General features: G+C 39.7%; 1 protein-coding gene and 1 long non-coding RNA gene across 11 annotated transcripts; both read right to left on the minus strand.

Moving 5' to 3' along the window:
• Window positions 1–3794: 3794 nt before the first annotated feature.
• On the minus strand, window positions 3795–78497 carry FUT8 (fucosyltransferase 8). 10 transcript variants are annotated; one of them, XM_070759321.1, is made up of 14 exons: window positions 78028–78497; window positions 75857–75956; window positions 66946–67104; window positions 66553–66601; window positions 62276–62346; window positions 48981–49392; window positions 40165–40280; window positions 39888–40053; window positions 35313–35427; window positions 32183–32420; window positions 14076–14322; window positions 9376–9552; window positions 7724–7874; window positions 3795–4726 (listed from the first exon to the last, which is right to left on the minus strand). In XM_070759321.1, exons 6-14 carry the CDS (start codon window positions 49181–49183, stop codon window positions 4409–4411), a joined length of 1731 nt encoding a protein of 576 aa, XP_070615422.1. In that variant the 5' UTR covers window positions 49184–49392; window positions 62276–62346; window positions 66553–66601; window positions 66946–67104; window positions 75857–75956; window positions 78028–78497; the 3' UTR covers window positions 3795–4408. The 10 variants fall into 10 exon arrangements, with proteins under 10 accessions (XP_070615422.1, XP_070615450.1, XP_070615412.1 ...); XM_070759349.1 differs by lacking the exon at window positions 78028–78497 and adding an exon at window positions 77458–77636; XM_070759311.1 differs by lacking the exon at window positions 66946–67104.
• A 17104-nt stretch (window positions 78498–95601) lies between these two features.
• Window positions 95602–115102, minus strand: LOC139157665 (uncharacterized). The gene is made up of 3 exons (XR_011557529.1): window positions 115033–115102; window positions 109273–109409; window positions 95602–95695 (listed from the first exon to the last, which is right to left on the minus strand). It is a non-coding gene; the product is annotated as an uncharacterized lncRNA (long non-coding RNA).
• Between the last annotated feature and the right edge of the window lie 29077 nt (window positions 115103–144179).

Below are 144179 nucleotides of genomic sequence, written 5' to 3' on the forward strand. Positions count from 1 at the left end.
TGCTTTGTCCACCACCACTACCACCTGCCTTGCTTCATTCTTCTTTGCAATGTGCAGGCTGGCACTCAGTAGTCCAAAGGAGACACCTTCCTGCCAGTTCTGTGTTTTGTGTCCAGCTGGGGAGCAGTTCACAGGGCTGCCCGATTTTCAACCAGCTGGCTGCATGGTAGGAGGGTGCTTCCTGCCCACCTGAGAGAGGGGCTTGGTTGCAGTAAAAGGCTTTCACCTTTCCCAAGAACCTCTCAAGCACTGGGCTCCACCCCAGGGAGTCTCAATCGGGCTTGGCAACCAGCTGAAGTAAGGCTATTCTTGAAGGGGGCATGAGACACGTGGGGTCTCCTGCTGCTTTTGCAGTCTCAATTGGATGTAAAAGCAGCCACAATTCTTGCCACCACCACCCCTTGCTGCCCATGGCAGAGATTCCTGCCCCTTGCTTCTTCCCCCCCCCTCACCACCTGTCACCCCAAAATAATAAGACAGCCCCCCAAATAAGGCCAAGCCCTTATTGCAGGTTTAAAAAAAAAAAAATAAGACACGGTCTTTTTTTCAGGGAAACATGGTACAGAACTGTTGTTATGTCCAGAACCTCTTTGGTCTATGGTGCTTATGATTTAAAACCTCTGGTCTGCTTTTGGATATGCCTTGCCCTGTTTTTCTTTCTCTTCTTAGCAAAATGTTGCCTGATGAATTTGAAAACTTTCTGGGATTTTTTTTTTTTTTTGGGGGGGGGGGGGGTTGTCATTTTGGGTGGTACCTTATCCAGTGATAAGTATTAAGGCTAATACTGCTATGATACAATGGGGTAGTTGATTTTTTTGGGAGGGGGTGCATTTCAAGTGGAAAACTATATATTTTATAAGCTTTATATGAAAAGTCTTGATGAAATAGATCATAAGGTTACTCAGCTATTCAAACACAATCCATTTCCTGCCATCTTCTCAGGGAAAAGCTATTTTTCAATGGAGTGGAGCTAAATAATTTATACATGTAAAAAGTTGGCTCCCTGACTTGGAGAGGAACGGTTAAGCTTCAATGCATATATGAGAGTCAGCCAAGAAATTCTTCCTATTACAAAGAAAATTATGATAAAATGGCCTTATTTTCAAGTGAATAAAAAAGGAAGAAATGCACAAATGGGTGACTCAGTTGAAAGGACATTCACTTCTGAAAAATTTGGGAGATTTGAAAGAAATTCAGTCTCAAAGGACCATAACTGGCATTGCATTGTTAAACGTTATTGCATCTTGGACAAGGCTGGTGAGCGGGGCATGTTGAATGATATGAGGGGCACTCTGATATTGCTATGAACAAAGCTAGTCACTTCTGCAAAGTATAAAAGAATGACTGAGGGGAAATTGGAAATGTGTGGCTTAAGACTTTAGAATTGGACTATGTAGTTTTTTTTATAATGATTTCCTAAAGTGGTTGTAATATGCTGATAGGAATGATGTAGCCACCAGACTTCACATTTTGAGGTCTTCACTACTTGCTATTATAAATATTACAGGAGAGCACATTTATTTATCCCATTCATGAAAGGGAGATAGAATTAATGTTTTTAAAAATTATTATTTTGTGCCTGTGCACAAATATCTACCCTCCTGAACCTGCTGTCCTGTTAGCTGGGAGTGTGTGGATTTATAGTCACAACATATCTGGAGAAATTGCTGATATATGCACTGGGATAGACCCCATGGATATCTTTAACCTAAACAGATGTTATTTCTGAATTAACATGCTGCTTTTGCATTTTTTTCACAATTAAAAGTTTAACTCAGAGTTGGTGTCTCAGGGTAAGACTCATTGAAATGGGAGCAATTACAACACAATCATAACTTTTAACAAAGTACCAAATTATGTTTCCCAATAATATTTTAAAATATTTACAGAAGATGATCCAAACCAGAATGCTTTTCTGCTAATGGTAATTAGAATTTGTAATTTCATAAACAGAGGAAATGATATATTTGCTCAAATTAAAAATACATTGGAGCAGCCGATGCTACAAAGTGCTCATGTGTTCAAACAAAGTTCTAATATAATACCAGAAGTGCTTTTCCATTAACCGTTATCGTCAGGAGGGGAAATTACACTCAGCTTTTAATCTCTGTAAACTGCATCAAGCAAATGACACTTTATCCAAGAATCAGACCATTAAAGCAAAGACAGCATAGATGTTTGGGGCATTTGAATCCAAGGGAGAGAAAGCATTCCGACACTGAACTGGTACCAGCATGATCTAAACTCGAAGGTTAAGCTTCAATATTAACAGGCACTTAGAAATAGATATATTTTAATGATCAGTCCCAAGCAGTAATTTTTTACTGTTCCATAATAATGAACTGTTTTGCTTTCCAACTCATTAGCTAAAACAAATGTCACCTTAGGTCACTGAAGGATACATGACATCTGGGGTATGTGTGGGCATAATTGGCATTTAAAAAGCATTATTGATAAGATTGAAAGGGGTGGAAGGATGACTATGTGAAACTGGTAATTGTGGAGGTACACAATTAAGTTCCCACTGCTCTTTTCTCTCAGACATGAGGAAGATAAAAGGTATGGAGGAGGAAACACATTCCGAGAGGTGGGGAAGCAAACAGATGAGAAGGTGGCTAAAGAGAGAGGGACTGATACTGTGAAAGCAGTATAGAGAAGAAGAAATCAGAGGTAGGTAAATGTAACTTTTTCCTTACATACAAATGATAAGAGAAAACAGTTCCACTGATATAAAAAGGAGAGGGAAAACTTCCAAACACACCTAGAAGGTTATGGAAACCTACCCACTCCATTACATCCAAGCATTCTATGTTGGGACCAAGTTGCTCTTTACTTTCTTTAGAGAAAAATATCTGTGATATAATTTTATCTATTAACTTTTTAAAAATCAGTGGGAAGGGCATGGCAGGTTATATTTAATGAAAAATCCTACTACCTCAATGATGCAGATGGGCGCTTCACTTGATTTTGGGCAAGGTAGGGCAATTACAAAAATCTTAATGAAAATGTATTGATTTATCTCACAGAATAGAATATGGGAAGGGAAAAGAAACGTTCCTGCTGAAAATCAGCCAGGGAAAAAAACAATTTCTCAGAACACCTGACACATTCAAGGGTGAATTTCAATTTTGTCCCACCCATTTGTTTTTTTATGCTGATGGATAGAAATGTTTCTGTGCAGTGATGGGGAAAGCCAACCCAGGCCAATTACATAAGAAGTTATTAAAACCATTGTTACTATATTAATACCAAAATCATAACAGCAGCATTCCTGGGGTTGGGGTTGGACCTCCATTTTTATGATTTTCAATCTTTGGCAATGCTGACTAAGTAGTATAGAAGCTGGAATCCAATAGAGCGCGATGATACTAGTTTGGAGAATATTGGTTCTTCCATAATGATCCAAGGGTATTTATCTTTTCAATAATTTGAACAATGCCAATCTATATTACTTCAATGTACAGCAAAAACAAAGCAAAGCAAAACAAAAACACATCAGAAATAAAAAAGATTTTCTCAACACCATACTTGTAAGAGATGATCCCAGGCCTTGGCTCTCTGCCAAACAAGGAATCAATAGACACATGAAATGAAATTTCAGAGCTTTCTCAATAAAAGAATAGAAATATATTCCATTCAACAAGGTTGTCCTAATTTTAAAATCATATTACTGGTAGCACTCCAACCATTCATTTTTTAATTTATTTTTTGTTATCAAAGACAATGTCCAGAAACAGTACTAAAGAATCAGTTCATGGCATAGTTTTACAAAAATTTCTACCAGACAATTATTGTATAGTTGGATGTATTTTTTAATTAATGATGAGGTGAATTAATCAATGAAATTGCTAGCAAAAAACCCTGTAAAGAAATACGTATTCTGATTGTTTAAATCTGTTGGTTGGAGCATGTTGAGTGGTCATAACAACATCAGTGAAAGGCAAGTACAATTCTTGCCCATTAGGAGAACGAAACATGGCTCTTCTAAAATGTCACTGATCTTCCAGAAAGAGGCACCATATTTTATATTCTGCACATACAAAATATCCTCATGTCACTTAAATTACATAATGCAACAGTGTTAAAAGTCTTATAGTTTATTAATGGCGAAGAACTGAGCCCAAAATTCATATATGATTCATGGGAGGAACATATTCTCAGAAAGACAAATTGTATAAAACAATAGTTCCTGTTGAATGTGTATCAGTGTGCATGTGTGCAGTGTGCATATAACAAAGTTCAAACAGTGCCCTATCAAATTGTCCCAAGCTGTGCATCCAGTCTGAACAGTAAAAGGCTTTCATTTTAACCATATGTTAAATTGCAAATTCACATCCTACAAAAGTCAACAATATGGTCGGTTGTAAGAGTTCAAAGTAAAAGTTGCTATGAATTATTTTGCTTGCCTTTATTTGTCAGCCTCTTCATATATGGGATACTTGACTGTCTCAATTTTCTCTTTTACTTTATAGGAAGGGTATAAACCCGTTCTCCCTAATTTTCTATTGATGCCTTTGGAATAGCCATCCCAGTGGTTTCCAGCAACACCAATTATATCTCCAGCTTCCATAGGAATTTCATCAGCAGTTCGAGGGTGATGAGCATAAATTGCAATCTGGTTGTGGGCATTTTGTCCCCCAAAATAATAAATATCATCCAAAGAATGAAAATAGGCAGATGCATCAGGGTGTAATGTCTGCATGATTTCGTAAGCAACTCTACAAACCTAGAAAAATAAAGAAAAACATATTATCAGGTTGATATTATTTAGCATCTGCCCATTGATTAAACATATTTAAAAGAAATGCATATTATTAAACTTTTCTTGTCTTTATTCTTAACACATATCCAATAATATAATGGAATGCAACTCTCCTTAGTCTTTTATAGATGGCCCTCAACTTATTTAGTGACCATTTGAAGTTACAATGGGACTGAAAAAAAGCGATTTATGACTGTTTTTTATGCCTATGACTGTTGCAGCATCCCCCATGGGCACATGGTCAAAATTTGGGTGCTTCGCAATTGACATGTATTTATGACATTTGCCATTTCCTGGGGTCCTGTAATTACCTTTTACAACATTATGACAAGCAAAGTCAATGGGGAAGCCAGATTCACTAACAACCATGTTGCTAACCAAACAATTGCAGCGATTCATTTAACAATTGTGGCAAAAAAGGTGGGGCAAAACTCACTTAACAACTGTCTTATTTAACAATAGAAATTTGGGGCTCCATTGTGGTTGAGGACTACCTTAAATATAGGTAGTCCTTAAGTATAGGTAGTCCTGTGACCAACATTTCTGTTGCTAAGTAAGATATTTGTTAAGTGAATTCTGCCCCATTTTACTACACTTCCCAGCACTGCTGCTGCTTCTGAAAGGGAAACCGCTGCCGCCGCCACTCTCCTCTTGTCCTGGCAAGAGGGATGGAACCCGCCGGGACATGGCAGCCCCACCCTTTGGGAGGGCGGGGCTGGAGCAGAGGGGTGGTTGCAAAGGGGCTGGCTCAGCGAAAGCGCTCCCAGCGAAGGAGCTGGTTTCCTCCGAGCGCTTTGGGAACGCCTGCACCGCCCCTCTCGTAGCCCCTTCGCTGGGAGCGCTTTCGTCCAGGGCTGTCAGTGAAGGGGCTGCAGGAGAGGCGGGGCAGGTGTTCCCAAAGCGCTCAGAGAAAGCGTTCTCGCAGCCGCTTCGCTGGGAGCGCTTTCTCTGAGCGCTTCCAGAATGCCCGCCCTGCCCCTCTCGCAGCCCCTTTGCTGGGAGCGCTTTTGTCCTGGGCTTTTAGCGAAGGGGCTGCAGAAGACGGGGGCTGTAATCAAATGGGAAATCCAGGCGGTGACAGTCACAAGGCAGGGAAATCCCTGCGGCAGTCAGAGAGCGCACACGTAGCACGATAGCGCACACACAGTAAGAGAGCCCACACATCTGGGCTTGGGTTCGTAAAACGAAAATGGTTCTTAAGACAAGGCAAACAAATTGTAAACCCCGGGTTCGTATCACGAAAAGTTCATGTGAAGGGGCATTCATAAGACGAGGTATCACTGTATTAAGATTTTAAAAGTAAAAAAAAAGAACCAAGAAATACATCATTTATGCAGGAAGTTAATTGATATTGTGCCAGAGACCATGATAGATGGGGAACATCTTCTTGCTGTTAAGGAAGTTTTAAATCTATTGTATTACAATTAACCATTTGTCATTGGGTATACAGAAAATTGTTCAACAAAGCTAGAATACATATTTGATTTAGGGAATCAAATAAATACATATTTGATTTAGGGAATCAAATATGTATTCTAGCTTTGTTGAAAGAAAAACTGGAAGTCTGGCTAAGATTAAAATCTCATACAGAGGAAGTTGGGAAGATAGGAAGAAAACCCAGAACATAGGGAGCAAAAGAGCTGGGAACTAAGAGACAAGGAGGCTGAAAAAAGATACAGCAAACAAGATACAAAATTTCTATCAACTATTTTAGCAATGATACTTCTATAATGTTCACAGTGAATCATTATTTTTCAAAAGATAAAATGTTTAAATAATGTATTTATAGTCAATGTTAATTTAATTGAAACTTGATAAAAAATAAAATAAAAGCTGTCATTTCAAAACAGATATGTAATTGTCCTGTAGATAAAAAAACATTAGTTGGTGTGATGACTATGCTTCAGAATGTATTCCTTTTAGGAACAAAATTAGTAAACTGTTTGGTAGTATAGTACAGTTTTATTTAGTGTACTTAGAGATATCTAGGACTAGCAAACATAATGTTTCTAGCAAATCATCCATAGTATTCAACAAAAGAAACACTTCTATGTTGTTATCATCTGGAGTTGGGCAATACGCTTTTAAAAGACACATAATCCATTAATAAAAATAATGCCTTTAGTACTTCAGATTCAAAAGTAAAAAGTACTTCACAATTCAAATATAATATTTGACTGCAGTCCCCTTTACCAGGTTCATGGAGTATGAAATCTCAGGAAAATATATATTTGATTTTAAGAAAGTGTAGCCACATTCATGGCCTGAAGCATATTTTTGGCCTTGATTCCAAAATATCAATCAAATAATATCTAAAGCAAGGATGAAATTCAAAATGTTTCCCTACTGGTTCTGTGGGCGTGGCATGGTGGGCATGGCAGGAGAAAGATACTGCAAAATCTCCATTCCCTCCCAAATCCAGGCGGAAGGATATTGCAAAATCTCTATTCCCACCCAACTCTGAGATCAGCCAGAGGTGGTATTTGCTGGTTCTCCAGACTACTCAAAATTTCTGCTACGGATTCTGCGGAACCTGTCAGAACCTGCTAAATTTCACCCCTGATCTAAAGGTTTCTAAACTAGTCATTACTAATAGTTAAACTATTAGCCATTTTGCAGCAATACCGCAGATATAAAATGCATTAAGAAATATTTCATTTTATTTGTCTGTCCCAAACTACAGCAAAAAAACAGAGGTTTACTGATGTTAAAATATTAAAATTCTACTTATTCTTTCCAATTTGCATGATTAGTTGGGAAAAGAACCTTTCAATTGATTTACATTTATTTGCAAAGGATATGCTTTCTTGTTAATTTCTACACAGAATGTTTAAAATACTGATTTTTGGTAATTCTATTATGTATTACTATTATTAATTTAAAATGATCTCATAAGCCTTAAATGTGTGTGCACTATGAATTTCTAATTTGCCTCAAGTTTTGGAATAGTAATCAGCTTACCTGTGAAGAAAAAGTGCACACAAGGAAGTCTGCCTGAGACAAGAAGTATATATCCAAAATAACACCCCGCAGAGAGTTTTCAGTGTATCGATTATGAAGACCCGCTGACCATGATATGGAATTGTCACTTATGAATTCATAGTTTGGATATCTGAAAAAAAAATGTATGACAATATCACACTTTTGATTTCTTTTGGGAATAGTGTAGTATCTCTGCACAATTTATGAATTAAGTCTGAATTCTTGCTCTGAACTAACACTTAGGCATAATAAGGAAGACCACATACGTTATTATAATTTTTATTAATAAATGGAAAACTGACTGTATTTTGTAAGAAGTAAAACTACTTGTATCTGAAGCTTTTTATACCATCAAGCTTCAATCTGAAGCTTTTTATACCATCAAGCTTGGCAGCCTTTTACACAAACAATCATGATACCTTTCTGCTGAAAGAGATAACTGCAACTGTATACCATTAATATGCATATTAGATGCTGCTTGCCATTTACCAGCAAGGAAACTCTCAGTACAATAACATAGAAAGAGGGAGGGGATGGAACCCTGGAATTAAATCCTGAAAAGGAAAAGCCTTTGGTCAACAGGAAACTAGACCCAGGCACTGCAACTGTGTTCTTTATAGGTTTGTCTTTCCTCAATAAGGGCACTGGAAAGAAAGGAGATTTTTAAAATTGAAAACTATGCTTTCAACTTTTATAAAGAGAGAATGCCAAGATGAATCCACAAGAAATTGAGTAGAAATATAAATATAAAACCCAGTAATTAACTGTTAACAGTTAAACTGGACAAAAGTATCTGAAGATAACTCTCCTCAAACTAAAAGAAAATAGTTTTTATTTTTTATTTTATTTTATAGTAATTTATCCCAATGGCTTCCTTCCAAACAAGAAGTAAAACTATAACAATGTCCAAATATGGATTAATTGGAAATCACAGTCAACAGTATAGCAAATTGTTTGGCCAAGTAGTGTAAGAGCAGAAAAGGGACTAGTTAATTCAGCTCTTGGTTCAATTTTCTCTCTTGCATTATATCCTAGTTCCTACCAATTTCCCAGCAGTTTTCATCTTGAGTAGCCACTAGCTTATCTTACATCTGCATCTAGGGATAAATAGTTGGGTTTTTTTCTTAATCTTCCTTGAGTAGGAACCATTAAGTAGAAAATCAGAGCTATACGTCTGATTTTTCCTTACAAGTTTAATGTGTAACTGAAAATCACTAAGTGATTTATATTGTGATACATCAATTGAAGTTAGAGAATGATGGGGGGACAATAGTTTTTATAAGTTGATTGAGACAGAGATAGGATTCCAGAAAAAAATTAAACATAATGAACTGGATTGAGAAGACAAAGAAACTTTTCATGCCAGGGAATGTTTTACAGAATTTTACACCATGGGAGCAAGAACACTATGTAGTGGAAATTTTTAATGTAAATAATGATATTTTCTCTACTTTCAATTCTAACCCCCCCAAAAAGTTTGGATATTATTTCAAATAATGTTGAGTTAAATTTATTGAAATTTGGAAAAGTTCTGAAACAAAATAATAACATTGAAAAAAACATATTATTTAAATATGGATCTGCAGCATGTAAAACCACTTTTGCAGCAACTGTGAACCAGGATGCCTTACTTGGATTTTGCCTCTTGCAATAGCGAAGGATCATCTGTAGCCAAATAGACTCGTTTTTTGTCAATATGCTTTCTACGGGAAAGAAGTTGGAAACGTTCTTCAACATGTGTCATGTATTCTTCAATTGGATGAAATGCTGCTTCTGTTCCCACTTTGTCTGTTCTACGGACGTGAATACTGGAAAATAACATAAAACATGGAATTTCTCTTAGACAACTCTTATTACTTGAGAACAAAGAGTCTGTGGCAATTCAAGGACTATCTCCTGTAAGAGTCAGGAGGCCCTAGGTTTAGAGAACTGCCAAAAATATTTCCTTTCCTCAATCAGCAAGATGTGAGTAACAATTCAATCTAGACTACTACTTCTGACAGAATAAAATTCCATAGACTGTTCTGTGTATGGGTCTGCATGTATCTGCATTTAAAAAAAATAAAACCAGATATCTCAAATGTTCATATTAAGAAAATGCATGTTTTAAAATCTCTTAGGATGGTAAAAGTTCATTACAGTATAAGATAAAAGGCAGATGTACACAATTGTACTTCAATATGTCAGAGTTTATACCAAACACATAGAAACATTCATTCATTCATTTTATTTCTATGGCACCCTTCTCCTGAGACTCAGGGCAGTTTACAACAAAACAAATACAATATGTGAGAAATCTAACATTTAAAATACTAAAAAACATCAAATCTAAAACATGTAAAAAAACTAAGAAATATCACATTCTAAACCTCAGTTTATTTAAAACCAATCATTCATGTTTCATACTAACATACTTTTATCAATTCAATCATAGGCTGGAGTAGATATTAAAATTCAATGAGCCCAAATGCAAAGGTGCGTTTTTAAGGCTTTACAAAAGGCTGGGAGATGGGGGCAGTAAGAATCTCCAGGGGGAGTTGATTCCAGAAGGTCGGAGCTGCCACAGAGAAAGCTCTTCCCCTAGGTCCTGCCAGGTGGCATTGCCTGCTGACAGGCCCTGGAGAAGGCTGACTGTGGGAACTGCCCAACTGCTGGGATACGTGAGGCAAGAAGATAGCCCCGCAAGTAATCTGGTCCAATGCCATGTAGGGCTTTATAACCAACACTTTGAATTGTGCTCAGAGACCAATCAGCAAACAATGCAGCTCACGGACTGCTGGAGAGACATGGGCATATCTTGGGAGGCCCATCACTATTAGCACAGCTGCATTTTGCACCATCTGCATTCTCCAAACGTTCTTCAAAGGTAGCCTCATGTAGAGAGCATTGCAGTAGTCGAACCTCAAGGTAATAAGGGCATGTGAGAAGAGACTCCTGGTTCAAATGGGACTGCAACTGGTGCACCAGCTGAACTTGGGCGAATGTCTCCCTCACCACAGCCAAGAGAAGGTGGTCTAGTTTCAGCTGTGGATCAAGAAGGATGCCCAAGTTGTAGAGCCTTTTTGAGGGGGGGGTAGAAGCTCCCTCCCCCAGGGTAATGGACAGACAGGTGGGATTATCCTTGGGAGGCAGAACCCACAGCCACTCCGTCTTGTCAGGGTTGAGCTTGAGCTTGTTAACACCCATCCAAACCTAACAGCCTCCAGATACCGGCACATCACTTCCACAATATTACAAACAGATGGTAATATGATATTCTGATATTACAATCAGAAAACTTTTAGCTAAGCAAACTTAAATGAAAAATGTAATTGAAATATGTAAGTTTCAAAAACATTTTTTCTCACTGCAATATCAGAATTGAAAACATGAGAACCCCAAATAAAATTTATTAGGTTAGGTTTTAAAGAAAGTGTTTATTCATATATAAAAGTCATAAATTTATGAAATTCATTGCTGCAAGATACATTAATTGCTATAGCTTATAAGACTATTTTGACTTATTTAAAAAAAACAAATATTTTTAATTTATTTATTAGATTTATGCACAGCTCCATCTCATTCTTAGGTGATTCTATTTGAATTATGTTGAAAATGACAGCTCTTTTTATAAGTGGAAGACAAAATGTACCCGTTTAGGGATATATTTCCCAGAAAATTTAGTGGAATCAAGAAAATTAAAGAAATATTCAATCTAGGGAATGGGTGGGCAACCCGCAGCTCTGGAGCCACATGCAGCTCTTTGGGCCCTCTCCTGTGACTCCCTTCTCATCACTGACTAGCCCCACCCCTCGCCCTCTCCTCCCTCACCTGGCCTGAGCAGGTAATGGTGACAGCAGGAATAGAGAAATGGTCAACAATGATTCTCCAATGCTGGTTGAGGAATAATCACCACCCCTGGCAGAGGCTTCCCTTCAGGCGACCCTCCTCTCCTCTGGCTGACTGTGGTGAGGCTAGGAGGGTGTGCACATGCAGAGAAACCCTCCTCAAGTGAGTGCCAAAGGGCAGCAAAGGTATGTGCAGAGGCAGACACTTGCTTAAGGAGGGTCTTTAGATGCGGCTTCTCTCCTGTCCTAAGTATCTGACCATTGCCTTGCTGTGTCCACACATGCAATTGGTAGCTCTTTGGTCAAGAGGAGGAGGAAGTAAGCTCCAGCATGAAGCGGTAGGAAGCGAATGCTGCCTTCACTCCTCCACTTAGACTTCAGCGACTCTCCTCTTCCTCCTCTCATGTGGGGATGGGTGGGCATGGCAAGGCGATGGCCGTATTCTTAGGGCAGGAGAGAAGCCACATCCAAAGACCCTCCTTAAGTGAGCGGCTGGCCGCCCTCCACGCATGGCTTTCCTGCACTTTGGCGCTCACTTGAGGAGGGTCTCCCCATGCACGCACACTCTCCTGGCTCTGCCACAGCCAGCCAGGGAGTTGTGAGAGGGGGAGAAGGGTCACCCGAAGGGAAGCTTCTGCAGAGGGTAGCGATTGTTCCTCAGCAGAGAGAGATGGGAGAAAGAGAGAGATGAGGGAAGGAGACAGAGAGCAATGAGAGGGAGAGAGAAAGAGAGATTGGAAGGAGAGAGAAAGAGAAATGAGAGGGGAATGAAGGGAGAGAAAGATAAGAGATGGGGAAAGGGAGAGAGAGAGAAAGATGGGAGGGAGGGAGAGAGAGGGGGGAGGAAGATATATACATACCAGTTTCCCATAGAAAAGAAAACATAAAGAGCCACAAAACTTGGATAGGTGTGGCTGGAGAGTCATGTGATTCAGTGGGAGTGAGTGATATAGAGTTGGCCATGCCCACCCAGGATTTGTGGTTCCCAGTGTTTTGTTTTCTCTTGGAAACGGATCCAAATGGGTCTTTGCGTTTTTAAGGTTGCCAACCCATGATCTAGGGATTATAGATATTTACTTATGAGCTGAAACATAAACCATTCAACGTGTGCAATTAGATCCCTATGTGATTTATAAAAAATGCAATATCTGTTATTTGATAATGATTCTTTCTGCGCCAGCTCAGGAAGCTCAAACTGCCCAAGGAGCTGCTGATTCAGTTCTATAGAGGAATCATTGAGTCTGTCATCTGCACCTCTATAACTGTCTGGTTTGGTGCTGCAACCCAACAGGACCGACACAGACTTCAGAGGATAATCAGAATTGCGGAAAAAACAGTTGCTGCCAATCTGCCTTCCATTGAGGACCTGTATACTGCACGAGTCAAAAAGAGGGCGGGTAAAATATTTACTGACCCCTCACATCCTGGACACAAATTGTTTCAACTCCTACCCTCAAAACGTCGCTACAGAGCACTGCACACCAAGACAACTAGACACAAGAACAGTTTTTTCCCGAACGCCATCACTCTACTAAACAAATAATTCCCTCAACACTGTCAGACTTTCTACTAAATCTGCACTTCTATTCTACTAGTTTTCCTCATCATTCCTATCACCCATTTCCTCCCATGTTGACTGTATGACTGTAACTTGTTGCGTATATCCTAAGATTTTTATTAATATTGCTTCTTCATTGCTTATTTGACCCCTATGACAATCATTAAGTGTTGTACCACATGATTCTTGACAAATGTATATTTTATTTTATGTACGTTGAGAGCATATGCACCAAGACAAATTCCTTGTGTGTCCAATCACACTTGGCCAATAAAAAATTCTATTCTATTCTATTATATTCTATTATATCGTAAGCAACAGCCTATAGTTCTAAAAAATAGAAATTAAATAGAAATTTAAAAAATGCAATTCATAGTTCTTAAATGATTAAACTGGCTACATCCTAGATCTGTCAACCAGCATAAATACTGATAGGTAGGTGCTTCTGATAACTAAGATCATTCAGTTCTGCTAGTTGGTGTGCCATTTCTAAGAAAAGCATTTTAAAGCAAAGATTAGAACTTGGATGTGCTGAGAATTATTTCCTAAATAATCTGAAAGGTCAATAATTTATTGCCTATACTATCAGAAAGTCATAAATGTAACTTTCTTAATTTTAAAATGTTTTTTTTCCTGAACTTATTAAAAGGGTCAGTGACCATTAACTATAAAAGCTAAATGAGGCCTCCATTGTCAGTGGTACTACTGAATTAAACATATTGGGGTGAACAGGGTCACCCTCATTCTGTGTAGTGACTTGAAATTTAAAAACTGCTTTTCTTTTAAATAAAGTTTCTTTATTCCCAAATAGCATTGATATGAAAAAGAAAATACTGAAATAAGGTAAATTTGAAGAAATTCGTGTTTTCTCAAAAATAAATCCTACCGATTTCAACAGAAATAAACATGAGTGTGTTTAGTTAATAATCTAAAAAAGAACACTTACCCAACAATGGGATGTTTAAAACCAAGTTTTTTTGTGGCTTCTTCGATTTCTTTTTCTAATAAAGGCTGGGGACGAATCAAATATTTGACAAACTGTGAGACCCACCATACTGGAGGATCCCCATGGATGCGAATTAGTCTATCAGCCAGATCTTCTGGAATTGCCAATGGCAAATATGGAGGCCGTGGATGTAGACTGTCAACTATAGGCAATTCTATAACTTGAACATTTTTGTCATTCATTTCCCCTGGAAAAGATATGGTTATAATAAAATATTTCAGAAACAGGTAGTTTTTCCAATTTGATTTTAAATATAGAAAATACATTGTTTTTAAATATAATCTATAGCTTTCTGCCTGAGATTAAGTATTCATTTCAATTACTGTTTGCTGAATGCAGCAACTGCACAAATTCAAGTGTTACCAATAGAGTGAACAGAAAGTTTACATTAGGTGTATATCTAACCCACAGTCCTGGACAGCTAGTAATGAGCCTCCCCAAGATAATAAAATTATTTAAACATAAAGGAAGTCTGACTGACTGTTATATACATTAACATATTATATGCATCCAAGACAATTTCTCTTCACTCAATATGGCCCAGGCAAGTCAAAAGGTTGGACCACCATACTTTAGATTTATTTGAAAGAAATACCGTGGATTAATAAAAATGAATTGTCACTAATTCATTTTTAGGAGAGATAACAGAGGATAGAGGTATAGCAAGGAAGAAAGAGACCACTTGAAGAAAATTTTGAAAATGGGAATCACTATGGCTGATAGATAACATAGACAAGAAATGTCGTCTGATGAGGTAATTCTATTTTAACATTACATTAAACAGTATCTTACAATTTTTAAAAGTAATTTCCTCTCCATCCCTTTTACAGCCCAAGAAATTAGGCAGGGTCTAAGAACTGCTTGTCCCACCCACATTCTTGCTGTGAGCTAAATTGCCTTTTATCTGACCTTTGCTTGGCTGCATCTCTTTACTCTGTTTCCCAAGGTCATTTCCATATACCATTACAGTATCTCAGCGACATCAATTCCTTATCATACAGAAAGCAGCTCACTTGAATGCCAATGTTACCTATTCCAAATATGCCTATGCCCAGTTGTTTCAATAGATAATTATTTCAAGTTATGGTTTAAGTCCTTCTTACATTTGGGTTCCATTACATTATAATTAATATCCAAAGAAGTTTTTCTTATATGGTAAGAACATTTTAAAATCAATATAAATCCTTAAGATTTAACTGGGATAAACCAGTCTAGGTTTATCCCAGTTAATCTTCTCTAGTTTTCAAATTCCTTGTTCATATAATAAATCTTTGTATTGTATGATTCTGTCAAATGTCTTTGAACTTGGGTGTTTGATGGCTTCAATTGGGAATTTTTGGTATCCAAATCCAATATGGAATCTTTTTATGTTTTTTTATGTTCTGCCAAATTTGCAATAATGTGTTCCTAACCAAATGTCTCTAAAAATATGCATGTAATTTATATTTCTCATCCCATATGACCGCATGCCATCCTAATTGGAAAGTATGTCCCTCAGTTGTCAATATTCTCTTATTTAGCTGCATCCACTTCTTAATCCATACTAAAGCCGCTGCTTGATAATATAATTGCCAACGTGGAAACCCAAATCCACCTCTTTCTTTGATATTGTGTAATAAATTCCATCTTATCCTAGGTTTTTTTCCTTGCCAAATGTATTTTGAAGTCATTTTTTTTAAAGCTTCAAAGAAAGCTTTCCCTGGTTTATCAGAACTACTTGAAATAAAAACAACAACCTTGGTAAGATATTCATTTTAACAGAGGATATTCTTCCAATCAGTGATAATTGAATGTTTTTCCAATTTTCTAAGTCTTTTTAAATTTGCACTAATATTATATTATAATTATATGAGATTTTTAGTTATCATTTTTTTTGTTAATTTTAAGTCCTGCCACATCTCTGAATTCTTCAATTTTTAAAATTAATTTAGGTCCTGATTCAAGTGCTAAATCATTGGCAAATGCTTGAACTTTATATTCTTCTTTTCTGATACATAATCCTTTAATTTCCTGTTCTTCTCTAAATTTTATTAATAAAGTTTCCAGTGTTAATATAAGCAAAAGAGGAGATAATAGACATCCCTGTCTTATACCCTTTTCAATATATAGATTAGGGAAGAATATTACTAATTTGGGATTTCTAATGGAAGAGACTTTTCTTGAAAAATAATACAATAATATGATATATAATGATTTTGACTTGTTAAAGTAGAAATGATATACCGGTATAATGAAAGAAATTAAAGGAATGAAGCAAGTAGAAAATACATTTTAAATCTTTAATAACAACCCTCCCTCTTTTCTTGTTATAATTAGATTAAGATATGATATGAATGGTATTTTTTTTCTTTCCTTCCTGGGATCTAAAGAGAAGTAAATCTGGAAATATCTTCTGTTAAGGGCAGCTACGATAAAACGAGGGTTTAAAAAAAGGAATGAGATAAGTAAGAATAGTGTACAAGAAATGGACAGAAGCCCGACGGCATAGTTTTGAAAAACAGCAAATAGCCAAGAGAAATTTAGATAGCTAATAGCATTTTGAATTCAAATGAAGGCGAAAAATAATATCTGAAATCTGGATGATAGTAGTTGAAAAAGAGGTAGCACAGGATGAATGATATGTACCAGAATAAATTGGATAAATAATTAGGAAAATTGGATTAAGAATTTGTCATTTGATACTATATTATATTGTATTGTATTTAATTTGAGGTATGTGAATTTAAATCTCTGTAAAGTGTGGAAAAACAATAAAAATCTATCCCCCCCCCCCCCAAAAAAAGATCTTTCTGCCATTGTTGATATGAATAGTTTGTAGTCTGAATTTAAAAGGGAGATAGTTCTATAATTTTGAATTATTTGGCAATCCAAATCTTCCTTAGGTATCAGTGTTATTAAAGCATCTGACCATGTGGACAGTAATCTTGCTTTTTCATGTACTTTGTTGAATAATTCTAACAGTATCCCTTCCAATAGGTTTTGTATATTTTTGCATAATTTAACCATCCCATCCAGCCATGTGTTTTGTTTTTGTTTTTTGTTTGTTCGTTTGTTTTTCAATACAAGGGCTTTGAGAATGTAGAGGAGGCAGGAAAAGTTCAGATGGAGGCCACTCATGAGGAAAGTGCCATGCCCAGCTTCACCAGGTACACCTGGGGAATGAGATTTAAGAAGATGCTGTGAGAAGGGGCATTTGTTGGGAACAAACACTACGTTCCTGGAGTGTTGTGTGCCAATGTTTGAACTTGCTAAGAATCCGTGCATTTCTGTGTGGTGTTCTAGACCAATTATCTGGATCTTTTGCTCCCTGAACTCTTTGCTTTGTTCTTGTTTAGGGGAATATTCAAAGCTACAAAGCCAACTTTACAAATCATTTCCTTTCTTCCCAGATCATACTAGGAACAAATAAAACAATATAAATTGTAGCAATTTATACAAGCAACAAGATTATGGTCATAAATTGGACGAAATAGGTAATAAGAAGGATGAGAAGAAGAATAGTAATACAGTCTTAGTAAATAATTTGACAGTGTTGTGGGAATTAGTTGTTTAGCAAAGTGATGGCATTCGGGGAAAAACTCCTTGTGTCTAGTTGTTCTGGCGTGCGCAGTATCAGAAGAATTCTTCTAGATTGTCTCCAGAATGCCTTGGAAAAGTATAGCAGAAATGAAACTTCAAGAAAGTGACAAATTTTATTTTTAATTGTGCATACAATTTGGCATAGCTCTTAAAATGCTTTTGAAAATGACTATAGCATACAATTTAAATATATGAACAAATTGGATAGATAAGATTTGCTCAAGATGTTTTGCAGTGCCCTCAAAAGTCCCTGCAGACCAGTCCTAATAGTACTACAGATTTTCCAACAATATTCATTTCATGTATATTGAAATGTATTTGGTACTTGAACAGGTACTTGATTACTTGAACAGATTCATTTCAAGTAACCTGTAGATTGCTGAAACGGCTTGGGAAGATGATATTCTGCAGCTAGATGCAGTAAGCCATATGTAGAAATAATTGTCAATTTTCTTTCCCACATGTTACTTTTGCTCTACAAATTAATATTCTACCCCTGTTTTATATATTACTAGGCACTATTTAAAGTTATTTATTAAGATATACTGCTATAACTTCATTTGGTAAAATTAAAAAGCAAATGCCATGTTCTCAGTTTTAAAAGGACTATACATTCTGATATGAATATAAAATGGTGAAAATGTAGCTTTCAATAACAGATAAATATTGAATTTTAACAACTTTAACTGTCACAAGTTATCTATTTTCACTACAGAAATTTTAACATGTGTATAAAAACACAGTTATTAAACTGACTGTTTTATCATTAGAGATAATCAACAAAATCATTTTAACATGATTGATAGTAATTTTCTTTCAAGAAATAATCTGAAGTCATGGTAGTTTACTAAAATACACAGGAAAAAAATCATAAAGTTTAGTTATTTTGCTAAAAACAGAAAAAAAGTGATTAAAGAGCAAGTATTATTTTAACAAAATTTAATTCATTTTTCTCAAAAATGTAAGGTGATTGAGTGGTTTTCTTCAATATTCATGAATGATTAGTTGCACATAAATAGAAAAAAAACCAGCATCAAGGACAATTCAAAATCCACCTATTTCGAAAATAAAGCTCTTAAAAATTTTCACAATGGTTAACTATATAAATTGTTTTGGCCACTGTACATTTTGAACATATTAAAATAATTACTAATCATAACTAAAGTCTTCCAACGGGGAATGTTCAATTGATTAATTCAATTACCATATTTTTCACAGTATAAGACACACTTTCCTCCCACCAAAAGAGGGTGAAAACTGGGTGTGTTTTATACACAGAATGTAGCCCCACCCATTCACCCCAACCCTTTGGCCTCTGCCTCCCAGCAATTTGCCTACTTGTAGCAAACAATGCACAGCTGGATTAGCACAAGCAAGTAATTGTCCGCCTCCCGACCATCAGCTGTTTCAGACTGAAGTCAGGAATAGGCTATGGCAATCTCTGCAGCCAGAAACTATAGCTGTATTATAATAATAATAATAATAATAATAATAATAATAATAATTATTATTATTATTATTATTATTATTTATTTATTTATCATAATCATAATTATAATCATAATAATAGTTGGAAGGGACCTTGGAGGTCTTCCAGTTCAACCCCCTGCTTAGGCAGAAAACCCTACACTACTTCAGACAAATGGTTATCCAATATCTGCTTAAAAACTTCCAGTGTTGGAGCATTCACAACTTCTGGAGGCAAGCTGTTCCACTGATTAATGGTTCTGTCAGGAACATCTTAAAAACTTCTAATGTTGGAGTATTCACAAATACTCCACAAATGTTTGTGCTAATCAGTTTGACTAAAATTGAAAGTGAAATTGAAAAGGAGCTGTTTGCTGTAAGGAGGCAAATTGCATGAGGCAGATTTTTCTTGTGCTAATCAAGCTGTGCTGAAACTGAAATGAGCTGCTCATTGTTTGCTGTAAGGAGGTAAGTGAATAATTATAAATACCTATAGAATGTTCAAATTATTAGACTTCTTTTTTAATGTCTGCTTTATTATTGTTCTAGACAGCTTAACAAAATGAAGAAGTTTTTTTTTAAATAAATGCTTGATCTGAAGAGGCCTAGTGCTATTATATCTTCTTTTGAATAGCAGAAAATATTTCCAGAAAACCACATCAATTTTAACTGCATCTGTACAAGTATAACATACTTGTTCTAGTATTAAGATAAGGCAGATGAGTTAGACCCTGACTTAGTCATGTTTTGAGTAGATCTATTTAAATAATTGGAAGGAGTTAGTGTGATTTCATTTAAGAAAACTTTCTGGCATTAATATTAATATGTCATAATGTACATTTCTCTAATTCTTTGCTATTTCTATGGTTCAGGCACACATGCACAGAAAATACACCGCAAACAGTGTATATCATGTGTACTGTTTGCTTTTTGCTGCGAAGAGGCAAATTGCTGGGATGAATTGTTTTCATCCTCAAAAGCCAGATGCGTCTTATACTTTGGAGTGTATACTCCCGAAAATATGGTATGTTTTGGTTAACAGAAACAGTTTAGTAACTCTTTATTTAATGATCTCACTGCAGTTATTATAGTTACAAGGTACATCATAAAGAATATAAATACCAAACTTATTTTATTTGTCTTGGAAGGTGGATTTTCTTTTTTTGCTTTTTATGTAACTATCACAATGACTCATTTCTTTGCATAGTAATTTTGCACAGAGGAAATCAACATCTGATAATACATAAAGATCATGGGGTTATTCGGGCAGAAAATATCCAATCATTAGGTGTCAAAAAGTGCAGAAATCTCCAGCTCTTTGTTTCCATCTACTGATCATCTCTATTTTTATATGGAATATGAGAAACCCTCCTATTCTACCACTTCTTACAGTAGAGACCTTCAAATTTTTAGGTTCTATTAGAAAATGGACACCTAATATCAAAAACATCATCAAAAAGTCACAACAAAGAATGTTCTTTCTGCACCAACTCAGGAAGCTCACATTGCCCAAGGAGCTGCTGATACAGTTCTACAGAGGAATTATTGAGTCTGTCACCTGCACCTCTAGAACTGCCTGGTTTGGGTCTTAAACAGTGGTGGGTTGTAAAATATTTTGCCACCGGTTCACATGCATGCTTGTGTGACACTTTTGCACCTACACAGAAGCATCCCGGGTGGGTGGAACCTCTCGAACCGTGACTAACCCACCGCTGGTATGCAACCTAACAAGACAAAAACAGACTTCAGAGGATAACTTCAGAGAACTGCAGAAAAAATAATTACTGCCAACCTGCCTTCCATTGAGGACCTATATACTGCACGAGTCAAGAGGACCATGAAAATATTTACTGACCCCTCGCATCCTGAACATAAATTGTTTTAACCCCACCCTAAAAATGATGCTATGAAACACTATACATCAGGATAACTAGACACAAGAACAGTTTTTCCCCTGAATGTGATCACTCTGCTTAAGAAATATTCCCTCACCACTGTCAAACTATTCACTAAGGCTGCAGTACTATTACTATTAGTCTCATCGTTCCTATTATCCATCTCCTCCCACTTATGATTGCAGGACTGGAACTTGTTACTTGTATCCTTATGATTTATATTGATTTGTTTATTAATGAATTAATTAATTAATTAATTATTGGATTTGTATGCCACCCCTCTACGTGGATTCGGGGCGGTTCTCTTTCCTGATTGTTTATTTGTACCCTATGACAATCATTAAGTGTTGTACCTTATTTTATTTATTTATTTATTTACTTACTTACTTACTTACTTACTTACTTACTTACTTACTTACTTACTTACTTACTTACTTACTTACTTACTTACTTACTTACTTACTTAGATTTTTATGCCGCCCTTCTCCTTAGGACGGCTTACAACATGTTAGCAACAGCACTTTTTTAACAGAGCTAGGCTATTGCCCCCACAATCCGGGTCCTCATTTTACCCACCTCGGAAGGATGGAAGGCTGAGTCAACCTTGAGCCGGTGATGAGATTTGAACCGCTGACCTTCAGATTTACAAGTCAGCTTCAGTGGCCTGCAGTATAGCACTCTACCTGCTGCGCCACCCAGGCTCATATTTGACAAACATATCTTGCCTTTTTATGTACACTGAGAACATATGCACCAAGGTGTGTCCAATCACACTTGGTCAATAAAGAATTCTATTCTATTCTATTCCCTTCCCTTCCCTTACTTTTCCCAGCTCATATATGAAAGCTCCAATATTAGCCACACTGATCATTAGGCACAATAAGACCTACCCCTACTTTTTGGTTACCAGTTTTGAGCCACACTTCTCCATATTATGAAGGGAGAGTGTAAGAAAATATTTAGTAATATTCACCTTCAGATATCACTGATGCTATAAACAATAGGCTTTGCACCCGACATCACCTATTAGGATAGCCAGAAACTTGCTGGATAACAACTTCAATCTGCTTCAGGCCTGAAAGCAAAAATGATCCTCTATTGCTCCCCCACAGTGTCATAACATTCCTTGCTTTACAAGTGAACCAAAATAATGCAATCTACCTTATAAAATCTGATCAATCCTCAATAGGATGACTCAAAATAGCAGTTGTGGTAGTCTCCTCCATAAATGAAAAACGCTCTCTCTTCGGAATATATAGTTGTAATTCTCCAGAGCAGATAGTGGTGTATATTGTGGAACGGTGCCTTTTGAGTGCATATCAGGGAAACCCCCAAGACTTTCTGGATGTAATTCCATTGTGTATTGACTATATAAATGCCTATCTTTAAATTTGTAAATACAGCAAATAGTTTTATATTTGCTCATTGAGAATGTAATTGTGATGTGCTTTTTAATATTTTTGCCATATGCTAGATAAGTAAATCCAAATGCACCTGGGTGCCATAAGACAAAACAGGAGTGGTTATTTTTTACACATATACAAAGCCTAGCCTCAAAATACATACAGGAATGTGAACATCATGTGATACTCATAGGAATGAGAGCCCCTCATGATGCCGTGAATGCATTTCAGGCAGATGGCAACCGGCTCATATTTATGACTGATTGCAGTATCCCGCCATCATCTGTCCATGATTTGCAATTATTATTTATTTTAAATATATATATGACCACCCAATTCACACACAGGTGACTTATAACATTAAAAATCCACTATATAAAACCATAAACTTCCACCAAAAAAACACCCATTCAAGGGAATGGATTTGCTTAATGATCGTGATTCATACTTATGACTGTGTAATTTGCTTCTTGATCACCATAAAAATGAGTTAAACATTGGGTTTGGGGATGTGATTTCCTCAATTTACTAGTTCAATGACTCATGATCACAATTTGGGTTCCAATTGTGGTTGTTAAGTCAAGGACTACCTGTAGTAATTAAGGCATCAGACCAGATTGTGAGTTCTAGTCCCACCTCAAGCATGAAAGCCAGCTAGGTGATTGGGTGATTTTGAGCCACTCTCTCTCAACACAATTTGTCTCAACACCACGTCTTTTGTGGGGCAAATAGAAGTAAGAAGGAATATTAGGTACATTCACTCTTTGGAGTTATTTATAAAAATAATAAAGGCAGGGTAAAAATAAACAAACTAACAAACAAACAACGCTCAGAAAACAACTTTAGTCTAGACATCCTCTGTGAGTTATTATGGAGAAAAAATAGTGGAGGTTCTATGAACATTGCCTTCAACTCCCGGACGATACAGAGATATAAATATAACAAATAAAGATATAAATAAAATTTATATGGATGTTGATAGACATTGTAGTCTAAAGTATCTGAGGTCTACCAGATTACCTAACTAAAAAAAGGTTAGAGGTTCAAAGCAGGATTGGTGGTTCACAAATTATCATTGCAAAGGTTCTCCAACAATATCAAGAAAATTCAGGGAATTTTCTTCAGACTCTGTAACCCACTCTTATTATGGAAAAAAATTCTAAGGCATCAGAACTGATTAACACTACCTACTCTTCTTTTAAAATTATTTTGGTACAAAAGGAAATTGGTAACATGAGCGTTGAGATAAACCAGAATAATTAAGATCATATAAAACATTTGGAAAACTACTTGACAGATAGTTACAAATAGTGTCTGCTACATGTTTGTGCAAACAGGAAAACTAACCTGGGAAGAGCACAACCTCTGTGACCTTTTGAGGAGTGCATTTGGAGGAACAGTTGATTTGCAAAAAAGCAGTCCTCCAAAGAGAAAGGAGACAGACAGCTAATATTCTAGAACAGACATATTAGGTCACATAAAACTATTTTTAAGCAAGCTCACATATCCCTCAAAAAAGCATCTTCCCACTTTTTCTAGCAAAAGGAAATATTCTGGATTTGATTTGTACTTCCCTATTATATTCAATACCCACACAAAATACAAATTAAAATCCAATGCTAACACTGTTAAGTATGAAACTTCCTGCATGTGAAACCATTCCTACAGAGTAGAACTGCAACCTGTAGGACTTTGATTTATGAATCAGGATCTCTGTTTCCTATATGATGCTCTAAATGAATGGGTAGGGAATAGCTCTATTTATTTTCCGTGTTTGAATTCTGGCAGCTCCCTCTTCTTTGCCCTGTGACTGATATTAACCAGGCACAGAAAAACTAAAAAACCCAATTTCTCATAATGGGACTTGAATTCATTTCTCTTTTGCTAATCTCACACCCTTCTGAAGGCTGGTGTTATCACAATATGGTTGCAGCTTTTTTTGTTCTATGATTGGTATCTTCCTTTCCTTGCTTGATGAAAACTATTTTTGTCTCTCAATAGCTATGACCTTTTCCTCAAGGACTTTCAATAGACTTTTTGTGAGGTATTTGGGTATCATGATAAATAGGCTTATTTCTTCCATGCATTATATCGCAAGACACAAGAGAGTGGAATGAAGGACTGCTCTAGTTCATCTCAATGTTCATCTCTCTTAGGAACAGGATGATTGAAAATAAAGTTGGGAGTCTACGCGAACTGGAAGGCTGCTGCAATACATATATGTTTACAAAATATTGGGTTTTTTTAAGAACTACAGTATGTTGGCCATTATTTCATATTTCTTCATTTACCATGTTAATGCTTTAGATCATTATTCCATTTAGTGCTTACTGAACAGAACAGAGCAAACCTTTAAATTCATTTTCATCAAATTTAACTTCCTAAGTCCTGAGATTCTTCTGAAGTGTTATAACTTTATTCTCCCACAGCCACTCAAATCTGGGTGCTTCTATTCTTTATTATTTCCTAGACTCTCTCATTAAATCATCTAGTTTTGTTTTCTTATAGGAGTTCAATTACCCAATTGGTAGGAAAATTAAGTTTCGACTAAATTTTGTTTTCTAACGGGATGCTTATATTAACAATATAGTTCACTCAACTAAAACAATTGAATTTTATGGCAAACGTATGCCATAAAATGGTTTTTATGACAACTTTAAGTTTTGTAAAACAAAATTCATTACCTGAACTGCTGTCAACTTAGAGGACTCAATGAGATCAACTGTTTATATTTTGTTTTTCTATAAAAATACTGCAAAATATTCCAGTTAAAAGTATGATCTTCATTTCTTCCAGCACTAAATTTAAGAAGTGTGTGTGGTGTGTGCATACATATAAATGTATACATACGCATGTGCGCGCGTACACACACACACAGAAACATGCACCACACTTCCAAATTTAGTGCTGGCGATGGCCACCCAAAGGCAAAGTATGAACCCACAAAAAGTCATGATAATAATATAGGGAATGTTTTCTCTAATTTTTGATTTCGCTGTTTGGCGAAAAAATGTTTTGTGCTGCTTTGTCTAAACCACTGTAGCCACTTTGTGAGCCACTATATAAGCATACAAGTTACAAGTAAATATAGTAACAACATGTTAAAATGTTTACATATTTCTTAGTATAGAATTGGCTATGTGCCATGAGATGTTTTTGGACTTCTACTGGCGACATAGATGGATTTTTGCCATGTTTCCTAACCTGGTCTTCCAAGTCTTCCAATGCTTCACTTATTGCTCCTTCCTTCCTTCCTTGCTTCCTTCCTTCCCTCCCCCCTCCCTCCCTCCCGCCCTCCTTCCTTCCTTCCTTCCTTCCTTCCTCCTCTCCCAGTATTAAAGCCTTTTCCTGAGAGCTGGGTCTCCATAATGTTCTGGAGTAAGATAATTATTATTTATGCCTTGAGTGAAATCTCTGGATTAATTTGTTCAATGACTAATTTGTTTTCTTGGCTTCAACACTAAAGTCCAACTTTCACTTCCAAAGACACCAGAGAACAAGTCAGCAAGATTGATAGATCCAGCAGAGTGCAGGTTGGTAAAGCCAGCGACATTACACATCGATATCCATTGTGTGTGTGTGTGTGTATGTATGTATGTATTTATGAATGTATGTATGTATAGTGTGTGTGTATGTGTCTCCCTTCCTTTTCATTATCAGCAGAAATGTTATACATATATACCTATGCATATGCATATGCACATGTACATATACATACATACATTGTTGTTTTGCTGTTGTTATTGTTGTTGTTGTTATTGTTGTTGTAATAATAATAATAATAATAATAATAATAATAATAATAATTATTATTATTATTATTATTAATAATAATAATATCCCGCCCCTCTCAGAGGACTCAGGGCAGCTTACACCTTATGAAAAACAATACAATTCTGAAATCCAATAATAACTAAAAACAAACTATCTAAAACCCGAATTTAATTTTAAAACAGCCATTTCTAATCTGCCATCGTACATTCCATTCAGCATGCATTCAGGCAGAGGCTGATGACTAGTGTCCCCAGGCCTGTCGGCACAAGTGCATCTTCAAACTCTTAGGGAAGGCAAGGAGGGTGGGGACAGTATGAATCTCGGGGGCGGGGAGCTGATTCCAGAGGGCCAGGCCCCCACAGAGAAGGCTCTTCCCCAGGGCCCCACCAAGCAACATTGTCTAGCTGACGGGACCTGGAGAAGGTCGACTCTGTGGTACCTGACTGGTCGCCGGGGCTCATATGGCAGAAGGCGGTTCTGTAAGTAATCTGGTCCTATGCCATGTGTGTATATCTATATATGTATATATATCACTATGTAATGCAGTGTTTCCCAACCGGTGTGCCGCGGCACACTAGTGTGCCGCGAGACATGGTCAGGTGTGCCGCGAAGAAATAAGCTCAGCTTCTGGCCTCGCAACTTTTTTCGAAGAGAAAAAAGTTGTGAGACCGGAAGCTGAGCTTGCTTCTTTGCGCCTTCCAAGTTTTCAAGCAGTTGCGGCGCCCCGCCCGGCTGGAGCTTCCCTGTCAGCAGGTGAGCTTTGGGGCTTGGTGGGAGGGCAGCGGCAGCGGGAGGGCGGTGTGCAGGGGGAGGGTGATGGCGGCGGCAGCGGGCAGGAGCCATGCCGTGGGGCGGGTGGCAGGGTGGTCCCTCTCTCTCTCCCCCTCTCTTGCTTTCTCTTTCTCTCCCCCTCTCTCCCTCTCTCTTTCTCCCAGTAGCCGTGGGGCGACGTCAGGGTGATCGTCGGTGCCTCTGTTCCTCTGTTCCGGAGGCGGAGCTCCGGAACAGAGGAACAGAGGCACCGACGGCGGCGGCTGGAAATGCTGGAATTGCGTGGCTGGCACTTGCCTGCTGGCTGGACCAGGACGGAGGCTCAAGCCCCATGTCCATGCCCAGCGCAACGCCAGAAATGTACGGCTTCTAGCCACCGCCGTCTGTGCCTCCGTTCTGGAGCTCCGCCTCAAGCTGATCACCCTGCCGTCGCCCCACGGATACTGGGAGAAAGAGAGAGGGGGAGAGGGGGGAGAGAAAGAGAAAGCAAGAGAGGGAGAGACAGAAATAGAGAGGAAGAGAGGGGGGGAGAGAAAGAGAGAGAAAGATATAGCAAGAGAGGGAGAGAGAGAAAGAGAGGGGGGAGAGAAAGAGAGAGAAAGAGATAGCAAGAGAGGTAGAGAGAGAAAGAGAGAGGAAGAGAGGGGGGATAGAAAGAGAGAGAAAGAGATAGCAAGAGAGGGAGAGAGAGAGGGAGAGAGGGGGAGAGAAAGAGATAGCAAGAGAGGGAGAGAGAGAAGGAGAGAGGGAGAGAGGGGGGAGAGAAAGAGATAGCAAGAGAGGGAGAGAGAGAGGGGGGGGAGAGAAAGAGAGAGAAAGAGATAGCAAGAGAGGGAGAGAGAAAGAGAGGAAGAGAGGGGGGATAGAAAGAGATAGCAAAAGAGGGGGAGAGAGAGGAAGAGAGGGGGGAGAGAAAGAGAGAAAGATATAGCAAGAGAGGGAGAGAGAGAAAGAGAGGGAGAGAGGGGGGAGAGAAAGAGAGAGAAAGAGATAGCAAGAGAGGTAGAGAGAGAAAGAGAGAGGAAGAGAGGGGGGATAGAAAGAGAGAGAAAGAGATAGCAAGAGAGGGAGAGAGAGAGGGGGGGAGAGAAAGAAAGAGAAAGAGATAGCAAGAGAGGGAGAGAGAAAGAGAGAGGAAGAGAGGGGGGATAGAAAGAGAGAGAAAGAGATAGCAAGAGAGGGAAGAGAGAGAAGGAGAGAGGGAGAGAGGGGGGAGAGAAAGAGATAGCAAGAGAGGGAGAGAGAGGGGGGAGAGAGAAAGAGATAGCAAGAGAGGGAGAGAAAGAGAGAGGGAGAGAGGGGGGAGAGAAAGAAGGAGAGAGAGGGGGTAGAGAAAGAGAGAAAGCAAAAGAGAGAGAGAAAGAGAGATAGCAAGAGAGAGGGAGAGAGAGGGGGGAGAGAAAGAGAGAAAGCAAAAGAGAGAGAGAGAAAGAGAGATAGCAAGAGAGAGAAAGAGAGAGGGAGAAAGAGGGGGAAGAGTGAAAGAGAGAAAGACAGCAAGAGAGAGAAAGCAAGAGAGAGAGAGAAAGAGGGGGGAAGGAGGGTGAGGGAAAGACAGAGAGAGGGAAGGAAGGAGGGAGAGAGAAGGAGGGCAAAAAAGAGAGGGAGGAAGGGAGAAACAAAGAGAGATGGAGAGAGAGGGGAAAGAGGAGGGAAGGGAGAGAGAGAGAGAGAGAGGGAGAGAGAAAAATAGAGCGAAAGGGAGGAAGAGAGATATTTTTTGTCCAAACTTTTTTTTACACCCCCCCCTCCCCCCCGCTCAATGTTCCCCAGGATTTTTTAAATGTGAATAATGTGCCGCGGCTCAAAAAAGGTTGGGAAACACTGATGTAATGTATACATATCACTATATATTTGTTTTTGTAGATTTTCACAGGTACAGGTATGACAGTCTTGGCATATTCGGGTTTCTTCCCATGTAGGATTCAGAAATTTCTGGCGACGTTTCAACGAGGTCCCACTCGTCATCTTCAGGCTGGTACTTCTGTCCTTATTTGTATTTGTATTTATTAGATTTGTATGCTGCCCCTCTTTCCGAAGACGAGTCCTTGTTCTAGGGCGAACACATGTTCGCCAATATGCCACGATCATCCTCTATATATATATATAATCATAGATATAAGGATAACCATGGGTACCAGCTACCTTTACATGTGCTGATGCTTTTCATTTGGTGGATCCTGCAGTCTAATTCAAGGAATGGAACCCAACCTGAAAACAAACCTGAAAACCAGTTCAAGAAAGTACTGTTTCAGAGAAGCAGAGCTAAACCCAATTCAAAAATATCTTAAATGTATTGAATTCAAACTGATTTCTTAACAGATAGTTATAAATTACAAATAATCTGTTTTCCATTGATTTCAGAAATAAAGAGTTTTCTGGGACTGCTAGTTCTCTCCCTTTCTTAACAATAACAATAAATAATCTAACTAAAATATATGTACATTTAGATCGCTATTAAAATGTATGTTTTGAATTTCATCAATGCAATTGTTTTTTAGTTAGCTATCTAGTAATAGATGATTACACTCTACTATTTTATAATGAAATTCCAAGAAACGAAATTTGATTGTGGTTAGATCTATTTTTTTTTAACAATAGAACATTAAAGATGAGAACTTCTTGTTTATAGTAATTGCTAATTATATTTAGCAATTCTGTATTCCTCTTGAATATAGGATTTGGCATACAGCACTGAAGAAAGAACATGGAATAGTAATTTCCATCGTTCCTTTTTCTATGTTCCAGGAAATCTACTAAGCCTCCAGAGCAGCAAGTAGGGTCTAGACTGATGTAGTGAAGTGGGGAGGAGAAACTGTTGAAAATGATTACTGATTTTCCTTAGCAAAAGATCAACTCTAATCCTTACTGAAGTGGCTGTTACTATTATTTAAACAGTCCCTGCCAATGCTACTGCAAAGGGCAATGAAGACCTGGCTCTTCTGCCAAACCTTTCATTTTTATTTTCTTTGCAGTGGCAAAGTGTTCTTTTGTTTTATGAGGATTTTGTGAGTTTTTTGTATTCTTTATTTTGAAATAAATAAAGGAACTAGGACTTTGGAATCTTAGTTGATGAGCACTTAAACATCAACCAGCATCTTGTGGTAGCAGCCGAAACAGCTAATACAATCCTTGGTTGTATGAACAGAGGCATAGAATCGAAATCATGCGGTACCACTGTATAAATCCTTAGTAAGACCACACCTGGAATACTGCATCCAGTTTTGGTCACCACATTACAAAAAAGATGTTGAGACTTTGGAAAAAGTTTAAAGAGCAAATAAGATGATTAAGGGCCTGGAAACAAAAATATATGAAGAATGGTACAGCCAGTCTAGAGAAAAGAAGGACGAAAGGTGACATGCTAGCAATATTTGAGTATTTGAGGGACTGCCACAAAGAAGAGGGGGCCAACTTATTATTTAAACAACTAAATTTTGTTTTCAATAAAGATATCTTAGAAAGACTCTGCATTTGAATGCATTTTAAATTGTAGCAAACATACCAAATGCTTCTGTTCAATAATACTAAAAAGAATGTTGAAGATTCTCCTAAATACTATTGATAATACAGAGTTATCACTCAAAATATTCAGAAGCATAATACATCTTAACCTCAGATAGTATGAACAAATAATGTAAGTTTCCTCAGGTTATCCAAAATACCAAAATTAGAACAGCAGACGGCACACTTTTTACTTTTATGAGATATCTTCATAAGACAGTCAATTATACTTAATCACTCCAAACCAAACCATATATAGACTACTGGAACATAAACTATAAATTTTGCAAGACATTTAAACCTTCTGAGTTAGACAGGACATTTACAATGTTATGAAATCCTTTTGATTCTTTTGCAATGGCTCCTGAAAGCCAATGGAAAAGTACTTGTATATTACTAATTATAAATTTGAGGAAGATTAAAAAAAGCATAACAGATTCACATATACAAACATTTGAAAAAGGTATGTCAAATAAAGAGTTCAAGGAAGTATAACTCTTTAACTTGGGCCAAAAATGAAAAAAGAATATTCCACTCTTTTACAATGACCATTATTGTACATGTGATGAGCTTCTAGTCAATCACAAAATGGGATGAGTTGTACATCACTTTAAATTCAAGGGCAAAAAGAGGCTTCAGATTGCACAGGAGCATTGGCTTACCTGAACAGTCTTCTCTGTGCGCTGTGGGGAGAGTCCAAGAATGGGATAAACTTTGGATGGCTGCCAAGTGACTGAGTTATTTTTAGATTGAAGCGTGCCCTCTCTGCTCTACCAGCTCTTGACTTGTCAGTTTTCAAACTTAGTCAACAAGAGGGACATTCTTCTTTATCTCAGCTAACTTGAGCAATGACTGAATTTATGCATGGAGCAGAGAGGGTGCGCTTCAATCTAAAAATAATTCAGTCCCTTGGCAACCAACCAAAGTTTATCCTATGCTTGGCCTCTTCTTAACAGAGCACAGAAGAAATATGTATTTGCTACTCCTAAACTGATCAGTATGTCATCTGCCCATATTAAAATATAATTTTGTTTTTATATTCTACTATATCTTATACATTTGTTCTGAAGAATTTTATTGCATAAGTGACAAGATTAAAAAATAATTCATTATGCCTAGCCAATCATGGCAAACAACTTCAGTCCTTTTGGAAAATTCAACTTCTTAGACCAGCCTCGCACTTTTAAGTGTTCCAAACAAGACTTTGATACATGTTTTTATTAAGTCTTGCTTGGGGATTACTTTTAATTTTGAAAAGCTATTTCCCCATCTCCCAAAAATACAAATATGTAAATTTTAGGAAGTACATACAAATCAAAGCTTAAATGGAGTCTTCCTAGTAAACTGGGAAGATTGTATATAATAGAAAAATAATAAAATGCTCTGTATTACTTACCTGAACCTCTGATAGGCTTATCTATTCAACCAATAAAAGCATGAAAAAATCAGAGAAATGCCTATACATAATAATAACCACCATCATTTTCTCAAATTCTAATTCTTTATTTCAAAATAAAAATATCTGATACTTTACAACTACCATAAAGAGCCATAATATATTTTCTGAATGATCTTTCTTACTGTAATGGTTGACAAAAAAAATTATATCTTAACCTATTATATAAAAATATAACTATAAGTGAATGATACATACCTGACCAATGCCCTGTAGTACTTCCTGATCTATCAGTACATGTTTCACTCACAGGCTGAAAAACAGTCTCCCAACCTCCAGTTGCATAGCGCCAATTCTGAGATTCCAATATCAATGTCCTTTCAGTGCCATATGCTATCATGAAGCAATACACCACGTGGTGAAGTTGACAACCATAACCACATCCTTTGTTAATATTGCATATTAGTTTCTTGGCTTTGCTGCAATCCTTGGGATTCTATGAACAATAAAGGAAATGTGAAAAAATGTTATGTACAAGGACTTTTTTCAAAATAAATATGAACAAAAATCAAGAGATGCCATATATTTGCCAGAAAAATACTACACTCTAATCTGTTAAATTGTTTTAAATGCTATTTATTTCCCCTCTGTATTTATTGCTGTGTTACATGATTAGGTAGCAAAGAAAAAAGGGGCTTTTGAACTTATTCTGTCTCTACACTGAGGTTATCTAAAAGACTCACAATTATATTTAATTTATACAAGACAGATAGCAATGCCATTTTGCCCTTGGAATAAGTACAGATATTAATAATGTTATTTTAGAACTTCTTATTTATTCCAATTTCTTTTTTAAATATCATTTCAAAGGAAGCCTTGACATCTTGCTGTAGGATATTTTATTCATTCATTATATTTATTACATTTATATTTTTCTTAAATATGAAGGTATTTAAGATAATCTTTATCTGTGTTCAGATTCTATTCTTATGATGTATTCATGAACTATTACAAAACAAAAACTGGAGATACGATGCTTGGAGTAAAATGCTTAATTGCCAATTAAATTATCTGAATTTATCTAAAATGTAAGTGCTTCCTGAATTGTTTTTGAGATTTACAGAAAAATGTGAAAAAGGTTATGTGAAAGTCACTGTGAAAATCTAAGACAAATACCAGCACTATTTCATAAACATTCAGATGAATGCTAAATAGTCAGAAATAATTAGATGAAGCTTTCCTTGGTGCTAGGAATTCCAGAACCTTCCCAAGAAATGAATAATTTTCATGGTGCAATCAAACATGGACTATCTGACAATAGTGCTCTGCAGGTTTTGGATACAATTTAAAAAAGTATTTCTGAGCATGTAGAAACATGAAACAAATCCCTTTTTGCAAACTTTTAAAGCAAATTCACTTTTCCTAAAATAAAACAGTCTTCTACTGCGGCCATGCAATTCATAAAAACATTTGGATGCTTTAGGGTAACACAGACAGAAGCTACCTTGAAGAAAACATCTTCCTAAACTGAATCCAAAGCACGCACAACCCTACATGATGAAATAATATATTCTTTGTCAATGAAGAATAAATAAGATCTTGTTATCTTCTATAGAATCTGATATTTGGTTAAAAGATACTCATTTTGTGGTTTCCAGTCATGTTTATTCATTCATAAACAACATGTACACACAAATTTCCAGACTCGCTTCAGAACTTTGTAAAATGACATATTTTTAGATTAAGTAATAATTGAACAAAGGCTTGAGAAAACAGATTACTGAATTTTATTACTGTATTTTTTTGGAGTATAACATGCACCTTAGTTTTGGGGGAGGAAAACAGGGGGGGGGGATCTGCCTCTGCCTTCTAGCAATTTGCTTCCTAGCAAACAGCAAACAGTACAGATGATATACACTGTTTGCTGTGTGTTTCTATGCATGTGTGCCTGACCCGTAGAAATAGCAAAGAATTGAAGAAATATACATTATGGCAATATATTAATTCCAGAAAGTTTTCTTAAATGTAGTCACATAACTCCTCCCAATTATTTAAATAGATCTACTCCAAACATGACTTTAATTCAGCTTCCTTATTTTAATACTAAACAGGACACTGTTACATTCAGATTATACTTGTACAGATTCTGTTAAAATTGATGTGGCTTTCTTGAGGTATACGTTATTCTCTGCTATTTAAAAGAAGATACAATAGCACTGGGCCTCTTCAGATCAAGCATTTATTTTTAAAAGCTTCTTCATTTTGTTAAGTTGTCTAGAATAATAATAAAGCAGTCTTTTAAAAATAAATCTAATAATTTGAACATTCTATAGACATTTATAGTTATTGACTTATCTCCTTGCATCTAGTTTCAGCAACTGATTAGGACAAAAAAATAAAATTCTGCCTTTCTCTCCCTCCAAGTAATTTGACTCCTTGCAGTTTTAGTTTCACTTTGATTTTAGCATGTGGACCTGCCTGCAGCCTCAATCAGCTGCTGGTCCGAAGGCTGATAATCAGTTGCTTGTGCTAATCAGGCTCTGTGCTGTTTGCTGCAAGGAGGCAAATTGCTGAGATGCAGAGGCCAAAGAGTGGGGGTGGCTGGGCTGTATAAGACACATCCTCTTTTTTGGGATGTGTGTGTAAAATGTGGGTCTTATACTCTGAAAAATACAGTACTTAAAGGAATGGAAATCCAAAAAAATGAATATCCTTTAACCAAATATCAGATTCTATCCAATACGGAATTGGGCTTCTGGTCACACAATGGGCTATCTCTTTTCTCTTCCCTAGTTCCATTTATACCAACACCTCTCTGAAGAGTCCCTGAAACCTTTGAGTGGATTGGATGCAGGAAGAGGTAGGAACAGGAACATACATTCCACTAACAAAGTATATTATTTTACTTACTGAATGGGTTTCTTCTTTCTAAATACTTAAGTTTTGAATACTGTTTGCAGTATATTATTATATTATCCTATACAGATAGTCCTTAACTTGTAACAGTTCATTTAGTGACCATTTGAAGCTGCAATGGCGCTGAAAAAAGTGACTTATGACTGTTTTTCAGTTATAACATTTGTAGCATTCCCATGATCATGTGATCAAAATTCAGATGCTTGGCAACTGTTTCATACTTACAGTATGACCACTGCAATGTCTGAGGATCATGTGATCACATCTCAATGGGGAAGCCAGATTCACTTAACAACCATGTTACTAATTTAAAACTGCAGTGATTAAATTAGTAAACTGCAATTGTGATAAGAACAGTTGTAAAATGTTGTAAAACTCACTTAACAATTTATCACTTAGCAAGATAAATTTTGGGCTCAATTGTGGTCATTAGTCGAGGACTACCTGTATAGTCTTTCTCCAGAATTGTTACCTGCAGATAAGTTATTCTCCTCTGCACTAGCTCTGTCAAATCTTTGGCTTCTTTTTCTCGCCAAGCACCTGCTCCATCAGTTTGACTGAGGTAAAACAGATCTGTCATTATTGACCTGTTAAAAAAAGAGACTCAATATCAACCTTTGAAATCATAAAAAAAAAATGGTAACAAAAGAAGTATTTCTTGCCAAACTATCCAAAAGCTGTATCTTAACATAAGAATAAAATATTTACCATTGTATTGCTATAATGTCACAGTTACATTTAAGAGGCAATATTACAATGGATGGGAATTCCTTTTTCTATTATATAATCACATTCCCACATTTAATTTTCTTCCTAACCATTCCAAAGGATATTTCTAATGAATGGAATTCTTGATGGGCAAACTGGTGAAATGAGTCACTAGCAACAATGTAAAATATGCACATCTCAAAGTAATCAGAAACATGTAAAGTAAGCAAAATAATAGAAAGATGGTCAAATAATATCTATATCGTATATGTATATGTTCTTACATAAGGTTACCTTTAGTTTTAATTTATTCATGTTCTAGACAGGACTCCCCAACTCCCGGGCTGCAGCCTGGTACTGATCCCTGACCTGCTAGAAACTAGGCCGCAAAAGCAGTGGACAAGCGAGCGAAGCTTAATTTGTGCATGCATGGGATCTAGAATCCACATGAAACTATCCCTCCCTGGTCCATGGGAGACGTTTTTCCTTCTGAAACTGGTATCTGGATACCGCTCTTCTAGGATATCAATATTCTATGGCCATAACTACTATGGTATTATTTTCTCAAACCCCCTGCTGAGTAGCTAATGTATAAAATTTGTTTTCAAAACCACTGCATTCTATATATTACATTCTGTTCTGTTAAAATACAAGTATTTTTCATATAGTAGCTATAATAGTTTCCCAGTCCATTTTATATTTTCTAATTAATTGATACAAGAAATTTATGTCATAATTTCAATTCCATGGAAGTCAGGAGTCTAGTATTTTGGAGAGATTCTGTAAATTAGATAATTGGAGATACCTTGGTTTAAAAAAATTGCCTTATGGAACACTATAGTATTTTACCCATTTAAAGATTACAGACATGAAAATTTTAGTAGCATATAGATGGACAGGTGGTAACTCTAAAAAGAATGTTTGTTTGTATGGGCACTACTTATCGACCATGGTATCCTTCTGCGCTGGCTGGAGGGGTTGGGAGTGGGAGGCACTGTTCTTCAGTGGTTCTTCTCCTATCTCTCTGGTCGGTCGCAGTCGGTGTTAGTGGGGGGTCAGAGGTCGACCTCTAGGTTTCTCCCTTGTGGGGTGCCTCAGGGGTCAGTCCTCTCCCCCCTGCTATTTAATATCTACATGAAACCGCTGGGTGAGATCATCCAAGGGCATGGGGTGAGGTATCATCAATATGCCGATGATACCCAGTTACACATCTCCACCCCATGTCCAGTCAATGAAGCAGTGGAAGTGATGTGCCGGTGCCTGGAGGCTGTTGGGGCCTGGATGGGTGTCAACAAACTCAAACTCAACCCAGATAAGACGGAGTGGCTGTGGGTCTTGCCTCCCAAGGACAATCCCATCTGTCCGTCCATTACCCTGGGGGAAGAATCATTGACCCCCTTAGAGAGGATCCGCAACTTGGGCATCCTCCTCGACCCACAGCTCTCATTAGAGAAACATCTTTCAGCTGTGGCGAGGGAGGCATTTGCCCAGGTTCGCCTGGTGCACCAGTTGCGGCCCTATTTGGACCGGGAGTCACTGCTCACAGTCACTCATGCCCTCATCACCTTGAGGCTCGACTAATGTAACGCTCTCTACACGGGGCTACCTTTGAAAAGTGTTCGGAAACTTCAGATCGTGCAGAATGCAGCTGCGAGAGCAATCATGGGCTTTCCCAAAAATGCCCACGTTACACCAACACTCCGCAGTCTGCATTGGTTGCCGATCAGTTTCCGGTCACAATTCAAAGTGTTGGTTATGACCTATAAAGCCCTTCATGGCACCGGACCAGATTATCTCCAGGACCGCCTTCTGCTGCACGAATCCCAGTGACCAGTTAGGTCCCACAGAGTGGGTCTTCTCTGGGTCCCGTCTACTAACAATGTCGCTTGGCGGGACCCAGGGGAAGAGCCTTCTCTGTGGCGGCCCCGGCCCTCTGGAACCAACTCCTCCCAGAGATTAGAATTGCCCCCACCCTCCTTGCCTTTCGTAAGCTGCTTAAAACCCACCTCTGCCGCCAGGCATGGGGGAATTGAGATACTCTTTCCCCTAGGCCTCTACAATTTTATGCATGGTATATCTGTATGTATGTTTGTTTTTTACAATACAGTGGTCCCTCGACTTGCGCGTTCTCGATTAGCGCGAAACGCTGCAACGCGGTTTTTCAAAAAATATTATTTAAAAAAATAAAATATTAAAAAATAATTTTTTTTTTATTCTGTTCCCTGAATGGAGACCGCCGGCCGCTCAATCGGGCCGGCAGGGAACAGAATGGAGCCTTCCGCGGCAGGGCTGGGGGAGCCGAGCCCAGCCCCGTGACATTCGCTTTCCTGCCACCCGCAGCCGAATGATCGTGGGCTCCTTCGCAACCTCAGAGAGCTTCCTGGTTTTCGTGAGCTTTCATGCCCAGGAAGCTCTCCGAGGTTGCGAAGGAGCCCAGGATCACTCGGCTGCAGGAAAGCGAATGTCACGGGGCTGGGCTCGGCTCCCCCAGCCCCGCCGCGGAAGGCTCCATTCTGTTCCCTGAATGGAGACCGCCGGCCGCTCAATCGGGCCGGCAGGGAACAGAATGGAGCGTTCCGCGGCGGGGCTGCTATGGGGGGGGAGACGAGCCCAGCCCCGTGACATTCGTTTTCCTGCCGCCGGCAGCCGAGTGATCCTGGGCTCCTTCGCAACCTCGGAGAGCTTCCTGGGCATGAAAGCTCACGAAAACCAGGAAGCTCTCTGAGGTTGCGAAGGAGCCCACGATCACTCGGCTGCAAGCGGGAGGAAGGCGAATCCCACGGGGCTGGGCTCGGTTATCCCCCCGGCTCCCCTCCTACCAGCCCCGCCGCGGAAGGCTCCATTCTGTTCCCTGAATGGAGACCGCGGGCCGCTCAATCGGGCCGGCAGGGAACAGAATGGAGCGTTCCGCGGCGGGGCTGGGGGAGCCGAGCCCAGCCCCGTGACATTCGCTTTCCTGCCACCCGATTGAGCGGCCGGCGGTCTCCATTCAGGGAACAGAATGGAGCCTTCCGCGGCGGGGCTGGTAGGAGGGGAGCCGAGGGGATAACCGAGCCCAGCCCCGTGGGATTCGCCTTCCTCCCGCTTGCAGCCGAGTGATCGTGGGCTCCTTCGCAACCTCAGAGAGCTTCCTGGTTTTCGTGAGCTTTCATGCCCAGGAAGCTCTCCGAGGTTGCGAAGGTTACATCTTCCGCTGCCAGCCAGGCCATGCTGGCGGCAGCGGAACAATCGCTGGCTGTCAACTTTTCTTTTTAAAACTGGGCAGGAGCTGACTTGCCTCCCCAGTGCTAAAAAGAAAAGTTGACAGCCAGCGCTGCGAAACCGCCGAAACCGGAAGGGGCGAGGTGGGGGAGAACGGGAGGCTCAGCATTCCGTCAGCCGCAGCGCTGGCTGTCAACTTTTCTTTTTAAAACTGGGCAGGAGCTGACTTGCCTCCCCAGTGCTAAAAAGAAAAGTTGACAGCCAGCGCTGCGACTGACGGAATGCTGAGCCTCCCGTTCTCCCCCACCTCGCCCCTTCCGGTTTCGGCATTCGGCAACGGAGTCCGGCGCTGGGGCCATGCGGGGCCGCTCATCCAGGGGGGCGTGGACTGGCAAGCGGCAAGCGGCAAGTGATCTGGCGGGAAGACCAAGGGAAGGTTCCTTCAGCCGCCCAACACCTGATCCGCTCCGCAGCGCGGCAGCAGCGAGGAGCCGAAGATGGGGTTTCCCCTTTGCCTTTACCCCATCTTCGGCTCCTCGCTGCTTCCGCGCTGCGGAGCAGATCAGCTGTTGGGCGGCTGAAGGAATCTTCCCTTGGTCTTCCCCGCCGCCCACACGCAAACTCCACCATCTGCGCATGTGCGGCCATGAAAAAAAATGGCGCACATGCGCAGATGGTGGTTTTACTTCCGCATCCAGTATAACGCGGAAATCGGTTAGCGCGGGAGGTCTTGGAACGTAACCCCCGCGCTAATCGAGAGATCACTGTAATGGGTTTTTAACTGTTTTTAGTATTGGATTATTATTATATGCTGTTTTATTACAGTTGTTAGCTGCCCCGAGTCTGCGGAGAGGGGCAGCATATAAATCAAATAAATAAATAAATCAAATAAATAAATAAATAAATTGATGTTTACCATATTAAAAATTAAAATTAATGCATTTACTTCTATATGACTTCTCACAATTTGTTTATGGGATTTTAATATTGCATTACTTTTCAACAGAGACTGGCAAATAATTTTGTAGATGATTCATAGGGTGATAGGACTTTAAGAAACACTGGTTTATAATGTTACTCTATTTAAGCAAGTTTGAAACTGTTATTGCAACTAACAGTTAATAATAGCAATGAATACCTTTCCTGATCACCCAAGTCAGATAGAAGTTCATCAATATGTTTATGCAATTCATTTCTTTCCAAGTTTTTTAATTTCTTCAGTTCACTCTGGAGAAAAAACCAAAACTCCTTGACTCCATTTTCAATCCTTCTTCTTAGTATTTCATGGTCTTTTCCAAAGCCCACTAATAAAATAAAGAAAAGTGAACAGTAATTAACATTATTAATTCTCTAAACAGGACACACTTTGTGAAATTGAGTACTCATCTAAATATTTTAAAAAATCCTATACAAACCATCTCCTGTTTGTTGTTTGTAATTTTCCATCTGTTCTTTGGCTTTTATTAGCTGTTCTTCTAAAGCATGTACTCTTCCTGCAGCAGGGCCCTGATCAATAGAACCATCTGGTATCCTATAGTAAAAGTAAAAGTATGTGAAATAATTAAATGGCCACATGTGTCTACATTATTGATAGTTCTGTATGTTAAAAGCTGCAAGAATTAGTACTGCAATTAGGAAATTACCCAATCAATTTTTAAAATGTGTAGCCCTATATCAAATTACAATATGGTAATCACATTGTCATAGGAGTGAGCAATTTGTAAATATTATATCGCAGCCTAAATAAAGGTTTGGGGTATTTTGTCCAACACCACATCTAGGGACTTTGATCTCACTATAAATGGACAAGAAAAGAGAATTATTCATGTTGTTTTAAGTACAATAAAATATGAGGGAAGCATACAACTGCCACTTCTGTTTATAATTGTATGCAGGATGAATATCACATACTGAACAATTTAATCCAATACAAAAGCCTCCACATTTTGATATAACTTTCCAAATTTACACTATCCAGATATTATTCTTATTTTGAATTTAGTAAGGAAAACCTCCCAGATACTATGAATTAAGAGTTAGAAACTATGTTCAGTAGCTCAAACACTCAGCCAAGTACAAATAGAATCCCAAAGTAATAAAACTTCATCTGGATTAAGAAAAACATTGATCTCTTCAGATCCTTAAATGATGTAATTTTCAGATGTTTTCCTTCCAAAAGAATACAGGCTTTTACAACTAATTTCGCAATGAGTTGGAGATGATCATTCTCTTGGTGATTGACAGTTGAAAAGGAAGTCATAATAGGATTGAGCAGATAAGGAAAACAACAGGATGGCATCTCATCTATTTTAATGGTCATGATCCTTCTCATTCATTTAAAATGAAGGAATCAAATTTAATAACGTCCAATCCCTTGCATATTTGGATCAGCCAGATTGGAATGAAGAGGTCCATTTTATCAAATGAAAAGGCTATGAAAACAACCATAATGGAATGCAAACAGGTGAGATCTATGATATATTCTTTTAGTTTATTCAAAGCATATTTAATCTGGTGTAACAAGGTTAGCAATACTTTCATATTCAGCTGAGGCAAGCTGGCAGAATAGGGCAAGTATAGCTACTGGTTGTTCAAAAATACCATGATAAACTTTTTTTGAGATTTAGTACAGCCCAACATAAAAACAAGCAGGTCTAGGTGTCAACCGGGGGTGAAATGCTATGGTTCAGGGCAGTTCACTGGAATTGGTAGTAACAAATGTTTCCAGTTTGGAGAATTACCAGTAGTAGTAAAAATGTTTTTAAAATCTTTTTTTTTTTAAGTTCTAAGGATGGCACAGCTAATTGTCACAGCTAATGAACCTTTTTTTACTTTTTTGCATTTTTTACCACCTAGTCAACCAGAATGTGACTCTGTGAGGTTCCTGCTTGTTCCAGGAGCCATTTTGTGGAAAGTCCAGCTGCTTCTGCATTCAGTTGTGTAAGAGTCAGTTGTGTAGCTTTTGTGTTATTTTTGTGTAAAGTGTGATAGTTGTTTTCTGAGCTCTGTGATCCTGTTAGGTTCCTTCTTGTTGCAGGGGCCATTTTGTGGGATTTCCAGCTGCTCCTGCATTGTGTGTAAAGTGTTATTTTTGTGTAAAGTGTGATAGCTGGTTTTTGATGCTATGCCCACCCGGTCACATGACCATCAAGCCACACCCACAGAACCTATAGGAAAAATTTTACCAGTTATCTCAATCTCCCCCCTCCTCCCGCCCAATTTAATAACAAGTTCAGGAAGGAATTTGCAGTTAATGTTAAATTAGCCTATGCTACAAGTTGAGATCTGACTCTTATTCTTTTGTAAGAGCTTGAAAATCTGTCAACCTGGAGACCCAATGGAGGTGGCTACAATACTGATTTTAAAAAAAACACTCCTCCCTTTGCTAACTGCTTCTCTACCCATCCATCTTTATTCTCTTATCATTGTATTCTCATTGTTATCTTTCTTCCATGACTTTGCTATTGTTGTATTTCTTTTCATTTTTTTGTTTTTATTATTGGAAGCCAACTAGAGTAGCCCCACAGCAAGATAGGTGGCAAATATAATAAATAAATAGATATACATTTTCTGCAATCTTGATGCAACTTTCTCAACAAAAATATGTGCATTATTATTTTTATAACTGGAAAATTTGCACAAAACAATATTCAATAGAAAACTATTTAAAAGTATATCTATTAGGTCAAGGGCCCCCAATCTTTTGGGTACCATGAACCAATTTCAGTGGAGATAAGTTATTCTATAGACCAGAAAGGGTGTAGATTCTTTGCAGATTTGTACGGTCCACTTGTCACAGAGCAGAGGTTAGGGATCCTTACTTTAGGTAAGCATGCACACAAATACTTGCATTCTAAAAGAATTACATATGACTGTGCCCATATATTTTAATCAACTACCAAACAATTTATGCAACTAAACCTTCATGACACATATAATGGCAGATTACAATATACTAAATGTCAACTCCAACTTATCAGGCATGCCAGACAGACTACCATGTTATTCTGACAGACTATGCTGGCTGGATGATGTCAGAGGCAGCCAGCAGTGCAGGGTGGGGTGAGGCAAATATTTTAAAGGGTGGAGTGAACACTGGGGAAATGCTGCAGACAATAGTTCTTTTGAAAATTGTTAGTTCATGCCAGAAGACACTAAAATAAAGATTTCATGTACAAACTAAAGTGTACAAAGCTTTTATTCTCCGAATGCTCTTCTGGAAACTGACACTAAAATTACAATAAAAGCAAACGAATAATAATAATAATAATTAATAATAATAATTTATTAGACATGTATGCTGCCTCTCTCCAAAGAGCTTAAAACAGAATAATAACATAATAATGGTAAATTATACATATTTTCTTCCATTTAATTATGGTCCAATTCTCAAAGATGGCATGGTTTTCTTGGCAAGATTTCATAAGTAATTCACCATTGCCTTCTTCCTAGTACTCAATGAATGTAACTAGGTCAAGGTCACTGAAGGTCAAACAATTGACTTCATACCAATATCATGATTTAAATTACTAGTAAAAAGGCTTGATTTAAATCAATTCAATTTAAATCATAATTTTTAAAGAACTGTCATCTCTGTCTCCCAGAAGCTCCTCCTGTGACCCACTGCTGACTCACTGACAGTCCCATTCACTTTAATGGGACAGCTGGTGATGCAGCAGGTGAGTGGATCCCCGCTAACAGGTGCTGCAACGATGGATCCGAAATGATAGGTGCTCTTTAATATTATATTTATAAGCTGCTTAGAAGGTTTCCCTTTCATTTTTACTGCTTGTGCTTGCTCCTCACACTTAGAGCCTAGTGGTACAGATGGGTTTCTGTTCAAACAATTATACAGTTTGTAGCGTACATAGACTCGCAAAACAATGGGATAAAGGAGACAAAAAATATGACCATCAAACAAATCAAGAAACTGGAAGAAACCACAAAACTACAAACCGCAAAAAGAATTAAATATTTAGGATTAACAATATCAAATAAAATTATATCTCTCAAAAAAGATAATTATAATAAACTTTTACAAGAAATAAACAAAAACCTAGAAAAATGGAAAGATTTGCAATTATCTACGTTAGGCAGAATTGCCGTGATAAAAATGGATATTTTGCCAAAATTCCTCTACCTTTTTCAAATTGCTCCAATCAATATTGAACAATTTTTTTTTAAAGAGATTAATAAAATTTTCTCAAAATTCATATGGCAAAATAAAAAACCGAGAATCAAATTTAGATACCTCCAAGACACCAAAAGTAGAGGAGGATTAGGACTTCCCGACCTAAAACAATACCATAGCGCAGCGTGCTTAACATGGATAAAAGAATGGATTAACCTGAAAAATAAAAGAATACTGGTACTTGAAGGCCACGATTTACAGATGGGCTGGCATGCTTACTTATGGAAGGATGAAAAACAAAAACAGACTACATTCAATAAACACCCAATAAGAAAATCGCTCATAAAAACATGGTACGAGATTTTTAAAAAATTTACAATAAAATTCCCAGATGGCTATCCACTATGGAAGCTATAGCCTATCCAAATCTGATAGATCCAACTAAAACTATTAGTTACAAAGATATCTTACACCCAAACGGAGACTTAAAAACTAAACAAGAATTGGAGTCACAAAACTATAAAATTGACTGGTGGACATATACACAAATAAAATCTAGATACAATAAGGACAAACAAACACCAGGCATAGCAATTTCTACTCAAACCCTGGACAAGATTTTAATAGGATGTGAGGATAAACAGATAACCAAAATATATCAGATTCTATTAGAACAAGACAAAGAAAAAGAGGTATGGTAGCCTGGGAGAAAAATATACGAAGAGAAATTCATATAGCAGAATGGGAAAAAACATGGAATGTAATAACTAAAATTACTTTATCCTCAGCATATAAAGAAAATTATTATAAGCTCCTATACAGATGGTATTTACCGCCGGCAAAATTAGCCAAGATTTACCCAGCATTACAAAACATATGCTGGAAATGTAAAAAAGAAAAAGGCACTTTTTTCCATATGTGGTGGTCCTGTTCTAAAATTCAAAAAATCTGGGAAACCATTCACAATTGGCTCAAGGAAATTACAAAGGAAGAAATAGAATATTCACCCGAGGGCATGCTTCTTGGAATTTGGAAAAGATCATACTCTAAGCAAACACTTTTCTTATTGACACATATAAACACAGCTACTAGAATTGCGATAGCGCAAACATGGAGAAATGAACAGACTCCTAATACAAACTTAATAATAGACAAGATATACTCATGTGCAGAAATGGACGAGATGACAAACTTACTTAAGGGAAATAGAATTAATGAATTTAAAAGTATGTGGTGTAATTGGCACGAATGGATTCAGAAGAAATTTCTTGTATAATATGATACAAAATTGCAGTACAAATAGTAAATAACAAATGCCTTTTGTATGGTTTTATTCTGTACTTTATTGCATACTATTACTCATAAGACCTAACATAATTAAGAACGATTATAACAGGTAAAAAAGTTGGACAAGATCTGTAAACTGAACAAACAAAATGTGATATATGTACTTATGAAAACAATAAAAAGAAAAAAAAAACAACCAATGGGATAAAGGAATATTCCTGAACTTTGTTTTTTGATTTATCTCATGGTTACTGTGAAATTGTGTGAATGCATCAATGCAGTGCATGTTATCTCAGCTTACAGAGCTTGGATTCATTGACCCAAAATGTAAACATTGCAGAATATACAGCCTCATGCTACATAGCAAAGCTCCATTTCATGCTGAATAAACTAAATTATTAATGTATTTTAAATAGAAAACTATATTGAGATAGATTTTTACTCCAAAAGCATTTTATTAAAATAAATTTGATAAAAATAAAAAAATCCCTTTTAAAATTTAAAAATTATGGTGACATTTTGATGAGGTTAAGACTCTATTAATCTTACACAGGAAAAAATCCGAATACACCAAGACCTACATACCTATACCCGTGAAAAACTATGAAAATACATATATAGTAGCATCAATTTTTATCCACCCTGCTTCATACCCAAGGTATGAAATTCACAATCTTCCAGCTTCTAGCCTAATGCCTTAACCACTTCACCAAACTGGTGCTCATATATATAGAGAAAGGAGAAGGGAAAATGTCATGGCAAGACCAATCCATGCATCGGATGTACCACTAACACAGTGATTTTCAACCTTTTTTGAGCCGCGGCACATTTTTTACATTTACGAAACCCTGGGGCACATCGAGCGGGGGGGGGGGGGCTAAAAAAAGTTTGGACAAAAAAAATTATCTCTCTCTCTCTTCCTCCCCTTCACTCTATTTCTTTCTCCCTCCCTCTTTCTCTTCCTTCCTTCCTCTCTTTTTTACTCTTTTTCTCTCTCCCTCCCTACCTACCTCCCTCTATGTCTTTCTCTCTCTCTCCTTCCCTCCCTCTTTCTATCTCTCTCTTGCTTTCTTTCTCTCTCTTTCTCTCTCTCTCTTGCTTTCTCTTGTTTTCTCTCTCTTTCTTTCTTTTTCTCTCTCTTGTTCTCTTTCTCTCTCTTTCTCTCGTTCTTTCTCTCTCTCTCTCTCTTTCTCTCTCTCTTTCTTTCTTTCTCTCTCTCTTTCTTTCTTTCTCTCTGAGCTTCGCGGCACACCTGACCATGTCTCGCGGCACACTAGTGTGCCACGGCACACTGGTTGAAAAACACTGCACTAACAGATAACTGAAGTGGCTGATGATCTTACTAGTGGCTGGAAAGGGCTGAACAAAAAGACTGTACTGAGACATTGATTATAGCAGCACAAGAACAGGCACTGAGCACCAAATCCATAGAAGCAGTGGTCTAGGTATACCACGTATAACCCAAGGTGTCAGCATTCCAAGTAATACACCCATAGCAAACAGAACTCTGAGGCAGGTAGGCCAGCTTCAGGGTTGACACAAGGTACCAATGCGCCTCAGAGACACCCAATACACAGTGGCAGAATTTAAAATGCAGGCAGGAATACCATACATGTTTATTTATTAATGCATTTATTTTATTAATCAAATTTATGTATTTCCCATCTCTTTATCTAAATAACTGAGTACTTTACAATAAAAACCTGAATAAAAAATTAAAATAAATAAAGTTTTAAAAATGGGGAGACCATCCACAAGCCACCAGCCACCCCAGGGTTGCATCGCATTCTTGGGTTCCCATGCTAATTGAAAGAACCAAGCCTCAAATCAGCAGAGTAGGGGCCACCCTCACTGATGTTCCATAGGGCGGGGAGCAGCGGCTATATAATACATCCAAGTAGCACGAATCACAAACATTCCTCAAGTCTACTCCTGAAAATGTTCTGAAAGGCCATCAGCCTGGGTAAATTGTAGTGACAACCACTGGAACCTGAAGGGCATTGGCATGGTCTGGACCCATATTATAAAAGTGTCTGTCCAAACTCATATGATTAGGCCCACTGCACGATGTCCAGGAAAACCCTGGGGGTGGGGACTAGCTCTTCTTCTATAATAGGTTCAGTAAAGAACGGGTGTGCGGGATCTGCTGACCCTAATGCAGCCTCTTGAATTGTCGGATTGGTACCCAGACAAGCAGTATTCTTCTCTTTGAAAAGCAAAGATCTAAGCAGTGGAGACAGAAAAAGATTTACAAATGCAGGCTGGTCAGGTATTAAGCCTTCATCGTCCAATAGGTCTAAGTCCTATTGTGCCTCTCTCCTGACAACGATGCCTGGCTGAAGGAGGCTGGGGAGTATTCCTGGTCCATAGAGGGTAAGATTTCCCCAGAAAGGTGGTGCCTGATAGCGACCTTGAGAAACCACCAATACCGCCCTCTGTTGTAATCCTGCTGCAATCCCTTGTCTGATGGTTTCAGAGATCAAATCTCCCATATTGGTTGGGATTTGAGGCTCTAACCACTCCTTCGCCTGCAGTGGTGGGCATGGATGTTGCCTCAGCAGGGGAAAACTCTGATGTGCAGGCTGCCCCCATTAAGGGACTGGTAGCCTAGGGTCTGATAGTGAGCTGAAGAACAACGCACTGTTGCCTAGCAGATCTAAAGGTTGCTCCATAGCGTCATCTGGGGACCATGCTGCTGCTTGTAATTCGTCTTGAACGTCAGGCAGGTCCAATTGCTATGAGGTACATAAGATGGAGGCCAGATCTACACCCTGAAGACCACTTGCCTTCTTAGCAGTCACCTTCTATCCTTTAGCTATCACTCTCTCAATGGCTTTATATCTCTGGCCTCTCTCTAAGCGGTTTTAGAAGCCTTCTGAGTTTTACTTGAGCAAGGCTCAGTTGCTGCCCTCTTCTTTGCAGCCCTCGATCTCAAGAGCCCTGCATCGTTGTTTTCATCTGTGGCGGATGGCACTGGGTTTCCTGCCTTGAGGATGGAGCCATCGGCAGAGGCAGCTGCCATTTTAAATGTCTTAGGTGAGCAGTGTCGCCCGACTGGGGTTTCAATATTTCTGGCACTATATAGCGTGCCCGGAGTGCAGGCAGGGGCTAGAATGCCCCTGGATGTCGGCGGAGGCTGTGGCACTGATTGGGGGACTCAGCTACGAGCGGGGCTCTATGTGACTCACTCACTGAAAGATGCTCCTGCAGATTGAAAATGGCGCTGTCAGCTGTTCTTTATCTTGCCCCTGGGATAGCACTGTGGAGCTATGCTTGTGCATGCTGCCTCATCTCTGCTGCCAGCCGACAGCTCCGATGCAATCAGAGCGAAAAGGGCCTGTTGTTACTGAGCCCTGAGTCAGCCAATGGTTCAGAGCTAGGCTTGCGAGTGCTGACGTCAGATCTGCTGTCCTGCAGTCTGATCATCACCAATCCTGCCCTGTTTGGAGGGACCGGGGGGAAGTCCTGTCTAATTTGGCTGGGTTTTTTTCCTCCCCAGACCAGCTCTCAGCAAGTGGCGCAGGCAGCAGCACAAGAGCTGCTGACATTTGTGCACAGCTCGTTTGAAGCTGGTCAGGAATGGAAAATTAACAGCCGAATTAGGCAGCACTTCACCCTATCCTGGTTCCTCCGAACAGGTCTCCCTGCTGAACTACCCCAGTGTTTGCCTACCCAAATGGAGACCGCCATCCAATCTCAGGATTTATATCAGGAAAAAAATATTACATCATATGTACATAGTTCTAAATACATAATTGCAGAATCTGTCAGAAAAGTATTTAATAATGAATAAGGAAGATTTTAAAAGCCTACCTGAGAGACTCTGCCATTCGTCTTAAATCTTCATTTTGTTGTTTCAATCGTTCAAGTTTTGCTAGTATTTTTGACAGTTCACGGCTAGAGTGGTCAGGATGCTCACTATCTCGTACTAAGTGTCCACCTATGTAAAAGAGCAATGTTCCCCAAGCAAAAAGGATGAGCATAATCCATCGCCAGGAGCCAGTCCATGGCCGCATTTTCAAATGTTTTGTCCACTACAAAATAGTTTTTGTTCACAAAGTAAACATTGTAATTCCTTAGTCAATACAAAGATTCCAAGGCTTCAGTGCTGTTCATCATCATCTTGTGCTTCTCAAGGCATTTATCCTATAGCAGAATTTCAGAATAATTATCCAGGATGATGAATATTCCAAGTACTAAGGTCACAAATGTTTTGGCTTTATGCCTGCAAAAAAGAAACAAAATGTGAATGTTATTTTAATGACAATTATATATTTAGATAGATAACAAATTACTAGATATGGAATTGCAAATCAGTTATTGGCTTTATACCAGTTCAGCATGTCAATGAAGTATACTGTGGTAATAACACAACTAAAAAAGAAAATTCATCCTTCATTTGTACAACAATATTGTACACTGTACAAATGTACAGTGTTGGTTATGACCTATAAAGCCCTACATGGCATCGGACCAGATTGCTTGAGGGACCGCTTCTTGCCGCATGAGTTAGGTCCCACAGAGTCAGCCTTCTCCAAGCCTTCTCCAAGTCCTTTCAACTAGACAATGTTGCTTGGACGGGGCCTAGGAAAAGAGCCTTCTGTGGAGGATCTGGCCTTCTGGAATCAGAGATTTGCACTGCCCCCACCTTCCTCGCGTTCTGCAAGAGTCTCAAGACTCATCTACGCTGCCAGGCTTGGAGCCAGTAGAATATTTGTAGCTCAGGATTGAAATGAGGGGTCCTTGGTGTTCTGTGGGCTTGGTTGTTGTTGGTAGTTTTTGGATTTTTTGGGCAGGATTGATAATATTAGCTAGGTTGGGTAATGAAATGTCTGCAAGAAAACAACCAAGTTCAGAGAACACTAGAATTCTTTATTGACCAAGTGTGATAGGACACACAAGGAATTTGTTTCAGTATACATAAGGAGAATAAAATATATTCATCAAGAATAAAAAGATACAACACTTTGTGATAGTCAAGATTACTAATAAGCTATCAAATCATACTAGGAAACAAATAAAAACAATAATCATAATTACTAGTTTTCACAGAGCTAGATATAAAGAAACTCTCTTGAACAAAGACAAGCAGTTCTTACGAGGCATGGTAGAAAAATACTAGAAGAAAATGTTATCAAATCAAATCTACTGCCCTAACACTACAAACAGAAAGGTATTCAAAAAGACTCCTTTGCCTATCACTATGCTGTAATATATGATGAAAGAGATCTTACACTTCATCATAAATATGGGAATTCTGTTGAAAGTCTCAATAAATATAAATAGATTTAGTTGTAACGTGCCTAATTCAGCAATTATCTTCATAGCAAAGTCTGGGAGAATAGAAAACATTAATTTTGAGACATTAATATTCCAGCAAATGCAAAAACATGTATTAAGTTATTAAAACTGTGCTTATTAAATCATTATAAGTAAGAAATAGTTACAGAATATAATAAGCATTATACCGATTTAACCTATCTAAAATACTGCTGAAAGCAGGTTAGGATACATCTGGAAACTTACATTGACAACAATGTCATTAACCTATTGAGGATAATCTCAGTGTAGAATGATTAAGGAGATAGTCTGATAGTTGGGAGATCCAGGTTCAAGTCCCTATTTGACCATATAAGACTTGTACAGAAACTTCAGGCCAGCCTTCATTTCCCTTCATTTCCCTAGTCCAGCTCTTTCTCACAAGGTTATTGGCAGAAACAAAATGAACACTGCTCAATGAACCAGAGAAGTCATAAAGGAAATGTGAGAAAACTTCATAACCATTATTGCACGGTATATGCAGTACAATGCAATGAGCCATATGCAAATCTGCACATTGGAGAAACAAAACAACCACTTCATAAACCCATGGCACAACATAGAAGAACAACCCATCAGGATTCAGCAATCCATCTGCATTTAAAAAACAAAGGCCACTCTTTTGAAGACAGCAATGTCCACATTTTTGACAGAGAGGACCACTGGTTTGAAAGAGAAGTCAAAGAGGCCATCCATGTCAAAATTGAACAGCCCCCCCTAAACAGAAAGGGTGGGATGTGACATCATCTATATCCAGTCTACAATACAGTCCTTTCAGCACTTCCAACAAGGCTTCACACCCATTTGCACTACCCAGGTGACACCAAGGACACAGATAAACCTCTAAGTGGTCTCAATGATTCTCCAAAAGAATGCAAATGACCAGCTGTCTGCCAGGAATATAAATCCTTCCATTCCCTACCATCCAGTCAGAGCTGAAGAAGCTTCTTAAGCCATAATTGCCAAATCCATCAATCAGTAGAACGCGTACCTCTTCAAGGAGTGATGGCAATGGCAGCTGTTAAAAGGTGCCAAATCTCTCAATCCACTATCAAAATAATGAGGGGCACTTGGCGGCAGCAATGTAGAGTGCTAGACTCCTTAGGCGCCAATTCCTAATGGTCATTAAGAAAGATGTGTTGTTCGTAAACTGAACAAACGAGGTCAACCCATTCCTGGATGCTATCTCAACCTTGAGATATTGCTATCTATGTTCCTGATTAAGATTTCCTTTCTTAATCTGATTTTTTACAGCAATCATGCACAGAATTATACAAATGGCATAAAAATAGTATATAATATTCTAGAAGAAATTATGTATTCTTTAAAAATGTCATATACAATATTAGGTCTTGCTATGAAATATATTACTTTAACTCTGAAACAAAGTAAATGCAAATACCTTGCTACATTTGAAATAAGTATACACACATTAGAACTGTTTATAGATAATTAAACAATATAGTACATAAATTATAAATTAAACTAATGTACATTATCCTTAGGACAATAATTACAAAATCTTTTAGAGCACAGCTGAAACACTGGAAAATTAACAAAGTAAATCTTATATTAATATCAGCTTATATATTAATTGGGATTCATTTAAAAGTTTTCCTGCTTGTCCACTTGGGGGTGCTGATATCATATGTTCAACATGCCTCTTGTTTATTCTAAGATATGCTTCATCAATTTAAACTAATGTCACGTAGTCACTTATACAAAGCAACAATTCAAGGGATTCATTCTATTAACCAATATTACTTTCTAACCAAGTCTTCCAAGGTACAGACTTATATTTTCTAATGGCAGTAACTTTCCCAAGTTTTTGTAAAAGACACTAAAATAACAACGGTAATCTATTACTTTTTCTTCTTGTTGAACACCATTTTTAAGCAAACAGATGCCAGGTATGAAAGAAAAAAATATCACAGCATGATTTTACCTTCATAAAACAGATTCAATAATAGCATACCCAGATCTGAAACCCAGCAAGCAAAAGAAATAATCTCCAGAATATATCTAATTTTAATTTAAGACGCATACCTTTTTCCAAGAATGAAAGGAAATGCTTATTAGAAATGTAAATACCTACCCTTAAAATATTTACAAGAATTCTTGCAAGCTTGTGTGGCATTTTATTCATGCATCCAAATGGCTCACATGGTTTAGAGCCTAAAATGTCTTTATCTCCTTTTTGTGTAGATTTTCTTTGATTATAGCAGATTACTGTATGCTAAGGGCACACTGAAAGTGAATGTAACGCTGATCCTTTCTTGCATAAATCTCAATGCATTGCAACCTTCCAATGTAACTTTTACTGTTTGCTGTAAGTCATTCTTTGAAAACTGTATCTTTCTCAAGGATGTTTATAATCACTATGTTTATTACCTCCTCCCTACAAGTAAGGCAGTGGGTCAAACTGTTAAAGCACATTCATAAACAAGCACATACTTGCATTTCAAAGCAAATAGCTAGATATTTCCCCAGGATGTGGTGAAACTCTGAAATTATATTATCTGTTTTCAGAGGATAATCAGAATTGCAGAAAAAACAATTACTGCCAACATGCCTTCGACTGAGGACTGAACACCATCAAATATTCCCCAAAACTGCAATACTATTACTATTATGTACTCATCGTTCCTATCACCCATCTCCTCAAATTTATGACTGTATAATTGTAATTTGTTGCTTGTATTCTTAGGATTTATATTAATACATTGCTTACTGACTTCTTATTTGTATCCTATGACAATCATTAAGTATTGTACCTCATGATTCTTGACAACAGTATCTTTTTTTTATGTACACTGAGAGCATATGCACCAATGACAAATTGCTTGTGTGTCCAATCACATTTGGCCAATAAAGAATTCTTTTCTATTCTATTCTTTATCAGTGGGGTAAAACAGTTCCTTTGTCTTGAGCAAATGTCTATCTACTTTGCTGTATATAAGAAGTGACAACTTTAGCCGGCAGTCTTTACTCTAGGTGCAGAGTTCAGTGACTTACTGTAGTTCATCAAATTTAATTTTTAAAAATTGTTGGATCTACTCAAATTTTTAGTTTTACTTGCAAGAGATTTCATTCATGCCTTTGAACAAACTTTTTTAGAAAAAAAAATCGAGAATGAAAATGTTTTGAATTTATTCCTTCCTATCAAGGTCCCTAATCACATTTTTATACCCAAATGTTTTACTATGAGAAAATATTTATTTATTTATTTATTTATTTATTTATTATTTAGATTTGTATGCCGCCCCTCTCCGCGGACTCGGGGCGGCTCACAACAAGGCATAAACAAATCGTAACAAATCCAAATAAATTTAAATATTTAAAAAAGTTTAAAAAGAACCCCAATATACTAACAAGCACACACACAAACATACCATACATAAATTGTACATGCCCGGGGGAGATGTTTCAGTTCCCCCATGCCTGACGACAGAGGTGGGTTTTAAGAACTTTATGAAAAAATTAAAAAGATGTTCAACTTTGTTGGTGAAAAAACGTCTTAATCACAATTCCACGTGCAAAATCAACTTCCCTATTTAGGAGTTCAACACTTCTAAAATGGCAGATTTAAGCCTGGGAACCAGAAACATTGTAAGCTGAGTGATGAAACATTCAGTGCAGTACATGGTACAATGGACATCCCTTCTTGAATGACTTTTGCTCAAAATCTTGTTAATAAGAAGCTACTGAAGCCCGCTTTTTAAAATGAAAATTGCTTTGCATGTTTTATAGTATCAACATTTTTATCAATATCTATAATTATTTATATTAAAGAATTTTGATATATCAAATCAAATTGGAGCAAAGACTATCACAGGGATTAATTCCTGTTATTATACATATTAACCCATCCAATAATTCAAGACAAAAGGCTGGTCTTCTGTTGACCTTGATTTACAAACTTGCTTCTTTTGTAAAGTACAGTATAATGTGAAGTGCCAGTGCTAGGGTCTGGATGGGTGCCAACGGGCTCAAACCGAACCCTGACAAGATGGAGTGGCTGTTTTTTTGCCTCCCGAGGACAATCCCATCTGTCCGTCCATTACCCTGGGGTGGGGAATCACTGACCCCCTCAGAGAGGGTCCACAACTTGGGTGTCCTCCTCGATCCACAGCTGTGACGATGGGGGCATTTGCCCAGGTCCGCCTGGTGCACCAGTTGCGGCCTATTTGGACAGGGAGTCCTTGCTCACAGTCACTTATGCACTTATTTATTATTATTTATTAATCAGATTTGTATGCCGCCCCTCTCCGCAGACTTATCACCTCGAAGTTCGACTATTGCAATGCTCTCTACATGGGGCTACCTTTGAAGAGTGTTCGGAAACTTCAAATCATGCAGAATGCAGCTGTGCGAGTGGTCATGGGTCTACCCAGATATTCTCATGTCTCTCCATCACTCTGCGGACTGCACTGGTTGCCGATTGGTTTCCGAACACAATTCAAAGTGTTGGTAATGACCTATAAAGCCCTACATGGCATCGGACCAGATTACTTACGGGACCGCCTTTTGCCACATAAATCCCTGCGGCCGGTTAGGTCCCACAGAGTTGGTCTTCTCCAGGTCCCATCAACCAATGTCATTTGGCGGGGCCTAAGGGAAGAACCTTCTCTGTGGAGGCGCTGACCCTCTGGCATCAGCTCCCCCCAGAGATTTGTACTGCTCCCACCCTCCTTGCCTTCCGCAAGAGCCTCACGACCCATCTATGTCGCCAGGCCTGGGGAAATTGGACCTTACCCCCCTGGTCAATAAATGTAATGTATGGTGTGATTGTACTGTATGATTGTGTATTACAATAGGATTTTTAGTTTTTTTAAATTATTAGATTTGTGCTATATGTTTATGTCTGTATCTACTCTGCGAGCCACCCCGAGTTTTCAGAGGAGCAGCATATAAATCTAAATAATAATAATAATAATAATAATAATAATAATATGCTGATCTGCTGAATTCAGCAATGTAACTGATATAAATTTTAGATACCATAATCACAAACTAATTAAAAATAAACTTTGCTATTACCACCACATATTTATAAGTAACTAATAAGGGGAAGGGAAGGGATAAGAAGGAGAGCGAGCAAGAAAGATCAATAAGAGAGCAAGTGATTCTAGCTACAAACAGATTTGGTTACCACTTTCAACAGGATGAAGTCTGGGAACCAGAGACATTGATATCTAACTTATGAAATATCACAGATACTGAATATTTTAAAATGTTCTGGGAAATAATGTGAGAAACCTTATATAAAGCCAAATATCATTCAGACTACTACTTGCTAGACTCTGTAATGCACATTTTCACAAAGAATATACTGTATGACTATATTTATTGAATTTTTATTAATTAATTAAATTGAGTGAATGAAGAACATGTATATTAAAATAATTACAAACATCAGGCAAATACAGTCAATGCATACAAATTAAGTATATAGAAGTATAACTACTATTCAGTAGTATAATTACTACTGAAACTCGAAACACAACTATGTCTTCAAGACCTTCCTAAATGGAAGAAATGTAGATGCCAATCTACATTTGGCAACTACAAAGGGAATCTACAGGGGAATGATATTTCAAAGTCCAGGTACTATAGCCAAAAAGGCTCTCCTCCTAGTCCTACTAAGAATTCCTTATTAAATGGGACTCGCAGAATACTCTCCTGCCAGATCTGATGGGATATAGATAGATGTGACAAGGGAGAGATGATCCCTTAATGGTGACCCCATTCCAAGTCTTGTAAATTATTCAACACAGCAAATCTCCAATATAGTTTTCCTATTCTTGCTTTGATCAACATACAGTAAGTGCTCCCAACCCAAATAAATTTTATAGATTTCTTTTTGCAGTGCTGGTGACATCATGTCTATCAGCTGGCCCATGTCTTGAATGAATCAGTTACTTATATAAAAATGCTACCTTGATTAATTGCCATTGTAAGGGATATTCTTTCCCCCTAGGCCTTTACAATTTATGCATGGTATGTTTGTTTGTATGTATGTTTGTTTTTACAAATAAGGGTTTTTTAATTGTTTTAGTATTAGTTTTTAGTTTTGGATTTACATGTTTTCTACTATTGTTGTTAGCTGCCCCGAGTCTACGGAGAGGGGCAGCATACAAATCCAATAAATAAATGAATGAATGAATGAATGAATGAATAAATAAATAATTATTTTATGTTATTCTACATATAATTGGTTTTCCTATGCCAATTGATATAACTGGGTTATATGACTTTAGGAGGGTCTAAAAATTTGGAATATATTTGCCAAGATATTTGAATTGCATACTACATTATCCTAGAGAATCATAACCTATCTAGAGCAAATCAGTTACTGGGAGAATACCATCAGAACTCTAAATTAAATCAATTCTATCTTCACCAGCTTCTTTATCTATGTTATATATCTTAGAAAATGGTTGGAAGGTTATGCAAGCAATAATAACGTTTCTGCAATTATTTTGTTACATAGTCAATGTGTTTACACTACATGACTACACCAGAGTTCATGCTGTGACGTTCCAAACTATCTGTCAGTTCAGAAAACATTTTTATAAATCTAGAATACAACTACAGTATCTACACTGAGATATATTTTCAAATCTTCCTTAACTGGATGTCAAATGGGACAAGGCAATGAAAAAATTACTTTCACTTCAGTTTATTTATTTATTATTTATTAATTGGATTTATATGCCGCCCCTCTCCGAGGACTCGGTATAAATGGCAGTAGGATCTTGATTTTGATTTTATATGACCAGGGGATGGGTGGCATATAAATTCAATTAATTTATTTTATTTTATTTTTTATTAAACTAAGATTTCACAAATAATTTAATTATCATAATAGTGTCTTACATGTTGATTAGATTTACAGAAGGATACATTTCAGAGAGTTTTACAAATATTAGTTCAGTTTGCTACATTTATTACTTCATGAGACATCATTTTCATGTTTAGCTATCTATCATATATGACCCATGTTCCAATTGATACTTATGCTTGATCAACTGTGGTATTCCTAAGATAGCAAAACATTTGGTGGACAGTATAGTAATTTGCACTGTAAAAGCAAAATATGTCATAAATATATGATATGGGAATTTTGCATAAAGACAAGCAGTGAAGTGAACATTCATAACTTTCCACCCCCTTCCTGGGAGGTCTTGTTCCTTTATCCAATTTGCCTCTAAGAGTTACAATAACAAAAGCTTCCACTGGTACCACTGCAATTTTTCAAAATAGTTTTCAAGATAGTGATTGAACATGAAAACAATCTAATATGATCAAGCTGAGCAATACTTTTTAATACAGATAATCCCCAGTACTCTGAAACCAATTTTATACAATAAATATACTTCTAATCTGGTTAGCTTTTAGGAACAAATAAGCTATTTATTATGTAATATTTTTCTACTGGTAATGATAAATTGCTATGTTACCCCATATAGGCAAGAGTGCTCCTGTGGTGCTCCTGTGAGAGATGAACAAAAAATTTGGGGAGTACAGTATATGTTAGGAGTATATATTTCCAATGTGGTCACTCATGGCCTAGCTAAAGCACACAGGTACTATACTGGGCAGCAATAATATAAAAAGCTGCCAAAGGCAGTTTAACGGCAATGGTAATGGCATAAATCCATACAATGCAAGAGAAGGCAATGGTAACTACTCCTGTATTTTATCAAGACAACCATATGGAGAGAAAATATAAAATGACTGGCAATAAAGTGCTGGCCAATAGGCCCCTCAGGTAGAATGGAACTCAATATGCTACTGAAGAAGACCTGAGGCTCTTTTGGAATATTAATACTGTTTGTGGCATGGCTAAATTAAAGCCTTTGAGACATCTAACTGCTGATGCTGTCATACAGAAAATGAAACCAAAACTGCAAAAATAGAATCATAGTAAGAACACAGAATATAAGAAGCCTGAACACAGGATAGATTAAATATTATAAATTTACATATTGGATATTAGCAAATTGAGATGGCCAGGAATCAAACATTTCCGTTAAAACATCACACCATTTATTACTCACGACTTGCAAAGAGGAAATTGTGTTGCTTTTATAGTTTCAAAATGTAAAGAAGGGACGGTACTTGGTTACAGTGCAATCAAGGCTGAATAATAATGATTAGACTTTGTGGGCAACCCTTTATTATGACAATCATTCAGGTTTATGTTACAAACACTGAGGCAGAAGAAGTGGTGGCTGATGACTTCTAAAATCAAGCTCAATCTGAAATTGACAAAACATGTAAGCAAAATAATGCTTGTGATTGGAGACTGGAATGCCAAAGTTGGAAATATGACAGAGGAAAAAGTAGTTATATGGCTTAGGAAACCGAAATGAAGCAGGAGAGTGAATACTTAATTTATGCCACTCCAATGATTTCTTCATAGTTAACACTGTCTTCAAACAACAAAATGATACCTCTATGCATAGACATCACCAAATGGAGTACAGTATATAGCAATCAAATTAACTATATTATTGTGGAAGGAAAGGAGGAACTCAATTAAAGCATCAACCACATGGCCAAGGTGGTGACCTGGAACAAATTAAAAACTGCTATTGTGCAAATTCCAAGTTAAGCCAAAAAAAAGGAGAAAGCTAGTTAGTTTCCATGATATGACCTTAAACATAATACCTATCTTTTTCAAAGAGATGATTAGGCATTATTTTAACATTCTGAATTTCATTAACAGAGAACCAGAGGGATTATGGAATGAACTTAAAGACATTGCTAAGGATAAATGTGAAAAAAGATCAAAGATGAAGAAACAGATGAAAGCAAACTGGATGTCAGAAGAAAATCGTAGAAATTGCCAAGAAGAAAACAGAAGCCAAAGCCAAGAAAGACAAAACTGTCAGAAAGGAACTTAAAAGAATTTCAGAAAGCTGTTAGAAGAGACAGGAAACAATATGTAAAAACTCAGAAGGAAACAAATGAGGCCAAACAAGGAACAACTTTCAACCTTGTGTTGGTATGATAAAAGAGGCTAACAGACATGTGGCTTCCCTCTTGCAGTGCCTAGAGCAGTGATGGCGAACCTTGTTTTCCTCAGGTGCCAAAACCGCATGTGCGCTATCATGTGCCTACATCCATGATTCAGTGCCCCCCATCCTCCTCGCCACCCTGCATGCACCCCCCACACTGTCCCACCCTGCACGCATGCATGCACGACCCTCCCCCACCCCACTGCCCCATTTCCCGACATCTGATGGAACTAGGCCTGTTTCTCACCCTCCCCAGGCTCCAGAGCTTTCTCGGAGACTGAGGAGGTAGAAAATGCTCTCCCACGGAGGCCCTCCTTAGGCCAAAAGCATCTTTCAAGAACCTCCACATGAGCTGAAAACCAACTGGCCAACACACACATGCACGGCTCGCATGTAGGCAGATATGGTTCTGTGTGCCACCTGTGACACGCATGGCACAGATTTGCCATCATGGGCCTAGAGGTTGTGGGATTCTGGATAGAGGACAGCAAGCTTCAACTGAACCCTGGAAAGACCGAATAGCTTTGAATGGATGGAGCTTTGAGATTCAGGACTTAAGTATCTTTAATTCTGGATGAGGTTGCACTAGCCCAGACAGAACTTGGATTCATGATTCCTGCTCAAAGAGCAAATGTAAGTTGCAGCTAGGAGACCCTTTGCACAACTCCATGTTGTGCACAAGTTGTGATCTTTCTTGTATTTGGAGTCCCGTGGATTGGTCACTCAAGTCCTGTCATCTCAAACCTGAGCTACTGCAATGCATTCTCCATGGGGCTATCCTTGAAGATTATGTGGAAACTACAACTGGTGCAGAATGTGGTGGCATTGGCATTCTTGTGGTCCCTAGGGTGACCATGTTACATTATTGTTGTGTGAACTACAGCTGCCAGCTTGTTTCCAGGTACAGTTTAAGGTGTGGGCTTGTTACTCACATACCTGCCTCCCAGCTGCATGTCAACAGCCCTGCCTGTCCTACTCGAGGACGTAGTTGGGCTGGCGGTGGAGTTCCCCAGATTTATTGTCTTGGGGGACTTAATTCTACCATCACTCAGTGAATCCTCTGGGTTGGCACAGATGTTCATGGCCACCATGGCAACCATGGATCTGACCCAAGTAACTCAGGATCTGACTCATGAGGGGGGGCAGACTCCCAACATGGTATTCTTCACAGAGCAGTTGAGTAATGATCTGAAATTAAGGGGCTTCGATACCTTGCCTTTGTCATGGTCAGATTATTTTCTGCTACGGCTTGATTTTAAGGCTCCAATCCTCCCCCACAGGGAGGCAGAACCAATTAAGTGGTTCCACCCCAGGTGCCTGATGGAAGGCTTTCAGAGGGTGCTTGGGGTTTTACTGGATTTGCTTGTACACAGTTCGGTAGAGTCCCTTGCTGCTGCCTGGAATACGGCTGCGGCAAGGGCTCTAGACTGGATTGCGCCTTTGTGACCTCTCTTTGACAGTAGACCCTGGAGATCTCCTTGGTTCACTGAGAAACTCCGGGGGATGAAATACCAGAAGAGATGTCTAGAGAAGCATTGGAGGAAAAGTAAATCGGAATCTGACTGAACACTTATAAGTGCTCATATTAAGACTTACAAAGTGGCGCTCAGGGTGACAAGATGTGCATAACATGTCACCTTGATTGCATCTGCAGAATCCCACCCAGCTGCCCTGTTTAGGGTGACTCCCTCCCTCCTTAATGGGGGGGGGGGCTTGATGAACCCTTATAGGGTAGTGCTCAGGATTTTGATAAGTTTTCACAGAAAAAATCATCCAGTTCCGGATGGACCTTGACTCCAATTGGAACGTAATGTCGGCTAACAAGTCAGTCGAGGTGGCAGGAGCTTGTCTTAGCCCTATTGTGTGGGAAGTTTGACCTAGTAACACCTGATGAAGTGGACAAAGGCCGGGGCACAAGGTAAGTGACCATCAGTATGCTGATGATACTCAGCTATACATCTCCATACCGTGTCCACTCAGTGAAGCAGTGTAAGTAATGTGCCGGTGTCTGGAGGCTGTTAGGGTTTGGATGGGTGTTAACAGGCTCAGACTTCACCCCAACAAGATCGAGTGTCTGTGAATTCTGCCTCCCAAGGACACTTCCATCTGTCTGTCCATTACTCTGGGGTGAGGAAAACCTTTGACCCCCTCAGAGAGGATCTGCAACTTGGGCATCCTCCTCAATTCACAGCTGACTTTGGAACATCATATTTCAGCTGTAGTGAGAGGGGCATTTGCCCAGGCTCCCTTGGTGTGCCAGTTGCGGCCTTCTTTGACAGTTGAATCCGTTGGAAGGGCAAGTGCAATCAGATTGACAAAAGTGGCTTGTACCATAAACTCAACACTTCTTTTACATCCCTCTAAACACTGTCAGTACTAGACAAATTAAAACAAATCAAGCAAATCCGCTATGATACCTAAATGTGTATGCATTAAGGGTCCTATTTCTTAGCTGTATTAACCTCTATGGCAATAATTCTACCTTATATGTTTATTTTGTATTATTTTATTTTTAATTTATTTTATATTTTAAAACATTTGTAATCAGTGTCCTCTTAAAAACTGTTACCATGAACTCTCAAAACCTATGAACTAAGTCAAGAGTTTGTCCTACATGACTTAACGACAAGTATTTCAAAAATGGTTTTATTCTATATTACTTCATATTTTCTTTATGAAGTAAAGAAGACACAAAAAGAATGAAAGTATGATACTAAAAAAATATCTGTAGGAATAGACCACACTAAACAATTGGAAACTTACTAGGTAATGGAAGAAATGGGGGATGATATAGCTGCCCAAGGTAACTCTGGGATAGTCTGGATGTTTTCTCCCTGGGGAAGTAAGTGCAGATGGCTGTAACTACTTATTAAGTTAAGGTTTGCCACAAATACCCTATTCCCAATCCCCCATAGAGATAGGGAAAGAAAAAAACAAATTAAGTGTTTGTAATAGTTGTTCAAGTACTTTTCCATAACACAGCAATGTATTTTGCATAGCTGTCACAAATCAAATACCAGCTCCCATACCAAGTAGTATCATCTACACTTGAATTATCACATGTAATTGTGCTCAACAGTTACTATCAGGATGGGCTGATTTAAAACAAGGGAACCATCACTGCTTAAATAAGAGAAAAGCAATATTTTGGGTTATTTTTATTTCTAACCAATATTATCGCTCGTTGATCTTGTATTTTTCTTAAACAAATCTGAATGCTAAAATGTAGTGAATGCTTTGTAATAATTTTGAATTATAATCCTTTCTAATTTAAATAGTATCCATTAGCTTTGTTAGACTGCAACTGCAGTTCCGTATGAATCTCTACTCTGTTTCTTCTAAGTCCTGTTCCAATCCTTTGTTTCCAAGGGGTTTTTAAAATTTATTTTGTCAAGCGTATATATAATTACAGAAAAAGTGTAAACATGATTGTGAATACAGTACATAAAATGTATTAAAATGGTTGTGAGCACATGCGATGTTTACGAATACATGGGGACATTAGGACAGAGGGAAATATGCACATTGGCGTGCTTATGCATGCCCCTTACAGACCACTTAGGAATGGCATGAGGTCGACAGTAGATAGTCTAAGGTTAAAGTTTTGGGGGTTTCAGGAAGAAACTACAGTCTGGTAATGCATTTCAGACATTGACTACTCTGCTGCTGAAGTCATTTTTTTCCCAATTAAGTTTGGAGCAATTTATATTCAGTTTGTATCTATTGTGTGCTCGTGTATTGTTGCAGTTGAAGCTAAAGTAGTCCTTGACAACTAGGACATTGTAACAGATAAATTTATGTCAGATTGAAGGCGACATAGTTCTAAATTGTCTAAGCCCAAAATTTCAAGTCTGGTGGCATAAGGTCTTCTGTTGCGAAGAGAGGAGTGGAGGACTCTTCTTGTGAAATATCTCTGGACATTCTCAATTGTATTAATATCTGATATATAATGCAGGTTACAGACAGATGAGCTATATTCAAAAGTCTAGCAAATGTTTTACATGCTCTGGTTAAAAGTACAATATTACCAGAAAAAGAAGCTTTGCAAGATTGGGTTAACTATTCTTAATGCCTTTTTGGCAATGCTGTTGCAGTAGGCTCTGGCACTTAAATCATTAGAATGAGTACTCCAAGATCTTTAACTAAGTGAGTATCATGAACAAGGTTGTGATCATCTAGCTTGTATTTTATATTCTGTTTATTTTTGCCCCTTGTCTGACAATTCTGATACATAGCCCAGGTCTTTTTGAAGGGTAGCAACATTGTTGGTGCTGTTGAATAGTTTTACATCATCAGCGAAGAGGATGCAGTAGCTTTTAATATGATTGCACAGGTCATTTATGTAAAGTATAAAGAATGTTGGTCTTTGGCAGTATTACTACCATAGTTACGGTTTTTAAAGTTGTAACTGGGGATTCCATCATTATGATGATTTTGGTAAGGGCTTATATTGAGACAAAAGTCAGTCGTGCTGTGGTCACTGTTGGAAAAGTCTTCTTTTATTTGTTTGAACTATTTGCAGAAGATAATATCAGGGTATGAATTGTTGAGTTAAACTGAGTTTGAACTGTTGCAGAAGATAAGATCTAGGTAGTTGTTGAGTCTAGTATTGCTGAATGCTAGTTGATCCAGTCCCAGATTAGTTACACATTATACAGGGTTGAATGTATAGATTCAGTTGTACTTTCGTTTAGTGACCATTTAATAAGAGGTATTTTGAGGTCACCAAGAAAGATGTGAGGATATTGGCTGGAGGCTGCCCACCTTAGGAGTGAAGTTAACTTATCTGCATATTCGATACCGGAGTCAGGGGTTCTGTAAAATAGTAAGAAGTGGAATGTGGTATTTAAAGATAGCTCACAGACGGTAGTCTCTGGAAGTGTGTTTTTAGATTTAGGGACTTTTTATAGAAGATAGCAACACCGCCTTCTCTTCAGAATTCACAATCAACATGATAGCCTTGTTCTATGGTAATGGAGTCAGAGAGGGAAGTGTTCAGTCACGTTTCACACCGACCGAGATGCTTTATAATCATATATTTTATAATTACAATTGTTATAGTTTATAATACAGTATGAGGTTCTAAATAATTTAATAAATACAGTAAAGTAAAATTAATAATGGTTTTCCACTTCTTGCATTTAACTTAGTTATCATAGACCTACCAAGCAGGAGAAGTGGAGAGAATTAAAAAAATGTTTTAAAAAGCCAAATATAGCCCAATCCCCACTGATGAACTCAAAAAAAGAACTCAAAAAAAATTATGAATTAAATTTGTATATTACAAATTAAAAATTCAGGTCACAGATGTATCAAAGGAAGTTTGTTTAATGCAGCCAATGAAAACTCAGATAATTTGGACATAATCAAATGTTTCTTCTGTAATGTATTTTTGAAAATCTGTCCTAAATTACTTATTAATGCTTTACGTCTCAAAAGATTTAATTTAGAAGATACATGAGGTATTCTAAATTAATGACACATTTTAAAGACTAAATTTATTTATTTATTTATTACTTAGATTTGTATGCCGCCCCTCTCCGAAGACTCGGGGCGGCTCACAACATGTAAAAAACAAATCATAAGCAATCAGATAATTTAAAATATTTAAATATTTAAAAAACCCCATAAATAAAGTAACTACAAAGATAAAAGCATGATTTCTAATAACAGATTAATGTATCAAATACATACATATCATTAATGTATTCACTTTCAGAAAAAGCAATATGTGAAACGTAAATATGGAAAAGAGATTTTAAGGCAAATAAAATAAAATACATGTGATAAGGCATAAGAAATTTACTTAAAATTACTTTACACCAAGACTATTCACTACATCTCTCCATACTTTCCCAACATTTAAAATGACCCTTGCTTTTTTGCCTTTTCCATATACCACTCCATGCACTGTATTTGGTTCTTCGAACTTTTTAACCCCGCTCTTTTCAGAATTTTATCAACTCTATCCAACCATGGTTTTTTAGCCTTCCCCTTCCTTTAAACAAATTTATCCTCCCTTCATATAATCCCTTTCCAATTTGATCTTCATTCTTTCCATATGACCAAACTATATTGTTATAGTTCTTTCTGTTCACTCACTTTTGAATTCAACCTATCTTCATTCAGCACTCATGTTTCTTGACCTTTTATAACATACAGTTTTAAATACTATATACCTGCTGGAATGAAACATAACTAAAATATACTTTTATGAATTCTCCAACTCCTATTTCCACATTAAAAAAGAGGATATTGTAATAGCATTTTCATACATAGCCATTTTACAGCAATATTCATTTTTCTCCATAAATATTTGCCTATTTTACATCTATTCATCCATTGTCCCATCTTCCACCAATCCACTTGTCTATAGAACTTGTAACTATCCAGTCAATTTTTAAATGCAACCATCTTGATTTTTAATATATTAATTTTCAGTTTCATGTTCCTCACTGTATCACTGAATTTCTAATATTCACTTCAAATCAACTGGATTCTCAGTCAACAACTTGGTATAATCTATATTTTAAAATACTTGCTCATTCACACTCCAAACACTAATGCTGTCAGTGTTCTAATTAGCATCCGAGAAATAAATTGGAGTCCAACACTTGGCCTTCTTTCAAGTTCCAATTTATTAACAGAGCCATGTTACGAACTATAGTTAACCTGATACTAACTTTTCCTACAGTTCTCCACCCAAGTTACAGTTCATCCCTCATCCCCACACCCACAAGTTCACCACATGGACTATTCTGGTTCTCTCAAAGTCCACAGATCTTCCCCTGCACTTCCAGTTGGTGCTGAATAATGACCTTGAATCTCTGGAAAGAATTTGCTTTGGCTAGTATTTTTCCCTCTCATGCACCACCCCTCCTCAATTCCCACAGTACTATTCTACTTGTGGCAGGCCAAAGTCTCTAATTCAAAATGATGGCTGCAGCCTGACAAATGTCATTAACATTACCACAAGCATTCTTTATATCCATAAATACATTAAATAATCATGGGGACATCATGCAGCCTTGTCTTATTACCTGTTACATGTTGAACCATTCACTAAGCATTCCATTTCTGGAAAAGATTCTGGAAAAGATAATCAAGCAATCAGAGAACACCTAGAAGCAAACAAAGTAATAACCAAAACCAATATGGATTTGTCATATACAGATCATGCCAGACTAATCTTATTGCATTCTTTGACAAAGTGACAAAATTAGTGGACCAAAGGAATGCCGTTGATATAATTTACTTGTACTTCAGTAAGGCATTTGATAAAGTAGACCATAATCTACTACTAGATAAAGTAGAAAACTGTAGATTAGACAGCAACATCACCAAATGGACTCAAAATTTGCTGACCAACTGCACTCAATTCGTAATGCTCAGTGGAACTGCATCTACATGGAGAGAAGTATGCAGTGGAATACCTCAAGGCTCTGTTTTAGGTCCAGTACTCTTTAGCATCTTCATCAATGACTTGGCCGAGGGGATAGATGGGGAACTCATCAAATTTGCAGATGACACCAAACTGGCAGGAATAGTCAACACTCTAGAAGATAGGCTCAAGCGCGGAATCCCGGCGGGGGCTGTAATCAAATGGGAAATTCCAGCGGTGACAATCACAAGGCAGGGAAATCCCTGCGGTAGTCAGAGAGCGCAAACGCAGTATGAGAGCGCACGCGCAATAAGAGAGCCCACGCTCCCGGGCTCGGGTTCGTAAAACGAAAATGGTTCTTAAGACAAGGCAAACAAATCATAAACCCCAGGTTCCTATCATGAAAAGTTCATATGAAGGGGCGTTCGTAAGACGAAGTATCACTGTACCTCTTTTAATTTTATCAATTCTTTGCTATCTTGCGTGTATGAGGACCACCATTTGTCCAGTATTGTCATAACCTGGAACTGTACATAGTAAGAAAAAAACAAAACTATTCATAGAACATTAATTGTTCACAAAACAATATAGGAGAAAGTAACTGATTCCCGATAAAAGAAAATAAAACTTGAAATTACAGTAATACAGTAATTCAAAATGGGGCAGGGCAGCATCTGAATCCGGAGAAAATGTGTGTCTAGGCAGAGAGCTATTTTATCTGTGTAGCAGCATCTTAACCCAGGTTTATGTTTTTAGACCACACACAGCTGCACACATGATCCTAGGAACAGGCATGTTTGATTAAGGTGTTTTTGACAGGTAGATTAAGGTGCCTATCTATGGCTATATATTTTCAGAACCATATTTGTCCTTTTGAATTCAAAGCACTGGATAGCCGTAGTGCAAAATTTATTAAATTTATTATAAGATGATTCTGAGCAGTTTGCAGGTTATAAAACAATTAGAAAAATAATTAAAACATTAAAACTACGTATTTAGATTACGATTTTAGAATAGAATAGAAAATGATTCTGTTCTCCCTAAAAATGAGCAGCTGTTGAAATACCTGCTTTTTTCCCCTCAACAATATTTCATAGATGGTAAGAATTATGGGAGACAAAAAGGTTTGTAGCATCTACAAAGCAACAGTAGTGATAACTACAACAAATTGTTTTTTATTATTTACAGTACATTTCAATTGACTACATTCCAAGGGCTTAAGGAGAGCAATACTTAAATATAAGAGCTGAGCAAATTATTTTAAGCATATACTGTACTTTATGTTACATGAGAATGTAAGCCACACTTTTCTTTAATCATTAAAACATTCATGTCTTTTCCAACTCTCACACAATTGTTTCAACTACTTCCAGCTATCCTGAATGTGAATATATACATATCATTCTGGGAAGCAAAATACCTGTTCATCTATACATATGCAAACATGAAGACATAGTAATTTCCAAAACAGCCTCATGATTGTTACAAAATACATAGATAATTTAATAATCTGGTTAAAATATGATTTAGTTTAAAAAGAAAAAGCTTGGTTCATATTCCCACACAATGTAAAGCACCTCTTCAGGATGCCTGTTCTGTTCTGTTCAATACATAAAAATTAAAACCAATATACCAGGAAAAATATGCACCTCTCATTGTTATTTGCATCTAATAATTAATACTATTCATTCTTCTGTTATTTCCTTCTAATAATGTCAGTCAATCACACTAAGTATAATACCTTTCCTTTTAAAGATTACTATGGTTACTATGGTAGCTGCCTTATTTTATTATTGATAAGATCAACACAAACTTGAAAAAGAAATCCTATTTCCAGATTAATACTATATCATAGGTTACATACTGGTTAATCCATGTTGCAATAATTCTTGCCAGATGGACTTACGGTACTTTATGTTTCCTAAGGAACTGCAAAAGATGAAAAAGGGGTTTATCCTGTGCTCACTAAATAACTCATACCAAATATTTTCTGCGCTCAGAGTGGATGGAAACAGAATGGAAGGATTGGGAAGGGTTGGAAACCCTCCATGCAAACTACTGGACACCTAGAGAGCAAAAGGGATGAATCTCCAACTTTCCTCTCTCTCTGGAATGAGGGAGACGGTGGTGGGATTGTTCAGAATAGAGGGAAAGAGAGGAAGGGTTGGAAACTCTCTTTGTAAATTAGTGGACACATAGAGAGCAAGAGGAAAGTTCTATGCAAACTAGAAGGAGAGTTCTTGGTCCTCTGATTGGTTGGTGGCAGTGTCCCATGCACCCAAAAGCCTACATCCAAGATTCTTTAGCATATGGTAATAGTTCCCCAGTTTTTAATGTGGCAGATGGTTATATGGATTACCAATGTGTGCTAGTATTGTGGAGTGAGAAAAATATATACATTATACATTTTTATGCTTATTTTTTTTCTTGGTAAATAATGACTAAAACCTGTCTATTGTTTTTAAGGTTGAATTTTTTAAGTTTTTTATTATTTGTAATAAATACTGTGTTTGGCACATATTTTTATATTTGGCATAAAAGAGAAAATTAGAGCCTACAAAAGTACTGTATCTAAAGTAACGTTCATTTAAGAACATCTGTTACATAATGAAAAACTGGGGATTAAATGGTAAACCAGAATTGTAAAGAATTTGGGTTTATCAAAAAGATTAAGTCCTCTTATCGCCACAAGTTAAACAAAGCCAGTTTGAACTACCTATGCTTCCTTTAGATTCCTCTTCAACTGAAGGTAAATTGGAACCATAAATAATTTTATTGGAACCTTTAAGTTATTTTACTAGCTGGTTCACAATAAGTAGGCAAAACTCTATGCACATCTGATGACCTCTACATATTTCTGACTTTAATTCCAAACAGCTTCAATCATTATGGTTAAGAGGAAAGAACTGTAAAAACGATAATCCTGTAATTTAACTTATGCTTGCATAAATCAAACTAGGCAGAAGTATGACAGTTGATTTAACTGCTTTGAAGAAAGCATAAGAACAAATAACTTCAAATATTAAGAAATATTTTAAACTTATTTAATAAATGAACTTTTTAGTAGAAAAGATTGTAAGAATATGTTGACAGTGGCACTTAGTAAAATTAAATGGTAAAACTACTTTGTTGTAAATGTTAGTAGTAAATTTGTGGTAAATGGCAGGTAAATGAGTGGAACACACTGAAAATATGGTTGTTTAACCATAAGGACTGTGCAGCACTTTGGATTTAAAGCCAAAGTAGTACTCCAGACTGGGTAGATATACTCTCATAGTAACTACAATTATCTTTTTAAAAGATTTGTCATCCCACCTTTATTACTTTATAAATTACTTTATAAATAATTCAAAGCAGATAAAATATATAATATGCCTTCCTCTCCTATTTTCCCTTCAACACTCTAAGGTGAGGTGAACCAAGAAAAGAATAACTGGCCAAAGTCACCAAGCTGGTTTTCATGCCTAAGAAAGGATTAAAATTCAGCCTCCTTAATCTCAAAGAGCACAAAGGACCCTTCAGTTCAACCCTGAGCTACAAATATTCTCCTTTACTGGAACTTAACCTTTACAATAAATTAAACTAAACCTAAGATCCACAGCTGTAATACAATCCCAGGAACAATCTCGTTTAAGGAAATACAAATAAATGTGTTTACTTAGTTGAAAAACTAGTTAACAGACATTTCTTAAAAGAGAACAAATTGAAAGTTTCTTTAACTAAATATAAGTTTTAATTGACTCAGAATTATAGTTGATTCCAAATATTATGGTTTGTTTATCGTATCAGATTATATAAACCAGGCTTCTATGTTATTGTATTTTTAAAACACGATTAAGACAAACCAGTGGCTTATTGAGATGGTTTGAGAATTTAATTTAAAAGAAAAAAACTTGTCAATTTTGTAGTGGCAGATGAACTGAGAAGGGGAAGTCCAAGTCGCTGCTCGATAGAACTCCGCCAAGGGCTTCTGAGACTCCCAGCCACCAATGTTGCTGCTTTTTGCATTGAGTGGGCCGTGATCCCTAGTGGTCACAGCTTATGAGAGTTAAGATGCTTTAACAATAGTTCCGTGAATCCAATGGCCAATGGTCGTGGCCAACACCTTCTGACCCAAGGAATGAGGCAAGAAGACCACCAGAAGCACCTCAGTCTTGCAGAACTGGTGCATTGCAACAATGCGCAAGGCCCTAGAGACGTTCAGCGTGTGTCTAAGTCTCTCCAACAGATGAGATGGGTTTGAGCAAAAATTGGGAAGGACTAGCTCCTGAGCCCTGTGAAAGGTGTAATTAATCTTGGGAATGAACAAAGGATCTAAGCGGAGAATAACATGGTCCAAATGAAAAATACGCAAGTCCTTCAAATGGTATACACAGAGAGTTCTGAGATCCTGAGAGCCAACGTAATCGCCACCAGGAAAGCAATCTTGTAGGAAAGATACCTCGCAGGGTAGCTGACCGTAACAATTCATAAGGACTGGAATACCCTGGGGAAGTCCGTTAGAGACTGCAATACCCTGGGAAAATCCCAGGTTTTCAAGTGGTAGATAAGTAGAGGGCAAAGGTTGGAAGCCCCTGCGAAAAAAACGCTGAATCATGGGAAATTGCACCAGAGTGTCTACCTGGTCACAAGAAAGGACAGGGCTGCCACCTGGTGGTGAAGAGTATTAGAGGAGAGACCCATGGCTAACAACCATTGGAGGAATTTCAATACCTTCGGAAGAGTATATGTGTAGGCAAAAAAACCTCCGATGCACACCAGGAGCAGAAGGATTTCCACATCACAGCGTAGATCCTTTTCATGGAGGACCAACAAGACACCTAGATGGTGAGAATGACATTGGGAACATATAGTTTTCATCTCATAGGGCACCACTCAACCGTCAGGCAATCGGCTGGAGCCACTTGAAGACTGAAGACATGCGGCCAGGCCTTGTTGTACGGCCACTGCTATCAGGACTTGTAGGTTGGCCAGATCTAAGGAGATGGGTACTACTAGGCCTGGAGCCCCCAACAAGGAGATAGCGGTCTAGACCCCAGAGTCAAGGGGAGCCTCACAGGCCTGACTGACCACCAAGAGTCTATAGCACCCCTATACAAAATTGGATTATTCAGGGACAAGAGGTCTGTTGAAGTGCAAGAAGCCTCAGAGAGGGGCAAGAGGCCCTTATTCAAGGGGATTTGGGGAGTGGCCTTGTTATAAATTTTCTTTAGGACCTTGTCCCTGTGGCGCTCCACCCTCTCTGTGGCCTTGGAGTTACATTGAGAGGAGCCTTATCCTAGACGATTGGAGGAACTGGGTGGATCTCCTCTGGGGTAAGGCGGTTGGTCTTGTGCTGCCACTTGCCTCCAGGTTTATCATACATGTTTCTCATTGCCATCTTTAATAAGGCTCAACAAGAGGCACAACTGTCCTTGTACAGTGGTTTTCAATCTTTCTAATGCCGGGACCCCTTAATACAGTGACACCCAACCATAGTCTAGCCCCAATTTTCCTGATTGGCAGGAAGGTCAGAGGGACACCCCCACTGTAAACGCCTGATTGGTCAGATTGTAAAACATGTTCCAGGGCGCCAGAATAGAAGCTTTAGTTTCTAACACCATAGGAAATTTCTCTTTTCCCAGGGTCTTAGGCAAGGATCCCAACCCCCAGGTTGAGAACCGTTGTTGTAGAACAAAGGCTCAAAATGGCTGTCGCAAGTATCTATTTGGAGATAAGAAAATATAAAATGACCCTCTGCTACTGGTTATTGATAAATGGTGGGCTGAAGGGGTGCCAAGACCACTGGCGCCGACCTGAGCAAGCCCTGTGAGGTCCAGGCATTAGACACTGGTTGGAGACTTGAGGCCGAAAGCTGCTCCTGGGCCAAGAATTGAGGAGTCTGCGCAAGCTAAGTGCTAGTGCCCAGTTCAAGCCTCGAGGTAAACTGCCAAGCCAAGTAACAATGGGTCCACCTCAGCAGTTGTTAGTGCTTGACACATCCACCTGGATTTAAGCAAGCTAAAGTAAAATGATGGTAAAAGTCAGGCTGTACTTCCCTTTGGTCTGAAAAAAAATGCACCTGTGCTTAAAAAACCTGTCCGGGTAGGCCTGCTTGGCCGGTCTCAAGGGCCTGGATGTCTTGCTGTGGCAGGAGCCAAAGCTCAGCTGCCAAAATGCCCAAGCACCTCAGATGGCAAAGGACTTGGGAAAAGCATTCACAGAGTTGTAAAATTCAACTCCAAATTCAAGCCTAGGACTCAGCATTCAGGAAGGGAGAGCAGACAGCCATGTCCATCCAGTCTAAGAACTGAGTCAAAAGCTGGGTCCTGGGAGGGTAGATCCAGCAAAAAGTAACAGAGTGGATGAGGACAGCCCATCCTGAATGCTGCTTTCAAAAATCAAGATGCCAGTACAGTAAATATTATATCACTTTAAAACAAAAGTAAACCGAATTAAGCCAATAATTAATACAGTGCAACTAGACACAAGAACATTTTTCCCCAATGCTATCACTCTGCTAAATAGGTCCTTCAACACTGTCAAACTATTTTACTTACTATTTACTAAGTCTTTATTCTCATTGTTCCCATCACCCATCTCCAGCCATTTAGGACTGTATGACAGTAACTTTGTTGTTTACAATTTATATTGACTGTTTCCTAATGTGATTTGGTTGCTTATTTATACCTTATGACTATCATTACATGTTGTACTTTATGATTCTTGATGAATGCATCTTTTCTTTTCTGTACACTGAGAGCATATGCACTAAGACACAAATTCCTAGTGTGTCCAATCACACATGGCCAATAAAGAATTATATTCTATTCTGGTTCTAGTTCTGTTCTATATATCAGTATGCAAACTCAATAATCTGTCTTTTAATAAACAGCTATAAGGAATATTGAAGCCAAAGCCCAACTAAATTCAAGAAATTAGCTGAATGAAAATGCACAGGTATAGTATATGTGCTATCTTGCTCAATAGTAGTAACTGTGAGAGGGATCTTGAAGTGGACAATCACTTAAATATGAGCCAACAGTGAGCTGCAGTTGCCAAAAAAGCCAAGACAGTTCTAGACTGCATAATCAGAGGGATAAAATCAAGATCATATGAAGTGTTAATACCACTTTATAATGCCTTGGTAAGACCACACTTGAGATAGTGCATCCAGTTTTGGTCACCATAATGTAAAAAGATGTTGAGATTCTAGAAAGAGTGCAGAGAAGAGCAACAAAGATGATTCGCAGACTAGAGGCTAAAACATATTAAAAATGGTTGATGAAATTGGGTATGTTTAGTTTAATGAAGAGAAGAAATGGGGTGACATGATAGCAGTGTTCCAATATCTAAGCAGTTGCCAAAAAGAAGAGGTGGATCAACCTATTCTCCAAAGTATCTGAAGGCAGGCCAAGAAGCAATGATGGAATATAATCAAGGAGTGAACCAACCTAAAATTAAGGATAAATTTCCTGACAGTTAGAACAATTAATCAGTGGAACGACTTATCTCCAGAAGTTATGAATGTTTCAACACTGTTGGACAACCATTTGTCTGAAGTGGTATAAAGTATCCTGCCTAAACATGGTATTGGACTAAAAGACCTCTAAGGTCTTTCCCAACTCTGTTATTCTATTTGATTCTAAAATTGAAATAAACAAGTAATGAGCAATATTAGCCCAGACCTAAATTTTGGCCTCCCTTTAAGAACCTACTTCTGCATCTTCCAACATGCCAACTGATAACCTTGTTCTAGAACCAACTTAACCATGTGAGGGAGTCAGAAAACTTTAACCTAGTCAAGTGATTCCAGCAGCTAACCATTAGGGAAAAATATTAATTTATAATAGTTCAGGTTGGGACAAAATTGATTCTCACAGTCAAGTGTGCTCTTCAAACAAGTATCCCTCAGAATTTGAGATGAAGTCATAGAAATTGTCCATTCAAATTTGAAATAAAACCACAGAGGGGGAAAATAACAAAAAAATAACTTCACTGTAGTCAAGAACCTGAGTTGATTTTGGTCACGTATTCCAAGTTCATGTTATAAACTGAGAACTTTTGAAAATAAATTAATAATCATGATGTAGTATATAATGTAGTTGCCCCTTGTAATCAGTATATAATGTAGTTCCCCATTGGAATGGGATGAGATAATGAGTTGAATGAAATTACTAAATAAAAAAGTCTGAGTTCTGAAATATCCAGACTGATCAAACTTGCTATGAATCATGCAATACTTTGTATACAAACTTAACGCACTTATTGTAATAGGCACTAAATGCAATAATATCAATAGTACTATTGTAAGTTGCATAACAATATTAAACAATCATAAAGCTATAAAGAAACTTATGTTTTAAAAATAAAAGCATAAATTTGAATTTTCTTTTGCTTTGGCACTAGCTCCCCCTCCAGACCAACTTAACACTGTAATTACTTTTTTCATTATAAACATCACAGTAGCCACAATCCACATTTTCTTCAAATCTCAGGATGATTTCAGTCTCAAAAAGTAATACAGTATATTTCTTTAAAAAGAAAATTGTTTATGTTATCCTTATCCCTAAAACACTGGAATATACTCTGACACTCATAGGTTTGTTCTAAAAATAAACAACTTGCTTGCCAACTGGAGAAATACCTGCTACATTCAATTTTATGTACATTAATAAGCTACCCTGTAACCTTATCGCATTCCTACACTATCAAGGGGTACACTGATCAGTTTATGAGACCTTTTTTTGACAGCCTAAGTGACTATTGACCAATGTTAATAAAAACACATCACTATATTTTACTATGTAGCTCAAGCAACAATCTCCTAAAATAAACACTGTAAGAATTTATTATTCTGTATTTTACATTGAACTTGAAACAAAACTTCATCTTACTCTAGTTTAGAAGACTCAATGGAATGGATGCCATAAATGTTCTGAATAAATACGTTAAATCTGAGGTCCTATACTGTACACACTTACCTGGACTTAAATTCCAGAGAAATCAATGAAAACTACGTCTGAAAGAGGGAAATGAGGTTTTCCTTTGGCATTACAGTATTCAAGTACTGTATATATATATCTGCAGAATTCAAATATGAAGTTAAAATAAATTTAAGCATGCATAAACAAAACTGTTATTCAAAATTAAACTATATCATATACTAAATTAATGAATAAATTAAGTTCTAAGATCTCTTTTATCAGCAAATATAGACATCATCTATAACTATCTACTTTTAATAAATTTAAAATATTGTGTTATTTTTATAATCAATATAATTTTGGAAAGACATGGTAATAGCCTTGAAGGCATATTATTTCAAGATTAATTGTAATCCTTTTAGTTTATTCATACAAGCTGCTGAAGTCTGTATATATTTTTAAAACATGGATATATAAGACATAAAACTATTAATTTCTAAAAGAAATACCAGTAATTGTTATTAACATTAATAGGCAACCTTAAACAATTTATATTTTTTTAAAAATATTCCCAAACCAAATCTTACAGATCTTAGAATCAGAATTCTAAACATCTACAACCTGTTCCTCAGACATATACTATCAGTTTGTTTTAAATAATTCTACTGAAAAGAACCACTCACGAACTATCAATTCTCAAGTTTTGCATGTAAATATTTGCAGACTTAAGGCCCAAAGTGAATTACAGAAAGATACAGTTTCATATTTACTTAAGTGCTGCGTTCAGATGAGTAGACAATAGTGGTTTTGAAAACTTTTCTAGTCAGTGACCCTAAAAACATATTTGGCCTAGTAATGTGATACTTACTATTCTTTCGATATTTTCATGCCATGATTCCCTCCACTGCAAAAAGCCCAACAATCCAACAACCAACAACCAAAGTCTTATGTTTAAAATACATAGCAGCAGGTTTTATTGAAAATCAATTCAGTGCGTTAGAGATTCAATTTGCAGATGACACAGTTTAAACTCCAAGCATTGGACAGTAAATAGATATCCAAAGAAAACAGATCTAAATTAACAGAAAGCACAAAAACATCTTGTAAAGAATTAGATCCCCGAATAAAATGGATACATGGACAATTAATCTCCAAGGATATTGACAACGTCAAGGTAGCTTCTGCTGACTGCTGGCTGTAGTTCAGCACTTCAAATCTCATCACTGGCTCAAGGTTGACTCAGCCTTCCATCCTTCCCAGATGGGTAATATGAGGAGCCGGATTGTTGGGGGCAATATGTGCTGACTCTGTAAACCGCTTAAGGAGGGCAGTAAAGCACTGTGAAGCGGTATATAAGTCTAAGTGCTATCGCTATTGCTTTAGTTTCCTAATAGGAATCACGAAAAAAAATAGAAAGAAAGAAAATACCGGCATCCAATTATCCCCGTCCTTCTGAACTGTACATATTTCACTTTCGCTAGCCCCCAGGTGGTATTTACCGACTTAGGGTTTCACTCTTTTTCCTCCAGGGACGCGGGTAACAGAAGAAATCAGAAAGGGGGGGGGAGCAAGAAAGCAGCAGCCCCGCAGCTTTTCTTTTTAAAGACACTTTCTCAGGCATCCCCGGCCTCCCTTCCCATCCCTCTCCAGACACGCACCCGCAGCTGGCACACCGGCAGCCGGCGGTTTCCGCTTCCCCCCCTTTGCGGAGCTCGACGCGCCTCCTTGTAACGGATTGACGCTTGAAGACTTCGTCTACTGCCCGGTCTTTTTTTCCTCTCTAGGGCGCCGGGTTCCTCCTTGAAGCCCGGTGCGGTCGCTTTCCGGGATTCAGCGCGCCCACATAGCAACGGCAGCGAGTCATCTCCTCTACCTACCTACCTTCCTTTTATCTCGCTGGCCTCAAGCGCCCTCCTTTGCCTTCCTTCTCAAGGGAGGAGAGTCCAGGCCCTGGCTGGGCTTGACAACCCTCCTTTCTCCTCCCTCAGAATACTGTCCCGGGAGAGCTCGGCAGCCTTGCCAGGGCTGACAACAGACAACATCCCCACACACACACATACAGAAGCCGGCGCCTTGAATAACCGCCGTTTTCTACGCCAGGCAGGCCCACCGGGAAGAACCGGGTCGAAAAAGCGAGCGAAAGCCGCCTCAGCGCCACAAGCGGAGCATCCTCTCCCAAGTTTCGGAAATCTTCCCCCCGCCCCCCTCACGCGACGGCCTCGCCTTACCTCAAAATCCGCGTCGGCGACCTGGCTCCTTTTTTGGGGGGGTGGGGGGTTCTCCAAAGCTCCCCGCAGCGCCGGGGGGAGGCGGTCTCCGACGGAGGAGAAGCGGTGAGGCGGCGCGCGAGGGGGGTGAAAAAGGCGATGGGAAGCCGGTGAGGTGGGCGGACGAGAAGACGGAAGCAGGAATCCACCGCCGCTTTAAAAAACGGAGCCGCCTGAAGAACTGGAGCCGGGGCGAGACGTTGACAGGAACGCCGGTGGGGCGGAGGGGAGGGGGAGGGAGGGAGAGAAAGGACGCGCGCAGACGCGCTCTCTCTCCCTCTTCTTCCCCGCGCGCCCGAAAGCCTTTGGCCGATAGGGCGAAGGAAGTAACCCGAGCTGTGAAGGAACTGGGTGAAAGAAACAGGGTGCGCGCGCGAGAGAGAGATAGGCCTTGGCGCCCGTTGCCTCCGAAAGAGAATAAGACCCGAGGGGGGCGTGGACTTAGATGCGCGTGATGGTAGGAAAGCGGCCAATGAGGAGAAGGGTAGTCTAAAATCTCTATGCGGGAGGAACGTTAGCTTCGCGGCGGCCAAGGAGGCGGCGGCGCGGGGGGGGGGAGGAAGAGAAAAGTGTTGGCAGCACGCATGCGTGTTATAACACCCCCCCCCACGGTGCCTGCGTTGGTTTCCCCTCGGATACCTGCAACAGCTGGAGGCAACACGTGCGTTCTTTGCAAGTGAGCATCAAACTGGAAGGGACGACTAAGGAAGCGAGTTGACCGGTACCCACACACACACTCCGCTCTCCAGACGGGCATGAGTTGTGTCTGACATCCCTCTGACGGAGTTATGTAACCCCCTTCTAAAACTGGCCACAGGTTGGCAGAGTCTTGAGGGTGGTGACTTCTTGAGTTTGAATGCAGAGGTTCTCAGTTTTAGGCAACTTTTAAGATGGGTGGACTTTAGCTTCCAGAATTAATGAGATCCATATAGGCCAGTGATGGCGAACCTTATTTTCCTTGGGTGCCAAAAGCGAGTGTGCGTGTGTTATTGCGCAGGTGCGAGTGCCCACACCCATAGTTCAATGCCCGGGGACAACAAAAATGGCCTCTCCTGCCCCCCCTCCCTCTCAGGCCTGAAACAGCCCATTTTCCAACTTCTGAACGGTAGACCTGTTTTTCTCCGTCCCTAGGCGACAGAGGCTTCTCTGGAGCCCAAGGAAGCCAAAAATGCCCTCCCACATCTCCCCAGAGACTCAGGAAGCTGAAAATGCTCTCCCAGAACCTCCAGGCGAGCCCAAAATCAGCTGGCTAGCACACACATGCAAATTGGAGCTGAGCTAGGTAACGGCTTGTGTGCCAGCTGATATGGCTCCGCGTGACACCCGTGCCATAGGTTTGCCTTCACTGATAATAGGCTTTGTTTTCTAAGTGGAACCCAATACAGTGGCAGATAGCAATAGCATTTAGATTTATATACCGCTTCACAGTGCTCTACAACCTTCTCTAAGGTTTACAGAGAGTCAACTTGTTGCCCCCAACAATTTGGGTCCTCATTTTATCGAACTTGAGAAGGCTGAGTCAACCTTGAGCCTACTGAGATTTGAACTGCCAAACTGCAGCACTCTAACCACTGCACCACCTAAGCTCCAGATTAATCTGGAGAAGTCAGTTTTCCCCGGGATCTGGTCCTAACCATTCAAGAAAATTAACCATCACATCAGCACATCGGATTGTACTTGGGTTAGATGAAAGTCATTTGTGGGTGTCTCGGTTGCAGTGGTGCTTTATTCTCCTGTAGATCAGTGTTTCCCAACCTTGGTAACTTGAAGATATCTGGACTTCAACTCCCAGAATTTCCCAGCCAGAATTCTGGGAGTTGAAGTCCAAATATCTTCAAGTAGCCAAGGTTGGGAAACACTGCTGCAGATAACTATAAGCCACAATGCAGAACAGGTAACTTGTTGGTAATGATTGTATCATTTCCCCTCCAACAGTCAAACTATTAAATTCAAGTCACATGCTTATTTTTTTGCAATACATTTTGTCTGTATTGTATTTAATTTTTTGTTATATCCGTCCTGACTCTGAAAGCAACATTGTTCCTTCCTTGTTTTTCCTGCTCTGACTTTTACATTCTTCTGACCTGAAGTGTCCAATCCCAGCACGTCTTAATTTCTTGATTCCTAAAATATTAATATTTGCTTACTGCCAAGATGTCAGTCACTGTATTGAGTTTTTTCCAGTTTAATGTTCTATATTCCCACTATTATTCTGTCCCTGCAGGACAAGATCAACAATTAATCTGCATCGTAGACACCATTAATGCTTTAAAAGATCCTCCACTCTCAGTAGTTTGTTGATTGGCATCAAGGCACCAAGTTGAAAAGCTGGGGACCATGAATTCTAGCTATGAAAGCCAGCTAGGTAACTTTGAGCCAGCCACTCTGTTTCAGTCCAACTCACCTGACTGATTTGTTGGGTGGAAAATAGGTAGAGAAAGGCATACTGGATATGCTCATCGTTTTGAATTATTTGTAAAAATAAGGTGGGATATAAATAAATAAATGCTATTCACTTTATCTCACCTATCCATCTGGTCCCAACTGCTCAATTGTCTGCAGAGTTGACAAAGTTCTAAAGATAGATAAACATGCAATGTTGGTTTCTGTCATTTTTTTTCCAATCTACAATTTGTGCTATTTCCGTATCTGAGAATATTTGAACATCTTTCTCCTATTAACACACATTATAGATCAGTGTTTGCTTAATAAGTTGCATTTCTTGTTCTGTTTTTTCCATTGTTTCTTGTTCTATATCTTCTGTTCCTGCACTTTTCTTCCTTTTTATTGATGTGAGCCACCCAGAGTAGCCCCAAAGTGAGATAGGAGGCAAATAAATTTAGCAAATAAATAAATAAAATAAATAAATACCCATGCTAATTCTGTTTTTTTCCTTTTTCCATTAACATGCTAGATACATTTTTAAAACCTTTAAAGCATAAACAATGACTGCATTATGGCTCACATTTATTAAGGAAGTGCAAATTTGGGAAGCTAGTATGAGGGGGGGGGAAACAAATAAATATTCTCCCATCCTACTCCATTTGTAATAAAGTGCACACATGACCTTGGGGAAAGGGAAGCAAAGATGCTGCTCAGGAAACAGTCAGACAAGAGAGGCAGGAGCCCCCATGGCTTAAGCTTAAGGGTCAGAGAAAGAAATGTAGGGGAAACCCTGCCTAATGGGTCAAGCAGTTAAATGTGGCAGCAGGAAGTTGTATTTTCTCACTTGCAAGTTTCTAAAAGTAGCAGCAGGAAGTTGCACTTTTTCAGTATTAGATATTTAGTATTATCACTGCAGCCAGGATAATATTTGCACAGTTTTGGAAAAACCCAGATATCCCTTCAGAAAGTATAATAATTAATAAAATTTACGAATGTGCTGAAATGGACAGACTTACAGTAGAATTACGGGGCCAAAAGGATTGGATTATTATGAGACATGGGAACAATGGTATCAATGGATTGAACATAGGAAAAAGAAAAATAACAGCTAAAAAAGGACCATAATATGTAAGTATGTAAATACAAATGTGTTTGTAATACTGACAAAAGAAACAAGATTAAGTACAGTGTTCCCTCGATTTTCGCGGGTTCGAACTTCGCAAACAGCCTATACCACGGTTTTTAAAAAAATATTAATTAAAAAATACTTCGCGGGTTTTTTCCTATACCACGGTTTTTCCCATCCGATGACATCATATGTCATCGCCAAACTAATAATTTTTGCAAATAAATAACAAGAAAAATAATTATTGTTAATAAATAATTATGTTTATAAATATCAGGATCACTAAGTGTCTTATTCAATGGTGAGTACCAGTAATAATGGTCAGTAAATGGTTGTTAAGGGAATGGGAAATGGTAATTTAGGGGTTTAAAGTGTTAAGGGATGGCTTGTGATACTGTCCATAGCCAAAAATGGTGTATTTACTTCCGCATCTCTACTTCGCGGAAATTCGACTTTCGCGGGCGGTCTCGGAACGCATCCCCCGCGGAAATCGAGGGAACACTGTATCATGTGTTTATGCTTAAGCAAAAATAAAACTATGCAACAATGTAGAATTGCTCAAAGAATTATTGTATCAATTTATTAACAATGTATTATTTATTAATAATTATTTTAAAGAAAAGATTTAAGATCTATCTTCTTCAATATTTTGTAGGATTTTATCCATGTTAGAATTTTGGAAGCAGAAAATTAGGGACCACCATCACCAGAACTCCTCCCACTCTGAGATTAGATTGCTAGAAATGGGGTTGTCTTGGTGATGCTTTGGTTTTGAAGTGTCTTCTCAGGGTGGTTTGTGTCATCTCTACATTCTATTTGGCAACAACCAACCTGTTCTTGGTTTAGTTTTTATTTCCCTGGGCATATTCCCTTCATAACTAGATTTTATCCTGCTGCTATTTTGCTATTTCAGTTTGTTATAAATTGATTTAAAACTTTTTCCAGTTCTGGGTTTTATTAACAGAAAGACAGAAATAATAATGAAAGTTAATAGAATAGAAATTGATTAGTTCTAATGAAATACTTTACAGATTGATTTTGTATGACTTTAATTGTGCATCAATATATATATTTGACATCTTCTAAACAAATTGTTCCGACAATTTGAACAAAAGAAAACAAATTGAACCAGGTAACAGCCATATTACAGGACAATTTCCTGAGTCTTCCAATTCTATTCTGATTTCTCACTGTGAGCTGCTGCCACTTTTAATTTCTTGCCTGCTCATGGCTCAGTCCACAAGATACAAAAGTAACCTGTCATTCAGCCATCAGATATATCCTGTATATTTGAATGGCACCAAGTCATTTTGTTATACATCAGAAAAAGATATAAAAGTGTGCCTTCTGTGCTGATTTTAAAGCTACTTCTGTGTTTTTCAGGGGAAAAATGCTCGTTATTTTTTAGACACTGTATTAATTTAAAAACCAAACAGACAAATATATAAGACAGGGAAATGAACAAGGGTAATCTTAGCTGCAGGAATCACCTCCTGCATTTACAGTAAAGGCTCTGTGGTGAAATTGTCTCACCCAAGGGAAGTGCGTTTGCCATTAGTTACTATTTATTTTCCCAATGTAAAACCAAGTGATTAAATCAATGTCAAGGAACTAAAGACTGCTTTAAGCTGATAATCAAGTTGTTTGAAAAATAAATTGTTGTTCTTTCATACTACTGTATATGTATGGATATCTTCAAGGGAGAGAATTCTATGAAAGACTAAAATTCACTGTGTAAAATATTTGTTATCATTATAGAGCACATGAATTATGTGTAACCCCCAAAAGTAATTTATTATAGAGATATTGTATATTACCAATATATCAATTAATCTGTAAACTAATGATGAGTATCAGTGGCTGGAACCAATATTAAAATTCAACACTTTCTATTTTACTTGTCATTTTGTTCCAACTAACGCAGTTTGCTAACATATAATTAAATCTTTACTGTATAAACAGATTTCTCCTACCATTTCCACAAGTGAAAAATTGTGTACTGAATAAATCATCCATTTTATTGTATGAATATGTTTGCTATGGGAATTGTTAGGCCTGGATCATTACCTGCAATCTGGTATGAGCCAAATCAAGAACATGAACAATAGATTGAACTTGATAAGCATTCTAACCTGTATTACTCCAAATTTACACCAAGGTATGGAATGATTATGCCTGATGTCCTGAAACTCTTTGTATGATGGACTAGATGTAGCCATTGATTAAAAATAAACTTTAAAATATGTGATTCCCCCCCCCCTTCTGGTACCAATGGGATGAGCCATTGTACCACAACTGTAGCTAAGAATGTACCACAACTGTAGCTACGAATTCTTAGCTACAGTTGTTTATTTAATGTTTATTTAAACATTATAGGACAGTGATGGCAAACCTTTTTTCCTCAGGTGTCAAAAGAGCGTGTGCAAGTACCCACACTCATAATTCAATGCCTGGGGAGGTCAAAAACAGCTTCCCCCATCCTCTGTAGGCCCTCTGTAGGCCAGAAATGGCCTGTTTCCCAACTTCTTGTGGACCTAGTAAGCTAGTGTTTCACCCTCCCCAGACTCCAAAGGCTTTCCTGGAACCAGGAGAGGGTAAAAACACCCTCCCTCATCCCCCCGGAGGCTCTTTGGAAGCCAAAAAAGCCCTCCCAGAGCCTCTGTGTGAGCCAAAAATCAGATGGCCGGCACACACATGCACATTGGAGCTGAGCTAGGGCAACGGTTTGCATGCCAGCAGATATGGCTCTGCATGCCACCTGTGGCACCTGTGCCATAGGTTCGCCATCACTGTTATAGCATATATCACATTCCTGTGTTCTTGTTGATTTTGGCTCATGACTCTGGTTTCATTATTGATAAAGTATATAGGCTATAAAATTATTTCTCAGTCCGCTTCTGGTATCAATTTTATTTAGCTTCAGATATCTGTCAATAAATTTACTTATTAAACATTGAAACAAAGATTTTAGTTAAACCAACAGCTTTATTCGATTTACTTTTCTATTTTATTTCTTTTGGCTTAACTGTGCTTTTGTTGTTCTGTATCTTGCATATTTTAAGATAAACCAATTTATGATATCTGTATTGGCACAAAGGCCATTAGACTACATATAAAATTCCAAGAGACTAATAAAATGAGCATTAAGGTCCATTTCAAGAAGAATGAAAGAAGGAATATTTATCATAAAAGCAACTTGGCATCCAACATTAAGAATACTAGAGAACACATCTAAAATCTTTTAAAGCAACCTCATATTTCCTTGGGATTGTACAGGAAAACATGGAGATGCTTTTAAGAGTTGTAAACAGATACTGGATTAGTGTCTCCACTCTGAAACATCTTTTGGCATAAAACCATGATTGTGCACCTATGGCATATCTGCCAGAGTGGTACACAGCGCCCTCTATGGACACGCGAGCCATCGTCCCAGTTCAGCTCTGCCATGGATGAGCGCATGCCTCCCAGTGGCCAGCTGGTCTTTGGATCTCTGCCTGGCATGTCCATGTGCACATGCAGGGGTAGGGCGAATGCAGGGGGCTGCGTGCGCATTGCATTTTGCAGATTCAGGCACACACTTTGGGCACTCGCTCCGCAAAAGATTAGCCATCCCTGGCATAGAATGTGAAATGCTACATTTTCTTTTTTTTAAAAAAAAATACACAATAGGGGCTAAAGAAACAGTGATTCAAGTTACTTTTATTTATTTTTTTGCTGAAATTGTTCACAAAGATAACTCTAATTATAAAAAGTGAAACTGAGAAGAGGAATCTGTTCATCTCCAATTATTATTATTATTAGACTGCACATCCCTTCATTAAAATAAAGCATTCCTGACAATTGATAATGCTGTAGGGGGTTGATACAGTAGGTGTTATAACTCGGCAGTATAATATTTATTTATTTGTTTGTTTGTTTGTTTGTTTGTTTGTTTGTTTGTTTGTTCGTTCGTTCGTTCATTCATTCATTCATTTATTCATCTATCTTCTATGTCGCCCAATCCCGAAGGACTAATACCCATAAGCCCATAGATACAAACTAAAAGATCTAGTCTAGTGATGGTGAACTTTTTTCCCCCCAAGTGCCAAAAGCACATGTGCACACACTATTGCGCATGCACAAGTGCCCATACCTATAATTCAATGCCTAGGGAGAGTGAAAATTGCCTCCCCTGCCACTCCCGGAGGCCCTCTGAAGGCCAGAAACAGCCTGTTTCCCAACTTCTGGTGGGCCCAGTTTTTCACCCTCCCTGGAGCCTAGGGAGAGCGAAAACGCCTTCCCCTGTCCCCCTGGAGACCCTCTGGAAGCCAAAAATGCCCTCCCAGAGCCTCCATTTGAGCCGAAAATCAGCTGACCAGTGCACACATGCATTTGGAGCTGAGCTAGGACAATGGCTCACATGCCGGCAGACATGGCATCGGACCAGAATATCTCCAGGATCGTCTTCTGCCACACGAATCCCAGTGCCCGATAAGGTCCCACAGAGTTGGCCGCCTACGGGTCCCGTCGACTAAACAATGTCATCTGGTGGGCCCAAGGGGAAGAGCCTTCTCTGTGGCGGCCCCGGCCCTCTGGAACCAACTCCCCCCAGAGATCAGAACTGCCCCCACCCTCCTTGCCTTTTGTAAATTGCTCAAGACCCACCTATATCACCAGGCATGGGGGAATTGAGATATCTCCCCCGGGCTTATATAGTTTATGTATGGTATGTTTGTGTTGTATGATTTGTTACATTTTATACTGTTATTATTGTCGTGAGCCGCCCCGAGTCTTTGGAGAGGGGAGGCATACAAATCTAATTTTTATTATTATTATTATTATTATTATTATTATTATTATTATTATTATTATGGCTCTGCATCACCTGTGGCATCTGTGCCATAGGTTCGCCATCACTGATCTAGTCTTTACCTGAAACGGTTCTATATGTGTAAAAATTAGGTGTAGGCAACATTCAGAAGCAGCAGTTACGTAGTTATTGTATGTTTGTTTTTGTTTTTTAAAAGAAATATTAATTTTATGACTCCAGTTAGGAAAGTTTACATAATAACAGCAGAATGCTTAAAACTTTTATTGCCATGTGTTTTTGTATGCAACTCTGTTCTCCTATTTCAGATGGCACTGTGGTGCCTACTTGGAATGCATGTGTCTACATGAGTAGGAAGCATACAGTGTTGATAGCTAGGATGGATGCCAAGAAAAATCACTGGAATCTATGCTATATAAAACTGTTTTGTAAATGCTTGCACATTCAAGAGGAAACTACCCTTCATAACTATATTTCCGTATAAAGATAACTATATCTCTGCCAAAATTGCCCTTATAGCACCTCCTTAATCTTCCTTTGCTTGTGTTAATTCCTCTGTGTTTACATTTACATCAGGAGCTGGCAACCATTTTGGCAAATGTGTTAGAAGTGAAGCTCAAAATATATGAAGGAGTTATCCTAGTGCAGACTTTTTAAATAGCATAAACTCTTCTTTGGCATGCTTTGGAGAATTATTGAGACAAAAAGAGACAAAAATGTGCACAATATTACAACGGCAAGGCCCCAGACTGATTATATGTAATAGCCAGGTGAGAGAATGATAAATATTGGACCCACATTCTGCATTAAGTAGAGCCACAAGAAGGGTAGAAAGAATGCTTGTTATTATATAATAGTAAACATGTGTATTGTTTAATGTCAGTATCACCATATCATAAGGTAGACAGAATATATAGCAGCACTACAACAGTGCAATTAAAAATAAATAGGTATTTACTGTACATGGTAGAGAATATGCAACCATCAGATATATTGGGTAATTCATAAAAGAATAGACTGGCAAATTTCCTTACTACAAAACAGTCACTGTCAATTGGTAAAAAGCTCGAACAGCAGGCAGCCTGTATTGATCCTTCTGACAAAAAAGATTAATCCTGCATGTTCAGAACTGCAACTGTCCAATTTGTAATGTACTAGGCAGGATGGCGGGCCTAACGATGATTTCTAATACTGGTAGGCTTCAGCTTATGACCAAAATTGGGACCAGCATTTCTACGGTGCACTGCTGAAGCATAGTATCACTTAAGTAATTATGAAGAGAAGGATAAATAAAAGATACTGAGAAGGCCAAGTTCACATGAGCTCTGCATCAGATTATTGCAGCAATCACTTGTAGCCGGGGTGTGTTTTGAAGAGCTGAAAGTACATAATTGTACATTGGCATTCCTCTGAGTTACAACCCAAGGGTGCGGCTGTGGTTGGAAACTCAATCGGTTTTTTATCATTCAGTCGTCATTCTTATTTCATTGCCTAAACAAAGAAACAGAATGACTACAGAAAATGGGGAGCTGAAGTGAATTCCAACTTCCGACCAGCTTTCCCATTGAATTTCCTTGTGGGACACACACATTTGAAACCCTTCCTTCCTTCCTTCCTTCCTTCCTTCCTTCCTCCCTCCCTTCCTTCCTTCCTCCCTTCCTCTCTTCCTCCCTTCCTCCCTCCCTTCCTTCCTTCCTTCCTCTCTTCCTCCCTTCCCCCTTCCTCCCTCCCTTCCTTCCTCCCTCCCTTCCTTCCTCCCTCCCTTCCTCTCTTCCTTCCTCTCTTCCTCCCTCCCTCCCTTCCTTCCGCCCTTCCTTCCTCCCTCCCTCCCTTCCTTCCTCCCTTTCTTCATTCCTCCCTTCCTTCCTTCCTCCCTCCCTTCCTCCCTCCCAGGGATGGGGGTGAGGGATGGTAAGATTGCCCCAGGGAAACTATCACACAACATTAAAAATGAAGGTCACATAATCACAGCAACAGCACAGCTGCAGCCAGTAGCCCTAAAGTATGCACAACTTACTTTAGAAATTTCTTAGGACAAAATTTCATTCCCTAGGGAGTCAAGGGTCCCAGATTTTGAATACATTCTGAAAATTACCCTATTTGAGACGCCAGGATTCAAAAACCATTGCTCTATGATACACCGTTTCATCCAGTTAAAGATGATGAAAACAAACATTTAAGAATATGTAAATTAACCGATTCTCCTAAACTGGTATCAACCAGATGTATTACTATTCTTAGCAGTTAATTTTTGTCATGGAGTTTTAAAGAGTTCAATCCCACGATTCTGAGAGGACTAGTTTGGGAAAGTTCAGATAATCCCATCTAATTGAGCCTGAAAAAAATAGACTTACAGAAGTTTTGCATTGTTATTAACAAACCAGGGCACTACTATTGCAGTCCGTGGTGCCTACAACACCAGGAACACACAGGCAAACAGACTTGACTCCAGTCCTGGGCTGAAGATTTGAGTTGATCCATTATCTAAACTCTTTCCATCAAAACCGTGCTTAATAACTACCGTCCAGTCTCCAACCTTCCCTTCATGGGGAAGGTTGTCGAGAAGGTGGTGGCACTTCAACTCCAGCGGTCCTTGGATGAAGCCGATTATCTAGGTCCTCAGCAGTCTGGATTCAGGCCCGGCTACAGCACGGAAACTGCTTTGGTCGCGTTGATGGATGATCTCTGGCGGGCCCGGGACAGGGGCTTGTCCTCTGTCCTGGTGCTCCTTGACCTCTCAGCGGCTTTCGATACCATCGACCATGGTATCCTTCTGCGCCGGCTGGAGGGGTTGGGAGTGGGAGGTACTGTTCTTCAGTGGTTCTCCTCCTACCTCTCCGGTCGGTCGCAGTCAGTGTTAGTGGGGGGTCAGAGGTCGACCCCGAGGTTTCTCCCTTGTGGGGTGCCTCAGGGGTCGGTCCTCTCCCCCCTGCTATTTAATATCTACATGAAACCGCTGGGTGAGATCATCCAAGGGCATGGGGTGAGGTATCATCAATATGCCGATGATACCCAGTTGTACATCTCCACCCCATGTCCAGTCAACGAAGCAGTGGAAGTGATGTGCCGGTGCCTGGAGGCTGTTGGGGCCTGGATGGGTGTCAACAAACTCAGACTCAACCCAGACAAGACGGAGTGGCTGTGGGTTTTGCCTCCCAAGGACAATTCTATCTGTCCGTCCATTATCCTGGGGGGGGAATTATTGACCCCCTCAGAGAGGGTCCGCAACTTGGGCGTCCTCCTCGATCCACAGCTCACATTAGAAAAACACCTTTCAGCTGTGGCGAGGGGGGGGTTGCCCAGGTTCGCCTGGTGCGCCAGTTGCGGCCCTATTTGGACCGGGAGTCATTGCTCACAGTCACTCATGCCCTCATCACCTCGAGGCTCGACTACTGTAACGCTCTCTACATGGGGCTACCTTTGAAAAGTGTTCGGAAACTTCAGATCGTGCAGAATGCAGCTGCCAGAGCAATTATGGGCTTCTCCAAGTATGCCCATATCACTCCAACACTCCGCAGTCTGCATTGGCTGCCGATCAGTTTCCGGTCACAATTCAAAGTGTTGGTTATGACCTATAAAGCCCTTCATGGCACCGGACCAGAATATCTTCGGGACCGCCTCCTGCCGCACGAATCCCAGCGACCGGTTAGGTCCCACAGAGTTGGCCTTCTCCGGGTCCCGTCGACTAAACAATGTCGTCTGGCGGGACCCAGGGGAAGAGCCTTCTCTGTGGGGGCCCCGACCCTCTGGAACCAGCTCCCCCCTGAGATTAGGATTGCCCCCACCCTCCCTGCCTTTCGTAAACTCCTTAAGACCCACCTTTGCCATCAGGCATGGGGGAACTAAAACACCTCCCACTTGCCCATGTTGTTTTGTTCATTGATTGACTGTGTGCCTGTTTTTTATATATACTGTTTTTATGAGATTATTAATTTAAATTGTAACTAGATGGGTGGGCATTGGATTTGGTATTATGTACTGTACTGTTTTTTATTATTGTTGTGAGCCGCCCCGAGTTTGCGGAGAGGGGCGACATATAAATCCAATAAACCTAAACCTAAACCTAAAACTCGCAAAGTTTTGAAGACCCATCTTTGCTGGCAAGCATGGGAGCCATGAGTATCGAGATTAATTCTGGCCATAGCCATGAGTGATTGATTAGGCGAATGTGGATGCTTGTGCTGGGAAGAATGTTCTTTTTTAATTTTTTAGGTATTTTATATTATTATTATTATTATTATTATTATTATTATTATTATTATTATTATTATTATTTATTAGATTTGTATGCCGCCCCTCTCCGTAGACTCGGGGCAGCTTACAGCAATGATAAAAAGAATATATAATGACAAATCTAATAGTTAGAATCTAAAATAACAATAATACATTTAAAAAGTCTAAAAAACAAGAAACCTCAATATATAAAAAACGTACATACAGTCATATCATACACAAAAAAATTTATAGTAATTTTTATATTAGATTTCTATACAGGTATATTGTACTGAATTTGTTATGTTGCACACTGCCCTGAGTCATCTGAGAATGGCACCATAAAAATATAATTAATAATAATAATAATAATTTCTTAAAATTGTGCAGATCTGGTTCACATCTATCTACCCATAGAGAGATTGTAGAGATTCTTTGTGGTAGAGAGTATTTCTTTCTTCCTTGAAAATGTGAATACTGAATTGCACAAAGCATTGTAGCCCTAAAGCATTCAAATTCTGATGGTACTTCAGCCATTCAGGGTCAGCCCAAAAGATGGCACTTTAGGCAAAGAATACCTTTGGTACTCCTCAAAGCTTTTATGAATAGATAAATAGTAGTTTACGAATAGTCCACTTATGATTGCATCAATAGCTCATTTCATTACTATTGCATGCATGTTGTAACTCTTTCACACAAGGCAATAAAAGGACATAGCATTTTGACACTATATAACATTCAGGCCATACAGCCTTTGCTTCAGTAGGTACTGAAATATATATCTTTGTATTATTCCTTGAATCACCTGCCCCTTGATACAGCCTCTAGCAGTGAGGTCATAAAAAGACTTTCCTGTTATCTTAACAAGGAAGAGAATAGGGAGACCAACTTCTTTTACTGCATAGAAGAGCCCTTCATTCCTCCACTCATAACAGAATGCCCTACGAAAACAGACTATCAATCCTAGGCCTAGAAAGCTTAGAACTACGATGCCTGCAACACGATCTAAGTATTGCCCACAAAATCATATGCTGCAACGTCCTGCTTGTCAATGACTATTTCAGCTTCAACAGCAACAACACAAGAGCACGCAACAAATTCAAACTCAATATTAATCGCTCCAAGCTCGACTGTAAAAAATATGACTTTAGCAATCGAGTTGTCGAAGCGTGGAACTCATTACCGGACTCAGTAGTGTCAACCCCTAACCCCCAACATTTCTCCCTTAGACTATCCACGATTGACCTCGCCAGGTTCCTAAGAGGTCAATAAGGGGCGTACATAAGTGCACCAGTGTGCCTTTTGTCCCCTGTCCAATTTGTCTCCCCTTATCCCATATGTCATATATCTTTCCTCCCTTTCATATATCTTCTCCATTTTCATACCTTTTCCTTATATGTAATACTTCATTTCCCTCAATATGTTTTGTGTATTGGACAAACAAACAAACAAACAAATAAATAAATAAATAGAAATAGTTATCACTATTCCTTGACCAGAGGGAAGATTCCAAGATTGGCAGCCAGAATCCAGTAGCCATTTACCCAGCTGTGGTGGCGCAGTGGTCAGAATGCAGTACTGCAGGCTAATTCTGCTGACTGCCGACTGCCAGCATTTCGTGAATTTAGTTCTGACTGGCTCAAGATCAACTGAGTCTTCCATCCTCCCCAGGTTCATAAAATGAGGAGCCAAATTGTTGTGAGCAATATGCTCGCTCTATAAACTGCTTGTAAAGCACTGTGAAGAGGTATATAAATCTACTTGCTATTGCTATTTTGGAATTTGTTCTGATTGTTGTTCATAGAAACATAGAAGTCTGACGGCAGAAAAAGACCTTATGATCCATCTAGTCTGCCCTTATACTATTTTCTGTATTTTATCTTAGGATGGATATATGTTTATCCCAGGCATGTTTAAATTCAGTTACTGTGGATTTATCTATCATGCCTGCTGGAAGTTTGTTCCAAGGATCTACTACTCTTTCAGTAAAATAATATTTTCTCATGTTGCTTTTGATCTTTCCCCCAACTAACTTCAGATTATGTCCCCTTGTTCTTGTGTTCACTTTCCTATTAAAAGCACTTCCCTCCTGAACCTTATTTAACCCTTTGACATATTTAAATGTTTCGATCATGTCCCCCCTTTCCCTTCTGTCCTCCAGACTATACAGATTGAGTTCATGAAGTCTTTCCTGATACGTTTTTGCTTAAGACCTTCCACCATTCTTGTAGCCCGTCTTTGGACCCGTTCAATTTTGTCAATATCTTTTTGTAGGCGAGGTCTCCAGAACTGAACACAGTATTCCAAATGTGGTCTCACCAGCGCTCTATACAGCGGGATCACAATCTCCCTCTTCCTGCTTGTTATACCTCTAGCTATGCAGCCAAGCATCCTACTTGCTTTCCCTACCGCCCAACCATACTGCTCACCCATTTTGAGACTACAGTATTCCCTGATTACCGTTTCAGCTGAACAATAAGAGTGCATTTTGAAGCAGCAAAGTGATGACAGATGAAATTAAACACACTGTCCATGAATGGAAAAGAAAAGTTAGACTTAATTTGCAAAGTTGTCGGAATTCTGCTCTCTGTCTGTGCAGATGATACAAAAGCAAAGATGTCTGATTGCAGAGCAGGAGATCATAATCTTGAAGTGCCTCTTTCTTTTAGAACCACTTCTAAGCCATTTCCTCTACTAAAACACACTTGTTACATAACCATAGTTGGAATAGTGAAATGTAATCATTTCAGACAAAAAGCTTTCATGTATTCCTAGACTACTACAATTAGTGTTCCTCTAATGGAGCCTGTACCAGCCAGGCATCTTCTTGTTAAATTGGAAACATAATTCTTAGAATCTCACATCTAAAGGGCGCCAAGTTGACGAGAGCTTCTATGATGAAACCATTTTATACGAACTTTGAAAATATCTGTGGTTTAAATTTTGTTCAGTTTTGCTTATGCATGACCAAAATGGATTTTTTAAAAATAATAATAATAAGCATGAAGGTCTTTTGCGCATGAGCAAAAAGGTGTATACTGCGTGGTTGCCTTTTTTATTATTTATAACAACCTGGTATAATAGATTACAAGACGGTGATGGGTTCAAAATCATCTAGAGGTTTCATGGGTGGAACAAGAGGAAACCTTAATTTTTCTATTCTTGTGAGAAGTCAACTGCATTATAGCAGTGTTTTTCAACCAGTGTGCCGTGAGACATGGTCAGGTGTGCCGTGGGAAAATTAAACCTGGGTCCCCAAACTATGGTCAGTGTGCCAGATATGGCCCGCAGAGGCCATTTGTCCAGTCACCTCCATCCAAACATAAACATTCCCCTCACAATCCCTCCAGCTATCAGTGACAGGAAGAGTGGAGACACAGGGAACGCTCACTGACCAATCACCTTCTAGGATTCATCCCGACCACTAGCGATGAACCAATAGCAGGCTGCCTCTCATCCACACACAGGAAGGTCCCTGCTCAGGCTGCCGCACACTTGTCATTGTGTGGCCATGGCGAGTAGTTGAAGCTGCTACTCCTCCCCATGGTCCCGATTTCTAATCCTGGTCAGGGCTGGAGGTAAATGTTGCCACCACTAGATGAAGCCTCAGCCTAAGCTGGTTATGTCTATCCTGATGGTGTATATAGATATTTGACCTTTTTCTTTTTATAAGCGGCCCCCGCAGAAGGTGATATACTATATTATTAACTATATATATAATACGTACTGAGTGTCATTTTGTGTCATTTTGGTTGGTGGTGTGCCCCAGGATTTTGTAAATGTAAAAAATGTGCCGTGGCTCAAAAAAGGTTGGAAATCACTGCATTATAGTATACCACTCTATCACAATAGATGTGCAAATATCACATGCATATTTTGAGAATGACATTACTTTTTTCCCCTTCAAGACAAAGGAATTTAAACTATTTCCCTATATTAAACCACTGCAAACTATGTCTATTCTATTTATATCTCATATTTCCTTGACAATTGGAGAACAAGGTTGTGTACATATTTATTACACTAGGTGACTCATAATCCTTGATGAGAACTGATGAATATGAAGCTAATCAGTTACTTCACTTGAGCAGTGACATTTGCAAGCTATAAGGGTGTGGTACAAATCAAGCAAACCCATTTAACACAAACCTGTTGGGTAGATCTAAAATTACTGCAAACTATTATGGCACTTTTTTTCCTTTCCCTTTTGTATTGTTCTGCACTAATAAAAGATAATGTAGCTGACAAAAGAAGTACTACTTTTGTTATTTGATTGATTAGGATTGTTCAGTTACAGCAGTTAAGGTAATGTTGGGTCTTCTTGATAGCTTTGGCCATTTTCCCCTGCTGCTCCAGTTAAGTGACAGGCAACAACAAATCAGTATCATCATTATTCTTTGTTAGAATAATGGGGGAGGGTGGAGAAACATTCACATTGTTCTGAAACCACCATGCAAATATCTTTCCTGCTTATTTCCAGATACCAAGAGAATACAGAATTCTCTCTGAGTCAGTCGGTGTTCCTTCATTAGCTGATCAATAGGTAAACCCAAACACTGAATTCAGTCCATAACTCATTTATTTATTTATTTGTTTGTTTGTTTGTTTGTTTATTTATTCATTCATTCATTTATTTATTTGTTCATTTATTTATTTATTCATTTGTCCAATACACAAATACATAGGAAGAAAATAAACATGAAGTAATATATATAAGGATAAAAGTGAAAATAGAAGAGAAGATATATGAAAGGAAGAAAATATATATGATATATGATAGAAAGGAAAGACAATCGGACAGGGGATGAAAGGCACACCAGTGCACTTATGTACGCCCCTTACTGGCCTCTTAGGAACCTGGAGAGGTCAATCGTGGAGAGTCTAAGGGAGAAATGTTGGGGGTTGGGGGTTGACACTATTGAGTCCGGTAATGAGTTCCACACTTCGACAACTCGATTGTTAAAGTCATATTTTTTACAGTCAAGTTTGGAGCAGTTCGTGTTAAGATTGAATCTGTTGCGTGCTCTTGTGTTGTTGCGGTTGAAGCTGAAGTAGTCATTGACCGGTAGGACGTTGCAGCATATGAAATAAGAAGAAACCTAGGGAAGCAAGAAAAAAGATAGAGAGGACTCTTTTCCCCAAAATGGAGCATGGTACTTTGGGAAGGGAGAGAGGGGAAGGTACAAGGGTTGCCCAGAAAGTAATGTACCACATTTTTTTTTCTCAGCCTACAGTAATAATACAGATGTGAAACTTTAGATATACATTAATTGAATTGTCAGGAGTGTGTGTGTAAATGTTGTGTGTCTTCAGACACATAGCGTAGCTGCAGCAGTGTTTTAAAATGGCATCTCTAAGTGATGTACGTTACAAGCAGCGTGTCATCATTGAATTTCTTACTGCGGAGAAAGAAACTGTTGGGAACATTCACAAACTTTTGTGTATAGTTCATGGAGAATATGCAGTTGACAGAAGTATGGTTAGTCGCTGGGCACAGAGGGTGAGGCCATTAGAAGATGGTTAGGCAGAGCTCCAAGATTTGCAGCCTTCGGGGCGGCCAGCCACTGCTGTCACACCTGACAAGACGCAGCTTGCTGATGTGCTCATTCACAAGGAACGACGCATAACGACTCGGTAGTTGGCACTAAAGCTGTCAATCAGCAAAGGAAGTGTGGAAGAGGTGATTCACACAGTGCAGAAATGGCTTAGTGACCAGAACAAGAAGTGGTACCGACAAATCGTACACACCCTTGTGTCTCGCTGGAGGAAGGCCATAGAACGGGACGGAGATTATGTGCATAAATAGGGAGTGTAGAAGAAACATCCTTCTTTCTTGTGCGTAAGTTTCATTGTGTTCAATAAATAGTTGTTGAAGAAAAAAATGTGGTGCATTACTTTCTGGGCGAGCCTCATAATGTACATCACTTATAGCAATGTTTCCCAACCTTGGCAACTTGAAGATATCTGGACTTCAACTCCCAGAATTCCCCAGCCAGCATTTGCTGGCTGGGGAATTCTGGGAGTTGAAGTCCAAATATCTTCAAGTTGCCAAAGTTGGGAAACACTGACTTGCAGACACCATTTTGTAACACTGCTGCAGCTACGCTATCTGTCTGAAGAAACACAAAACTTACACATTCATTCCTCACAATTCAAATAATGTATATCTAAAGTTTCACATTCATGCCATTACTGTACCATTACTTAGGCCAGTGATGGTGAACCTATGGCACGGATGCCACAGGTGGGACATGGAGCTATATCTGCTGGCACGCGAGCTGTTGCCCTAGCTCAGCTCCAATATGCATGTGTGTGCTGGCCATCTAATTTTTGGCTCACACAGAGGCTCTGGGAGGGTGTTTTTGGCTTCCGGGGGAATGAGGGAAGGCATTTTTAACCCACTGCCGGCTCCAGGGAAGCTTTTGGAGCCTGGGGAGGGTGAAACACGAGCCTACTGGGCCCACCAGAAGTTGGGCCTCCTGGGGACAGGGGAGGCCTTCAGAGGGCCTCCTGGGGACAGGGGAAGCTGTTTTCACCCTTCCCGGGCATTGACTTAAGGGTGTGGACACTTGCACGTGTGCGATAGCATGCGCACATGCTCTTTCACCACCCGATGAAAAAAAAGGTTCACCATCACAGGTGTAGGCTGGAAAAAAAATGTGGTGCATTACTTTCTGGGCGACCCTCGTAGGTAGGTTGGTTGGTTGGTTGTGTTAAGTATTAAGACATAATTTCTCTTTGTATATAAGGTTATACCATGGACAGAAACACTAGGAGTGTCATTATATATGAAGATCAATGTTTTCATGTTAAATTAATAAGATCCAGTAACTTGACACCCACTCACAATATTACTAGATAGCACACATTAGACATTAATTTTTAAATGAAATTTAAAAGGCCCAGATTTTAAAAGATACCCAGCGCTCTTGCATAAGATTCTTGGAAAAAAATAAACAAAGGAAGATCATGGCATGAGCTATAGTCTTATTCTTTGGTACACACTCATAGGCAGATATTACTAACAAATCAGGCTAAAGGAGATTAACAATAGAAGAAAGAAATAATATTTTCAAAGCATCTTATTGACTTAGGTAGTTCTGACGTACATGTCTAAAATATTAAAATGTTGAACTCTTCTCAAAACTGGTAGAATTGTTAATATGCATAGTGTAAATGTTTACTTCATCAGTTGTTTTGCTATTTTGAAGCATAATAAACTTTGAAAGACTGTGTTCTCTAAAATGGTAATAGAATTTATTTCCATTTGCAGTAACTTGTCTAAATCTAATGTGAACTTAATTGACTGTATTTCAGTTTTGATATGCGACTTTCTTCTTGTCTTTTTCATCAGAATGTCAAGAAGAGACTCTTACAACACAGTTTGTTCATTTGTAGACTCTTGAAATGTGTAAAAGATTTAAAACAAATGCTTGGAGGTTAATTAATGTGGGTATTAGACAAAAGTGAAAATGTTTTAATGAAATTGAAGCAGGCTACCATGCTGTTGTAATTGTTTTCTAATGTTATAGGGAAATTGCTTGACCAAATTATCTGAAGGTTCTTCAGATCATTTACTGCAAAATTCTGCCTAGCTACAGAGAAAATTGAGAAATCAATGAACATTACAGATGAACTATACAGGCTTATGAACATTTAAAACTCAGGGCTGAAATCAGCTTAAGTGTAATTTAATCCTTTTATTTAAAACTTGATTGAGGATTATGGGAATAGTAATATCAAAAATATAGAAGAGTCCAAGTTAGGGAAGGCTTAATAATGAAGAAAGTAATGAACTTTTACTACAGAGAACAGGGTTCAAACTTCTAGACAAGCATTAATTTACACACATGGCCTTTAACAGTTATATGGTCTTTTTAGCTTAATTTACACTGTGGCTTGGGGAAAAATGTCATAATCTCATTTAGTTTGGATTAATAATGCAAAAGGAATTAAATTGGGAAGAAAAAATCCTTTAAATTATCAAGCAAATCAGAATACTACAGATGGGTAAGGGAATTGTGGTGTGTGATCAGTGATGTCATTTTCTAGCTCCATTGTAGTCTGAATTCTGGATTGGCTTTGGAACAGAAGTTGCTTTGGTCAAAGAGAAAAAGAAAACCGAGAATCAAGAATCGAGTGTAACATAGAGCAGAACAGAACAAAACAGCTTTATTGGCCAAGAGTGATTGGACACACAAGGAATTTGTCTCCAGTGCATAATTTATTTATTTATTTATTGGATTTATATGCCGCCCCTCTCCGCAGACTCAGGGCGGCTAACAACAGTAATAAAACAGCATATAATAATAATACTAAATCAGTTAAAAACCCATTATTATAAAAACCAAACATACATACAGATATACCATGCATAAAATTGTAGAGGCCTAGGGGAAAGAGTATCTCAATTCCCCCATGCCTGGTGGCAGAGGTGGGTTTTAAGGAGCTTACGAAAGGCAAGGAGGGTGGGGGCAATTCTAATCTCTGGGGGGAATTGGTTCCAGAGGGCCGGGGCCGCCACAGAGAAGGCTCTTCCCCTGGGTCCCACCAAACGACATTGTTTAGTTGATGGGACCTGGAGAAGACCCACTCTGTGGGACCTAACTGGTCGCTGGGATTCGTGCAGCAGAAGGCGGTCCCTGAGATAATCTGGTCCGGTGCCATGAAGGGCTCTCAGTGTATGTGCAGCAACAAAGTAATATAATCATAAGATACCAATAGGAGAAAGTAGCGGAAAATATGAGCCTATCCCAGCTTTTTTTGTCTTCAAACTGATATCTACTGTAAGGTGCAGCTGTGTATGGCAAGAATCATGTATCATCAATTATGCATGCTGGGAGATTACAATCAGTTTTATGTGGGTTACCTTTAAAAGCAGTATGGAAATTTCACAACTGTCAAAAAGGAGCTGCAAGGTAACTTATTATGACTGGTCCATTTGAGGCCAGTACTTTGTCATCTACCCTAGTTGCTTGTCTGTTTTCAAGTCCCAAATGCTATAATGTATTGTTTCTTGAAGGTAGTTGTAAGTATAGTGATTGTGACCTAGCAAATGCACAAATATAAATTTGCTTCTTAACTATTCCCCTTCATTCTTGTCCTTACAGCCTTGGTCATTAACATTTAGCTTGAGAAGACTTGAATGCTTCAGGCTTCTTTCATATTTAAAGAAGCAATAAACTTCACAGTGTTGTCTTCCAAAGCCCTGGGTAGCTTGGGGTCAAAATATCTCAAGATCACTTTCATCCATCTGCCAGGGTTCATCCTCCAAGGATTTCCTCTGGGTACCACAGCCAGCTGAAATGGAGCGAGAGGTTTCCAAAGCCTTCTCAACTATAGGGCCCAATTATAGAATATTCTCCCTGGGCAAGGGTATTATTTCTATTTCAATAGTGTGGTACTCAGCACTCCCCAAGCAAGGGTATTATTATTTCAATAGGGTGGTATTCAGTGGTACTCAATGGGATATTCAGTTTTGTACTGGGCCAATGTATTACAGTACATACAGTACATAAGAGAGTTAAGTACTGTAACTTCATGAATTTTCAAAAAGAAGACCTTTAGTTACTAGAAATAATAATAATAATAAGAAGAAGAAGAACAACAACAACAACAATAACAGTGTTGGAAGGGACCTTGGAGGTCTTCTAGTCCAACCCCCTGCTTAGGCAGGAAACCCTACACTACTTCAGACAGATGGTTATCCAACATCTGCTTAAAAATTTCCAGTGTTGGGCATTCACAACTTCTGGAGGCAAGCTGTTCCACTGATCAACTGTTCTGACTGTCAGGAAATTTGCCCTTAGTTCTAAGTAACTTCTCTCCTTGTTTAGTTTCCACCTGTTGCTTCTTGTTCTACTCTCAGGAGCTTGGGAGAATAGGTTGACTCCTTCTACTTTGTGGCAACTCCTGAGATACTGGAAGATTGCTATCATGTCTCCCCTGGTCCTTCTTTTCATTAAACTAGCCATGCCCAGTTCCTGCAACCATTCTTCATATGTTTAGCCTCCAGTCCCCATATCATCTTTGTTGCTCTTCTCTGCACTTTTTCTAGAGTCTCAATATCCTTTTTGCATCATGACGACCAAAACTGAATGCAGCATTCCAAGTGTGGCCTTACCAAGGCTTTATATAGTGATATTAAGACTTTGCCTGATCTTGATTATATCCCTCTGTTAATGCAACCTAGAACTGTGTTGGCTTTTCTGGGAGCTGCTGCACACTACTTTCTCATATTTAAATGGTTGTCCAATAGGACTCCAAGATCAACAATATTATGTCATAACTGATTGGCAATAGGGAAAAAGCATTCAAAAAATTGTGTTAATTCTCTACATCATGAGCTGTACACTAGGATTTTTTTAAAAACTAGAAATGTCATGAAGCTAGATTTTAAAAAAAATAAACATTAGTATGATTGGGTTCATGTAGTGTTCACATTTAATGTCTAGGCCAGTGATTGCGAACCAATGGCACGGGTACATGAACTGTTGCCCTAGCTCAGCTCTAACATGATTGTGTGTGCCCGCCAGCTGGTTTTTGGCTCACACAGAGGCTCTGGGAGGGCATTTTTGGCTTCCAGAGAGCCTCTGGGGGGATGGGGGAGGGCACTTTTACCCTCCCCTGGCTCCAGGGAAGCCTTTGAAGCCTGGGGAGGGCAAAACATGAATCTACTGGGCCCACCAGAAGTTGGGAAACACTCCATTTCTGGCCTCCGGAGGGTGGGGGAAGCTGTTTTCGCCCTCCCCAGGCATTGAATTATGGGTATGGGCACTCGTGCATGTGCAATAGCACATGCCCACACTCTTTTGGCACCCAAGGGAAAAAAGGTTCGCTATCACTGGTCTAGGCAGTATTAATGCAAATAAGCTTATTAGGTTGTGAGCAAAATCCCAGAGAACCTCTTCAGGTGCTGCTGCATGAGTGCTGAAAAGAGCTAATACATGCATTGGAACATAACCTGTGTTGATTGGACATCCTTCTCCAGTTGAAGTTCCATCTGAAAATAAAACCATAAATCCTAGACCCATTAGTTACGCTCCCTTATCACCCCTCAAGAGCAATCCATTCCTTTGAGTCCCACCTATAGTCACTGAACGGGGTTTACGGCAGTTTATAACAGTGAAGTACACATTAAATACATCTCAGAAACCATAACGTGGAAACATTTTACCAGAGTGATGAAAATTATCTACTCACTATAATTATTATTAATAATAATAATAATAATAATTTATTAGATTTGTACGCCACCCCTCTCCGAAGACTCGGGGCGGCTCACAACAATAATAAAACAGTGTGACAATGTAAACAAATCTAATATTAAAAAGCATCTAAAAAACCCATCATTTAAAAACCATGCAACACACACATACCATACATAAAACTATAAAAGCCTGGGGGAGATGTCTCAATTCCCCCATGCCTGGCAATATAGGCGGGTCTTAAGTAATTTGAGAAAGACAAGGAGGGTGGGGGCAGTTCTGATGTCTGGGGGGAGTTGATTCCAGAGGGCCAGGGCTGCCACAGAGAAGGCTCTTCCCCTGGGGCCCACCAGACCAGAGGTCCCCAACCTTTTTTGCACCAGGGACCGGCTTTAAGCTAGACCAGTTTTCCATGGCCCGGTGGGGGGGGGGGAGCTAGCTGTCAGCGGCGCCGTAAAAGGGGCGATCAAGAGAGGAATGGGTGAATGAATGGACGGAGGGTGGGAAGGAAGGAAGGAAAGAGGGAAGGGACAGGAACAAAAGAAGGGTGCAAAGGAAGCAAGGAAAGGTGTGAAAGGGGAGAGTAAGAGAGGAAGGAGTGAAAGAAGGGAATGAGGGAGGAAGGAAGGGAGGAAGGAAAAGGAAAGCAAGAAATGGAGGGAGGAAAGGAAGGAAAGAAAGAAAGAAAGAAAGAAAGAAAGGGGGAAGGGACAGGAACAGAGGAAGGAAGCAAGGAAACTTATGAAAGGGGAGAGTAAGGGAAGAAGGTAGGAAGGAGAAAGAAAAGAAGAAATAGAGGAAGGGAAGGTAAAAGAGAGAAAGAAAAAGAGCAAGAAAGAAAGCAAGAAAGAGAAAGAAAGAGGCAACTTCAAAGAAAGGCTCACTGAGCATCTCTCACTCTCTCTCTCTTTCTATCCCTCTTTCTTTCTTTCTCTTCCTTTCTCTCTCTCCTCTTCCTTTATCTCCTCTCTCTCTCCCTCTCTCTTTCTCTCCCCCCCCCTCTCCCCCTTTCCCTCTCTCCCTCTCTTGCTATCTCTCCCCCCTCTCCCTCTCTCTTTCTCCCTCTCCCTCTCTTTCTCTCTCTCCCCCCTCTCTCTCTCTCTCTCCCCCTCTTTCTCTCTCTCTCCCCCTCTTTCTCTCTCTTCTTCTCACTTTCTCTCTCTTGTTTTCTTTCTGTCTCTTTTGCTTTCTCTCTCTCTCACTCTTTCTTGTTTTCTTTCTCACGCTCTTTCTCTCTCTTGTTCTCTCTCTTGCTATCTCTTTCTCTCCCCCCCCTTTCTCACTCTCTCTTTCTCACTTTCTCTCTATCTTGCTGTCTGTTGCTCTCACTCACTCTCGTTCTCTCTCCATTCTTCTCAGCGATGACGCGCGCACGCCCTGCCCGCCTCACCTTTGCGAGAGCACTTTCGCCCCGGGCTCTCAGCAAGGGGGTTTGGAGGAGAGGCGGGGCCGGCGAAGGTGATATTGAATGTCGGGGGAGAACGGGCGGCTGCAAGCGCTCCCTATCCCCCTGCTAGCCCACTCGGAATATTCAAAATAAGAAAAGCCTTCGCCGGCAAAGGTTTTTCTTATTTTGAATATTCCGAGTGGGCTAGCAGGGAGATAGGGAGCGCGTGCAAATACCCGTTCTCCCCCGACATTCAATATCACCTTCGCCGGCCTCCGCTGAGGAAAGCCTTTGCCGGCATTTCCTCTCGTTGTCAAGGAGGCGCAGCGGCGGGCGGAGAGAGGGAAGGAGGGGGGGGGCAGCGGCGTCCCTCCTGGCCTTGGCGGGGCCGCCCAACCCTCCCCACCTCCTGCAAACGCGGCGGGCGGCGGGGGGAGAGCGAGGAGCCGGTTCCGGCGGGCGCGGGGCTTGGCTGGCTGGCGGGGGGAGCGCCGCTGGTGATGCGGAAAGGCCGAGGGGGCCCTGGCGCCGCGGACCGGCTGAAAAGCTCCAACGGCCCGGTCCCGGTCCGCGGACCGGCGGTTGGGGACCTCTGCACCAGACGACATTGTTTAGTCAATGGGACCCAGAGAAGGCCAACTCTGTGGGACCTTATCGGCCACTGGGATTCATGCGGCAGAAGACAGTCCCGGAGGTATTCTGGTCCGATGCCATGTAGGGCTTTGTAGGTCATTACCAGCACTTTGAATTGTGACTGGAAACTGATCGGCAGCCAATGCAAGCTATGGTATTTAGCCCTTGGGATTTTATTCAGTGATACCTACATAGATAGGAAGGCAGGGCATTATTTAATTTAATTAAATCTGACTAATACTCCTCCCAATCCCAATGGGACTCAAGGTGGCTTACAACAGTAAATAGTACATACAATATACAAAGTCAAATAATTAGTAATAAGAACGGTAAAACCCACAATAAACCCTAATGAACTATCCAATCAAACCCACATACATACAAAACAGTTACAAATTATGTGGTTATGGTAGTTCTCCTTGGTCACCATGGTTGGTGTTGGTGGGGGAAGGGGGAAAGGTCAAGCCAGCCCTCAGATCCTTTCTTGTGAGAGCATAGCTTGGGGTCTATCTGTCTTACCTTTCCTGATAGAAACATAGAAACATAGAAGATTGATGGCAGAAAGAGACCTCATGGTCCATCTAGTCTGCCCTTATACTATCTATCTATTTATTTATTTATTTATTTATTTATTTATTTATTTAATGTATTTATTAGATTTGTATGCCGCCCCTCTCCATAGACTCGGGGCGGCTAACAACAATAAAAAGACAATACAGTATAAACAAATCTAATATTTAAGTTTAAGTTAAATTAAAATTTCCTGTATTTTATCTTAGGATGGATATATGCTTATCCCAGGCATGTTTAAATTCAGTTACTGTGGATTACTGATGTCATCTACACGACATTGCTGAGTAACATAATGTGCTGCCATGTGGTCTAATAGCATCTGCATGCTAATGGTACTGAGTTGTTCATCTCATCCATGGACCAATTAAACAATGGTATCAAGGTCATGTCCCAATGGCTGGAAGAGGCAAGGGATGGGGAGGAGCAGGCTTAAATTCATTACTGATAAAAAGGTATGGTTGATAGTTTTCGACATCCCTGGTATCAGGGCCATGCCATCTTTTGTTCTGGATGAGCTACTTCAGACAGTATTGAATTTAGGGTCCTTCTGTTTGTTTGTTTGTTTGTTTGTTTGTTTATTATTTATTATTATTTAGATTTGTATGCCACCCCTCTCCGCAGACTCGGGGCGGCTCACAACAGAATAAAACAATTTATAACAAATCCAAATATAATTTAAGATATTAAAAAAAACCCGGTTTGGTTTCTCAGTCCAACTTGAAAATCAGTTAGCAGCTGTAGCCAAGACTGTCTTGAATTATGTCTGTGGCGTGAATTCCACTCGTTCCTGGCCCAGGATTTTATTCTCACTGTCACTCTTGCCTTAATCTCCTCGTGTTTAGACTGTTGCACGCCAATGTGAAATCTCTGCTGTGCAAATTGCGCGTTGTTGAGTTCCTCGATTCAAATCCATGTGTAGATAGAAAACTACAAAGCCCATCGTGGCATACAGGCTGGTTACCTGAGGGACTGCTTTTCTCCCATTGTTTCTGCCCATCCTATAGGATCCAACAGAATCCAGTTCCCATCCTTCAAACAATGTCATTGAATGAGTGCTAAAAAGCATATCTCCTCTATATGGCACCTAAGAGGTCTGAAAGGGGCGTGCATAAGTGCACCACTGTGCCTACCATCCCTGTCCTACAGTTCTATTGTCCTCTTTTATCGTTACTTATACAAACTACTACTATTTATTTGTTTGTTTGTTTGTTTGTTTAATTCGACTTCTGTGCTGCCCAATCCCAAAGGACTCAGGGGCTTACAATAATATACAGTGTTCCCTCAATTTCCGCTGGGGATGCGTTCCGAGACTGCCCGCGAAAGTCGAATTTCCGCGAAGTAGAGATGCGGAAGTAAATACACCATTTTTGGCTATGGACAGTATCACAAACCTTCCCTTAACACTTTAAACCCCTAAATTACCATTTCCCATACCCTTAACAACCATTTACTCACCATTATTACTGGTACTCACCATTGAATAAGACACTTAGTGATCCTGATATTTATAAACATAATTATTTATTAACAATAATTTTTTTTTTGTTATTTATTTGCAAAAATTATTAGTTTGGCGATGACGTATGACATCATTGTGTGGGAAAAACCATGGTATAGGAAAAAAACCGCGAAGTGTTTTTTAATTAATATTTTTTGAAAAACCGTGGTATAGGCTATTCGCGAAGTTCGAACCCGCGAAAATCAAGGGAACACTGTAATACTATAATAGTATAATACTATAACACAATACATGTTTGATAAATTAAACCAATCAATCATGGCACCTGCTCTCCGGCCCTGGAATGTGGTCTTGTTTTTCTTGGATGTTCTCTATGATGAAATTTATTTATTTATTTATTGTTAGAGTTGAAAGGGACCATGCAGGTCATCAAGTCCAACCCCCCTGCCTGAGCAGGAATCCTAAAGCACCCCAGCCAAATGGCAGTCCAATCTCCTCTTGAAAGTGTCCAGAGTTGGGGAGTTCACAACCTCCGCAGGCAGGTTGTTCCACTGGTTGATCGCTCTGACCATCATGAAGTTCTTCCTTACTTCTAGGTTGAATCTCTCCTTGGTCAGCTTCCAGCCACTGTTCCTTGTCCGGCCCTCTGGTGCACTGGAGAATAGAGTGGCCCCCTCCTCTCTGTGGCAACCCCTCATATACCTGTATACAGCTATCATTTTCCCCTCTGGCCCTCCTTTTCTCTAGGCTATCCATGCCCAGTTCCCGCAATCTCTCTTCGTAAGTCTTGGTTTCAAGTCCCCTAATCATTTTGGTTGCTCTTTTCTGCACCTTCTCCAGAGTTTCAATGTCTCTTTTGAAGTGTGGTGACCAGAACTGCATGCAGTACTCCAGATGTGGTCTGACCAGGGTGTAGTAGAGTGTGCTTTAGCTACCATTTATCAGAAATTTAGAGCACCTACCTCCTCATAAGCAGAATCTTATTTAGCTATGCAACCATTGTCAAATGACAAACACATGCAGTGATGAAAAAGTCTAATCCCGGCTTAAGAGTGTATGTTCAAAGCAGGAAACACATTGAGCAGGTGGCAGCATAATGGTTATCTCTAAATCTTAATCATGAAGAGAAACATGATTTGGATCACGACCCTATTATTACTATGATTATGATTATGATTACTTACTAATACCACTTCTAATGAAAAGCCAGGAGTAGGTGAGGCAGAAAATTGCCTATAAAGTGGCTCAGCTGGAATCTAGCCATTTCAGAAGCAATATTTTTTTTATTATACTATTATACTGGACACTACTTTCGCTCATCTGAACTTGTATCCTTCACATAGCAGGGTAGATAAAAACAGAACTCACACTTAAAAGAGATGGGGGAGTGGGGGTCGAGAATAATGTTGCTTGAAATTAGGGGTCGTATGTAGTTTAGCCTAGGCCAGTGATGGCGAACCTTTTTTTGCTTGGATGGCAAAAGGGTGTGTACGCGTGCAATAGCATACACACACATTGCCCACACCCAGGGATGGGCAGCAGGCAGGACGGGGTGGAATGCAGTTCCACCGGCGGAAATGAAGATGTGTGCGCAGCTCCAGTTAATCGGCAGCTGTCACTTCCTGGATTACTGGTCTCAGATCAGCTCTCCTTTTTTTCCCTACTGCTGCATCTGGGCTCCTTGCTTTTTTCCTCTTTCCTCCTTCCTGGCCTCAGACAAGCTTCCCTCTCTCCTGCTTGGCTCCCCTCCAGCTTTACGCGACCACCTCCCATCTGAGGTGCAAGCAGAAAGCGTGTGGAAGCGGCACTGGCAGCATTTATGCTTCTGGCAGCACCCATTTGCCAGCCTGAGGTGGGGGGGTGACCCAGGAAGGAGAGCACCGGAAACACAAAGTAAATTGTCGCCCTAGAGAGTGACACAACTGACAAGGTTGTAAGTCGAGGACTTAACAGTTCACCTGATCACATGGCTGGCAAGCCACTCCTACCCAGTCACATGACCATTAAGCCACACCCACCAAATAAACCACACCCACAGTGTGGCAGTAAAAATTTTGGCTGCCCATTACTGCCGCCCCGAGTCTACGGAGAGGGGCGGCATACAAATCTAATAAATAAATAATAATAATAATGATAATAATAATAATAATAATACTGTAATAATAATAATAATGCAATGCCTTCCCCCCACAAATGTGTGCACAACCACCACCCCCACTGCCCCTCCAGCCACACACAGGCCTCACTGAAGCCTCTGGACTTGTGGTAGGCCCATTGGGCCATTTTTTACCATCCCCAGTCTTTGGAGGCTTTCCTAAAGCCTAAGGAGGGTGAAAAATAGCTCAAAGGGTCTACTGGAAGTTTGTTTCCAAACTTCCGAAAGGCCAGTTGGGTCTGTTTTTGCCATCCACAGGCTCCAGAGGCTTTCCTGAAGCCTGGAGAGGGTGAAAACAACCCTCCCCTGCCCTCCAGAGGCCGAAAATCAGCTGGTCAGCACGTGCATGTGTCCTGCAGCTGACAAAGGGCAATGCTTCATGTGCCCTCCGATATTGTTTCACATGCCATCTGTGGCCTGCGTGCCATTGGTTCGCCATCAACTATTAGGCCATTTCTGCTTCCCATATTGGCAGTTAATAGAGACACCATTGCTGGAAATACTGCTTTGGTACTAATAGGAGTGTGTATCAGGAAAACATATCATGATACATTAGTGATGACTGAATAATCTGAGTGAATATCTACAAATGCCCATTGTTCGTGTAGAATAAGATATCTTTCTTTAAAAGAACAAACTGCACCAATATATATATTGTACCACTTATAACCAGGGGTGGGCTACTGCCCAGACCAGGGGGGGGGCGCAGGGGGGTAGCAAAAATGGAGCTCCACCCCAGAGCACCCAATTTGCAGTGAAAGATGTTGAAAAAAAAATGCTTAAGCCACGCCCACAGTGTGGTAGTAAAAATTTTGGTAGCCCTGCACTGCTTGTGGATATTCTCTTCTCCTTTTTTTCCCCGCTGTTTTCTTCAGCTGTTTTCTTTTTGTATATTTTTGCCTTTTCCTTTGCTTTTTTTCCCTTCCTTACTTTTTCTTAGTTTGCATTATTTTTTAATCTTCCTTTTTAAAGTTTAAATAAAAATCATACAGGTATAACTGCACATTTATACAGGTATAAAGGAAGGAGTCACTAGAGAAGAGCCCAATACTGGGAAAGATTGAAAGCAAAAGAAGAAATGGATGACAGAGAATGAGGTGGCTGGATGGAGTCACTGAAGCAGTCGGTGTGAGCTTAAATGGACCCCAGAGGATGGTAGATGGCAGGAAAGTCTGGAGGACCATTGTCCATGGGGTTGCGGTGGATTGGACACAACTTCACAGTGAACAACAACAAAAATAAAGGACATAAATATACTGTACCTATATTAAAAGGCTCTTGAATCTGTCAGATGTGATAGGCACTTGGATGGTATTACTGATGGTTCATCCATCAGGTAGCGTGACTGAAGACCTCTTTCATACTGGGAATATGCCAAGATGAAGTCATCTTCTGTCAGCTTTCCCAGGTAGATCAGACAGGAAATGCAAACAGATGAGCTATTATTTATTTATTTGTTTGTTTGTTTGTTTGTTTGTTTGTTTGTTTCATCCAATACACAATACACATTTAAGAGAAGAAACATGTAGTAATATATATCAAGGAAAGCTTAGAAGAAAAGTTATAAGAATAAAATACGTCAATGAAGAATAGAGGAAAAGATATATGAATGGAAGAAAAGATACATGAAATATATGAGAGATAATTGGACAGGGGACGGAAGGCACACTCGTGCACTAACTCTACCTTACTGTAAGGCTGCATTAACAGCAAGTACAAATCTCCTGCCATCTCCCTGATAAGTTAGGGAAGTTCCTTTTTGAGTTTCTTTCTCTGCCCTTTATGCAGCTGTAGGCTAAGCCTTCTGTTATCTGCTTCTTTCCTAGGCAGCATCTCTTTCCCCTGACTTCCAAGATCATCCTCACATAGAATTGTAGAATCACAGGGCCGAAAGGGACCTTGAAGGTCTTCTAGACCAACTTTCTTTTTTTAAAAAAAATAGTTTTTATTCAAGCATTTACATTTAAAGAGACATATTCAAAAGTATACGGTATGTATATGTCACATAATAACAAAATAAGACAATACAAAATACATCACATATCCTCCAGGGCAGTGGTTCCCAAACTTTTTTTGGCCATTTCTCAAACCCTGGTGCCCCCTCATCCCCATGACATATAGTTCTTGCTATTCAAAAAGTGAACTCCTCACATGAAGGAAGCCTAAAAGGCCATTAATTTGGTTTAAACAAGGTTCCTTCGGTACCCTGGGATGTAAACCATTTGTCCCTGGAAACACACCATTAACTTTCTCAACCCAAATCTCAAACTTGCCAGAGTTGCAATAGGGAATTATTGCTCATATTAATGCATTCCTATTCTTGAGATTAGGTAAAAGACTCCATAGAACCACCCTTTGAACTCATATTTTTGTCAGAAGTAGTGTAGGGTCTCCTGCCGAAGCAGGGGGTTGGACTAGAAGACCTCCAACAGGTCCCTTCCAACTCTGTTGTTATTATTATTATATAGACAGAAGGTTGTGTTCTGTTTTGCCTGCAAAGATAATAGCAGAACAGGCTCCACTGTGGAGATTCCTTTCCACTGAAGCTGGGCAGATGTTCCTCTAATTGCTAGCTTAAATGTCAATGTGTTAGTCTTGGAGGTCGATTCTCATATTTATTTATTTTATTTATTTATTTTATTTTATTAGATTTGTATGCCGCCCCTCTCCGAAGACTCGGGGCGGCTCACAACAACAATAAAAAACAGTATAAACAATGGAACAAATCTAATAATAAGAATTATATAAAACCCCCAACTGTTAAAAAAACCATACAACACTTACATACCAAACATAAAATATAAGAAAGTCTGGGGGAGATGTCTTAGTTCCCCCATGCCTGGCGATATAGGTGGGTCTTGAGTAACTTGCGAAAGACAAGGAGGGTGGGGGCTGTTCTAATCTCCGGGGGGAGTTTTTTCCAGAGGGCCGGGGCCACCACAGAGAAGGCTCTTCCCCTGGGGCCCGCCAAATGACATTGTTTGGTCGACGGGACCCGGAGAAGGCCAACTCTGTGGGACCTTATCGGACGCTGGGATTCGTGCAGTAGAAGGCAGTTCTGGAGGTATTCTGGTCCAATGCCATATACCGTTGCATGCAAAAGTTCATTTGCATCTAGTCAAATTTATGTTTCACTGGATCTCTCAGTGAAAAGAAGCGGACAAAATCTCTACCTGGTACTAAGTTAAACATTAGATCTTTCTTCAGAATTCTTTCTGGAACACTTTGCATGTTCAAAACGTGAAGGTAATAAATATTGCAGGTGTAGAAGCTCCAAGATTGGTGGGTATTGGATTTGTTATTATGTATTGTTTTTACCTTGTTGTGAGCCGCGCCGAGTTTGCGGAGAGGGGCAGCATATAAATCCAATAAATCTAATCTAATCTAATCCACCTGCAGTCAGCCCCCTATAAAATGTCCTTTATGAGAGATTATAGAAAAGTTCAACTAGGAAATTTTATACAGGAGAAAATTAATAAAACTGAATGCAGGGTGGTAGCACTGGGCAGGATATTTCAAAATTGCTTCCCTCCTCCCCCCCCCCCCCCCGAGCCCTTCCTCTCCATATCCTCCAATCTATTCTGGGATAATGCAGACCCCATTAAAGACAATTAATGAAATGAATTGTGATGGAATGGTATTAACCAGAAAGGTAACAGTAATAGTGTATGGGGTTGACTCTGTACCAGAAATAGCTCCAGCTAGTCACAGGCAATCATCTTGGTTTTAAATGAATGTATTTCCCCTTGAGTGAGTGTCAACTGAGTGTAAGGGGATTAATCAAAGTGCAAAAAATAATAAGGTTTTCTTCTTTGGAAGTGAGAGTCCTAGTAAGAGTGGGGGCAAACTGCTGAAAGGAAATTCTAGGTAAGATTTAAGTGCCAAAGCCCACTGCAACTATATAGCCAAGAAGGCTTCAAGAGTTGTAAACCTAATCCTACGTAGCTTCTGCTCTGGCAATCTCACACTACTTACCAGAGCTTACAAAACTTTTGCCAGACCCATCCTCGAATACAGCTCATCTGTTTGGAACCCATATCGCATCTCAGACATTAACACCCTTGAAAATGTCCAAAGATACTTCACCAGAAGAGCCCTTCACTCCACCACTCGAAACAGAATACCCTACGAGACTAGACTTTCAATCCTGGGCCTTGAAAGTTTAGAACTAAGAAGCCTTAAACAAGATCTAAGTATTGCCCACAAGATCATATGCTGCAACGTCCTGCCTGTCAGCAACTACTTCAGCTTCAACCACAACAACACAAGAGCACACAACAGATTTAAACTTAATATTAACCGCTCCAAACTTGACTGTAAAAAATATGACTTCAGTAACCAAGTTGTCGAAGTGTGGAACTGATTACCGGACTCCATAGTGTCATCCCCAAACCCCCAACACTTTACCCTTAGATTATCTACGGTTGACCTATCCAGATTCCTAAGAGGTCAGTAAGGGGCGAGTACAAGTGCACTAGAGTGCCTTCCATCCCCTGTCCTATTGCTCTCCTATATCTCCCATACTTTTCTTCTATTTCTATATCTCTTCTTCTATTCCTTCATTGATATGTTCTCTTACTATATCTTCTCTTCTTTCTTAGATATATTTTACTATGAGTATCTTCTCTATAACCTTCATCATGTATTTTACTATGTGTATGTCTGCGGAGAGGGGCGGCATACAAATCCAATAAATAATAATAATAATAATAATAAAGTATATAGATATATACCAAATAAAACCCTCATTGTGTATTGGACAAAATAAATAAATAAATAAATAAATAAAAAATAAGACATTGGGGCAAATTCAGATTCAGGGGATTCAGAATTGATACTGAGGATGTTAACAAAAGGGGTGCTCAGTGTGTAAGGCATTTGGCCATTGGAATTAGGGAAGATTTGGGATCACACCAGGAAGATCGTTCTATGAGAGAAAGTGCTAGATGGGCCATTAAAGAAGAAGAGGAGATGGAAATTTGATGCCAATCAAATTTTATTATTTGCATCTTCCCAGGATACTATTCATCAGAGAGTTTTGGCTTCAAGCTAGCATTGTCAAGCTAATGCTGGCCCATCATGCTTCTCTTAATTGTGGAGGACAGGTTAGATTTAGCTTGCATCACAAAGGGTTGGTTGAATGAGGATGAGGAATTCTCAAAAAGGAGAGATGGGGCCCTTGAGAAGGTCAATCTATGTTGCTTCAGGGTAAGAACTCTCACCTATTTTATTTAACACTCCAGCACCAACAAAGCCTATAAAGCCCTTCATGGCACCGGACCAGATTATCTCAGGGATCGTCTTCTGCTGCATGAACCCCAGCGACCAGTTAGGTCCCACAGAGTGGGCCTTCTCCAGGTCCCGTCAACTAAACAATGCCGCTTGGCGGGACCCAGGGGAAGAGCCTTCTCTGTGGCGGCCCCGGCCCTCTGGAACCAACTCCCCCCAGAGATTAGAATTGCCCCCACCCTCCTTGCCTTTTGTAAGCTACTTAAAACCCACCTCTGCCGCCAGGGCATGGGGGAATTGAGATACAGTACTCTTTTCCCCTAGGCCTTTACAATTTTATGCATGGTATATCTGTATGTATGTTTGGTTTTTATAATAATGGGTTTTTTAATTGTTTTTAGTATTGGATTATTATTGTATGCTGTGTTGTTATTGCTGTTAGCCACCCCAGGTCTCCGGAGAGGGGCGCATACAAATCCAATAAACAGATAGATAGATAGATAGATAGATAGATAGGTGGGTGGGTGGGTGGGTGGGTGGGTGGGTGGGTGGGTGGGTGGAGGGAGGGAGGGAGGGAGGGAGGGAGGGGATCTTTTTGCATCACTTGATGTGCAAGTTGATGTGATACATGGCAGCATTTAGCTAACCTAATTCTGAAGCTAAGCAAAATTGAGTTCATTGCTTAGGTGAGAGCCCACCATCTAATGCCAGGTCTATAGACTAGGCGGGAAGCAGTAAGAAAAAACTATTCCCATAGTGTTGTGAAGCAAACTGTATGGTTGCGTCCATGCAGTCATTATTTATAGAACTCAACCAAAGCGTACTTATTAATAGGTACTTACCAATTTTTGCTTCATGCAGGTGAAGAAAATTGATGAAGGTTTATGATGAAGTTTGATCTGTTTTCTTTATATTGTGGAGAATGTGTTCAAAATATTCAGATATTTTTTTCCCTTGAAAAGTGCAGGAGGAAAAGCATTTGTTTCCTAAACTAAACTTGCCGGTGCTAATTCTATTCAACCATGAAATTTTGAATATTTTATCAGACAAAAACCCCTGACAAAGGGACAAGAACCCTTTCTCCATCCTGGTGATGCTAATTTTTATAATGGGGACACTGTTTGAGTCAAGCTAATCCTGAGTGACCTTCTTTTTCCCAGGGCTTTACTCTGTTCTTCAATTAGCCACAGTGAGAAAGTACTGTGCCCTGGGGGCATTGGCATGTTTAATTTCTACAACATACTGGGAAGTTAGTTGCTGTGAGACAACTGGAACTGAACAAATTAAGAAACGAAGTCCAATTAATTCCATAATTAAAACCAAAAGCATAGCAAAGAAATGGATGGAAATGATGGTCCGCTTCTTCTTCCAATAGACACTCAGGAAGTCTGACAAGTGTGACAACTCAACATACACACATCTCGTGGAATCAGATTCTTAGTTTGGGCCTAAACTCCGCACTAGAACAGCGTATGGAGACCGGAGGCCTAATTTTAACTGCAAGAACACACAATTCTGCCACGCCACACTCTCTTTGAAACAAGGAAGACATTTGTACATTAAAACCTAAACTGTTGCCTTTTGGGGGTGTGACATATTGAAGATTGATTGTGAAAACTAGACCATTTTGGTTCTTAGTCACTGTTTCCTCCTAGCTTCAGCAAGCAATGTGAGGGAAAGCTAGAAGCAATGCTTTTGCCTTCTCCTTTCACAAATGTAGAAACAGACACAGATTATAAATAAAGTTATCCAGAAGAAAGAAGTGTAAGAAGAAGCCTTATACCACATCTTACCTTTTTGTCCTGGTGACAAGCAGCTGGCTCTCCACCTCAGATAACGCTCTTTCTCTACTTTCTGTTTGCCTTTTTAAAAAAAAAATATTTTTTATTGTTTTTCAAAAGACAAACAAAAACAAACAACATTAAACATTTAAGGAGCTACCATTGCTCCGCTTGTCATAGAAGTCTAACTTATATAGAAAACAAAACCTAACTATAGTCAGATCAATACAGAAATGTCACACGTGCACATTTCATTCTTGTTAAGTTTAACTCTATATTCTTTATGTTAATTAAAGTTCTTTATCTATAAAATATCAAATACTTATTCAAAAAATAAAATACAGAAAATAGCACTTCTAAACTTTATCATACTATAAAGAAAAAAGAAAACAAAAACTCTATGTTTATATTGTTTTTAAACTATTTCACTCTATCTTATAAAATTTCAAAAACTTTCTGTTTGTCTTTATGACGTTTATAAATATACTGCTCAAAAAAACAAAGGGAGCACTCAAATAACACATCCTAGATCTGAATGAATGAAATATTCTCATTGAATACTTTGTTCTGTACAAAGTTGAAAGTGCACAACAACATGTGAAATTGATGGTCAATGAATGTTGCTTCCTAAGTGGACAGTTTGATTTCACAGAAGTTTGATTTACTTAGAGTTATACTGTGTTGTTTAAGTGTTCCCTTTATTTTTTTGAGTAGTGTATATATACTATAGGGGCAATTCCTGTTTCTCTCCATGTTCATTCCAGTGAAAATTTGGAAAGATAATAGATGTTTCAAAAACTCCTTTAAACTTATTCAAAGCACTCAGGAAGCAAGTATGAATTAATTTTAACTGGGAACCTTGGAATCCCAAATTTTAAAGAAACCAATCCTACATAAACTTCAGATTCACACACCCACACCTAAGTATAGCTCCTTGGACTAATGTATGTTTTATATATGCTTCCATAGACAGAAGCTTCAGCAAAAGCCACCGAAATTTCTTTCCAATTCCAGAGTTTAAAATGCTCATGTAAGATTTATCGACTCAATTGCTGTATTTTGTTCAAGAACTGTTACAAATGGTCAGTCCCCCAATTGTGGTTAACCTGTATGCCAGAATGTAATGAATGGTTCTTCAGAAAATAAAATTGCCCTATTTTCTGAAAACCTAGCCTTTAGGTATGAACACCTCAAGCTTTATAAGTAGAATAAGATGGATGGTGAGTCAAGAGCCTTGAACTTTTCAAGTTGAAAATTGCTTGGGCAATTCAAGGTATACAGTAGTTAGTTTTGCAGGTGGTAGGTGGGAAGACACATTGTCCCAAACAATCCTACAACAAAGTGTTGGTATTTTGATTAACCACGGATATGAGCCATAAACTGATCTTATTCAAACTCCCTTTAAATTTTGTGAAAAGGAGAATATTCAAACCAGTATCCTGGCCAAATTCCATTCTGGATAATTACATTCAGCCCACCTACACAGATTGGCAGCTACGGAGAAGTGCACTGTGTTGTTGAAACTGTAGGGAGCCAAAAGGAGCATGGGCAAATTAAATCACTGCATGAACAAAGGCTTTTGTCTTAAGCTTTCTCCATGAAAAAAAATGAAAGATCCTTTTTTTAAAAGAGTGACACCAATGGAAAGCTTCAATGCTACAAATTCAAGACACACTCCTTTGAACTACAGATCAAGGTGTTTTACACGTCTCTCCCTGTTCAAAAAAGGGAAATAGAGGCAGATATGACGGGAAAAGTCTATTAGGTAAGGTAAGCACTTGACTTGCAGGGTGGGGAGATCACTTCTGAACAAATCAGAGGTTTTGACAAGCAGGATTAGACTCTTGTAGGAGATAGGACTTGATTAACCATCTTGAAAATTAAGTCAAGGAGCTGGCAACCAGCAAGAAATCTTTGAAAAATAGCAGTAACTTTGTCTGACTGGCTTAGCTTAATTAAGTGGAAGAAAGATTGACAAGTAATTTGTTGGAAAAGAACATTATGGATACAGCTGAATGAAAAATGTCTTTTACCTGCAATTGTCAAGATGCTTTCCTTCTGTTTTTAGATGATTTACATTAGTTTGTAAGTAAACAGATGTGTTTGAATGTTGCAGTCATTTTAGCAATGTGCCCCAGGAAAGAAGGAGCTGCATTTAGCACCAACTTGTTAGTACCATTCAGGAGGGTTTCACTTTCAGGGTGCTTAATTTATCTAGTTTCCTTAGTCCTCTTCATTTCTAGAATCTTCAAGCAAGTGTACATTTCCGGTAGCAGATTCAATTTATCTGCATGGATATACAGTGGTACCTCTACCTAAGAACTTAATTCATTCCGTGACCAGGTTCTTAAGTAGAAACGTTTGTAAGTAGAAGCAATTTTTCCCATAGGAATCGGTGTAAAAGCAAATAATGTGTGCAAGCCCATTAGGAAAGAAATAAAAGCTTGGAATTTGGGTGGGAGGAGGAGGAAGAAGGTGAGGTGAAGGGAATTTTAAAAAATCCAAAATTTTAAGGCTTTAAAAAAAAAGAGGGACTCTGAGGCGGCGAGGAGGAGCAAGTGCCTCCCATACACCCAGGGCGAGGCTGCCTCCCATACACTGCGCCAGAGAGAGAAACCCAGGTGGGCGAGAGGGGGGAACCTCCCGCTTCTTTGACTGAAAGGCTGTTGTGCTGCTGCTACCTGCTTCCTCTTCCTTCCCATGCTGAAGGGCTCCCCTTTCCTCTCGCTCACTCGCTTTGTAGCCAGCGCCTTTCCTTCACTGTGGTGACACCTTGGTTTAGCTGAAGCCAAATTGATCTGGCTAAGGCGCCCACTTTTGCCTTTTTGCGTCCAGACACTCTGGGACACAACAAAATGCTTTGTTCGCTCTGGACTGCCAAAGCCTCCTTAAGCACCACCAAAAGGCTCCTCTGGCAGCCCAGAAAAGACTGAGATGGCCGGGATTAAAGACGGAATGGCAGGAAACTGGCCAGGCCTTCGTGCCACTCTCAAATTTCCTGGGAAATTTTTCTGGGTTTGGGTTCTTAAGTAGAAAATGGTTCTTAAGAAGAGGCCCAAAAAATCTTGAACACCCGGTTCTTATCTAGAAAAGTTCTTAAGTAGAGGTGTTCTTAAATGGAGGCACCACTGTATTTGTATACAGTTGCACTGTTTGATGTTTGACATTTTATGCCACCAATTATGCAAAATTCACTTTTATTATGAAATGAGTTTTTTGGGCTGAGTTGGAGCCAGGTGATACCTAGTTAAGTATCTCAAACTGCTTAGAGACACCAGCATGAATGCAGCCTATGTCACATATTATAGTAATGAGATGTGCTTGGTACTGGCTTGTGTGCTCTTGGAACCCAGCTGTTGTTATTTGTATACCGAGATTTATGACACTGCATGTTGTGCAACTCTAGTCAGTAATGCCTTAGTGAGATGCTTGGATCTTTTTATTTCATGACATTTTGCCCTTCCTTTTGACAATAACTAACCAATTACATGCAAAGCATCCCAAAAAGTTTAACAGAGTCCAAGGAATTCCATTCGCAATAGAGAAACCAAAGGGTAATGTCAGTGATGAGCTCCTATGGGTACGGTCAGGTACGCAGAACCGGTAGAAAAATTTTGATTTTTTTTTTCTTTTTATCCCTTCTGGATTCTGGGTATGTTTTTCCTATCGCAGTAAATGAGGTTGAATGTGTATAATTTTAAAAGAGCTGTGCATGTGTGTGTGTGTACATACACATATAGTTTATATAGTAGATAATGTATATTTTTGTGTGCCTGTGTGTAATATGTATGTATACATATGGCATATATACATAGAATTAAATAGTATACTTTGGATGTTGAGTAATACTAAATAGATAGGGAAATTGTATCTCTTTGAGGCGAGGAGGGGCCAGGCACCCTAACCCTAACCCAAACCCTTGACATGAGTGACCTCAAGTTGGCCACTTTTAAGCCAATCACATGACCTTTAAGCCACCCCGGTCACATGATCGTCAAGCCATTCCCACCTGGTCACATGGCTGTCAAGCCACACCCCTAAAATAAGCCATGCCCACAGTGTGGTAGTAAAAATTTTGTAGCCCTTCACCGGTTAATGTTCAACAAAAGCAGATTGCAACTTCAAATGGCATTATTACTCTCATGTCCTTGAGCCGATTGCAAAGATTTAAGTGTGATGAGGAGTTAAATGAGCGAAGGTGTCCTTATTCTGACCAGTGTGCTCAATCACGAGATAAGAGAGAGAAAACATAATTAGTTTTCATTTTTCCTCCACTCTCACCTTTTATGCTGATGAGAATAGGAGGATACCGCTGACACAAATGAGTCATCTCTTATTTCTGTAATTAACATATGTATACAATTTGAAATTCTTCATACAATTCAAATGTTTCAGAAATCTAGGCAGAGTGAAATCAAAGGGAGGTTATTTAGGAACCACAGACAAAGTGGCAACTGATGCCATTCCTCTGTACACTGAGACAATGTTCCCTCTAATTTTTTTCCGGTGTGGGCGGAAAAGTATAGTGTCTGAGCGGCAGTCCCTTTGGGACTAGGCGGAATAAATAAATAAATAAATAAATAAATAAATAAATAAATAAATAAATAAATAAATAAATAAATAAATAAATAAATAAGAAAAAAATTCCCTTCTTTTTAATTAAAAGAAATTAATAATAAAACAAAACCAAAATCTATTACTATTATTACTATCTTCTCCTCTTTTTCCATCCCTGTCTGTGTGTGTGAACTCTTGAACCATTTCCAATAACAGGTGAGCTATTGGAAATGGTTCAAGAGTTCACACACGCGCACACACACACACACACACACACAAACGGCTGGGTTTTTTTTCTTTGTTATTATTTGGGTGTTTTTTACTATATGCTTTAAATCAAGAATCATTTCTCTCTCTTTCTCATTCTCTCTCCCCCTCTTGCTCTCTCTCTCTTTTTCTCACTTTCTCTGTCCCTCTCTTTCTATCTCTCTCCCCCTCTTTCTCTTTCTTTCTCTGTTTTCTTTCTCTCTCTATTGCTTTCTTTCTCTCTCTCTTTCTATCTTTCTTGCTTTCTTTCTCTTCTCTCTCTTGCTAGCTCTCTCTCCCCCCCCTCTCTCTCTCTCTCTCACTTCTCCCGCGGTGGTGGCTGCAGCTTCTCCTCCTCCTCCACTTCTGCACTCCCAGCCAGGGGGCTGCGAGAGAGGGTTTTCTCTGCGCGCTTCAGGAATGCCCGCCCCACCCTTCTCGCAGCCCCTTTGCTGGGAGCTCTTTCCTCCCGAGCTTTCAGAAAGAGGGCTGCAGTAGAGGCAGGGCAGGCGTTCCCGAAGAACTCGGAGAAAGCGCTCTCGCAGCCCCCTCACTGAAAGAGAGAGAGGGCGAGGGCGAGAGAAATCTCCTTCTCCCTCTCTCTCTTTCAGTGAGGGGGCTGCGAAAGGGCTTTCTCCGAATTCTTCGGGAACGCCTGCCCTGCCTCTACTGCAGCCCCCTTGCTGAAAGCTCGGGAGGAAAGCGCTCCCAGCGAAGGGGCTGTGAGAGGGGTGGGGCGGGCATTCCCGAAGCACGTGGAGAAAACTCTCTCTCGCAGCCCCCTGGCTGGGAGCGCAGGAGGCAGAGGAGGAGGAGAGGGGGCAGATCGGGCGGGAGGGGGGCAGGGCCGAGGGGCCAGGGGCGCGAGGGGGCCGGAGGCACAGTGGGGGGGCAGGTGGGGGGGCAGGGGCGGCCGCAGCTCCCTTTCCTTTTACTGCCGGCACCTCCCCGCCCCCCCCCACGGGCTGGCAGGGGGATGGGGAACGCGCACCCATGGAAAAGGGCACACACGGGGGTATTTGGGGGTGCACGCCTGCTCACAGGCACAGCTTACGGGGAACGGTGCACTGACACAATTTGGTGGTTTTAGTTTACATCTTTTCTGCTGTTGTCTTAGGTGGGCATTGGTCTTCTTTCCCCCTGCTCCTGGGTAATGTTCTGCCGGCGTGTTTCAACCGCCTGTAATTACAGAGTAATTAGTCCAGGAAGACACACACCACACGAAAAACCCAAAAGTTTTTATAAACAGAAAAACAGAAACAGCTCCCTTTTTAAATGTCAAAGGGAATTTACCTGTGCACACAAAGCACAGGTTAAATGTAATCCAATTGCTCACCCAATAACTGGGAAATTGAGTCCAATTCTAAAGTCCAGAGAGTCCACACACAATCTTGAACAGCACAAAAACCACAATCTTGATGAAACAATGAATCAAATAAACTGCCATGAGGCTAAAACACCAGGCTGCACTTTTATCTGTAGCACTAATTACAGCAGCCCCACCCAACCACAGGTGGCCTCATTTTCTCTTGTAATAATCCTTCATTTGTTGTCTCCTATGCATCATTCTACGCATTCGTGGATGTGTCATTAATTCTTGTTCAGAATCCAGGGATGATACAGATGATTGATCTCCTGGGCTGTCTGCCAAACTCCCCTCTTCCCTGTCACTCAGGCTTCCTTGGTCAGAGGAGGCTTCGTCGGCAGATTCCATCGGGAGCAAAACAGGCCTGCAGCATGTGGATATTTCCCCCACATCCACCTGCACATTCCTTGGGGCAGGAGCTGGGCCAGAGGTAACCACAACAGGTAAGATACTGGATATGCACGCTGCAATAAGACACAAAATGGCTCGTTTGTGTCTGAGATTACAAACCATGCTTAACAATTTTTAAAGATGAAATGCTTAATTTTTTTCCAGGGTGACACTTCTGAGCACTGTGTTGGAGGCTCAAGTCCCAAATTAGTTGTCGGAGCCAAACATTTCATTTCATTTCATTACAATTGACAATTAAATAAATTGCAGTATAATCAATATAACTATCTTTTTATTGATGTAATGAGTAATTTTGTCTTTTCACACATTACTGTAAACATTAAATTTGACCATAACTTGAGTTGGGAGTCGGATCCAAAGACCAAGACTCTGCAGGTGGCCAAATAGCTCCGGTTGGGTTGCCTTGGTATAGGCTTGGCATGTTGCATGAAACCAATTCATTACGATTTATTCAAAAGAAAAGAAGGGTAAGAAACCACAGTTCAGCATAATAAGTGATCCGTCAGCAAAATGTCCAGCTGCTTAAAAATCAGCTTACTCTATATGAAGGCTTATTAGTTAGATCACAAAGAAACAATTGATTTAAAAACTCAGTATTTCACTGTTGCAACAGTATTCCAGTGTTGCAGCACTCAACCAACCTTGGCTTATCTCCAGAAAGCTAAATTAGACATGATTAATATTTTGGATAAGAGGCCATTAGGAAATCTCAGAATAGACTACATGGGGAAGGAGGAAATTCACAGAAGATAATCATAGAAAATCACTTCAATACTTCTATACGGTTACAGCTAAGCAATGGCATAGTTTTATCTATGTAGCTGTCACATGTTCAGCTTCCCTGGGAAGCCTTTTGGGGAAAGCATACTGTGTGAAGTATATACCCACCAAGACTGAAGTTTAACAATACAGTACTTAGAAACATAGAAGATTGACGGCAGAAAAAGATCTCATGGTCCATCTAGTCTGCCCTTATACTATTTCCTGTATTTTATCTTAGGATGGATCTATGTTTATCCCAGGCATGTTTAAATTCAGTTACTGTGGATCTACCAACCACGTCTGCTGGAAGTTTGTTCCAAGCATCTACTACTCTTTCAGTAAAATAATATTTTCTCACGTTGCTTCTGATCTTTTCCCCAACTAACCTCAGATTGTGCCCTCTTATTGTTGTGTTCACTTTCCTATTAAAAACACTTCCCTTCTGAACCTTATTTAACCCTTTAATATATTTAAATGTTTTGAACATCTCCCCCCTTTCCCTTCTGTCCTCCAGACTGTACAGATTGAGTTCATGAAGTCTTTCCTGATACGTTTTATGCTTAAGACCTTCCACCATTCTTGTAGCCCGTCTTTGGACCCGTTCAATTTTATCAATATCTTTTTGTAGGTGAGGTCTCCAGAACTGGACACACTTCTCCGGAGAGCCCCAATCAGTCTCAGCAAACTCTTTGGAACTAAGAGTGGCATTTTCAAAAACCATGTTCGTGATGAATTATTCTAAAAGACTTGTTCTTTTTTAATTAACCACTTGATTTTTCTAAATGCATAGCAGAAAAATACATACAACACTTTTTGCTCTCCCATTTTTTTCAGCCAAGATATAACAGCAATATTCTTCTTCCAGTAAAGGGTAGAATAGAAATTATTATGAGCCAGGGTGGCGCAGTGTTAGAGTTCAGTACTGCAGATTACTTCTGCTGTGACTGCCGACTGCCTGCAATTTCGCAGTTCAAAATCTCACCAGGCTCAAGGTTGACTTAGCCTTCTTCCCAAGATGGGTAAAATGAGGACCCAAATTGTTGACTCTGTAAACCACTTAGACGGAGTTGTAAAGCGGTAAGTAAATCTAAGTGCTATTGCTAATATACCTCCCAGTGATCGATTAAGGCCCACAGGGTCAGCCTACTCCAGGTCCCGTTAACTAGACAATTTCTGTTGACGGGGCCGTGTGGGAGGGCCTTCTCTGTGGTGGCTCCAGTTCTCTGGAACCAACTGCCCATGAAGGTCCACACCGCCCCCACCCTCCTAGCCTTCAGGAAATCCATGAAGGCCTGGTTTTGCTGGCAGGCCTGGGACCTTTGAACAGCGTGATCTAGCTCTGGCCAAGAAGAATGGATGCTTTTATATTTAGGGGTTTTATTATTTTGATTGTTTTTAAATTGCTGCACGCTGCCCAGAATCCATAAGGAATAGGGCGGCTTAAAAATCCAACTAATAAATAATTAAAATAAATAGAAGGACCAGGAAAAAAAAACAGTTTCTGAATTCTTTTTTCAAAGAGCACTTTGGCCCTGTGGGTGATCCTGTCCCCACTAAGAAAGCAGAGTGAATTTGCAGGGAGAAGCTCATGGCTTGAGAGGTCTACCTGTGCCTTTGAAGCATCATGCTCTGCCATTCAAAACCATGCTAGCGCGGAATGTATGCGAATATAAATTACAAATAGTCCTCAACTTACATTCATTTAACAACTGTTCAAAGTTACAACAACACTTTAAAAAAAATGACTTACGATTGGTCCAAGCACTTACAACCATCATTTTATTTATTTATTTATTTTATTTATTTTATTTTTATATGCCACCCTTCTCCTTAGACTCAGGGCGGCTTACAACATGTTAGCAATAGCACTTTTTAAAACAAAGCCAGCATATTGCCCCCATAATATGAGTCCTCATTTTACCCACCTCAGAAGGATGGAAGGCCGAGTCAACCTTGAGCCGGTGGTGAGATTTGAACCACTGACCTGCAGATCTACAGTCAGCTTTAGTGGCCTGCAGTACTGCACTCTACCTGCTGCGCCACCTTGGCTCTCAGAGCATTCCCCTTGGCCATGTGATCAAAATTCAGGTGCTTGGCAACTGGCATATATTTATGATGGTTGCCATGTCTCAAGGTCATATGATCATCATTTGCAATAATTCTAGATGCCTTCGGTGGTGCAGTGGTTAGAGTGCAGTACTGCAAGCTACTTCTGCTAATCACTGGCTGCCAGTAGTTTGGCAGATCGAATCTCAGTAGGCTCAAGATTGACTCAAGTGGTACATAAGTCTAAATGCTATTGCTATTGCTATTCTGACAAGCAAAGAAAACAGGATGAGATCAATTTGATGAAGAACTGCACAATTCTTTTAACAACTGCAGTGATTTATTTAACCACGTGTGGCCAAAACATCATAAACATCTCTGTGGCCTGCACTGGTTGCCAATCAGTTTCCGGTCACAATTCAAAGTGTTGGTAATGACCTATAAAGCCCTACATGGCATCAGACCAGAATACCTCCGGGACCGCCTTCTGCTGCACAAATCCCAGCGGCCAATCAGGTCCCACAGAGTTGGCCTTCTCCGGGTCCTGTCGACTAAACAATGCCATCTGGCAGGACCCAGGGGAAGAGCCTTCTCTGTGGCAACCCCGACCCTCTGGAATCAACTCCCCCCGGAGATTCGAATTGCCCCTACTCTTCCCACCTTCCACAAGATGTTGAAGACCCATCTATGTTGCCAGGCATGGGGGGGAATAGCTATCTCTTTTTCCCCACCACCTTTTTTTTCCTGACTGTAATACATGAGAATGGTGTGATTGTGCAGTAATGATTGTTTTTAATATCTATGGGTTTTAAATTTCGTTTTTTCACTTATATTGGATTTGTACTCTTTGCATAGTATTGTTGTTGTGGTCTTTGGAGAGGGGCGGCATACAAATCTAATAAATATAAATATAATATAATATATAAACTTGAGCATGACTCACATCAGAACTGCCTTGCTCAGCAATAGAAATTTTGGTGCCGCTTGAGGTTGTAAGTTAAGGACTATCTATAGTCCACCACATTGGCAGTGGAAATAACAAGAACATCATAGTTGGCAGCAAAGAGTGACAGTTTTCAGCATATTTCATCCCAGCTAATGGCTACCTGGATTTATTGGTGTTTAAAAAACAAAAAAAAAAAAAACGGATTATCATATGCAGCAGTTTATGTAGAATTTATATAGAGTTTAACTACACTGCAACCCTTGACCATGTCTCTGTTCTGCCCTTTGGACTCTAGTAGTTTACACTGTTTGTCTCTTGGAACTCCTGCTTTGCATGAACCTCTGCTTCCCCTTCAAGTCTAGGTCACCGGTAGCAACTCTATGCTTTCATTGGGATTAAATTAGTTTAATAGCCTTGCCTTGCAAATTATCTGTTTGCTTTGTTTATTGAAGAATTCTGGTAACGCCAGTGACCTGGAGTGATTTTCCAAGTAGATGTATGTTGCAATAATAATGTTAGGCCAACTGTCTTAGTCTATAAAGAACCAGAGGGCAGGACAAGAAACAATGGTTGGAAACTAACCAACGAGAAAAGCAAGCTGGAATTAAGGAGAAACTTCCTAGCAGTGAGAACAGTTACTGTATTTTTCGGAGTATAAGATGCACCTTTTCACCACCCAAAAGAGGGTGAAAACGTGGGTGCGTCTTATACACCTAATGTAGCCCCACCCAGCCACTCCCATTCTTTGGTGTCTGCCTGCCAACAATTTACCTCCTTGCAGGAAACAGCAGCAGAGCCTGATTAACACAAGCCACTGATTCTGCCTCCTGAAACTCAGCTGATTGATTGAAGTTGCCAGCAAGCCCACATTGCTAAAATGAAAGTGAAGCTAAAGCTTCACAGAGGCAAATTGCTGAAGGGAGAGGCAAGGGCTGAAACTGGCTGTTTGTTTTTTGCTGCAAGGAGGTAAGTCAATAATTATCAATGTCTATAGAATGTTCAAACTATTAGACTTATTTTTTAAAGACTGCTTTATTATTGTTCTAGACAACAAAATGAAGAAGCTTTTTAAAATAAATGCATGATCTGGAGAGGCCCAGTGCTACTTTATCTTCTTTTAAATAGCAGAGAATACTCCCAGAAAGCCACATCAATTTTAAAGAACTGTAAAAGCATAATCTGAAATGTCCTGTTTTAGTATTAAGTATTAGTATTAAGATAAGGCAGCTGAGTTAAATGCTGACTAAGTTTTGTTTGGAATAGATCTATTTAAATAATTGGGAGGAGTTAGTATGATTACATTTAAAAAAACTTTCTGGCATTAATATACTGCCATAAGATACATTTCTCCAATTCTTTGCTATTTCTATGGGTCAGACACACATGCACAGTGTATATCTTTTGTGCTGTTTGCTGTTTGGCAAATTGCTGGGAGGCAGAAGCCTTTTTTCCTTGTTTTCCTCCCCCAAAACTAAGGTGTATCTTATACTCCAGTGCGTCTTATACTCCAAAAATATGGTAACCAGCAGAACAGCTTGCCTTCAGAAATTGTAGGCACTCCATTACTGGAAGTTTTTAAGACGAGACATTCACTTATCTGAAATAGTATAGGTTCTTGTGCTTGAGCTTGGACTAGAAGACCTCTAGTTCCCTTCCAACTCTATTCTATTCTATATTTTACATCTGTAGAAACAAAAATGAGTTTTGCAAGGGAAATTCTTCAGTAAGACATGATGCTATGTCTGCTATGGTATGCATGTGTGTATGTTTGCTTTTAATAATGGGTTTTTTAGTGTTTTTTAAATTATTAGATTTGTTCTTACATTGTCTTTGTTATTGTTGTGAGCCGCCCCGAGTCTATGGAGAGGGGCGACATACAAATCTAAATAATAATAATAATAATAATAATAATAATAATAATAATAATAGCAAGCATTGCCCCAATAGCCAGGTTTTGCATAACACCCAAATAAAATATTGCTTGATAATCCAACCTATTACTGCTGTAGAAGACATTGAATTGGTTGTATAAAGGAAATGCTGAGTGTTGTATCCTGAAATGGCTACCTTGTAACTCTGTAAATAGTTTGTTCCTCTTTCCAGCGCTGTCTGAGCCCAAGCAGGAAGTCGCTCCTGATTGGCTCAGACGCGGCCGGCTCTAGCTTTGGCGGGAACCGCAAAAGTATAAAAGAAGCGGTTTCTCCAGGCAGAGCCAGTCGGTACTCGCTGAATTGTCACTTTACCTTGCTGAGCTGTCACTTGTTCTCTGAGCTGAATAAAAGTACCGATTGCTCAAACCCTGTCTCTGGGTCTACTTCACTGGCGACGAACGAACGGAAGAAACTTCGCGTGCAACATGGACAAAATCCAGATCGGCCAGGCTCCGGAACTCTTCGATCCCGAGAAAACGACATGGGACGAGTACATGGCCACCTTCGAGATATTCCTCGAGGCGGCGGGAATGCAGGACGCCGGAGCCGATCGCAGACGGGCTATCTTTCTTAACTACTGCGGCGCAGAGATCCGTAGACTTGCCCAAACTCTCACCGAACCAGAACAAGCAAGAACCACAGCGTGGGACGTCCTTCAACAGAAACTAGCGAGCCATTTCAAACCAACCAGACCAGCCATGGTTTACCGGCATCAATTTCACATGATGGCTCAGAGAGAAACCGAGTCGATCAGCCAATTTACAACGCGGCTTCGAACGGTACTTGCTCAATGCAAGTTTAAAGACCCGGAAGCTCGCCTCACCGACGCCTTGGTTTTCGGCATGAAGAGCAACACAGTGAGAAATAAACTCCTCACCGAAGAAGAACCGACTCTACAAACCGTGATTAAATTAGCGCAAACCGCGGAAGCAGCCGACGCAGCGGCAAGAGAATTAAAAGAGCACGGAAGGCGAGAAATCATTGCCAAAATCGACGCCGAGTCTCCCAGCGCCATGGGAACAGACGACCGCAGCCAGCCAACTAGCAACGGGGACAACTGCCTCCTCCTGCAGGACCAGCCGAGACACCCTAGAGCTACTCACCCAGCCCCCTGCGCGGGCTGCCGGGGAAATCACCAGCGCCATCGATGCCCCTTCCGAGACGCTACTTGCCGCCGTTGCAACCGGAGAGGCCACATCGCCATCGCATGCAGGGCAACGGCACCAGAAGAAACTTTTGCCACACAACAATACCAGCGACCGCAAAACCAGCCCCCCCAATCGCGAGAAAGGAGACCGTTCCGCAACTCGGGTCAAAGGAACTACTCCACCGCTAACCGCGACTACAATAGAGGTAACTCTCAATTTTCCGTGAATAACACGGCAACCAAAAAGGGGGCTAAAATTGTTATCTCATTGTTACTAAATAACCAGCCTTGCTCAATGGAGCTGGATACGGGCTCGAGATATACCATCATGCCCTGGGAAAAATTTAAGCTATATATGCCTAATGTGTCTAAGGCTGACCTAATTCAAACCTCTTTGGTGATCAGAGACTTCCAAGGGGGGGTAATCTCGGTCCTGGGAACAGCAAATGTACCTATTGCATTTAAGAATGTTAAATGTACCCTTCCCATGCTTATTGTGACGGGGGCCAAACACTCCCTGCTAGGTCTAGCGTGGATGGAACCGTTGGGGATCGAAATTTCGGGTGTGTGTAATGTAAACTGTGATAATATGCCTAACTTTGTGAAAGAGTTCCCTGAAGTGTTCAGCCCCACCTTGGGATTGTATAAGGGACCCCCTATATCTTTCTCTATTGACCCCAAGGTCCCACCAGTTAGACTGAAACCTCGCAGGGTCCCCCTTCCGCTTCTCCCCAAGCTAGACATACAGCTGGACAAACTCATTAGTCAAGGTATCTTGGTCCCTGTGGAACAGGGGCCATGGGAAACCCCCATAGTGACACCCCTGAAGCCAGATGGCTCTTTAAGAGTTTGCGCTGATTACAAATCAACCCTGAATAAGGCACTCCAACACCACCCCTACCCCATCCCGGTTGTGCAACAACTCTTACACTCCCTGGGGGAGGGGAAAAGGTTCGCAAAGATCGACCTGGCGCAGGCTTACCAGCAACTTCCGGTCGATGAACAGACAGCAAACGCTCAAACGATTGTAACACACAGGGGGGCTTTCAAATGCACGAGGTTACAGTTTGGGGTAAGCATAGCCCCAGGAATATTCCAGAGCATCATGGAACGCCTATTGTCAGGGGTAAATGGGGCAATTCCATATTTTGATGACATCTTAATTGCAGGGGAAAACCAGGGACAAGTGAACAAAAGAATAAGGGAAGTACTTAAGAGGCTACAGGACAAAGGGTTACGAATCAAGCCTGATAAATGTGTCTGGGGAACTGACAGTATTGAATTCCTGGGGTATAAAATAGATAAGGAAGGTATCCACCCCACAACAGAGAAGCTGAGAGCAATTAGAGAAGCCCCAGAGCCACGAGATAAGAATGAGTTGCAGGCATTTTTGGGCCTCCTTAATTTTTATTCCGTTTTTTTAAAGCAGAAGGCAACAGTAGCAGAGCCTCTCCATCGTTTACTCCAGAAGGAAGCCCGCTGGACATGGGGGAAAACTGAACGTGAAGCTTTTTCTCAAATAAAAAATTTATTAACTTCTAAAAGTGTAGTAGTCCAATATAGTGCTTCACTACCCATTAGGCTCACGTGCGACGCTTCGCCGTACGGCATAGGAGGAGTTTTAGCTCACGTTCTACCTAATAAGACAGAGGCCCCAATAGCATTTTTTTCAAGAACCATGACCAGCACAGAGAGGAATTATAGCCAGTTAGACAAGGAGGCTCTAGCATTAGTGGCAGGGGTAAAGAAGTTTCACAATTACATTTTTGGAAGAAGCTTTGAGCTAGTCACTGACCACAAACCCCTACTAGGCCTGCTAGCCCCCAACAAGCCCACTCCACCTTTTATGTCTCCAAGACTAATCAGATGGGCTCTTTTCCTCTCAGGGTATCAGTATGAGCTCACCCACAAGGGAGGGAAGGAAATCAATCATGCAGACGGCCTCAGCAGATGCCCCATAGCAGACTTAGTAGAAGACCCTGTTCCTTCCACAGATGTGCTAATGATAGAACTCGAGGAAAACCCACTAACCACAGCAAAAGAGGTAGCTGCACACACGCAGCAAGATCAAATCCTTAAACAAGTGGTGAACTGTGTTCTAAAGGGATGGCAAAATGATATTGTTAAACCTGAATTGTGTGATTTCAAAAACAAAAGGCTTGAATTATCATATGTAAAAGGTTGTTTGCTGTGGGGGGATAGAGTGATCATCCCCAAACGCCTAAGGGAAAAGGTACTCAAAATGTTACACGTGGGCCATCCTGGGATTGTCAGGATGAAAAGCCTAGCAAGGGGGCATTTATGGTGGCCAGGGCTAGATGCTGATATTGAAAGTTGGGTTTCAAAGTGTGACCCGTGCCAAGAGTCAAGGCCCAGTCCCCCAAAAACAACTCCGGCTGAGTGGGAACAGCCTGCTGGTCCTTGGTCTAGGATCCACATTGATTTTGCTGGCCCAGTGGGGTCTCAGTACTTTTTAATAGTGGTTGATGCCTTCTCCAAATGGTTGGAAATAATAGCAATGAACAACATAACCACAAGTGCCACTATCAAGGTATTGAGCAGACTGTTTGCATCCCATGGTTGCCCCGATCTCTTAGTGTCTGACAATGGGCCACAGCTAACAGCCAGGCAATTCGAATTATTCCTAGATGGCCTAGGGGTCAGGCATGCCCTCATCTCGCCTTACTCGCCCTGGGCTAACGGGTTGGCAGAACGTTACGTACGGGTGGCAAAGGAGGCATTGCACAGGTCAGGCCCTGGGGATGTGCAACAGAACTTGGACCAATTCTTATTAACCCAGCACATTACCCCTAACTCGCACACACATGTAAGCCCTGCAGAGTTATTGATGGGAAGAAAGTTGAGGTCACCATTAGACAGGTTAAATCCAAGGTTCTGTGTTAATAATAACCAAATGTGTATGAAACCAGAAAGAGAAATGTATTTGGGACAAAATGTATATGTAAAATGTTTTGATGGAAATGTAAACTGGATGAAGGGAATTATTGTTAAGCAAAACGCACCCAAGACTTATGTTGTTAAACTAGAGGATGGTCGTTTGTGGAAACGACACATAGACCACATTCGGAAACGAACTGAAAATCAATTGCCACAAACCGCTGACATGGACTCTCCCCCTTCAACAGACTTTAGTACATTGCCCGAACTAAGAAACACGCATCGAGCCATCCTCGACCTCCGAAGCCTTCGTTGGGCCCGCCAGGCCAAGTCCGCCGCACCGGGAGAGCGGCGGCGAGCCATCCTCCACAGTCAGTGGTGAAGGAGAAATTGAACTGCGCAGGTCGGCGCGAGAGCCTCGGAGGCCTCACCGATTGGACGACTTCGTCACGTGGCTTTCTTGATGGATGAGTCCAACTATGAGGGGAGGGGTGTTGTATCCTGAAATGGCTACCTTGTAACTCTGTAAATAGTTTGTTCCTCTTTCCAGCGCTGTCTGAGCCCAAGCAGGAAGTCGCTCCTGATTGGCTCAGACGCGGCCGGCTCTAGCTTTGGCGGGAACCGCAAAAGTATAAAAGAAGCGGTTTCTCCAGGCAGAGCCAGTCGGTACTCGCTGAATTGTCACTTTACCTTGCTGAGCTGTCACTTGTTCTCTGAGCTGAATAAAAGTACCGATTGCTCAAACCCTGTCTCTGGGTCTACTTCACTGAGCCAATCAATTGAATTGGTTTAGTAGACCATAATTTGGCAATCTAGAATAGAAAATAACCTTGGAAGGATTTGGAACATCTTTTAGTCCAATCCACGGCCTCTCATTTCATTGAAGGCCGCATCAGGGTTGTGTTTGATGTCGGGGCCAGGGAGCATGGCAGCGTGGGTGTGGCCAGCGCAACATCACTCGCGACTGGGTGCCTGTTGAGTCCAGAACACTCTGCAAAGAGAAACAGACGCCTGAGCTCTGTTTTTGGCTGCAATGGCTTCCTGCAACCCTCTGCTAGTGCAGTCCTCCAGAGCTCTATTTTTGCTGGGAGAGGAAGTGCGGGCTGGTCCTTCACTGTTTCCAGTGGGACAGATCAAAGTAACCCAAGGGCCGAATATGGGCCCCAGGCCTTGCATTTGACACCCCTGCCCTATAGCATTCCAGACAAATGGCTTTCCAATCAGTGGGATCAATGGAAGGCCACTTTATCAGAACTACAAAAACCTGTACAATCACCATACCATGTTAAAAAGTTGTGTTTTTATGGAGCTCTTTGCTGCCACCCAGTGATTGTTTATTTATTGCAGCAGGGATGTGGAAGCTCTGAGTTGATAAGTTTGCAAAATTACTACCCACTTGGTGTTAAGCATGTTTTATTGAATAACTAACAGTGGTCAGTTCGTATATCCTGTTAAGCTAAACTCCAACAAGCTCCATTTATGCTAACAGCAATATGTGAACATGGTCAAGATTCTTCTCCTTGTGAATCATTTTATGTTGAATCATTTAGAAGCTCTAAAGGCCGAGTAGCACTCTAAATCAGTGTTTCCCAACCTTGGCCACTTGAAGATATTTGGACTTCAACTCCCAGAATTCCCCAGCCAGTGTTCGCTGGCTGGGGAATTCTGGGAGTTGAAGTCCAAATATCTTCAAGTGGCCAAGGTTGGGAAACACTGCTCTAAATATCCCAGGAATAGAGACTTTATACCAGAATGCAGGGGGCAGTTCTCCTGTATCATCATCATCATCATCATCATCATCATCATCATCATCATCATCATTAATTAGATTTGTATGCCACCCCTTTCCGTAGACTCATGGCGGCTTACAGCAATGATAAAAATAATATATAATAACAAATCTAATAGTTGGAATCTAAAATAACAATAATGCATTTTAAAAAGTCTAAAAAACAAGAAACCCCAATATATAAGAGCATACATACAGTCATCATACACAAAAAACTACATAGGTATGTATCTATCAAAATGCACGGAGTGGTTCAAAAAGACTGCCCCAAGGCCCCTATTAATTTAAATGGATCTTGCATGGGAAAAAAGTATTCTCCCTGGATTGCAGCCTAAGGATTTAATTCCTTCTTTGTGACTGAAATGTTTGAGGATGGTAAGTGGCAATGTGCCAGCAGCCCAGAAAACACAAAGCAGATTTGCCTACAGTGCTAATCTGAAATTCTGTTTAGTTACGTTTTGCCCGTCATTTGCCTGGTCAGAAGCAACCAAGGAAGGTGTTCAGCAGTACTGAGTAGGTGTTTCACAATAGGAGGTGTTTAATTAGCCAGTATCATTCTAGATTTGCAGAATTTTTTGCCCTTGAACTATGTCACTGTTTGGGGGAGAGCTAAATCATATCTAGCTCTGAGCAGCCATAATTGCTAATTAGCACTCAGCTTTTTCTTTCTAATCTGGTAGTAAATGCGACAAAAATAAATTATAACAGCAATTATGATTTCCCCTCCTAATGGATCTTTACTGCTATATATCATTTTTCCTTTTAAAATCTCACCTTGATGAAGAATATAAACTTTATCAGGAATTTGGCAGGACCCAGGGGAAGAGCCTTCTCTGTGGCGGCCCTGACCCTCTGGAACCAACTCCCCCCAGAGATCAGAGTTGCCCCCACCCTCCTCGCCTTTCGTAAGCTCCTTAAAACCCACCTCTGTTGTCAGGCATGGGGGAATTGAGATATTCCCTTCCCCCTAGGCCTATAAAATTTATGCATGGTATGTTTGTATGTATGATTTTTAAACAATGGGGTTCTTTAGACTTTTAATGTTAGATTTATTATTATAGACTTTTAATATTAGATTTGCCATTGTATACTGTTTTTATCACTGTTGTGTGCTGCCCCGAGTCTGAGGAGAGGGGCGGCATACAAATCTAAATAACAACAACAACAACAACAATAACAATAACAATAACAATATGGGATCATAAGCCCAAAAAAGTGGTTGAAAATGAGCAAGCAAAACTACTGGGGGACTTCCGACTTCAGACTGACCGAATTCTGAAGCATAACACACCAGACATTGTGATCGTGGAGAAAAAGAAAGTATGGATCATCGACATCGCAATCCCAGGAGACAGCAGAATTGAGGTGAAGCAGTTAGAGAAATTAGTGAAATACGAAGATCTAAAAATCAAGCTGCAACGACTCTGGCATAAGCCAGTGAAAGTGGTCCCAGTGGTACTTGGCACTCGGAATTGACAAAATCTCCACCTGTCAGTTGCAAAAGGCCGCTTTACTGGGATCGGCAAACATAATTCGCCGCTACATCATGCAGTCCTTGGTGCTTGGGAAGCGCCCGACTGGTGACGAAATACGAAATCCAGCATAGTGATCTCGTTTGCTGTGTTGTACTGACATAATAATAATAATAATAATAATAATAATAATAATAATAATAATAATAATAATGATTATGATGTTTGGTTCCTTTTTTAATAAGGGTCTTTTAAACTAATTTAAATATTAGATTTGTTATATGCTGTTTTTATTATTCTTGTTAGCCGCCCTGAGTCTATGGAGAGGGGTGGCATACAAATCTAATAAATAAATAAATGAATGAACGAATGAACGAACGAACGAAAGAAAGAAAGAAAGAAACAAACAAACAAACAAACAAACAAACAAACAAACAAATATAATTAGTCTGTTGAATGGCAACATAATTTTAATAAACATATTTTGCACAGTGGTGGGATTCAGACAGTTCGCTGAATTAACTTTCTGAGCAGTTTGGTGAACTGGTTGCTGGAAGAAATCATTAGGGCAGGAAACTGGTTGTTAAATTATTTGAATCCCACCACTGGTTTTGCACAATTTATGTTTCTTGTTCTATAAATTAGATAGCACGGAAGATGACACATTTGAGAAAAATAACACAGAGTGGCAGAAGTGTGCCCAATTATTGAAAATGCTCTCTGATTGTTTTCTTCCTGTCAGTCTGATGTGGCAGCATCAAATTATGCATATTGTCTGCCATTCTTTTGATAGGAGATCATGGTCAACAATTTAGGAATATTCAAAGTGACAAATGGACCAGTTTCAGGACAAATCGACAAATAGACTACTATTCGTTTGTAAGAAGCTGAAGGAATGCTGTTCCAAATGTCAACATTTTTGTTGACATTTCTACAGCCTTAAAGTATTTTTCATTTTAGCTCAGAGTAACATCAGGAAACAGGTGGAAATATTGTGAAACTAGTCCAAAGTAAAAGCAATGCTTCTTGCCTATGTTTTGAATTGACATCATTAAAATATTAGGAAACCAAATTAGCTGAGATGCATTCAGATAGGATCTTTTTTTTCTGTGAGCTTGGACTATTGTACTCAAAATTATAAAGTCACTGGGAGAGGTTATTTGTCTCATTAGCACAACTGGAGCGCAGTTGTTATTAGTGATCACATGTGCACCTGCAAATGTATAACATTCTCACCATAGCAATGTTTCTCAACCTTGGAGGCAGATTTCAACTCTTTACGTTAGGCTAGGTTAGGTTAGGCTAGGTTAGGTTAGGTTAGGTTAGGTTAGGCTAGGTTAGGTTAGGTTAGGTTAGGCTAGGCTAGGTTAGGTTAGGTTAGGTTAGGCTAGGCTAGGTTAGGTTAGGTTAGGTTAGGCTAGGCTAGGCTAGGCTAGGCTAGGTTAGGTTAGGTTAGGTTAGGTTAGGTTAGGCTAGGTTAGGTTAGGTTAGGTTAGGCTAGGCTAGGCTAGGTTAGGTAAAATCAGATCAGATCAGAATAGATTATTATTAGAGTTGGAAGGGACCTTGTAGGTCATCTAGAGAGGGGCGGCATACAAATCTAATAAATAAATAAATAAATAAATAAATAGGTAGGTAGGTAGGTAGGTAAGTAAGTAAATAGGTAAGTATGTAAGTATGTAAGCAAGCAAGCAAACAAGTAAGTAAGTGAATGAGTGAGTGAGTGAGTGAGTGAGTGAGTGAGTGAGTGAGTGAGTGAATGAATGAATGAATGAATGAATGAATGAATGAATCCCCTGCTCAAGCAGAAGTCCCCACACCATTTTGGACAAATGGCAGCCCAATCTCCCTTTGAAAGTCTCAAGCGTTGAAGCTCTTGCAACAGGCAAGCTGTTCCACTGGTTGATCGCTCTCACCGTCAGAAGGTTCCTCCTTATATTTCCAGCTTAAATCTCTCCTTAGTCTTCAACACTGGCTGAGGAATTCTGGGAGTTGAAGTCCACATATCTTCAAGCTGCCAAATGTAAGAAACACTGGTATAGAGGCTCCTTCAAAAAAAAAGGCCTTGCTTTCTAGCCTTCATCACTCAGACTTCACATGGAAGTTGGAGGCAGAATCATGCTGAGCTGAGAAATTCTGGAAATCGAATTCCACCTACGTTAAAGTTGGCAAGGTAGAGAAACACTGCACTGGAGACTCCATATCATAATAACAAATGTGATTTTTTTTTAAAATTGCTAGTTGTCTGCTTTTCTCATGCCACGGTTTACTATTTTGTTCCAGAACACATTCAGACCACATCAGACATCGTCATGAATAATTTGTGTGATTAGTTTTTCTTTGAAATGCATGTAATTTTCTTGATCACCGTTTGTGCATATTTTAAAAGAAGGGGTCGAAATCTAAGTGCGTTCTGCCCTTCACACTTGTTCCAAATATATGCACGTACATTGTATCCTATGTGTGAACCTTGAGAACAAAGCCTTATATCATTAGCTTTCACAAGGGAGGATAAGAGAGCTTTCAAAAATTATGAAATCGGCAGTTTATAAAATGCATTGAGGGACTGCAGATTATGCTGAAATCAGAAAGTCTTGACATCTGTATTATACATCCCTGTTCAAAGTGGAACAAGGGAGGAACTAATACCACTCTATAAAGCCTTAGTTAAGCCACATGTAGAGTACTGCGCCCAGTTTTGGTCACCACATTACAAAAAAGACATTAAAACTCTGAAGGAAGTGCAGAGGAGAGCAACCAGGACTGGAAACTAAAAGATAGGAAGAGCAGTTGTAGGAACTGGGCATGGCCAGTCTGGCAAAGAGAAGGACCAGGGGGGACCAGGGGGGACATGATAGCAATGTTCCAATACTTGAGGGGCTGCCACACAGACAAAGGGGTCAGAGTGTTTTCCAAGGCACCAGAAGGTCAGGCAAGGAGCAATGGATGGAAACTGACCAAGGAGAGATTCAACCTGGAAATAAGGAGAAACCTTCTGACAGTGAGAGTGATCAACCTTGCCTGAGGAGATTGTAAGAGTGCCAACACTTGAGACTTTCAAAGAGAGATTGGACTGCCTTTTGTAAGCTCCTGAAAACCCACCTATGTCACCAGGCATGGGGCAATTGATATGCCCCTCAGCTACTATGGTTTATGTATGGTTTGTTTGGGTTGTATGATTTTTTTTATAAGGGTTTTTAAAACTGATTTTAATATTGGATTTGTACGCTGTGTATTGTTTGTTGTGAGCCACCCCGAGTCTTCAGAGAGGGGCGGCATACAAATCTAATAAATGAATGAGTGAGTGAGTGAGTGAGTGAGTGAGTGAATGAATAAATAAATAAACAAACAAACAAACAAACAAACAAATAAAAAATTAATAATAATTTATTTATTCATTCATTTATTTCATAGAATCAGAATCATAGAATCATAGAACCATAGAACCATAGAACCATAGAACCATAGAACCATAGAACCATAGAATCATAGAATCATAGAGTTGGAGGGGACTTCCAAGGTCATCAGGTCCAACCCCCTGCTCAATGAAGAATTCATCAAACCATCCCAGAAAGGTGACTGTCCAGTCTCTGTTTGTTTGTTTGTTTATATTTGTCAAACAATTATAGGATGGTAATTTGTATAAACATAACATTAGAAAAAGTAATGATAAAAAGTAACAATAAAAGACAATAGGACAGTAGGACAGGGATGGTAGGCACAATGATGCGCTTATGCACGCCCCTCTTAGAAAGGTCTAAAATGATGTAGGGACTCCTGATTGAGCAGGGGGGATGGACTAGATGACCTACAAGTTCCCTTCCAACTCTAGTAATCTAATCTGAAACCAGATGCCCTCTTAAAGTTTAGAACAACAACTCCCATCATTCCACACCTGCTGGGAACTGTATAAGGAGAGTATTAGACATATGGAAAGTATTATGAATGGGCAAAGCAGATGTCTTTTATTGCTCAACAAAGAGGAATATAATCATTTCATTATAGATAATTAGATCTGACTTTCATATCTGTCAACAATTCCCACAGTGCTCGTAAGCCATGCCCAGTTGAACTAAGAACCCAGCGGGCCCTCTGATTTCTCTTTTCCCTTTCCTAAAGAATTAACAAAATGCTTGTAGTCTACAATGATGAAGCAGAACTTTGAGCCAATTTTTCTTTCCAACAGGTAAAAAGCCGAGGGATTGTATTCCCAGGAAGCCACTCTAACCCACCACACAAAGAAAAGCCAGTTATCGAGAGGTGGACATTTTCCAAGGATATCACATAATGCTTAACACCTGTGCCAAATCCCACTAGGTCAAGCCATCAGGAGGCTCTCAAATGACATTGTGCCACATAATTCCCCTTTATGTACACTGTGTTTTACAACAGAAGCCACATCTTTCATGCTTGTACTATACTTGTTCTGGCTTTGAGAATGAATGACACTCAATTCCCTTGTGACTTGGTGGATCATCCATGAGGTTTTTTTTCCGTTCCAAGTGTCAAACAAGTTCCAAATACAGACACGGCTGTTGCCACTTATCCCAAAGCAAACAAGCACCAAGTATGTCAGTTTAGTTTAAGTGGTTAAGGTACCAGATTAGAAATCAGGAGATTGCCTTAGGCATGAAAAACCAGTTGGGTGACTTTGGGCCAATCTACTCTCACACTCACAGCACAATTCATCTCTGAGAGGTGTGAGGAAAACAGGAGGAAGAAGGAATATTAGGCATGTTTGCTGTCTTTAATTATTTATTTAAAAAAAACAATAATAGGGGCAAGGTTACAAAATCTAAAAGAAGTGTTTCGTAAATTATTTAAGGTCCTATTGAACATTTTTGCCTAGAATTTTGCCTTCTTTACAAAAAAAAAGGTTTTTGAGGCTATCTGAGCTAAGAATCACCTATGACCTATGATGGCTGGCTGTTTATGGACAATACTGCACCTGTTCTGACCTAGGCTTCCTGATTAAATAAAACAGCACAAACGGTGTCTCTTTTATGTGTAAAGGCTGATAATTATTTTCATTATCAGCTGTAAACAATCCAAACAAAGGAAAACAAATCCGACTAAAGTCTTTCAGGGAAAGGCAGATAACACACACGAACCTTGCTCTTCTTTAGCAAACTTTGGAATGTTTTTATAAAGGGATTTTAAATTGTTTTTTAAGCTGTCTTTTTTAGATGTCCCTTGTTGTAAGCCGCCCAGCGTCCTTCGGGAGTTGGGCGGTATATTAGATAGATAGATAGATAGATAGATAGATAGATAGATAGATAGATAGATAGATAGATAGATAGATAGATAGTAATATGGTAAATGATTTAGCTTTACTAGATAAATGGTCTAAGCAATGGAAACTGCAGTTTAATGTTTCCAAATGTAAAATAATGCACTTGGGGAAAAGGAATCCTCAATCTGAGTATTGTATTGGCAGTTCAGTGTTGGCAAATACTTCAAAAGAAAAGGATTTAGGGGTAGTGATTTCTGACAGTCTCAAAATGGGTGAACAGTGCAGTCAGGCGGTAGGGAAAGCAAGTAGGATGCTTGGCTGCATAGCTAGAGGTATAACAAGCAGGAAGAGGGAGATTATGATCCCACTATATAGAATGATGGTGAGACCACATTTGGAATACTGTGTTCAGTTCTGGAGACCTCACATACAAAAAGATATTGACAAAATTGAACGGGTCCAAAGACGGGCTACAAGAATGGTGGAAGGTCTTAAGCATAAAACGTATCAGGAAAGACTTAATGAACTCAATCTGTATAGTCTGGAGGACAGAAGGAAAAGGGGGGACATGATCGAAACATTTAAATATATTAAAGGGTTAAATAAGGTCCAGGAGGGAAGTGTTTTTAATAGGAAAGTGAACACAAGAACAAGAGGACACAATCTGAAGTTAGTTGGGGGAAAGATCAAAAGCAACATGAGAAAATATTATTTTACTGAAAGAGTAGTAGATCCTTGGAACAAACTTCCAGCAGATGTGGTAGATAAATCCACAGTAACTGAATTTAAACATGCCTGGGATAAACATATATCCATCCTAAGATAAAATACAGAAAATAGTATAAGGGCAGACTAGATGGACCATGAGGTCTTTTTCTGCCGTCAGACTTCTATGTTTCTATGTTTCTATGATAGATAGATAGATAGATAGATAGATAGATAGATAGATAGATAGATAGATAGACAGACAGACAGACAGACAGACAGACAGACAGACAGACAGACAGACAGACAGACAGACAGACAGACAGACAGACTGCCAAGGACCAATTTGCAAGGAAAATTTGACAAGTTCAAATAGGAAAAAAAACTGAATCTGAGTGGTAATGACGAGATCTGGAGATGAACTGAGTTGCTTCCTGCAACAAACCATTTCATTGTTCTCCACTTATATAGTTTAGGGGAGGGGCCAATTATCCCCAAGCCTTATTCCCAAGTAGTTCTTCTCCTTTGGAACTGTTCTTGCCTTTTGGCATCCCTACGCATGCACACATTGAGGACAGGCTCCTCCTGTTCCTCTACATCACTCGTGTCAACTACTGGAGATTCTGGAGGCAGGAGAGACCTCCCCAATGGCGTTGGCTGAATCCTTGCCTCTAGCCAGGGCCGCCGATAGGGCAGTATTACCAGTACTGGCATCAGGGGCCCGGCCAAATTGAAAAATTAGGGGGGCCCGGCGATTGAAGAAGACCGGTAACCTGTGCGGTGGCATTCTAAGGAAGCTAATTGGATTCAGTTGCAAAATTGTTACAATCGGGACAGCACAGATCAGCAAAAATGCCTAGTTTTCTCTATTCTGCCTGAAGAGCTTCATAGCTGTTGAAGATGAAGTTTGGATTAGAGCTGATTTGGTATACATTTTGATTATGGTGTTAGATTTTTTTCGAAATTGTTCCCTTCTAAGTGTGAGGGTAAGATGTGTTGCTTTGGAGTTGACATGTTTTTTGGAGCCATCTCGCCATTTTAGATTTGAGAATCAAAAACACCATCCTGGATTCGAGAAGCAAGCATTGTGGGAAGTGGAATGATTTGAATATGCAAAGGAGAAGCTGGGTAATGCTACTATGGTCTTTTCAAAAAAACAAAGCTACATCATATTTTCACACTTGTACAGAGAAGATCTGAAGCAGGAGTTGGTTATTTTACATTTTACCTTCTAAATTATATTAAATGCATACACAGCAATATCTCACCGTATGTTTAATAGATATGATAACATCCTAGGAAAAGAAGAAGAATGAATAAAGAGGGGAAAAAAGGTGTTGCTCTTAGAGCCACGGACATGCTATTTGTTAAGAGACATTATACATTACACATTTAAAAGCTTAAATATATTAAGTTATGGAACTCAATAGCAGGTACATGTATGAGAAAAAAATATTGGATTTTTTGCACATTTGCTTCATAATGTGGATTTGATGATACATGAGGGTATGTTCTTTTTTATAAAGCAATTTTAAAATTTTGCAAACTTTGAAAAATGCTATAAGGAGATAGGTGGAGAGGTTAATGAGGGTTTTTTTGCTCTTCCCTCTTTCTCTTATTTTTTCTTGCACTGTGCTTTTTACATCTATGGTGGAGTTTACCTATAGATTTAAACATTATTGCGTATAATTTATCTTCTGGTTACCTGTTATTTATTGGTATTATTGTGAAAACAAATATTTTTCTAGTGTGATGCAGGAGTATTTTGTCTTTATCCTTTGTGCCATCTTATTGCTGCTTTTAATATTATTGATGGCAAAATTAATAATATTTTGTTAATTTGGTGTATTTGCACTGTTCTGGTTATTTATTTATATGTATGTAATATGTTGATGTCACTTGAATATATTTTCTGCGTTATTAACATATTATTATTCTGTCAAGCGAGTGTACCTTGTTGTAGTGGCAGGGTTTTAATTTTTTTTTTGAAAGGTAAATTTAATACATAATTGGTATGTCGCAAAATAAAGTAGTTTTAAAATGGGGGGGGGCAGACACTTAGGCTGTTTGGGGCCCCAAAATTCCTGATGGTGGCCCTGCCTCGAGCACTAAGCCTTCTCCAGACTCCAGGCCTGACCCAGGTTCCTCCGCAGCCGCCTCACTGCCTGACTCTGCTGCTAGCTCTGCAGGCCAAAGCGGACCACAACAGTACCTGCTTTTTCAGTCATGGGTAGACTGTTCAGGTTATCGCTCCTGCTTTTACAGATAATCCTCAAACAGTTCATTTAGTGACTGAAGTGACAACAAGATTGGAAAAAGTGATTTACGATTGGTTTTTTTATACTTGTGACCATTGCAGCAGCATCCCCATGATCATGTATGATCAAAATTCAGATGCTTGGCAATTGACTCATATTTAAGATGGTTGCCATGTCTTATGGGGTCACACAATCACCTTTTGTGACCTTCTGACAAGCAAAGTCAATAGGGAAGCCAGATCCACTTTAACAACTGTGTTACTATCTTAACAGATTCAGTGATTCACTTAACAACTCTGGCAAGAAAAGTCATAAAATAGGACAAAACTCACTTTGTTACAGTTAACAACAGAAATGCCGGGCTCAATTATGGACATAAATTGAGGACTATCTTTTAATTTGCTGCAACAACTTTGCTGAGCAAGCAGTCGCTCAGATATTGCAAGTATCAAGGCCCAGTAAAAAGCTTCTGGTCGACCTTTGAAGGTCCTCCCACATGCTTGTTTTTGCTACCTCTTCACTTGCTTAAACTTCCATCTATGCCAACCGGTGGAAATGCATCCAAGTAGAAATAAAAATAAAACAATAACCCATCCATATTTCCCCACATACACTGCAGTGAGGGATGTGTGTATTTACAGATTCTCTGCATCTTAAAACAGAACAGCATATGCTGTGGGAGAAGATAAAAGTTGGAGATGTGTAATGCTGGACATAACAGGCAGCAGATTGTTCAGGGCGGATGTTTGTGTGTGTTCTTGTTTGTTTAAATAACAGCTTCTGAACAGGAATAGTGAGAACTTGAAATTTCACCAGCTGTTACTGACTTGACCTTGCCCGAACTGATTGTCAGAAAGAACTACCATCCCCCAAAGGAATCAGATTGGATTTGGTCCCAGTTAACAAGGATAAAATGTATAGATGGGTTGCAACCATTTCCTTTTGTTATCTGTATGTGATATGTATTGAACACTAGAATTTCTATTGTCAATAAGACACCGTAAAGCATAGAACTGAGGTGGCACAATGGTTAGAGTTCAGCACTGCAGGCTACTTCAGCTGACTGCTAGCTGCAGTTCGAGAGTTCAAATCTTACTGGCTCAAGGTTGACTTGGCCTTACATCCTTCCAAGGTCGGTAAAATGGGGATTGTTGGGGGCAATATGTTAACTCTTTCTTGCTTAAAAGTCTGTGCTGGTCAATTGGCCCCCAAATCTTCAACAAATTACAGTATTCCCTCGATTTTCGTGGGTTCGAACTTCACGAAAAGTCTATACCACGGTTTTTCAAAAATATTAATTAAAAAATACTTTGCGAGTTTTTCCCCTAGGTCACGGTTTTTCCCACCCGATGACATCATATGTCATCGCCAAACTTTCACCTGCTTTTAATA

This window comes from Erythrolamprus reginae, chromosome 1, assembly GCF_031021105.1.
Source record: "Erythrolamprus reginae isolate rEryReg1 chromosome 1, rEryReg1.hap1, whole genome shotgun sequence".
Taxonomy (NCBI): Eukaryota; Metazoa; Chordata; class Lepidosauria; order Squamata; family Dipsadidae; genus Erythrolamprus; species Erythrolamprus reginae.

Excerpts from the sequence above, each read along its gene's own strand:
- FUT8 (XM_070759358.1), bottom strand. The coding sequence starts at position 49,183 with ATGCGGCCATGGACTGGCTCCTGGCGATGGATTATGCTCATCCTTTTT. Across the intron at positions 32,421-35,312 it reads GGAGAATAACTTATCTGCAG|AATCCCAAGGATTGCAGCAA; the intron begins GTAACAATTCTG and ends TATTGTTCATAG. Across the intron at positions 14,323-32,182 it reads TACTACAGGGCATTGGTCAG|GGGAAATGAATGACAAAAAT; the intron begins GTATGTATCATT and ends TATCTTTTCCAG.